Source organism: Salvelinus alpinus, chromosome 1 (assembly GCF_045679555.1).
Source record: "Salvelinus alpinus chromosome 1, SLU_Salpinus.1, whole genome shotgun sequence".
Lineage (NCBI taxonomy): Eukaryota > Metazoa > Chordata > Actinopteri > Salmoniformes > Salmonidae > Salvelinus > Salvelinus alpinus.
The window spans coordinates 38,641,658-38,749,888 of NC_092086.1; the positions used below are offsets into that span (position 1 = coordinate 38,641,658).

The window sequence follows — 108,231 nt, forward strand, 5'->3', positions numbered from 1 at the left end:
ATGTACCAACATAACTGTAGTGAAGGGACCAGGGCTCTGATGTACCAACAGTACTGTAGTGAAGGGACCGGGGCTCTGATGTACCAACAGTACTGTAGTGAAGGGACCAGGGCTCTGATGTACCAACAGTACTGTAGTGAAGGGACCAGGGCTCTGATGTACCAACATAACTGTAGTGAAGGGACCAGGGCTCTGATGTACCAACAGTACTGTAGTGAAGGGACCAGGGCTCTGATGTACCAACAGTACTGTAGTGAAGGGACCGGGGCTCTGATGTACCAACAGTACTGTAGTGGAGGGACCAGGGCTCTGATGTACCAACAGTACTGTAGTGGAGGGACCAGGGCTCTGATGTACCAACAGTACTGTAGTGGAGGGACCAGGGCTCTAATGTATCAACAGTACTGTAGTGAAGGGACAAGAGCTCTGATGTACCAACATTACTGTAGTGGAGGGACCAGGACTCTAATGTACCAACAGTACTGTAATGGAGGGACCAGGGCTCTGATGTACCAACAGTACTGTAGTGAAGGGACCAGGGCTCTAATGTACCAACAGTACTGTAGTGAAGGGACCAGGGCTCGAATGTACCAACAGTACTGTAGTGAAGGGACCAGGGCTGTGATGTACCAACAGTACTGTAGTGGAGGGACCAGGGCTCTAATGTACCAACAGTACTGTAGTGAAGGGACCAGGGCTCTGATGTACCAACAGTACTGTAGTGAAGGGACCAGGGCTCTAATGTACCAACAGTACTGTAGTGAAGGGACCAGGGCTCGAATGTACCAACAGTACTGTAGTGAAGGGACCAGGGCTGTGATGTACCAACAGTACTGTAGTGGAGGTACCAGGGCTCTAATGTACCAACAATACTGTAGTGAAGGGACCAGGGCTCTGATGTACCAACAGTACTGTAGTGAAGGGACCAGGGCTCTGATGTACCAACAGTACTGTAGTGAAGGGACCAGGGCTCTGATGTACCAACAGTACTGTAGTGAAGGGACCAGGGCTCTAATGTACCAACAGTACTGTAGTGAAGGGACCAGGGCTTTGATGTACCAACAGTACTGTAGTGAAGGGACCAGGGCTCTAATGTACCAACAGTACTGTAGTGAAGGGACCAGGGCTGTGATGTACCAACAGTACTGTAGTGGAGGTACCAGGGCTCTAATGTACCAACATAACTGTAGTGAAGGGACCAGGGCTCTGATGTACCAACATAACTGTACTGAAGGGACCAGGGAATTCAAGTCTTCCTGTTTTATCTCCAACAACTAACTTGGTTTCAAAGATAATCTTGAGCTGAATGCAGAGACCACATGAATAATCTTCTTGAAGCGATCATATAAAGCCCTCAAAGCATTAAGTCCTGGTTTGATTAAGTCATTTAGATATTAGAAGTACATGAGATTTTGTCTTGATGATAATCAATGGTCTCTGTGTAAATGCATTTTTCTTGTTATAAAAGTTTACCTCTTCCCGGTGACTAGAAAATGACCACCTCTACCTGAACTTTCTCTTAATCTATATTCCAATTTCACAGTGACTGGTGATACCTCAATATTGTATTTTAAATAATGTTATATAGGCTTAATCTTTAATGGGTACCAAACATTCACTAACACAAGCACACAAATATACGTGTATGTACTGATTACCAACCCCGTAGCACTCACGTCTGTAGCCATGAAATGCTTTGAAAGGCTGGTCATGGCTCACATCAACACCATTATCCCAGAAACGCTAGACCCACTCCAATTTGCATACCGCACCAACAGATCCACAGATGATGCAATCTCTATTGCACTCCACACTGCCCTTTCACACCTGGACAAAAAGGACACCTATGTGAGAATGCTATTAATTGACTACAGCTCAGCGTTCACCCCCATAGTTCCCTCAAAGCTCATCACTAAGCTAAGGACCTTGGGACTAAACACCTCCTTCTGCAACTGGATACTGGACTTCCTGAAGGGCCGCCCCCAGGTGGTAAGGGTAGGTAACAACACATCCGCCACGCTTTTCTTCAACACTGGGGCCCCTCAGGTCTGCATGCTCAGCCCTCTCCTGTACTCCCTGTTCACTCACGACTGCACGGCCAGGCACGACTCCAACATCATCATTAAATTTGCTGATGACACAACAGTAGTAGGCCTGATCACTGACAACGATGAGACAGCCTATAGGGAGGAGGTCAGAGACCTGACCGTGTGGTGCCAGTACAACAACCTCTCCCTCAACGTGATCAAGACAAAGGAGATGATTGTGGACTACAGGAAAAGGAGGACCGAGCACGCCCCCATTCTCATCGACGGAGCTGTCGTGGAGCAGGTTGAGCGCTTCAAGTTCCTTGGCGTCCACATCACCAACAAACTAACATGGTCCAAGCACACAAAGACAGCCATGAAAAGGACACAGCAAAACATGTTCCCCCTCAGGAGACTGAAAAGATTTTGCATGGGTCCTCAGATCCTCAAAAGGTTTTACAGCTGCACCATCGAGAGCATCCTGAAGGGTTGCATCACTGCCTGGTATGACAACTGCTTGGCCTCCGACCGCAAGACACTACAGAGGGTAGTGCGTACGGCCCAGTACATATACCGGGGCCAAGCTTCCTGCCATCCAGGACCTCTATAGCAGGCGGTGTCAGTGGAAGGCCCTAAAAATGTTCAAAGACTCCAGCCACCCTAGTCATAGACTTTTCTCTCTGCTACCACACGGCAAGCGGTACCAGAGTGCCAAGTCTAGGTCCAAGAGGCTTCTAAAAAGCTTCTACTTCCAAGCCATAAGATTCCGGAAGAGCTAATCCAATGGCTACCCAGACTATTTGCACTGCCCCCTGCTGCTACTCTCTGTTATTATCTATGCATATACACTTTAATAACTCTACCTAAATGTACATGATTACCTCAATTACCTCGACACCGGTGCCTCCGCACATTGACACATTGATTCTGTACTGGTACCCCTGTATATAGCCCCACTATTGTTATTTACTGCTGCTCTTTAATTATTTGTTATTCTTATCTGTTGCTTAAAACTGCATTGTTGGATAAGGGCTTGTAAGTAAGCATTTCACTGTAAGGTCTACAACTGTTGAATTCAGCACATGTGATAAATACAATTTGATTTGGTTTTGTTTTATCTCCAACAACTAACTTGGTTTCAAAGATAATCTTGAGCTGAATGCAAAGAGACCAAATTAATACTCTTCTTGAAGCTATTGTATAAAGCCCTCAAAGCATTAAGTCCTGGTTTGATTAAGTCATTTAGATATTAGAAGTACATGAGATTTTGTCTTGATGATAATCAGTGGTCTCTGTGTAAATGCATTTTTCTTGTTATAAAAGTTCAACTCTTTCCGGTGACTAGAAAATGACCACCTCTACCTGAACTTTCTCTTAGTCTATATTCCAATTTCACAGTGACTGGTGATACCTCAATATTGTATTTTAAATAATGTTATATAGGCTTAATCTTTAATGGGTACCAAACATTCACTAACACAAGCACACAAATATAAGTGTGTGTACTGTGTACGGTAACTCATTATTCATTTAACTGCCTTGTTACATCTTTCCCCTCACAGCTGCCCCACGCCATTATGTTCTTAATGTAACCTAAAAGGTACACTCTTAGAGAAAAGGGTTCCAAAAGGGATCTTTGGCTGTCGCCTTAGGAGAACCCTTTTTGGTTCCATGGAGAACCCTTTCTGGTTATACATAAACCCTTTGCGGTTCCATTTAGAACCCTCTGTGGAAAGGATCCTACATGGAACCCAAAATGGTTCTTCAAAGGGTTCTCCTTTGATTGAGTCATGTAGGCTGCGTTTAGACAGGCAATTTTGCTATTTTTTTCACTAATTGGTCTTTTGACCAATCCAGTCAGCTCTGAAAAAGATCTGATGTTAAAATATTTGATGTGATTTATGAAAAGACCAGTTGGTGGAAACAAGATCAGAATTGGGCTGCCTGTCTAAACGCAGCCGTATAGACCTATTTCTTTATCTGCATTGTCTTCTCAGTAAATATTGTAGTTGTAGTAAGTAGAAGAAACCCACAGTGTCTTTACTCTAAATGCGAATCATCAGTGAGAGCCATCCATCTGGGGCTTCTCAGTGACAGGGGTGTGAGTGACTTTCTTCAATAGGATCCACAAGATTCCTGTCTTTGTTGATGATTCCTGGGGATGTTCCTGGGGAACTTACCCACGATGCAGCCCTTATCCTTGGCCAATTCCCAGAACAGCGGAGGAGCCTGGTGAAGAAACCCAGATATTGTGTGATTTATTTATATATACTTTTTTGTCTACATTCTTTTTCGTCCCTCCCTCTTCTTCCAGTGTGCCATGTCGAGGTGCCTGGGAGAGCAGCTTCAGTGCCATCAGCTTCATTGTGTACCTTACATGAAAAGAGAGTGAGATGCCTCCCCTGCGGTGGATTAATGATTTATTGCACAGCCTTCTTGCTCTTCTCATCTCACTTGTAAGGGGGGGAAGAGAGAGTTTAACAAGCACGCTTGTTTTCACCCAGCCCTCAGATAGTCCCCATTTAGAGCAATGAGAAATGTGCCATGGTACCACTCTGTGCAGCTGTGACCCAGTTCATAGACTCTCACCAGCACAGTGTTGGTGGGGAGGACACCAGATCCAGAGTGGGCACACATATTTGATTTTCTGGGGCACCCACACCATCCCCCTACACTGGCACTGCCACAGCTTTCTATAGTGCCAACCTTCTAATGACAGACGAAGGCAAAAACGGCATTTGTTGACTTCTGATGTGGCCATCATATCTTATAAAAAAATTGTGAACTTAGTTATTTTTAATTTCTTAGCTTGTCAAGAGACTTTCTGTATTTAACAGGGGTTAATTCTGTATAAGACTAGTCATGGCATCCATTTTGGCAGAGGACCTACAACCTGGCAGAAGAACACTCCCCTTTAGAGAAAGACTGTATTCATGGTATCTGTGCCCAGGTACTCCAAATCGGAGAAAGGAAGCGACTGCACCTGATGAAACAGAAAACCCCATTGGGATTCTCACTAGCTGACAAGATTTAGCACTTAAAATACTGCATATTGATTTCATACCAAGTCTAAGGGATTAGGGCAACCCAATTTCACATTTTGAAAGGAACATCAAATAAAATGAGCTTATTAAATAGAAAAAATACTTTAAAAAAAGTTTTAAATAGATTTTAACAGTAATAGAGATGAATAGGGCAATATAGCACCTTGCTGCTATGTCTGTGAACTCATATCTACCTTGTTAAAATGTTAACAATTAAGTCCATATTTTCACTTTGAAAGTTTGAGATCTTGAAGTTGAAAGCAGTCTTGACCATTCACTCTGTTCTATCTTGTCTCATCCTGTCCTCAACTTAAACTATTCTGAATAATAGTTGCTAGTGAAATATTGAAAATTATTTCCTTACCAGCATCTGATAACCATCCATTCTAATCCTTTAGTGTGATTAGACCCAAATTCAATTAGTTTCAAATGAACCCCCCTCTCTTCCTTTTTACTTTTCTGGCTAATTATCTTTCATTCATTGTGGGAACATCATATCTTTCATCAGTAGTTTAGAGAGTCTCCATTATTAGAGCCTTAGAAACAGCTGGCCATGGGGTTGTTTTACTATGGGCCTTCTGCATTTAAACTGGGGGATAACTTTACTGACTGTCTGGCACAGGTTGATTCTGTGTCAATACACTATTACACTTGCGTGGATGTACTCAGTCACAACCGTGTTGGAGCCAAAACCTCTCAGCATTTTATGGTTTAACCAATGATGCAATACAGTGCTCTATACATGCCAAATTAATTCCTAGATCTATTTTTAGCTTCTTAAAAAAATCATTTCCTACAGTAGCAATACAGTGATCTCCCTCATCTCTATATGAACTATGACCACACCATTCAATAGATTCAACAGTGCATTGGATATAGGAACAGCTTGTGTATAGAGCTCAGTCATCCATGGGGATAGAGTTGTTGATGCACCTGTCAGTTCTGTGTCCTGTGCCTGGAGCTGTCTGAGTGGACATACCTGCCCTTATTAAAACTCATGTACAATCACTGCGTCTGGCTGTTGGGCCTGTGTGTTTTGATGTCATTTCTCTATTCCATACAACACAGGACTCCCCCTTGATGATCTTTTTCATATGACATTGATTTATAAGGAGGTTATTACAACTGACAATGATGGATAATGCTCCTGTATTTAAGATAATTATATTGAGATTAAACATGTTTCAGAAATTTCAAATGTCAAAAACTATTAAAAAGTAAAAGAAGTGAAAGAAAGACCTGTTCCTATGGTTCCTTGATCAGTAATTTATTTGAAAGTAAACATTTGAAGAATGTGAGGTTTACTCTCAGGATATTTCCTCTTTACCCAGACACCATTTTCTTCTATTTTGTCTTGCCTGTAGTTGACAACCTTCCAACAACTTCCATATAGCATAGCCAGCAAAACCTATCCAACAACATATCATTTGTAAACACATTGCAACTACATGAAAATTACTGTCATGTGAAAACACAGTTTGTCACGCAGTTCAAGTTTTGCAATCAGAAAATATCTAGCTCTCGAAAGGTCTCACAGGTTTCAAACAGGCTGTGTGATTGAAGTCTGTCAGTGCTTCAATTACTAGTGCAGATAAATGGAGAAAGCAGTGACATGGGAGCAAAGAAAAGACTGAAGCGGATCAAGCCAAGACCGCTGGGCTTCAGTGAGCCTGTCAATGAACCACATACTTCAAGAGAAAGCTTGAAAGTTTCCCGGGCTGAGAAACCTTCCCATAGAATGGCATGGTCTTAGTGCCTAATTGGGCTGATTAAAGGAACTCCTAAGCTGGCACTTTTGATTAAGTGGAGTGATGGGGGTGATAAAGCCTGCCTGTCAGGTGGGCCAGGCCCATTAGATGGACAGAATGAAGGGGAGTTCACATTTTCCTCCATCACCACATCACAGGGAGAGAAGGAAATGAACACATCAATCGTTATGAAATCATTATGGGCTGTAGCCATCAAATGTACAGTCACATCTACAGTATATACATCTACAAATATGAAGTCACATCTACAAATATAAAGTGGCTCAGGCAGCTTCTGAATGACGGGCGGCTCAGGCAGCTCCTGACTGACGGGCGACTCAGGCAGCTCCTGACTGACAGGCGGCTCAGGCAGCTCCTGACTGACGGTCGGCTCAGGTGGCTCAGGACAGACAGGCGGCTCTGGCAGCTCAGGACAGACGGGCGGCTCTGGCAGCTCAGGACAGACGGGCGGCTCTGGAGGGTCTGGACTGGAGGGAGGCTCTGGAGCGTCCAGACTGGAGGGACACACAGGAGACTTGGTTCTTAGAACAGGCACAGTACTCACCAGGCTGGGGAGATCTACTGGAGGCCTGGTCCTTGGAGGAGGCAGAGGATAGACCGGTCCGTGGAGGCGCACTGGAGGTCTCGAACTAAGAGCCTGAACAACCCGTCCTGGCTGGATGTTGATTTTAGCCCGGCACTTGCGGGGCGCAGGCACAGGACGCACTGGGCTGTGCAGACCCACGGGAGACACAGTGCGTAGGGCTGGTGCCATATAACACGGACCGAGGAGACGCACTGGAGACCAGATGAGCTGAGCCGGCTTCATTACTCCTGGCTCGATGCCCACTCTAGCCCGGCCGATACGAGGAGCTGCAATGTAGCGCACCGGGCTACGTATGCACACTGGGGACACCGTGCGCTTCACCGCGTAACACGGTGCCTGCCCGGTCACTCTCTCCACGGTAAGCATGGGGAGTTGGCTCAGGTCTCCTACCTGACTTAGCCACACTCCCCGTGTACCCCCCCCCAATACATTTTTGGGGCTGCCTCTCGTCCCAGCCGCGCTGCCGTGCTGCCTCCTCATACCAACGCCGCTCAGCTTTCGCTGCCTCCAGCTCTGCCTTGGGGCGGCGATATTCCCCAGCCTGTGCCCAGGGTCCCTTTCCGTCCAGAATCTCCTCCCATGTCCATGAGTCCTGAGATTTCTGTTGCTGCCCGATATCACGCTGCTTGGTCCTTGGTTGGTGGGTGATTCTGTCACGTTCGTTATAGCGATGAGACCAAAGCGCAGCGTCATTAGAATGCATCTTCTTTAATCAAGAAAGAACACAGGACGAACTATACAAAAACAACAAAACGAACATGAAGCTATATACTAATAGTACTGACACAAGCAACTAAACATAGACATAGATAATCACCCACCAAATACTCAAGGAATATGGCTGTCTAAATATGGTTCCCAATCAGAGACAACGATAAACAGCTGCCTCTAATTGAGAACCAATCTAGGCAACCATAGACATACAAAAACCCCTAGACTGGAAACAACCCCATAAACATACAAAAACCCTAGACAGGATAAAACATATATCACCCATGTCACACCCTGACGTAACCAAAATAATAAAGAAAACAAAGAATACTAAGGTCAGGGCGTGACATATAAAGTCACTTCTACAGTATCTACATCTACAAATATAAAGTCACATCTACAGTATCTACATCTACAAATATAAAGTCACATCTACAGTATCTAGATATACAAATATAAAGTCACATCTACATCTACAAATATTAAGTCGCATCTGTAACAGTTTAACTTTATGGCGTCCCCTCGCCCCGACCCGGGCACGAACCAAGGACCCTCTGCACACATCAACAACAGTCACCCACGAAGCATCGTTACCCATCGCTCCAAAAAGGCCGCGGCCCTTGCAGAGCAAGGGGAACCACTACTTCAAGGTCTCAAAGCGAGTGACGTAACCGATTGAAACGCTATTAGCGCGCACCACCGCTAACTAGCTAGCCATTTCACATCCGTTACACTCACCCCCCTTTCGACCTCCTCCTTTTCCGCAGCAACCAGTGATCCGGGTCAACAGCATCAATGTAACAGTATAACTTTACGTCCGTCCCCTCGCCCCGACACGGGCGTGAACCAGGGACCCTCTGCACACATCAACAACAGTCACCCACGAAGCATCGTTACCATCGCTCCACAAAAGCCGTGGCCCTTGCAGTGCAAGGGGAACCACTACTTCAAGGTTTCAGAGCAAGTGACGTCACCGACTGAAAGGCTGCTAGCGCGCACCACCGCTACCTAGCTAGCCATTTCACATCGGTTACACATCTACAGTATCTACATCTCCAAATATAAAGTCACATCTACAGTATCTACATCTCCAAATATAAAGTCACATCTACATCTCCAAATATAAAGTCACATCTACAGTATCTACATCTACAAATATAAAGTCACATCTACAGTATCTACATCTACAAATATAAAGTAACTTCTACAGTATCTACATCTACAAATATAAAGTCACATCTACGGTATCTACATCTACAAATATAAAGTTGCATCTACAGTATCTACATCTACAAATATAAAGGCACATCTACAGTATCTACATCTACAAATATAAAGTCACATCTACAGTATCTACATCTACAAATATAAAGTCACATCTACAGTATCTACATCTACAAATATAAAGTCACATCTACAGTATCTACATCTACAAATATAAAGGCACATCTACAGTATCTACATCTACAAATATAAAGTCACATCTACAGTATCTACATCTACAAATATAAAGTCACATCTACAGTATCTACATCTACAAATATAAAGTCACATCTACACTTTCTACATCTACAAATATAAAGTCACATCTACATCTACAAATATAATGTCACACCTACGGTATCTACATCTACAAATATAAGGTCACATCTACATCTACAAATATGAAGTCACATCTACGGTATCTACAATATCTACAAATATAAAGTCACATCAACAGTATCTGCATCTACAAATATAAAGTCACGGCTATGGTATCTACATCTGCAAATATAAAGTCACATCTACAGTATCTACATCTACAAATATAAAATCACATTAACAGTATCTACATCTAAAAATGTAAAGTCACTTCTACAGTATCTACATCTACAAATATAAAGTCACATCTACATCTCCAAATATAAAGTCACATCTACAGTATCTAGATATACAAATATTAAGTTGCATCTACAGTATCTACATCTACAAATATAAAGTCACATCTACAAATATAAAGTCACATCTACATCTACAAATATAAAGTCATATCTACAGTATCTACATCTACAAATATAAAGTCACATCTACAGTATCTAGACATACGAATATTAAGTCGCATCTACAGTATCTAAATCTACAAATATAAAGTCACATCTACAGTATCTACATCTACAAATATAAAGTCACATCTACAGTATTTACATCTACAAATATAAAGTCACATCTACATCGCCAAATATAAAGTCACATCTACATCTACAAATATAAAGTCCCATCTACAGTATCTACATCTACAAATATATAGTCACATCTACAGTATCTAGATATACACATATAAAGTCACATCTACATCTCCAAATATAAAGTCACATCTACAGTATCTACATCTACAAATATAAAGTCACATCTACATCTACAAATATAGAGTCACATCTACATCTACAAATATAAAATCACATCAACAGTATCTACATCTACAAATATAAAGTCACTTCTACACTATCTACATCTACAAATAGAAAGTTACATCTACAGTATCTACATCTACAAATATAAAGTCATATCTTCAGTATCTACATCTACAAATATAAAGTTGCATCTACAGTACAGTATGTAGCCTGCTGTATCTGTTTCTCTAGGAGCTTCTAGGAACTGACAAACCACATTTCATTCCTGATCTGACGCTAGAAGGTATCATTCATATAATATGCATAATCTAACAGCTCTCTAGTATATCTTGTTTTGGCCAACTCTTCACTATTCGCCGTATTTTTCTCAAGTCTTATGATTTGAGAATTTTCTTCTTTAAACCAAAGTTTTTCACGGCACAATACAGCACTTGTAATTGGCAGATAGCATACCATTTTCTTTGAAAGATATTGAAACAAAAGTATGATTCAATTTAAAAACAATAACAAGAAAAGGAGAGGAGAGGCTTCTATGAGATCCTGAGGGCATGTGCCATAATTAAATTTGGATGCCACAAAAACAGTTTGTTACTTGGCTCTATTCCAATGACTTACTGTATGTGTGCTGTGTACTCTGCGACTTTGTCAGTGTGCCCCTGCACCCCTGCTGGGTCCGCCTGGTCCCTGTAGGCCAGAGCCTGCATGATCTTCTGGCCATCTTGATAGGACATTTTACATTGCCAACACACAGCAGGGCACACACAGACACACACACACACTAAACACAAGGGGCAGGTTTCTCTCGAAGGGCCGGGATGAAACAGAGCCTCTCAGTATAATTTAGGAACAGCAGTCTCTGAAAGAAATTGGGTAGTTGGAAACTTGGCATTGACAGGTTAGGGTGGGATGAAGACTTGTGTGGAGAGAGTCACATTAATAAGGCTGTGGGTCTAAGGTATCTCTCACACCTGGTTTAATTGGTTGAGTCATTTCAGATCAGATTTACCCTGAAAAATGTGCCTGCTAGTTTTTACACATTTTGTAGTGTGGAACTAATGCAGGCAAGTTGGGTAAAAATAACTTACAAATGACCTCTGATCTGATCAGGACTTCAAATCAAATCAAATCAAACTAAGCAAATGGTATGTGTGAAAGCTACATTAGACCAGAGAGGATGTGCTCTCTCTCTCTCTCCTTCCCTACTATTCACCTCATCCACTGTCTGTCTTAAGTAGCACTTTGAAAACTCCGCCAGATGCATTTTGCAGAAGCTACTTAATAATGCCTTGTGATCTGAGGGAGAGGGAGCAAAAGAGTTAGAGGAAGAGAGAGAGAGACTGGGATATAAGAATAGCTGGTAGTTCAGGATTAACAGATAACTACTCTTTCATATGAACCACGTCATGACAAGATGCCCATTACATGAATCATTGAAGTTTCAAAGATCTGTTTTGCTACTGCCACAGACATTGAAAAAAAACGGTCAGTTAAAAATCCAGAGCCCAAGAACAATCTATTGAGAAGACATGAGAGGGTATGGCCACTATGGGAACAGGCCTATTCCTAGTCATACTACTGTAGCTTCTTGGTTAAAGCTGTACAACCCTATAAACTATCCTACTTCAACACCTCCTTACAATAACCATTGGCATTTCAATCAGTTAACTTCATTTTCTTCAATTCACTGACTATCGCGTATCTTATGAAATTCCCTTTGGCCCTAATTTTTATAAAAACGTTTATTTGAAGAAAAAAAAAGCTTTACCTTCATGGTTGCCTATAGCCTCACTCGTCACTTATCACTACACCATTAATTATTCATATACAAATGCAGTGTCTTTTGTAAGGTTTTGATAAGTACATAAAATCTAAGGAACTGCCAGGGCTGGTCATGGTTACTGTCGCTCCAAGTGCTAAGGTAATTTGATGTATACAGTTTCATGCATGTTAAACTGTGTGCAAATTCCCCCAGAGACTCTCTTTCCACCAGGCATCGGTTTCCTCTCAATCCTGGTCCAGCGACAGTTTGTGATGTAATTCCAAAGCTGTGACATTTACGTCCAAATGGTAATTGATTCAGAGGAAGCTGTTGGTATGCAGCTACAATTTAACAACCCGTCTCAGGGGGTGTCAAGCTGTGGGAAGGAGAAACAGGAAATGAGTTGTACTGAATGTTTACCGAATGCCAATTTGAGACTGCCCACGTTCCACACCACAGAGAGGGCAGCCAAGCCCGGGGAACTGTGTAAGAGGAGATTGGAACAGATTTCTTGTTCTCCACATTCTGCTTAGCGGCTTACCTTACTCTACAAACATCCAGGCCCAGCACAACCCTGGTAGTGAAACAACCCTGGTTGTGAGGCTACTATTGATTGGCTGCTGCAGGAATAAAGGAACCTAGTGCATGCTATCCAAGCTCTGTGCTGTGTTTACTGGTGCGGCATAGTCTCCACCACTGCAAAGCCAGGCCGCCACAACAGGGACAGACAAGCAACAGTAATCCTCCAACTTCCACAGACGCTGTCAAGCTTTTCCCAAGGAAAGTCTGGCAACAATCTCAGTACAAACCACCCAGGATTCCAAAAAATGCTGAAAGAGTCACTCACAGTTACTTCTCAACAGTATTGACCACGGTCATTTATAAAGATGACATCGTAAAGACGAATGCCGTAATGACGGGCATTAAACATGACCCGTGGCGATCATCAGCACTGGTCATTTTGTGCTATTGTCCTCATTACACTTTTCTATAACAGCTGTGTATACCAATGTGCTTATAGCTACTCATTTATCATGAACCACATTAAGCGGCAATTAAGGAAACATAATGTTATCACGGCAGAAGAAAATTGTATATCTGTTCTCTTAATGTTGTTCAGAATGATAAAAAGAGAACACTCATAATGGTCCTGTATACATTTTCACTGTGTCCGTGTGTCTGTAGCCTACTTGTGCTGGAGGTAATGGAATGTCAGTCTCAGTTAGTGAAGGACCAGGTTAGTGTAGAATTGTCTTTCCCTACAGTGGGGGAGTTATTAAAAAAGTGTTTTCTTCCATACAACAACCAATCTTAGCTGCCATGATGCCTTCCCAGAAATGCACGTTTGTTCATCCAAAAGCAACTGTGACATACAGTGCTGCCTGTCCCCTGTTCCCTCACCCTCCCCTATTACTGTCTGGCGGGTTGTTTCTATTTTACTAGTGCTTTTTACACTCACATATTTGGTTTCCTTTCAGTGTGTTTTGCTACACTGAGGTTCCACCATGTGTGCAGATAAACTCTTATAATGTGTTTTACCATTACAGAATTTTTTTTTACCAGAAAGGTCGACATGTCCACATCCAATATGTCCACCTCGACTGTGCAATGATGTTGTTATGTCTCCATTAACTGTGTCCTGGACTTATCATGATGTTCAATACCCAAATAGTGAACTACATCACACAGTGTCACGTCAAGTAAGTAACAAATCAGTCCACATGGAAGTTTAACCGACCCTTCTACTATGCCCTTCCTCTGAATCACAGAGCACTGACGTGTTGGAGGGAGATAAGGTTTTGCTGGCGTTAACCGCTAACAGCACACCACACAGACAGCCACTCCTTTCATGGTCTGAGCGTGCCAGCAGCAGCAGGAGTTGCCTCAGTCAGTGCTGGCTGTGCAGCTTTGCTGGGGCTGATAAAGCGAAAGAGGGAGAGAGAGGCAGTGCTGCTACAGCTTTGCTCTAATTTTCCCCAGACTGGCTGCTGTTTCTCTTTACTCTGTCTCTCTCTGATAGCATGGTGTGGTGGAACAGACACAGGCCAGAACCGCCTCCTCCTCCTCCTCCTCTCTCTAACCATAACACTCTCCCTCCGTCCCTCCATGCTCACTTTCTCTCCACATGCCACATGGGTTCAAACTTTCTTTGACACATCCCACTGGACCATGTTGTGGTTCTTTACTATGTGCCGGTGCATTTCCCGAAAAACGGCATGAAAGCAACCATATAGATACGGCAAAAGTGTTTGAAGTCAGTAACAACTATGCCGTTCTGGCTTCACTCTGAAATTGGAGATAAGGATTAGGCCACACAGAAGCTGCCTAGTATGCCCCAAATGACTAACTTTGATAACATCAGCTTTGATAACATCGACTAATTTCCCCATGCCTATCTGCTCTTGAGAGGAGATGGCTTGGGCCTGTCAAAATGAGGGAGATAGGGTGCCATTACATATGTTCTCATTAAATTGAAAGGTGTATTGGTAGTTTGAAGTGGGTTTACTTCTACATCTCAGAGGACATTCATGTAGATCTAGCATAACCCTTCCAGACTCAATGATTTTGGGACTTTGGAATACATGGATGTGGGCTGATGGTACTTCTAGGAATTCAAATCTTATAAAATCTTATACAAATACCTTAAACAATTCATTTTTTAAATAGTATTTGCTTTTTTGATGAAACATTTTTTGACAGTTCCATTAACTCAAACGTACCCAAACATTTCAACATTACACACTACTCTGTTTTGCATAAAGAACTGGGGCAGACATTTTGGTTATGCTCTGAGATGAAGCCCAAACAAGATCCACATACAGTCCCTGATTGAAAGAGCAGGTTTTTAGACACACAGCAAACAGATGTGGTACAGTAGGTGGGGCATATTCATGATGTCATAACAATGACACCTCATTATTGTCACTTAGTCTTCTGTTTGGAGAAAACATAACATTAGACAGTATTGTTTCCAATTAGTTGTTGTTTCAAGATGTTGCTCATTCCACTTAATTGGGAGAAAACAAAAGAGCAGAATTCCCAGGTTGGAACCCTAATGATTCCATTCTTCTGAGGAATGGTCTCATTATTCCTGAGCCAATGTCGACCCAGTCGTTACCTGTCAATGCTTTTTGCTGAGGCTAGCTTTCTCCGCACTAAGCTGTTAAACATTAATGGACAATCCTTCTTCCCTTTGTGCTCGATATGACATCTGATGTGTCATTTTGACTGACAGAGAGTCGGGGGGCTAATTTGCAAATGCTGCCATCCATAGCATCCAGTGAAGAAACACATTTATCAAAAGCCCTGTGCCCTTTTCTTGCCTCCTTGTCATATTAGCTTCTGAACACTGTCAGGGCAGCGTGGAGTTTATGGATTTCATTTCAAAGGCCTCGCTGTTTTCAACATGCAACTCAACGTGTGGACAAATTTTAAAAAGGCTACCTCATTCAACCATGGGCCACAAAGTAACTTACTGAGTAATAGTAGCTCATCATAGCCTTATACTCATACTGTAATATGGGTCAAACACAACTGAAAGTACACAAACCTGTAAAATGAAAAATGAGGGGGGAAAGTACATCAAATATGTAGAGTTGTCTGAAACGATAGGGATTGTTAGATTTAGATTGCACAAGGTCTCCCAGGAAACTCCACTGAACTAGGGGCTGAAGTCAATTATGTAGGCCATTGTTCTTTTTCAGTCTCCACTGCCTCATCCAAAATTACATGGAGGTTGAACATGATGCAGTGCCTTTCATTCAAAATTAGGCTACTGCGGTTTCTGGAGCCTCCTATAAGTAAGTGTGTTAGCTTTAATGCAGCTTTTTCACTGAATATTAACCAACTGCTTTCCGTTGTAATGTATGTTGTCTCTCTTTCCAACGAGCCACATTCCAGATTAGATATCAATGTCTTAGGAAATATAGCCACTTTTCTGAACACCAGAACGGAACATTCCAATAGCCTGGAGACAAACTCTGCTATCATGGCATGTTAAACTGTGTATTACCAGCATATTGTGGCATGTTATTGTATTACCTAAAGCAGATCATTCCCAATCTCTCGCATAATAGGGCATAATAAAAGCCAACTATATAGAAGCACCAACAATTGCAACATGCTGCTGTTACATGGTATGAGTGAACGCAGCATTGTGCAGTAGAGCGAAGATTTACACCACCAACGTCGCACTCTGAAAGAGAAAGCTCTAATGCAGTTCTAGAATGGTCCAGATTATTGAGTGCAGCCTGTAGGCATGACCGAGCACACTGCTGTCAGGGGCCGTTTTCTAATTAACTGAGGTACCTGTATTGGTGACGTAGACGCGCTCATGTGGAGGGGGGAGTGAGGGATGGAGTCGGGTCTGAGCAGAGCGGGGTCTCACGCGGAGCTGAGGTACTTTGGTTCAGTCTGTGGCAGAGTCGAGACACCCAGTTGCCGGAAACCATCAACGGGTAAGTGCTTATCTGTTTAGTTGCTGTGTGATTTTGGTTGTCTTGTTTGTACAAAAGTTTCGTTAGATTCGTCTTCTTCTCTCCATGAATAGAGCTGGAGGAAAGTAAACTTCGTACAAGAAAAGAGGGGGGGAACTACCAGCATTGAATATGTTAGGCTATTTCTCTGGAAAATGAGTTAAGACTTTTTAGTTGTCTGCGTTATAACTTTGAAGTGGACATTCAAAAATAGAAAGCATAGCACCAAGAACTACTCAAAGATATATCCGCATAGTGTCCGCGCTGGGTAGCGCTGTCCATGGTGCTGAAACAGTTCGCGCGTCTGCGAGGGAACGTTTGTTTGACTGAGCAGAATTGTTTTACGCGTGTTCATATGCGTCTGTTAAATTGGCAGTGATACGCAATTCATAAAATTAGATTTAATTTTGTGCAGATTGTTATGTTATTTTTCTTATGCAAAATGTTTGGTCCTTTTTTTTATTTTAACAAAGTATTTTTTTACAGTAGGAATTTACTGAATCCTCTGTCTTTCTCTCCTGCTTTTTCTACAGAACACAATCAGCGTTCAACTGTGCAAGATTTAGAGCTTTGCTAATAAAGATATACTTATGGTAGATGGCATTGTCGGAGACAGCCGGAGGGGATTCTTCAGCCCATTTCTCAAGCTGAATCCAAATGACACTTCCTCCAACCAAAAGTCCCCCGATGACCACAGAACTCCACTTATATTCGGAGGATGCTGCACAATGTGTGACACGGTCGTCCGACTGCAATTGATTGGTGCAAGAAGCGTCCTTCCCTCAACCAGAGCATGACACTCTCAGCAGTGGACAGTTGGAAAAGGGCTTCGGAAATGAACCCCTGTGGACAGCCGCAAGACTGGGTCAGTGGCAGGAGCACGGCTAGGTAAAGAAGCAGAGGTCTTCGTGTGAGGAGAGAAAGCATACAACTAAAAAAAGTGGGGGGCAATCGATCGGATCAGCAAAGACATACAACCTCAAATCATGGGGATACAGCATCTTCTGCTTCTTTTGATTTACTTGGACCCGCTGAATGTACTGTGCGCGGCTACAGCCAACAAGAAGAAAAACGCTCCAAAGCGGAATCAGAAGATGAAGGAGGTGAACGGCACGGAGGCGCCTACTGCGGTTCCGCGGCGAAACACTCAGGTCCAGGCACCTTCGATCGCTACCCATGACACGTGCCTGGGCTACTATGACGTGAGCGGAGCGTACGATAAAGTGTTCGAGTGCAACAACACCGAGCACCGCTACTGTTGTGGAAGTTGTTTCCTGCGCTATTGCTGTGCAGAAAAAGGGAAACGCATAGAACAGAAAACTTGCACAAATTATAACACCCCAGATTGGATCAAAACGCAGCCTCCCTCCCCGGCACCAACAGGTGACACTTACGACCCTGACTTGGATCAGACTAACACAACGGTATACATCACCTGTGGTGTCATAGCTTTTATCATACTCATCGGAGTTTCTGCAAAAGTTGCCTACGACAAAGCAACCAAGCCCCCTCAGGAAATGAATGTCCATAGGTAAGTCACCCTGACATTCAGGTTAAGAAATAGTAATTTATTATGAGGGCCACTTTTTTCCGCTGTGTGTGTGTGTGTGTGTGTGTGTGTGTGTGTGTGCGTGCGTGCGTGCGTGCGTGCGTGCGTGCGTGCGTGCGTGTGTGTGTGTGTGTGTGTGTGTGTGTGTGTGTGTGTGTGTGTGTGTGTGTGTGTGTGTGTGTGTGTGTGCAATCACTGTTAAGAAACACCAACTTCAGTTTTCACAGACATGAAAAGTCTGCTGATGACAGTAAAAATGTGTACAGTGGGTATAGAAAGCTAAATTAGATTTGTGAATAGACTAAATCATGAGTACTTCATCACAATGATGCATATAAATCTGACCATCACAGGTGTGCAGCTATATGCTCAACTTTTGAATAGGGATGAAGCCATAATTCACAATGATGCTCAATTTCATTCCTCTCTGAAAAATAAATGTTACACCACCTGCAAGCCATTATGCAAAGGGAAACTGATCATTACAATCAACTCCTTTTCAAATACCTCTCTTATGCAGATATACACAATCCCCCAACTGACAGTCAACCCGATTCACCACTACCACCACCACTACTACCACTACCACTACAAACACCACCACAACCACCACCATACATTGGAACATTAAATGTCTCTTGTCAACTAAAGTATTGTTCCGTTTTCATCAGCAGCACAAACAAACCTCCATGAGGCAGGTGTGGAATTGAATGGCTCTGTCAAAGAAAAGGCATCACATTCATGGTCACGGTATAACATTCAGGCTAGGAGCAAGGTTGGGTTGCTTCACTGCTAACAACCCAGAGGACATACTGTACAGATGTCACTCTCCCTTCTTTTGATTGGCTTTGTATCTTACGTGATAATGACCCATGGATGGACTGCTGTTGGGAAAGTATGAGCTAAACACATTATAGTGGAATACATCTAACTGCTGAGGAATCAATGTCTCAATGTATTCATTATATTATGTCCCTATGAATGCATACTGTACCAACAATCCTTATAATCAGGCACTATGCAGTCCAACAATTTCCAAGTATTTGGATAGGTGCTGAAAATAACAAATTGCCTCCGCAATTATTGAAGCTGGTGATTTTTTCCATGACACATTAGAAGCCTTGACTATATTGTTAAGCACTTCCTAGAGCTAGGAGAGTAACTAATGTACTGTAGTCTGAATTGAAAGACTGTTAACCTTCTGAAGTGGAGGAGTATGTTAGGGATTTTGTGCTCTGACATCAACCCGCCATGATGAATTTTGCAGATTAAGCCAGCAGCTATCTCATTCACTCACGGTGTTGTATGTGAGTAGTATACCTATGCCTTGCAAGAAAAGCTATAACAAGACAGTACCCAAAGAGATGGTTTGGGTGGAGAAACCACATGTGGTTAGCCAATCATTGTGGTTGTCTAATGGTGGTCTGGTGTCTATTAGCCCATAGCAGAGGGGGTTGTCTACCTGTTCAGCCAAAGCTAAGATCTTGATTAAAGCCCATGTGAGGCTAATTGTGCCTTGCTAGGACTGGCTTCTGTACCCTCGTTACCTGCTGGCTCCATAAAATCAAGGCAGTGAGTGGAATTCAGATTGATTGTTCTCAGACTCCATGCAGTATTCATTTGTACCCATTCTTAAGCAAGCCCCTCCCATGGCATCAACCCTAGATAGAACATTTATATTTCTCCACTAGAGATCATTTGTACCACAAACCTAGTGGATATAGTGGCTGGTCTAGCAGACTGGAAGACCTTTGTCTGGAGTTAAATGCAACTTGAACTGTAGCGGTGGCCAGATGTTCAGTATGGGGTAAGCTCCAAGGATGACACTAACTGTCATCTTCTCATGACAGGGATCTACAACCATAGATCTGTCTCCCACAACATCCATTAACCTCAGCACCTGTTTTCTCCATTAATACTTCTGCTGTTAGATGAGTCACACTCACACTGTTGTTAGAAGTCCATACTTCAGCCTGTCAAATGTCATTGACTCCTAGCTGAACAATGCATATCAAAGCATTAGAAAGGAATCCTTTTTGTTCCCCTCAGTTTATTAAACGTCTGGTTCTGAAGAGAAATCTTTCAGGTGGACGGTTCTGTTGACAAAATATATATACGAGAACAAGGCTTGGATAAGTGCCCCCCATTCATTTTTCCTTTCGAAAATTCATGGTTATGTCTACAACCTCAATAGCTATTGATTTAATAGTCACACCAAAAGATGCTGTCAAGCACAGGTCTTTGGTTTAAGAGATAATGTTCTCAGACACATTTTTCTGCTCGTAGAGTGACATTCAAATATACAATCCTTAAATGCAAGCCAAGCCATTACCTTGACAGTTTCAACGATGACAGTACAAGTAGAAATATGATACCAATATTTGTCTGTCTCTAGTGTATTCCTACAGTTCTAGTCAAAGCTATTTCATGCAACCTACCAAACGACTCACTTTGATCCCACTAAAGAGTATTAGACTTCTGAGGCTGTGGCAGTGCCTCCATCTCAGTACTCAGAACTGAGGAGACTGTGAGGATTTCTGGCCCCTTAATGCTCTCCTATCCTAGCCATGGGGCGTACTTTCAAATGGAGATGCTCACTGCCACCACCACATCAGTATGAGTGGTGGTGAGAGAGATGAGACAGATGCTGCCCAATTCAGATTTTTTTTGTACTAATTGGTCTTTTGACCAATCAGATCAGCTCAAAAAATATATAATGTGAAAATATCTCATGTGACTGGTCAAAAGACCAATTAGTGTAAAATCAGAATTGGGCTGCCTGTGTAAATGCAGCCAGAGTAGGGATGACTAAACGAGGTGACATTGCATAGTGGACATTCAGTAGCTTTTTTAATGATTTATTTCCAACAATCATTTGGCACATTTGGTAATAATGATCTCTCCCGGGGGAAAAAATTAACTTCTGTGGCTGGCTTGAGACATCCATGCTGATAACCCTGTCTAGAAAGCTGTATTGGAACATGGGATTAACTATATACTAGGCAATGGTTTAAATGTATTTAGCCCTGTGAAGTGATTCAGAGTTTTATCTCAGTGACTGGGGCTGGATTGTGAGGGGAATGCTAAGGCATTGGCAGACCTTTGTTGTTTCTTCTGTGACCTTCACGGAGGCACAATAAATGTCGAGTGAAGGCCAAAGCCAGGGATTTGAGTGGTCTATATTGATCACTTTCTCGAAAGCAAACCTGGATGCAATTTAAGATGGATCTGTTGCAAAAAAGTATCTACTCTTTTTTGCAACATATTCAGTTTTGTTATGCCAGTGAGAGTCAGTTCCAATACATTCAAAAGGGATTTCTAAATTGACCTGCATGCAGTGAGATTGAATATGTCATTTTTGAGCGATTTTACTCTAATATTGGGCAGAGAAAGCAGATTGGGTGAGGTAGGTGAGATAGTATGACTTTGCAATGTCTCTTGTTTAACGTTAATGTATGTAAAGCACACCTACATGGATTTATTTCCTCTCCAGTGTCTGCTTCTACTCCATTAGTGGTTGGCATATCAGTGATATCCTTCTCTTTGCTCACATTGGGAATATTAATTTCTTTGGTGTTCCTGACAACCTAATCTCTCATAGACAGACTACATATACCTAATTGGTACTGGTACTGGTCCTCGAGCATCTGACCAAATTACAAAAGATTTTAGTTCTGCATTAACCAAGATTACTGACAACCTGATAGGCAGGGTCAATGCTGCAATACTTTTCTAACATATTCATTCAGCCATGAATCATGGCTTGACAAACATTTTGTGGAGTTCAGGATCCAAGGGGAGTAGACATTCACATTGGTTTCCATTTTTGTCTCCCCAAGGCTTTTGAACCTATTTTAATTGGTAAATGGTCCGGTGCAGCAAAGAAAGACCTAGTAAAGCTGCAGCTGGCACAAAACAAAGCAGCCTTGCCCTTAACTGTACACACAGAACTAACATCAATAGCATGCATGAGTCTTTCATGGTTGAGGGTTGAGGAGAAATGTGTTACTTCTCTTCTAGTCTTTTTAAGAAATGTGTGTGTTGAAAATGCCTAACCACTTGTATAATCTATATGCATACACTTCAAACAGACATACTGTACATACTCCACCAGATACACCACCATGGGTTTCGTCACAGTACCCAAACCAGAGACACATTTAATGCATCGCTCAGTTACTGTATGTTTAGAGCCATGTCATTGTGGAATGCTCTGCCACAAGACCTTACTCAGGCAAAAAGTAAGTTTAGCTTTAAAAAACGGACCAAACAAATGTATGTTGTATCACATCATCTCTCCTATTTCTAAAGATTTAATGTATTGTATATAAGAATATGAATATGTGAATACTATGAATAATATGAATATGTAAATACTATTTTTGTTGTCTCTTGGTCTCTTTCAAATATATAACTCTTATTTAATGTGCATTTTAAATTTTAAATTTAATGTAATATCTTATGTTTTTCTTGTCTATAACTGTTCTGTACTTTGTCATGTATTTGTACATTGTATGTGTACCCCAGGAAGAGTAGCTGCTGCATGTGCAGTAGCTAATGGGATCCTAATAAACTAAACTAATCCGTTTAGAATGCAGATGATAGAATTGTTGAACATCTACACCACATGCTCATAATAATTCAATCTCTGTCTCAGTCTGAAATAATTGCAAACATGTCGCCATATCTGTAAACACATTCTAGGCTTCCTTATCTGTTTGACAATGTAGACATGTGTTAAAATAGAAAAAAAGAGAAGAAAAAATCCCATTTCACTGCGGAGGCAAGTCCCTCTGATAACCAACAAGACTGAACTACATCCTCTGTCATGTGCTGCAAGTGCAGTGTAAAGGGAATTACAATTTATTTTCACTTCTCTTTACAATATTTACTTTACTCCCTCGATGGATGATGGGTGTATCGTTTGAAGATTATTTTATACGTTCCCATTTCTTGTAGATGTTTTTTCCCCTTCCCATACATAGGAATATACTGGTGCTATTGAAACATGATTTACCTAAGAGATTTTGTAGGAGAGGAAACTGTGACAGGTCTAGACTTTGGGGTTTTCAAACACAATATTTTTTAAAAGCACCTCTATTCCTCCACTGTGTGGGACTGGTTGAACGTGTTCCTGCTATACAAGACACAAAGTAGTCAACTGGGGCGATGAAAACCAGGTCGCCTCAGTCTGTGAAAAGGATATGGTTAAAGTGTGCCCATCCTAGTAGGGAAAGGCTATTAATACATAGCTCCCAAAGTCACAGAGAGTTATGGAAAGAAGTTGACTCAGGTCGACTTTGACACAGTTACATTACCCTTTCAGCTCTTTGAAGAAACCAATATGTCCACCATCCTCACCACTGTACTTCAATGGGGACCAATGTTGAAAATGGTGATAGCAAGATGCTTTGTGTAGAGCCCTTAAAAATTGGTAACTTGGTAGGAGTTAGATTCCCATTTAAACCTTAGTAGTGGGGGCGTATAGCTCTAGCAGAACGTTCTTCAAGGAACATTGATGAATGGTTTTAGCTGTCTTCCCTTGGCCTGAGGGGAAAGGCCCATCTGTACTCAGTGTGGCTCAGTATTGAAACCTGGCCCATTGGCCACCTTGGGTGTAATTACACTTTACACTGTGCCTTGTTCTGGAGCTCCACCAACACAATTGGAGCTGTATGTAACTAAATCAATTAAGTAGACCTGGGGATGTTGAGAATAATGGTTGTCGGTGATTGAAAACAGGAAAGTATTTCTGGTTCTGTTTGTATAGTCTGAAAACGATAAAATTACATCTGTGTTTTTACATTTCTTTTGCAGAGCCCTTGCAGACATTTTGAGGCAACAAGGACTAAATAAGGAGAATGAAAATATTGCAGCGTTGGAGGGTTCACCCAAAGACATAGACACACCTCTCCGAACGTCCAAGAACCATTACACCCCAGTTCACACCATGCTAGCAAACCACGGTGGGTACCTGCACTGTTTTTACTTCACATATTCACAAGAATATCTTGCAAAAATGATTCAAACTGTATTTGTCCTAAGCATAGGTTCTGAAATGGTCTTTACCTCTAGTACGCTGCATGGTGCACTATGAGTTGAATCAAAGTCCTTTCTCTGTATAAAATCGATACCCAAGATGACAGAGTTACTATGGAAACAGAGGTTATGTTAAATAGTTAGATAAAATAAAAAGAGGTTCAATATAAATGTCATGAGAACATAAAAGAGAAGGTGTTATTAAAGCCATATTCTTTGCCCTCAGTTACATTCTCTGAGTGGTGGAGATCCAGTCTGAATTTCATATATACAGTAGTGATTGGTAGGAATTATGGAGGTAGATCTATAGAAATCTCATAGAAACGAGACAAGCAGGGATGACTGAATAAGGAGACATTCTATTATGGACTTTCAATAGCTTTTTATGACTACACAGTAATCTCCATTGTACACGCTTCTATGTAACAGTATATATAACTACTGTCATTATACTTGGCTGACATGTGTACAACAATGTTATTTCTATGGTATGCGACCTTTGCATTGTAAAGTGGGACTTTATTGCTTTCATTATTGGTCAAAATGGTCTTTGACACACGCACTGAAATAGATGATGGGCAGTGTTGGGGAAGCTACTCTGAAAATATAATTAACGAGCTACCAGTTACTTCACACTATTGTAAGTTAAACTACACTAAAGCTAACCTTAAAGTTACTTTTAAAAAGTAGTTCACGACATCCAAACTACTTAGCGAAAAATTATCATACCTGAATCTGAAATGTCACAGACTACACATTGCAAGAACATATCACTCTGGAGTCAGATGTTAACAGAATGTGTATTCTGGCCTATTAAACTCAAACATGTGGAATGAGGCACACAAAAAGTGTTTCAAGTGAGAATTAGGCAGGTTTGATGCTGAAAAATAAAGGCAATTCTTGCCTACTTCACCAATATTTTATTTTTGCAACAAAAAAAAGTTGTGTGTAGTTCCAGTAGTAAGCTACACCACTACATGGCAACAGAGTAATGAACTACTGAAAACACTACCAAGATTTGAATTTAGGTCAACTACCACAAAGCTACTGCAAAAATGTATTTAAATTGCTAGTTAAACCACATGTAGTTCACTACTCCCCCAAATTGATGATGGGGCCCTGCTACTTAAGTATATATTTTTTAAGACTGAAAACGATATAGCAGTTTAGACAAAGGGCCTCAGCTGAGTCTATTTTCATGCTGGGGTTCCATAAGCCTACTCAGCATTGGCTCAAAATGGAGATGCAAATTAATATGTTCTTCGGGAGACACATGGCTTTTGTCCTGAGATAATTCTGTCTTGCATCGCTGTTCCTCCTTCTTTTATCCGGTCTGCAGATCCCTGCTCCGGGGATCGCTTGCTAAGTGCCCGAGTATGGTGTCCCAGATTCAGTGTTATGCTTCACTCTCTTGTCAAAGTAGACACTCCTCCTCACCCAGGGATTGTGTCAGAGGAGAACTGTTACGTGCTACACCATGGGATGTGAGCCGCTTTTCTCAGACTTGACTCGAGCCACAAAAGCCACAGCTGCTGGTATGTGCAGTTTATTAAATGAAACCACTGTAAGGGCTAGCACACAGAGGTAGTTACAGTTATGTTTGCCTGAATTCCAGCACTTGACACTTCAATAATTCTCATTGGAATCAATAACCACTTTGACTGCCATTTTACAGTTGCCCAAAACTAGGATTGTCTAACCCCTTATCGGCTTTCATCCCCTCTAACAGCTCTCACTGTGCTTCATTAATCCATAATGTTAACCCTGAAGTGACCTCCAGACTACCATTACACCCCAGTGTTTTACATTAAGAGATTATGGACTGTGCTGCATACTTCCCCAGTGTTTTACATTAAGAGATTATGGACTGTGCTGCATACTTCCCCAGTGTTTAACATTAAGAGTTTATGGACTGTGCTGCATACTTCCCCAGTGTTTTACATTAAGAGATTATGGACTGTGCTGCATACTTCCCCAGTGTTTTACATTAAGAGATTATGGACTGTGCTGCATACTTCCCCAGTGTTTAACATTAAGAGATTATGGACTGTGCTGCATACTTCCCCAGTGTTTTACATTAAGAGATTATGGACTGTGCTGCATACTTCCCCAGTGTTTAACATTAAGAGATTATGGACTGTGCTGCATACTGTTGGAATCGGCTAAACTTTGAACATTGAGATATTAAATAAATGATAGAGACGAAGCCTTGAATAGAAATAATCTGTAGCAACCCAGAAGGCTTTGGAATGTGTTTGATGGAGGAGAGGAGAGCGATGTGTTGATGTAGGGAAGACAGATGGATATCTGTGGATTAGGTGAAGGAGGGGTGAGGTCAGTTCCCCTTAAGGGAGTAATCAGGGTTAGTATCTGGTTACCTTCTTTCTCTTGGGCATAAACTAAGGATAGGAGAGAGGGAGTGTCTTAAGTAGGATGTATATAACTGTGATTGAGAGAAATGTTTTGCTGTCTGATTACAGCTCTACAGAACCTGTAGGAAGAATTACACTTGGTTAAAGCTTCTCTAGTGTCCGTGAGTTATTTACTCTAAAAAATAAGAACCTGATAATACTTCCCCAGTGTTTTACATTAAGAGATTGTGGACTGTGCTGGACACATCCCCAGTGTTTTACATTAAGAGATTGTGGACTGTGCTGGATACTTCCCCAGTGTTTTACATTAAGAGATTGTGGACTATGCTGGATACTTCCCCAGTGTTTTACATTAAGAGATTGTGGACTGTGCTGGACACATCCCCAGTGTTTTACATTAAGAGATTGTGGACTACGCTGGATACTTCCCCAGTGTTTTACATTAAGAGATTGTGGACTGTGCTGGACACATCCCCAGTGTTTTACATTAAGAGATTGTGGACTGTGCTGGACACATCCCCAGTGTTTTACATTAAGAGATTGTGGACTATGCTGGATACTTCCCCAGTGTTTTACATTAAGAGATTGTGGACTGTGCTGGACACATCCCCAGTGTTTTACATTTACATTTACATTTAAGTCATTTAGCAGACGCTCTTATCCAGAGCGACTTACAAATTGGTGCATTCACCTTATGATATCCAGTGGAACAACCACTTTACAATAGTGCATCTAACTCTTTTAAGGGGGGGGGGGGGTTAGAAGGATTACTTTATCCTATCCTAGGTATTCCTTAAAGAGGTGGGGTTTCAGGTGTCTCCGGAAGTTGGTGATTGACTCCGCTGACCTGGCGTCGTGAGGGAGTTTGTTCCACCATTGGGGTGCCAGAGCAGCGAACAGTTTTGACTGGGCTGAGCGGGAACTGTACTTCCTCAGAGGTAGGGAGGCGAGCAGGCCAGAGGTGGATGAACGCAGTGCCCTTGTTTGGGTGTAGGGCCTGATCAGAGCCTGAAGGTACGGTGGTGCCGTTCCCCTCACAGCTCCGTAGGCAAGCACCATGGTCTTGTAGCGGATGCGAGCTTCAACTGGAAGCCAGTGGAGAGAGCGGAGGAGCGGGGTGACGTGAGAGAACTTGGGAAAGTTGAACACCAGACGGGCTGCGGCGTTCTGGATGAGTTGTAGGGGTTTAATGGCACAGGCAGGGAGCCCAGCCAACAGTGAGTTGCAGTAATCCAGACGGGAGATGACAAGTGCCTGGATTAGGACCTGCGCCGCTTCCTGCGTGAGGCAGGGTCGTACTCTGCGAATGTTGTAGAGCATGAACCTACAGGAACGGGTCACCGCCTTGATGTTAGTTGAGAACGACAGGGTGTTGTCCAGGATCACGCCAAGGTTCTTAGCACTCTGGGAGGAGGACACAATGGAGTTGTCAACCGTGATGGCGAGATCATGGAATGGGCAGTCCTTCCCCGGGAGGAAGAGCAGCTCCGTCTTGCCGAGGTTCAGCTTGAGGTGGTGATCCGTCATCCACACTGATATGTCTGCCAGACATGCAGAGATGCGATTCACCACCTGGTTATCAGAGGGGGGAAAGGAGAAGATTAATTGTGTGTCGTCTGCATAGCAATGATAGGAGAGACCATGTGAGGATATGACAGAGCCAAGTGACTTGGTGTATAGCGAGAATAGGAGAGGGCCTAGAACAGAGCCCTGGGGGACACCAGTGGTGAGAGCACGTGGTGCGGAGACAGATTCTCGCCACGCCACCTGGTAGGAGCGACCTGTCAGGTAGGACGCAATCCAAGCGTGGGCCGCGCCGGAGATGCCCAGCTCGGAGAGGGTAGAGAGGAGGATCTGATGGTTCACAGTATCAAAGGCAGCCGATAGGTCTAGAAGGATGAGAGCAGAGGAGAGAGAGTTAGCTTTAGCAGTGCGGAGCGCCTCCGTGACATTTTACATTAAGAGATTGTGGACTACGCTGGACACATCCCCAGTGTTTTACATTAAGAGATTGTGGACTACGCTGGATACTTCCCCAGTGTTTTACATTAAGAGATTGTGGACTACGCTGGATACTTCCCCAGTGTTTTACATTAAGAGATTGTGGACTACGCTGGATACATCCCCAGTGTTTTACATTAAGAGATTGTGGACTGTGCTGGACACATCCCCAGTGTTTTACATTAAGAGATTGCGGACTGTGCTGGACACATCCCCAGTGTTTTACATTAAGAGATTGTGGACTGTGCTGGACACATCCCCAGTGTTTTACATTAAGAGATTGTGGACTGTGCTGGACACATCCCCAGTGTTTTACATTAAGAGATTGTGGACTACGCTGGATACGTCCCCAGTGTTTTACATTAAGAGATTGTGGACTGTGCTGGACACATCCCCAGTGTTTTACATTAAGAGATTGTGGACTACGCTGGATACTTCCCCAGTGTTTTACATTAAGAGATTGTGGACTGTGCTGGACACATCCCCAGTGTTTTACATTAAGAGATTGTGGACTACGCTGGACACATCCCCAGTGTTTTACATTAAGGGATTGTGGACTACGCTGGATACTTCCCCAGTGTTTTACATTAAGAGATTGTGGACTACGCTGGATACTTCCCCAGTGTTTTACATTAAGAGATTGTGGACTGTGCTGGACACATCCCCAGTGTTTTACATTAAGAGATTGTGGACTGTGCTGGACACATCCCCAGTGTTTTACATTAAGAGATTGTGGACTACGCTGGATACTTCCCCAGTGTTTTACATTAAGAGACTGTGGACTACGCTGGACACATCCCCAGTGTTTTACATTAAGAGATTGTGGACTACGCTGGATACTTCCCCAGTGTTTTACATTAAGAGATTGTGGACTACGCTGGATACTTCCCCAGTGTTTTACATTAAGAGATTGTGGACTATGCAGGATACTTCCCTAGAGGCTGACTATTTTGTTTGGGTTCATGTCAGTCCTGTAATTGGTCTTCATCCCTTGTGGCCTCCTTTCTGACACGACTCATCTTTCTGTTGTGAAATACTGTACGGGGCTCTCTCAAGTCTGGCATCAGCTGTACTATACTGGGTTAAACTGGCCTTGACTGAACTAGCCTCAAATACAGTATGGTTCCATTACATACTGTATTACAATGCTAGTTGGTGTCTTTGGTGGCTCATGTAGATTATATGTGGATATACCTGGGAATCTGCAGTAATACATAAGATCCTCAAATGATTATATCTGTTTTTCACAATTCAGATTCTATTCTATGTTGTTTTATTTTCACACTTGGAAATATATTATGTTCTAACATATTTTTCTCATTGATGTTGGTTGGTCTCTGCTTGGACCCTAAAGTCTTCTGCTAAAGGAAAATCAGTTAAATTACCCGTTCGAGATAATGTATCAGTGTATTTCAGCATAAGAACACAATGTATCATAGTCAACGTCTCCTACAGTAGAACCTGAATTCAGCCCTTAGGCGCTGTCCTTAGAGTAGACCAAGGTTAGAAAGCTGATTATCCACATCACAGCTTGTCAAACACTGGCGGAGATACAGTGCATTCGGAAAGTATTCAGACCCCTTCACATTTTCCACATTTTGTTACGTTACAGCCTTATTCTAAAATTGATTAGTCCGCCTCTGGCTGGGCCACTAAAGGGTATTCAGAGACTTGTTCTGTAGCCACTCCTGCATTGTCTTGGCTGTGTGCTTAGGGTCATTGTCCTGTTGGAAGGTGAACCTTCGCACCAATCTGAGGTCCTGAGCACTGTGGAGCAAGTTTTCATCAAGGATTTCTCTGTATTTTGCTCTGTTCATCTTTCCCTCGATCCTGACTAGTCTCCCAGTCCCTGCTTCACCATAGGGATGGTGCCAGGTTTCCTCCAGACGTGACGCTTGGCATTCAGGCCAAAAGAGTTCCACCTTTCTTCTCATGGTTTGAGAGTCCTTTAGGTGCCTTTTGGCAAACTCTAAGCGGGCTGTCATGTGCCTTTTACTGAGGAGTGGCTTCCGTCTGACCACTCTACCATAAAGGCCTGATTGGTGGAGGGTTTCAGAGATGGTTGTCCTTCTGGAAGGTTGTCCCATCTCCACAGAGGAACTCTGGAGCTCTTTCAGAGTGACCATCAGGTTCTTGGTCACCTCCCTGACCAAGGCCCTTCTCCCCCTATTGCTCAGTTTGGCCGAGCGGCCAGATTTAGGAAGAGTCTTGGTGATTCCAAACTTCTTCCATTTAAGAATGATGGAGGCCACTGTGTTTTTGATGACCTTCGATGATGCAGAAATGTTTTGGTACCCTTCCCCAGATCTGTACCTCGACACAATTCTGTCTTGCAGCTCTACGAACAATTCCTTCGACCTCATGGCTTGGTTTTTTCTCTGACATGCACTGTCAACTGTGGGACCTTATATAGACAGGTTTGTGCCTTTCCAAATCATGTCCAATCAATTGAATTTACCACAGGTGGACTCCAATCAAATTGTAGAAACATCTCAAGGATGATCAATGGAAACAGGATGCACCTGAGCTCAATTTCGAAGTCTAATAGCAAAGGGTCTGAATACTTATAAGGTATTTCTGTTTTTTTATGGGGCATTCTGTGTAGACTGTGTAAATGATTTCATCCATTTTAGAATAAGGCTGTAATGTGGAAAAAGGGAAGAGGTCTGAATACTTTCAGAATGCATTGTATGTGTTGCAGTTGTTTTCCCCTTGGTATTATTCTAAGCCAAGAACACTTCATGAAGGCATACTTCGAACAGATTTAAAAAACTTGCACATAAAAGCCTCTTTTTATTCAGCATAAATTGGACACAGTCAACTTCTTGAATCCTGAGAGTCATTACGTATTTACTAGTTTCTAAGTATGAAAATCCCAAAGTAACAGTGATGGGCAAAATGTTTCAGCAATCAGTTTACAGTATCCGTTGGGCTTGAAAACAGAACCAAACAGGCTTTAGAGAGCTCAGGCCTGTGTCAAACGTCAGTGTAATGAAGACCAGGGCTAATGGTCCCAGGTGTTCCTTCTCATTATGATAATTTGAAATGTGGTTCGATATCTGCCTCTATGGCCCAAAGGTCTGAGTGACGCTATTGACTTTGAAGTTGCTCCATTGAGATGAGGCTGTTGAACTATTTGCCAGCTAATGCAGACTGGCACTAACAGGAAGGAAGAGAGCTAGGGGAGGGGAACTCAATAGGCCTTTGTAAGACAGACCGTCATGTTGTTTCTCCTCTATTTTCAGTTTAAGCTTTCACTGTCTGACACACACTCACTTTCTCAGCCTACCTGCATCTTTTTGTGCACAACATTTTGGTGTTCGATTGGCAGGACAAATGGTTGTCGTCAGACTGCTGGCAGGCACTTTGACGGTCCATTGTGGACCTCTGCACTCTCATTTACAGGACTTGTTCCAGCCAGACACAATATATCATCTTGGAACAAATTATGTTACATTGTGATCTTTAAGACCAAGGAAATCCAGGATGAAATGTTTTGTTGCAAGGCACATTTTTTATAAACTGACATTTCATAGATACAGTACTACAATGCAGCTGTCATGATTATGAAGATAGATCCAATTACACAGTTTATGAATCATTTATATAAGGTCCCTCCATATTGTAGGTCTATGTGGGGCAAAAGTGTTCTACTGTATAAATTGAGGATGGAATGAATCAGTTTTAAAACACAGGAGAGTGTCTCGGTTAGAAGGGTTCTTTAGAATCTCTCCACATCATCAGGGTCAAGTGCCCAAGCCTGAAAGACATTTTGCCATCCAATTAAAGTTTGAATGTCTTACCTGCTTTGGCAAAAGGGCAGGGCTTTTGACCCTAAATGGGAATCTTTGTTTAATTTGTGAACGATATGAGAAGGGGAGGTCTTCACTAGCTCCCCCAGCTCGCAGCTTTGGGGAGTGTGACCTTTTGCGGTGGTGATGATCCTGAGTGTACATCAGACAGCATAAATTGTTAATGTAAGACCTTCCTTTCCCTCTGTGTCCCTGTTCCTTTACCAGTTGTCTGAGCCAAAGAGGGAGTGAAATACAGAGGCCTCCTCACTATCTGTCAGAGTACTGGCTGAACTGAACTAAGACTCCATAAAAGACAAACTCCCGTGAACACAGCTATTCAGCTAACTAAAGAATGAGGCTAATGCATCATACAATACGTTCATTAACTAGGGTGGTTGGATGTATTAAGACCAGAGGTGGGACCAAGTCATTGTTTTACAAGTCACAAGTAAGTCTCAAGTCTTAGCACTCAAGTCAAGTCCCAAGTCAAGGCAGGCAAGTCCGAGTCAAGTCTCAAGTCCTAAACTTTGAGTTTCGAATCCTAAACAAGTCATAATGTACTCTTCACCAAATGTAATACCATTTCATATTTTTAACAAGAGTAATAGTTAGTATTGTCACGAACGTCGTCGAGAGAAGGAGAAGAGGACCAAAGTGCAGCGTGATAAGTATTCATAATACTTTTAATAAATATGAACACTCGAACAAAAAACAACAAAACGACCAACGAACAGTTCTGAAAGGTGCAACAAACACTAAACAGAAAATAACCACCCACAATTCAAAGTGGGAAAACAGGCTACCTAAGTATGGTTCTCAATCAGAGACAACGATTGACAGCTGCCTCTGATTGGGAACCATACCAGGCCAAACACAATAGAAATAGAAAACAGACATACAAACATAGAATGCCCACCCACATCACACCCTGACCAAACAAAAATTAGAAACATACAAAGCAATCTATGGTCAGGGCGTGACAAGTATACTACATTTACGCAAATCATGAATGCTTTATAAAATATATATATTTATTACTTTCCAAATAAACATTATATTTCCATGGAAATACATGGGTAGCCATGAGAAAGACCCCCCATAGCGATCAACTATCACGCGATGTAGGCTTATACACAATCGCCCAACCTAAACACACAACACACAAACCCTCTCTGTGTGTGGTTACAGTAGGCTAACGTATGTCAATAGATTTAGGAACAGCAGTAACATCAGGCAGGATTTAGGCTACCAACTGCCTAGCCAGTTGTAGCTCAATCTTGGGTCCAATGAACACGTTCCCGCACTGACTGACTGTATGGAGGCTCATTGACTTAATGTTACGTTAGCCAACATGCTGTACAAGCAAAGTTATATATAGCTGTCGGCTATATTAGCCATGACTTACCGTTCTTTGTGCAGCTTCAAATGTCGAACCAAGTTGGAAGTAGTTGTGCCTCCGTCTAATTTTCTTCCCGCATGTTTTGCAAGTTGCAATCCGTTTTTTTGTTGACTACAGCGTAGTCTTCATATCCGAAAATAATAATTTGGGGTATCATCTTTCCAAGGGCTCCATCTGAATTCACTCGCCGACATTCCTCTGCACTGCCACGCGCAACTTTTTCTCAGCTGGCACAATTTGATTGGCTGCCGTCCGATTCAATAATCAGTTAAGTGAAGAGTTGATGCGCTGCACACTTTTTTAATAGCATAATTTTTCATATTCGGGCTTGGGGAGGGTATCAAGTCAGTTCGAGTCAAAGGGCTCAAGTCCAAGTCAAGTCACGAGTCATTGGTGTTAAAGTCAAAGTCGAGTTGCAAGTCATCATATTTGTGACTCGAGTCTGACACGAGTCCAAGTCATGTGACTCGAGTCCACACCTCTGATTAAGAGTGTCCCAGACTCTGATATGTGTACACAATTGTTTGTGATTTCATATGTGAGGGTTGGAACGAAAATCAGCAACGAATATGCTTAGTGAATTGTCTCGGTCAGATAAATGGTGTTGGTCATCTCATGCTATCTTAACTCTGCATTTCTCACACAGGGCACTACGGGAAAGAGAACTTCCGCCAAGGCCAACTTGATCATAACTTCATCTCCTCTGGATTCGTGACACTGGGACGACCGCACCTAAAAGGTATTGTCCATCTCCATTGTATGTTGGTCTGATGACAATTACTCTTCAAGAGTAAAGACAGCGTTGTGGTACAAACTTCTAAAACAAATCTCACTCTCATTTTCACCTTGCCTCTCACCTCCACACATTTCCTCCACTCTTTGTCCAAAAAGTCTTTTTCCATTTTTTGAACCACTGTTTGAGTAGATCAGGGGGAAACAGTGCAATAGCCCATCCAATTATTTTCCTTGCTCACTTCTCAGCTGGCAGTCACCTTGGGAAATGGGACTGAAGCTTTTGGCAGAACAATAACGGCATTTCTCAAAGCTAATTGAAAAGAGAAATGCCTCAATGAGTTACTGCTTTGTTCAGATTTGAAAAGTACTCTCTCCTTTTTGTTATGTTTTTCCCCTTGACTGACTCATATAGGCATTTACACAATGGCCATGTGTGGATGAAATAACACTCAGCATTATCAGCACTGCATGCTGTACTTGTCACATCCTCCAACTCTTCTTCGTGCCAGATCACTGTGTACAGAACTGTCTACTGTACGAGAACAATGGAGTCAGTTGAGCTGACAGAGTCTCGTCTCCGCTCACTAAGGAGGCTTAAAATCATTGATGATAGTTGTACATAAGTGACTTCCTGTCAAATGCCAAGAAAACTACATTATGATATACACCTATTGAATTTATCAGTCGAAATATAAATAGACTGAATTGCAACATAGAAAACTAAATGTTCTTAATCTGGTAGTATAAGATGGTAATAGCTAGAGTTGGTGCATAAAGCTAAGTAGTAAACAAATGGCTGTTCTCTGTCTTTGCAGCGCAGCACTCTGTAGACGATTTAGGGCAGCTGTCCTGGCAGGGAGATCTGGACGTTCCTAATATCTCCTACAGTATGTAACTCATTCTCACTATGGAGACCCCTGCTTCCTGCCGGAAAACAGCCACACACCTGCTTTCTGCTCCCGCCAGATAAGACCACTCTCACACACTTCACACACCTAGACCCTGTGCCCATAGAGTGGGTTTGGCGGCTAATCGCACCAGCTCCTCATAATGCAGGGCATCAGAGCAGACGCCCTGCCACTATCATTAACCAGCCCAGTACAGCTTTCAGAAAGCATGGCTGTCTGGTGTACCTAATGCTGAACATAGACAAACAACTCCACAAGGAGGAGTGGAAAGCAGGCTTCAATGTCTGTGCTGGTCTGTTCTCCAAAGTATGAAGCAGTCATGGGTTCTGTAGATGATTAGGATAGACAAGGAGGGTGACAAGCATTAAAATGGTTGCTATGTCATGATTAACTGTGTGTGTGTGTGTGTGTGTGTGTGTGTGTGTGTGTGTGTGTGTGTGTGTGTGTGTGTGTGTGTGTGTGTGTGTGTGTGTGTGTGTGTGTGTGTGTGTGTGTGTGTGTGTGTGTGTGTGTGTGTGTGTGTGTGTGTGTGTGTGTGTGACGAGACACATTCTGATGGTGTTATTGTGTCTGCAATTTTATAACCACATCTTGTAAATTTTAGGTGTCTGCAAGGTAAGTGGTATTTTACCAAGTGACAAAAACAAGTACTGTTTTACATTTGCTTCTAATTCAAATTCAAATATTTCCTTGCAAATCTATATAGTTGTTCAATATGTTTATATCTTTATACAAAGAATGTATGTGAAAATTAGGTAGGCTAATTGGGGTTTGAACAGCAATCCTCTGCCTTCCTGTTAGGCCACATCACTGCTGCCTGGTGTTACAGTAACTGTCATTACAAAGCCGAGGGCTTTTCCACCTCAAACAGCTGGCTGTCAACAGGCTCTCTGTCTGCTCCCTGTACCTCCTGTTACTATCACCAGTTTGACAGCCAGTATTGGCACTGACCCAGTATACAGCTTACTCTCTTATTTCTTATTTCTCGTGTTTTCTTTATTATATTTATATATATTGTAGCGACCTGCACAGACAGCTGTGTATTATGTGTTATGCTGTTCGTTGGTTGTGTTGTACTTACCAGTACCCAGTGTTCACGGGGTCCGACATGCCAGTCAAACTGCTATCTGCCAACCACGGGAATGCCTGGAATGTTCTGGTGCCCGGCATCCTGATGGTTGGTGGAGCGGCGGGTGGGGGGTGTGGGGGGTGGAGCATCACCAGTTTAAGACCACGCTTAGCCATTGTTCTCTCTCTGACGTCTGGTCTTAACAAGAGACGGTCACGGTTGATTAATATGGGTATCCTTATTTGGCGTGGGCTACGGCCAAACAGTAGCCAGTGTTGAGTTTGGTTAATAAATTGGGAATTTGTAAACTCAATTCTCTGTCTGAACAATTGTTCATTTATGATCTAGCCAGGTCATGACAATATATACAGTGCCTTGCAAAAGTATTCACACCCCTTGGTGTTTTTCCTATTTTGTTGCATTACAACCTGTAATTTTAATAGATTTTTATTTGGATTTCATGTAATGGACATAAACAAAATAGTCCATATTGGTGAAGTGAAATTTAAAAAATAACTTGTTTAAAAATGAAAAATAAATTAAGAACAGAGAAGTGGTGTGTGCATATGTATTCACCCCATATGCTATGAAGCCCCTAAATAAGATCTGGCGCAACCAATTACCTTCAGAAGTCACATGATTTGTTAAATAAAGTCCACCTGTGTGCAATCTAAGTGTCAAATGATCTGTCACATGATCGCAGTATATATACACCTGTTCTGAAAGGCCACAGAGTCTGTAACACTGCTAAGCAATGGGCACCACCAAGCAAGCGGCACTACGAAGACCAAGGAGCTCTCCAAACAGGTCAGAAACAAAGTTGTGGAGAAGTACAGATCAGGGCTGGGTTATAAAAAAATATCAGAAACTTTGAACATCCCAAAGAGCACCATTAAATCCATTATAACATTTTTTAAAGAACACGGCGCCACAACAAACCTGCCAAGAGAGGGCCACCCACCAAAACTCACAGAACAGGCAAGGAGGGCATTAATCAGAGAGGCAACAAAGAGAACAAAGATAACCCTGAAGGAGCAGCAAAGCTCCACAGCGGAAATTGGAGTATCTGTCCACTTTAAGCCGTACACTGCACAGAGCTGGGCTTTATGGAAGAGTGGCCAGAAAAAAGCCATTAAAGAAAAAAATAAGAAAGAACATTTGGTGTTCGCCAAAAGGCATGTGGGAGACTCCCCAAACATATGGATGAAGGTACTCTGGTCAGATGAGACTAAAATTGAGCTTTTTGGCCATCAAGAAAAAAAATCAAGAAAAACGCTATGTCTGGTGCAAACCCAACACCTCTCATCACCCCGAGAACACCATCCAGTGAAGCATGGTGGTGGCAGCATCATACCGTGGGGATGTTTTTCATTGGCAGGGACTGGGAAACTGGTCAGAATTGAAGGAACGATGGATGGCGCTAAATACAGGGAAATTCTTGAGGGAAACCTGTTTCAGTCTTCCAGGGATTTGAGACTGGACACAGGTTCACCTTCCAGCAGGACAATGACCCTAAAGCAACACTCGAGTGGTTTAAGGGGAAACATTAAAAGTCTTGGAATGGCCTAGTCAAAGCCAAGACCTCAATCCAATTGAGAATCTGTGGTATGACTTAAAGATTGCTGTACACAAGAGGAACCCATCCAACTTGAAGGAACTGGAGCAGTTTTGGCTTGAAGAATGGGCAAAAATCCCAGTGGCTAGATGTGCCAAGCTTATAGAGACATACCCCAAGAGACTTGCAGCTGTAAATGCTGCAAAAGGTGGCTCTACAAAGTATTGACTTTGGGGGGGTGAATAGTTATGTATGCTCAAGTTTTCAGTTTGTCTTATTTCATGTTTGTTTTACAATTTTCATCTTCAAAGTGGTAGGCATGTTGTGTAAATCAAATGCTACAACCACCCCCCAAAATAAATTTTAATTCCAGGTTGTAAGGTAACAAAATAGGAAACATGTCAAGGGGGGTGAATACTTTCGCAAGCCACTGTATATATTTGTTTTTTAAATACAATTTCAATTGAAAAGCATTTAACTGTACTTGTACATGTGACAATAAAGCTTAACTTGACAGACATGTTACGTGTCCCCACCACATCATTATAACCCTGCTACAATACACCATACTGTAACCCTGCTACAATACGTCATACTGTAACCCTGCTACAATACGTCATACTGTAACCCTGCTACAATACACCATACTGTAACCCTGCTACAATACACCATACTGTAACCCTGTGTAAAGGTTTTCTTCCTGGGGTGAAGGAGAGGACCAAAATGCAGCGTAGCCAGTGCTCAACATGTTTAATTATAAGAACAAGTGAACACTACAAACAACTTACAAAATAACAAACGTGCAAAACCGATACAGACCTATCTGGTGCAGAACACAAACACAGAGACAGGTAACAACCACCCACAACGAACACAGTGAAACAACCTACCTAAATATGACTCTTAATTAGAGGAACGCAAAACACCTGCCTCTAATTAAGAGCCATACCAGGCAACCCTAAACCAACATAGAAACACACAACATAGAATGCCCACCCAAAACTCACGCCCTGACCATCACACACATACAAAAAAAACAGAAAACAGGTCAGGAACGTGACACCCTGCTACAATACGTCATACTGTAACCCTGCTACAATACACCATACTGTAACCCTGCCACAATACACCATACTGTAACCCTGCTACAATACACCACACTGTAACCCTGCTACAATACACCATACTGTAACCCTGCTACAATACACCATACTGTAACCCTGCTACAATACACCATACTGTAACCCTGCTACAATACACCATACTGTAACCCTGCTACAATACACCATACTGTAACCCTGCTACAATACACCATACTGTAACCCTGCTACAATACACCATACTGTAACCCTGCTACAATACATCATACTGTAACCCTGCTACAATACACCATACTGTAACCCTGCTACAATACACCACACTGTAACCCTGCTACAATACACCATACTGTAACCCTGCTACAATACACCATACTGTAACCCTGCTACAATACACCATACTGTAACCCTGCTACAATACACCATACTGCAACCCTGCTACAAAAGATCATACTGTAACCCTGCTACAATACACCATACTGTAACCCTGCTACAATACACCATACTGTAACCCTGCTACAATACACCATACTGCAACCCTGCTACAAAAGATCATACTGTAACCCTGCTACAATACACCATACTGTAACCCTGCTACAATACACCATACTGTAACCCTGCTACAATACACCATACTGTAACCCTGCTACAATACACCATACTGTAACCCTGCTACAATACACCATACTGTAACCCTGCTACAATACACCATACTGTAACCCTGCTACAATACAGCATACTGTAACCCTGCTACAATACACCATACTGTAACCCTGCTACAATACACCATACTGTAACCCTGCTACAATACACCATACTGTAACCCTGCTACAATACATCATACTGTAACCCTGCTACAATACACCACACTGTAACCCTGCTACAATACACCACACTGTAACCCTGCTACAATACACCATACTGTAACCCTGCTACAATACATCATACTGAAACCCTGCTACAATACACCATACTGTAACCCTGCTACAATACACCATACTGTAACCCTGCTACAATACACCATACTGTAACCCTGCTACAATACACCATACTGTAACCCTGCTACAATACACCATACTGTAACCCTGCTACAATACGCCATACTGTAACCCTGCTACAATACACCATACTGTAACCCTGCTACAATACACCATACTGTAACCCTGCTACAATACACCATACTGTAACCCTGCTACAATACACCATACTGTAACCCTGCTACAATACACCATACTGTAACCCTGCTACAATACGCCATACTGTAACCCTGCTACAATACACCATACTGTAACCCTGCTACAATACACCATACTGTAACCCTGCTACAATACACCATACTGTAACCCTGCTACAATACATCATACTGTAACCCTGCTACAATACACCATACTGTAACCCTGCTACAATACACCATACTGTAACCCTGCTACAATACACCATACTGTAACCCTGCTACAATACACCATACTGTAACCCTGATAACAATACATCATACTGTAACCCTGCTACAATACATCATACTGTAACCCTGCTACAATACACCATACTGTAACTCTGCTACAATACACCATACTGTAACCCTGCTACAATACACCATACTGTAACCTTGCTACAATACACCATACTGTAACCCTGCTACAATACATCATACTGTAACCCTGCTACAATACACCATACTGTAACCCTGCTACAATACGCCATACTGTAACCCTGCTACAATACATCATACTGTAACCCTGCTACAATACACTATACTGTAACCCTGCTACAATACACCATACTGTAACCCTGCTACAATACACCATACTGTAACCCTGCTACAATACACTATACTGTAACCCTGCTACAATACATCATACTGTAACCCTGCTACAATACACTATACTGTAACCCTGCTACAATACATCATACTGTAACCCTGCTACAATACACTATACTGTAACCCTGCTACAATACACCATACTGTAACCCTGCTACAATACACCATACTGTAACCCTGCTACAATACGCCATACTGTAACCCTGCTACAATACATCATACTGTAACCCTGCTACAATACACTATACTGTAACCCTGCTACAATACACCATACTGTAACCCTGCTACAATACACCATACTGTAACCCTGCTACAATACACCATACTGTAACCCTGCTACAATACACCATACTGTAACCCTGCTACAATACACCATACTGTAACCCTGCTACAATACACCATACTGTAACCCTGCTACAATACACCAAACTGTAACCCTGATACAATACACCAAACTGTAACCCTGCTACAATACACCATACTGTAACCCTGCTACAATACATCATACTGTAACCCTGCTACAATACACCATACTGTAACCCTGCTACAATACACCATACTGTAACCCTGCTACAATACACCATACTGTAACCCTGCTACAATACACCAAACTGTAACCCTGCTACAATACACCATACTGTAACCCTGCTACAATACACCAAACTGTAACCCTGCTACAATACACCGTACTGTAACCCTGCTACAATACACCATACTGTAACCCTGCTACAATACACCATACTGTAACCCTGCTACAATACATCATACTGTAACCCTGCTACAATACACCAAACTGTAACCCTGCTACAATACACCATACTGTAACCCTGCTACAATACACCATACTGTAACCCTGCTACAATACGCCATACTGTAACCCTGCTACAATACACCAAACTGTAACCCTGCTACAATACATCATACTGTAACCCTGCTACAATACACCATACTGTAACCCTGCTACAATACACCATACTGTAACCCTGCTACAATACACCAAACTGTAACCCTGCTACAATACACCATACTGTAACCCTGCTACAATACATCATACTGTAACCCTGCTACAATACACCAAACTGTAACCCTGCTACAATACACCATACTGTAACCCTGCTACAATACACCATACTGTAACCCTGCTACAATACACCGTACTGTAACCCTGATAACAATACATCATACTGTAACCCTGCTACAATACATCATACTGTAACCCTGCTACAATACACCATACTGTAACTCTGCTACAATACACCATACTGTAACCCTGCTACAATACACCATACTGTAACCTTGCTACAATACACCATACTGTAACCCTGCTACAATACATCATACTGTAACCCTGCTACAATACACCATACTGTAACCCTGCTACAATACGCCATACTGTAACCCTGCTACAATACATCATACTGTAACCCTGCTACAATACACTATACTGTAACCCTGCTACAATACACCATACTGTAACCCTGCTACAATACACCATACTGGAACCCTGCTACAATACACTATACTGTAACCCTGCTACAATACATCATACTGTAACCCTGCTACAATACACTATACTGTAACCCTGCTACAATACATCATACTGTAACCCTGCTACAATACACTATACTGTAACCCTGCTACAATACACCATACTGTAACCCTGCTACAATACACCATACTGTAACCCTGCTACAATACGCCATACTGTAACCCTGCTACAATACATCATACTGTAACCCTGCTACAATACACTATACTGTAACCCTGCTACAATACACCATACTGTAACCCTGCTACAATACACCATACTGTAACCCTGCTACAATACACCATACTGTAACCCTGCTACAATACACCATACTGTAACCCTGCTACAATACACCATACTGTAACCCTGCTACAATACACCATACTGTAACCCTGCTACAATACACCAAACTGTAACCCTGCTACAATACACCAAACTGTAACCCTGCTACAATACACCATACTGTAACCCTGCTACAATACATCATACTGTAACCCTGCTACAATACACCATACTGTAACCCTGCTACAATACACCATACTGTAACCCTGCTACAATACACCATACTGTAACCCTGCTACAATACACCAAACTGTAACCCTGCTACAATACACCATACTGTAACCCTGCTACAATACACCAAACTGTAACCCTGCTACAATACACCATACTGTAACCCTGCTACAATACACCATACTGTAACCCTGCTACAATACACCATACTGTAACCCTGCTACAATACATCATACTGTAACCCTGCTACAATACACCAAACTGTAACCCTGCTACAATACACCATACTGTAACCCTGCTACAATACACCATACTGTAACCCTGCTACAATACGCCATACTGTAACCCTGCTACAATACACCAAACTGTAACCCTGCTACAATACATCATACTGTAACCCTGCTACAATACACCATACTGTAACCCTGCTACAATACACCATACTGTAACCCTGCTACAATACACCAAACTGTAACCCTGCTACAATACATCATACTGTAACCCTGCTACAATACACCATACTGTAACCCTGCTACAATACACCATACTGTAACCTTGCTACAATACACCATACTGTAACCCTGCTACAATACACCATACTGTAACCCTGCTACAATACACCATACTGTAACCCTGCTACAATACACCATACTGTAACCCTGCTACAATACATCATACTGTAACCCTGCTACAATACACCAAACTGTAACCCTGCTACAATACACCAAACTGTAACCCTGCTACAATACACCATACTGTAACCCTGCTACAATACATCATACTGTAACCCTGCTACAATACACCAAACTGTAACCCTGCTACAATACACCATACTGTAACCCTGCTACAATACACCATACTGTAACCCTGCTACAATACACCGTACTGTAACCCTGATAACAATACATCATACTGTAACCCTGCTACAATACATCATACTGTAACCCTGCTACAATACACCATACTGTAACTCTGCTACAATACACCATACTGTAACCCTGCTACAATACACCATACTGTAACCTTGCTACAATACACCATACTGTAACCCTGCTACAATACATCATACTGTAACCCTGCTACAATACACCATACTGTAACCCTGCTACAATACGCCATACTGTAACCCTGCTACAATACATCATACTGTAACCCTGCTACAATACACTATACTGTAACCCTGCTACAATACACCATACTGTAACCCTGCTACAATACACCATACTGTAACCCTGCTACAATACACTATACTGTAACCCTGCTACAATACACCATACTGTAACCCTGCTACAATACACCATACTGTAACCCTGCTACAATACACCAAACTGTAACCCTGCTACAATACACCATACTGTAACCCTGCTACAATACACCATACTGTAACCCTGCTACAATACGCCATACTGTAACCCTGCTACAATACACCAAACTGTAACCCTGCTACAATACATCATACTGTAACCCTGCTACAATACACCATACTGTAACCCTGCTACAATACACCATACTGTAACCCTGCTACAATACACCAAACTGTAACCCTGCTACAATACATCATACTGTAACCCTGCTACAATACACCATACTGTAACCCTGCTACAATACACCATACTGTAACCCTGCTACAATACACCATACTGTAACCCTGCTACAATACACCATATTGTAACCCTGCTACAATACAGCATACTGTAACCCTGCTACAATACATCATACTGTAACCCTGCTACAATACACCGTACTGTAACCCTGCTACAATACACCATACTGTAACCCTGCTACAATACACCATACTGTAACCCTGCTACAATACACCATACTGTAACCCTGCTACAATACACCATACTGTAACCCTGCTACAATACATCATACTGTAACCCTGCTACAATACACCATACTGTAACCCTGCTACAATACACCAAACTGTAACCCTGCTACAATACATCATACTGTAACCCTGCTACAATACACCATACTGTAACCCTGCTACAATACACCATACTGTAACCCTGCTACAATACACCATACTGTAACCCTGCTACAATACACCATATTGTAACCCTGCTACAATACACCATACTGTAACCCTGCTACAATACATCATACTGTAACCCTGCTACAATACACCGTACTGTAACCCTGCTACAATACACCATACTGTAACCCTGCTACAATACACCATACTGTAACCCTGCTACAATACACCATACTGTAACCCTGCTACAATACACCATACTGTAACCCTGCTACAATACATCATACTGTAACCCTGCTACAATACACCATACTGTAACCCTGCTACAATACACCATACTGTAACCCTGCTACAATACACCATACTGTAACCCTGCTACAATACACCATACTGTAACCCTGCTACAATACATCATACTGTAACCCTGCTACAATACACCATACTGTAACCCTGCTACAATACACCATACTGTAACCCTGCTACAATACACCATACTGTAACCCTGCTACAATACACCATACTGTAACCCTGCTACAATACACCAAACTGTAACCCTGCTACAATACATCATACTGTAACCCTGCTACAATACACCATACTGTAACCCTGCTACAATACACCATACTGTAACCCTGCTACAATACACCATACTGTAACCCTGCTACAATACATCATACTGTAACCCTGCTACAATACACCATACTGTAACCCTGCTACAATACACCATACTGTAACCCTGCTACAATACACCATACTGTAACCCTGCTACAATACACCAAACTGTAACCCTGCTACAATACACCATACTGTAACCCTGCTACAATACACCATACTGTAACCCTGCTACAATACACCATACTGTAACCCTGCTACAATACACCATACTGTAACCCTGCTACAATACACCATACTGTAACCCTGCTACAATACACCATACTGTAACCCTGCTACAATACACCATACTGTAACCCTGCTACAATACATCATACTGTAACCCTGCTACAATACACCATACTGTAACCCTGCTACAATACACCATACTGTAACCCTGCTACAATACACCATACTGTAACCCTGCTACAATACACCATACTGTAACCCTGCTACAATACACCAAACTGTAACCCTGCTACAATACACCATACTGTAACCCTGCTACAATACACCATACTGTAACCCTGCTACAATACACCATACTGTAACCCTGCTACAATACACCATACTGTAACCCTGCTACAATACACCATACTGTAACCCTGCTACAATACACCATACTGTAACCCTGCTACAATACACCATACTGTAACCCTGCTACAATACACCATACTGTAACCCTGCTACAATACACCATACTGTAACCCTGCTACAATACACCAAACTGTAACCCTGCTACAATACATCATACTGTAACCCTGCTACAATACACCATACTGTAACCCTGCTACAATACACCATCTGTATCTCTAGCATCTCTCTTCAGTCCCTAAATTCCTTTCAAGTTCCTTTCAAGTGTGTATTATGATATTCTGGATCCTTTCCCCATGCATTCATGTGGAACTATCAATATGTATTAATGAATATCCATATGCTAATAGGGAGATATAACGCAGTGTACAATCAAGATAGTTACAAGAAAAACAACTGCTTAGCACAATAGGAATGACCTCAAATTTTATTGAGCAAAATCCTTTAGTTCTCTGTGGGGGCGTACACTCTACTCATACAGACACTATGGGGCTGCAAGCTAACGTACAAGCTCATATAGCTCACGGTAGATAGTTTTTGTGGCTGGCTAGTGAAGTGTCTGTTGGAAGGCTTGTGGAGTGACTGTGATTTATAAATGATATCAGTGAGTGGTTTGAATTGGCAATGTCTATCCATCTCCACTCTTCCGTGATGGATTGGCCAGGCAGACGTGTCCATTTAGCCACTGTGGACCACAACAGATTTATTAGACACAGCTAAAGGCCAAGCAGCTGCCACACAGGAAATGCTTCAGTAGATTCCACTTCATTCATCTAAATGACAAACACTGAATTGATAAAAGGTGTTTTTGAAGCTGGTGAAGATATATCTGCCAGTTGATATAAGTATCTCCACTTGGAGGAGTTTCTGAAGAGGGGTGGGCTTCTTCCTGCATTGTTTGGAGGTCATTGCGACGTTGTTGGAGAATTTGAGAGAGAGAATCGGATTGTTACAATACAACTATCCAAGATGTTTGACAGATTAGAGGTATGTTGGAGTGGAACAGCCATAAATCAGAGTTAGAAATGATTTGTCCTCAAATGAGACATTAACCTTGCAAATGACTAATTGGTTGTGAAAATAAAAATCTTACCAAAGCTAAGTTATGTCACGAATGTAATAAATGCTAATCTGTTTGTCCTAACTGACTTAAGACAAGAATGTGAGGGCATTGCCAGTGGGAGTAGACTAATGTGGGTAGAATATTTCAGAATATTGTTATAAATGTAATTTCGTCATTCTGAACCCCGGGCCTTTTTCCTTCAAAAGTAACTCCTTTCACAAAACCGAACTGTTTTTGAGGTCAAAAAAATTATCCTTTGTCCATTGTGACGCTTTCAGATATCAAGTGAACAAACATTACCCTTGTCTTAAGGATTTTTTGTGTCCCCCCCCTCACCCCTCTGGCTGTGACATCCACTGATGTGCATCCTGCTTAATTATTTTTTCATAAGTTGCTCCCTGATTTTGTCCCAGGGGGAATTGGTTTCTCCTCATCCCAATCCATTTAAGGTGACCTTGTCTCATAGGGACAGTGCTGCAGCCCTCCCACATCCCTCCCTTTTTCTCTAATCCCTGAGGCTCCACATTGGTAGGGGATGTCAAGTACACCAAGCAGGTGTCACCTGACCCATTATGGAGATCTCTCCATGTCTCAGGTCTAAAGGCAGACATTTCAGCTAAGTGATATCCCAGAAAGGAGGGGTGTAAGAGGAGGTAGGTGCTGAAGAGGAAACTGTATACAGTATATTTGTATTTAACTAGGAAAGTGAGTTAAGAACCAATTCTTATTTACAATGACTGCCTAGGAACAGTGGGGCAGAACGACAGAGTTTTACCTTGGCAGCTCAGGGATTCAATCTAGCAACCTTTCAGTTACTGGCCCAACTCTCTAACCACTAGGCTACCTGCCGCCCCACTATATCACTACGAGGGACAGTCAAAGACCCAGTGCAGAGGAGTAAAGGGGTACCACGCCCTGTAGTGAAATGTTGCAGTTCCAAGACAAGTGGAAAAGGAAATGGCTGGGCAGAGTGTCTTAGCTGTGACCTCTACTGTTCACGCCAGATTGGGAGGGTGTTAAAAGCTTAACCCCTGAGGGACCTCCCAGTAGCGTGAGCTGCCCAGCCGTCCATCACCCCTCCTGACCAGTCTACTGTGACCACTTCACTGTGCCCTTCGGCTGTGTGACAGCCAGGGGAGGAGGAGAGGCATGCCACGCATGGCCCTGCCAGCTAGATCCTAATGGACAGGCCTGAGCACCAAGACGGACTGTAATCCAATAATAGTGGGCCATTGTGACGGAGGCACAGAACTCTCTACCTTCACACGCATACGACTCTCTCCCCATTATTGTGAGTTTTCTGTCTAAAAAAATACAGGAAAAAATTCTAAAGGATTTATTCATGGTGATATAGTTGATGGGAGAATATTCTCTTTGTTGCCTGTCTTTGGAAAGAGGCGCAATCCATTTTTATTTTAAGAACCAGGGCACTATTCAGAGTTGGAGCTCTTGCAAGACATCTAAAGTGCTTCTTGTTAAGGTCATGTCTGTTGTGACATAACAGTTTGTGTCATAGCGTGCCAAATGTTGCGTTAGATATGGAAATGTGGACAAATTGTTTGCAACTGGTATTTTAGATAATCTGACATTCTTTTTGATCGTAATCCAAAATCAATCAGTCAATCAATGCAGCAGGGTGAAGGTAAATCATAGATGAATTCAGATGTATAAAAGATCCTTGTGAATAGTTCACAAACTCATAAAGGCTATCGAGCGACACTGCTCTCACTGACCTTGTTCCTTTCTGTTCTCAGCAAGAGCCACATTGGCACAAGCTGTGTTTTCCTTCTCTCTCCTGATGAGCATGTCTCTGAGCAGTGTACAGCCTCTGCTCTGTGCTGTAGGAATCTGGAACAGCCAAATGCACAATATGAATTGATTATAATCCTTATATCCTGTCTATTAAAGAAGCAGGCTAAAGGAAGTGATTAGGTTGGCTTCATGAGTCTCATGCTCCCTTAGTCCCACATGCCTTTAACAGTGGCCTGGGTGGCTGTGGGCTGGGACTCAGCTCTCTAACCGCTAGCCTTCTGATTTTTATTATTTATTTTATTTGTTTTATTTTACGTTTATTTAACTAGGCAAGTCAGTTAAGAACAAGTTCTTATTTCTTTATCTTACTGATAAACACAATGATACCCTCACATCACCTCTAGTGATCCATGGTCATTTCATGCATTATGCACTGCTGTTGTGTGTGTTTGTCCAGTGAAATCACATTTGAAGTGCCGGAGATGGATCAGCATGTATGGTGTGTGTGCGCGTGCAAGAGCAATATGCATATTGATGCCATCTGAGTTTTGATGGTACTCTGCATTATGAATTGGCATGGAAACACCTAGATATGCATTCATTCATTGCTTACTTATCCCAACGTGTCTTTATGTCAAATTGGAAATATAATTATCTTTCTCCCATCTCCATATCAGGAGTTGGTGCATTTATTCTTGAGGACGTACCACTTCAGAATAGAATCGCAGAGCCTCCTTGAATTCCAATGTGCCTGTTGAGCTTGAGTTAGGATTCAGTGTGTACGACAGTGTTTACTATTCAGTTAAATGATTTTCACATTTGTATCATGTTGTATGAATGTGCTTTGTGAAAATGACACACCAACTTGCACAGCAATACAAACATAATTGTATAGCCTATTGTAGGGAATTAGTATTTGTGATCTCACACATTAAAGCACACGTTAAGTGTGATGCAGGTAAAAGTCCTTGGGAGGCTAGTATGTCTTATTATAGTTCTCCTCAGGTTTAAGAGACTCCTATTCATTCTATCCTTTACATAGCATTCCATTCATAACTGTCTGTATCTCTTACTATGTTGAAAAGCAAGGGCACTGTACGCTATAACGTTGTGATTATCTCTGTGTGACTTAATGTTATGAGCTCCTGAAGGGGCGGAAGGTAGCCTAGTGGGTAAGTCAAAATAAATCAAAATCAAATGTAATTATAAAGCCCTTCTTACATCAGCTGATATGTCAAAGTGCTGTACAGAAACCCAGCCTAAAACCCCAAACAGCAAGCAATGCAGGTGTAGAAGCACGGTGGCTAGGAAAAACTCCCTAGAAAGGCCAGAACCTAGGAAGAAACCTAGAGAGGAACCAGGCTATGAGGGGTGGCCAGTCCTCTTCTGGCTATGCCGGGTGGAGATTATAACAGAACATGGCCAAGATGTACAAATGATGACCAGCAGGGATGACCAGCAGGGTCAAATAATAATAATCACAGTGGTTGTCGAGGGTGCAACAGGTCAGCACCTCAGGAGTAAATGTCAGTTGGCTTTTCATAGCCAATCATTCAGAGTATCTCTACCGCTCCTGCTGTCTCTAGAGAGTTGAAAACAGCAGGTCTGGGACAGGTAGCACATCCGGTGAAGAGGTGAGGGTTCCATAGCCGCAGGCAGAACAGTTGAAACTGTAGCAGCAGTACGGCCAGGTGGACTGGGGACAGCCAGGAGTCATCAGGCCAGGTAGTCCTGAGGCATGGTCCTAGGGCTCAGGTCCTCCGAGAGAGAAAGAAAGAAAGAAAGAAAGAAAGAAAGAAAGAAAGAAAGAAAGAAAGAATGAAAGAAAGAAAGAAAGAAAGAAAGAAAGAAAAAGAGAGAGAATCAGAGACAGCATACTTAAATTCACACAGGACACCAGATAAGACAGGAGAAATACTCCAGATATAACAGACTGATCCTAGCCCCTGACACATAAACTACTGCAGCATAAATACTGGAGGCTGAGACAGGAGGGGTCGGGAGACACTGTGCGTTGGGCCAGTAACTGAAAGGTCGCTGGGTCAAATCCCCGAGACGAGTAGGTGAACAATCTGTCGATGTGCCCTTGAGCAAGGCACTTAACCCTAATTGCTCCTGTAAGTCACTCTGGATAAGAGCATCTGCTAAAATGTAAAACATTCCCCCTGTCTTCCCAGCATAGCTTTATATTTAATTAGTTTGCTCATACAGTTGGAAACATCACACCATATTAAAGACAATATCAGGCGGGTTATTTGAAGGATTAATTTACATCTATATATTGTATATAGATACACAGCCTTTTATCAGGGCAGGGATATATTGCTGTCTCTATCTGCATTAGGGTTGCATGCTCCATGAGCTCATTAATAAGAGACATGCATTATTCATCAACTGTGCATTTTGATGGCAAGGTATAAAACAGCATTTTTTATGTAAACAGGGAAACAGTCGGACACTAGCGAGAGATGAGGAGACCACGCAGCCTTCAGGTTGGGGGTTGAAGTAAAGATGAAGTATAAGACCACTGGCAGGGCTTATTACCTACCGGGCTGGAGCACGAGGAACCAGAGAAGAGAGGAAGGGTGACAATTACACAGCCATTCAGCTACAGGGCACGGCGTATGCTAGCATGAAATGCTATTAGCGGGCCGACAAAGTTGTGAATTGAATGCTATAATGATGAAAAAGCCCTCTATGACATATCCAATTGTGTTAGGATGGAGATTAGTGTTATCTGCACTCCACCTGTCAATATCTATTATGAGGAGAGAGCAGCACAGGGCAGTGGTGGACATGGAATTGCTTCTGTCAGCATGACGCCAACAAGCTAGCTGACACCAGAAGAGCAGCAGTGACCATACCACACCTGTCTGAATACTAATACCAGGGAGAGCAGATCTAGCATGCATAGCAGGACAGCTACAGTACTGTGCTGTATGTGGCCCAGACACTCAGTGCTGCTATTGAAGAAAGGCTGTTGTTCTGTAAAGGGAGGTTCTGCCATTACGTTGAAGGGATAGCTCATTCAAAGCTGGACCAAAGCTGAAACAAATGGAGCAAATGGCTGAGAGATACAAACCATCTGACACCCAAATGCCAAAACACAGCAAGAAGCCCAGGCCAGGCTGTGTATTTGGGGGTTTGTTGGCTGTGATGTGTACAATGTCTTAGCTAATGTGGAAAGCCAATGGAGTGTCTACATTTTTCAGAATATATTTACTCATAAATAGAGACACAGGTGCATGCAAACACACACGCACATACACACACACACACACACAAACACACAGGAATATCCACAATCAGCTCATCAGAGAGAGAGGAAACTGCAGTGAGTGCAAATCAGTGCCCAGTAGGGTGGAGAACGAGCAATGAGATGTGTGTTTTGTTATGCACATCAAATCCTCTAGCTTTTCGGCATAATGGTGGTGGAACATTGAGCTGTTAGCGACAAGCTCTCATTCCAGCCACAAATGGCTGGTAATTGCAGCTCGGTGGAATGGCGTCCCAAAATCACAATTGCGGCTGATCCATAGTCATCATACACTCTCCGCTGGCTGCTTCATTAGACAACGCCTCAGAGTAGATTTAGAGTGACAAGAGGAAGAAGGACAGGTCCATACACTAGAGCAGTACATTTTCCCTCACATATATCCTGTATATATATATATATATACTGAGTGCACAAAACATTGGGAACACCTTTCTAATATTGATTTGCACCCCCTTTTGCTCTCAGAACAGCCTCAATTCGTCGGGCATGGAATGTGTCGAAAGCATTCCACATGGATGCTGGCCCATGTTGACTCTAATACTTCCTACAGTTGTGTCAAGTTGGCTGGATGTCCTTTGGGTGGTGGAGCATTCTTGAAACACATGAGAAACTGTTGAGCGTGAAAAACCCAGCAGAGTTGCAGTTCGTGGCACACTCAAACCGGTGCGCCGGGCACCTACTACAATACCCTGTTCAAGGCACTTAAATATTTTGTCTTGCCCATTCACCCTCTGAATGGCACACATACACAATCCATGTCTCAATTGTCTTGAGGCTTAAAAATCCTTATTTAACCTGTCTCCTTAAATATTTTGTCTTGCCCATTCACCCTCTGAATGGCACACATACACAATCCATGTCTCAATTGTCTTGAGGCTTAAAAATCCTTATTTAACCTGTCTCCTCCTCCTCATCTACACTGATTGAACGAGATTTAAAAAGTGACATCAATAAGGGATCATAGCTTTCACCTGGATTCATCTGGTCAGTCTATGTCATGGAAAGAGCAGGAGTTCCTGATGTTTTGTACACTCAGTGTATATCCTCTATATCCTGTACTGTATCCTGTAGTGTTCACTCATTCAGGGAAGCACAGCGTGTTAACTCTCTCTCAGACCTGTAACACGAACATAGTATTGACATCCTAAATAAATCCATAACCCATTCAGAAACACAGCTCTGTGTTGTTCACATTGAAGACACCCTGATGAAGGGAGTTGTTGCTTAGGGATATGAAAAATCTAATATTTGTGGCATGAAGGAAAACGCGGGTTGACTTTAGAACTGTGCTATTGAATAAAATAGAGGTGTGAGAGCCGAGAGTGGGCCGGTATGACAGGCCTGTTATCACTGTCCCTTGGCTGTTGTCCTGGAAAAGAAGGAACCAGGCTTCAGTAGCAGGCAGTACTGACAGAGAGAATGAGAGAGAAGTAGAGAGAGATGGAGAGGGATAGAGATAGGGAGAGAGGGCAAGAGAACCAGGCAGAAGACAATGGTTTTGGAGTTCTGAGGGGTGCAATCCCCAATAATGTGAGACATCAATCAGGACCATTTCCTCATGCTGTGTGGCCACTTTTTATTAAAGCTCATTAAGAGAATGCAAGGAGTCTTTTATGCTAATTTCCCGTTCATCATGTTGCAGTGTGATATCGGCAAGAGGCTGGTCCCATTAATCTGGCCATGGAGAACAGTGGCTTTGAAGGCCATATCTTATAATAGCAGCTATTTGTCTTTAAACAAATCATTGTGGTGCACGTTCTCATGAACTGTCGACACCGCCCATCAGTAATGGCATTTTCTAACACCAAAATCTTGAGAATCTTTATTTTTTATATAGCCAAGCTGGTTACAACATAAAAAAAGTATAGCCAAGTTGTTGACAATGGCAGACAGTCAGCCAGGCGGGCGGGCAGGGAAGTAGGCAGGCAGCACAGCGGTTCTATCAGACCAGATCTGTCCCTGGCAAAAATAATGTTGGTGTGATATGGTTCAATAATATAGAGTAAAATACAGAAACATGACTAAATAACATCTAAGATGTTTTTATAGGAAAGGAAAATAAGTAATTTGCCTTTATGGAGCAGTAATGATGCATTTAGCACTCTCATCTCCTCTTGTATCCTTATCATTTCAGGAGTCTGGACACTCTCATCTACTCTTGTATTCTTATCATTTCAGGTGTCTTGATACTCTCATCTACTCTTGTATTCTTATCATTTCAGGAGTCTGGACACTCTCATCTCCTCTTGTATCCTTATCATTTCAGGTGTCTTGATACTCTCATCTACTCTTGTATCCTTATCATTTCAGGTGTCTGGACACTCTCATATCCTCTTGTATCCTTATCATTTCAGGTGTCTTGATACTCTCATCTACTCTTGTATCCTTATCATTTCAGGTGTCTTGATACTCTCATCTCCTCTTGTATCCTTATCATTTCAGGTGTCTGGACACTGTCATCTCCTCTTGTATCCTTATCATTTCAGGTGTCTGGAGACTCTCATCTCCACTTGTATCCTTATCATTTCAGGTGTCTGGACATGTTTTTTCTGTGTCTGGACACTTGTAATATGTGGCAGACAGGCAAGCAGGCAGGCAGGCGAGCGCAGGCCGCCAGGCAGGCAGCCAGGCAGTCATGCAGGCAGGCGAGTACAGGCAGGCAGGCAGGCAGGCAGGCAGGCAGGCAGGCAGGCAGGCAGGCAGGGAAGCAGGCAGGCAGCACAGCGGTTCTATCAGACCAGATCTGTCCCTGGGCGAGTTGAGTCTTCATGGGGGGAGAGACTGCAGCTCGAGGCACATCATATTCTTCCATCTTTTTCCAGCCCCAGACAACAGGCTGGGCAAAAGGACTGTGGGTGCCGCCAACTGTGAAATTAATTGAACTTGTGATCTGAGGGGTAGGACTAGTATTCACCCTGAGGAGGCATGTGTGTGTCCACGTAAACATTAGCCCATGACAAAGGAACAACAGAGCCCAGAGGCAATGCATCCCAGGTCAGTTTCTTTCCACACCAAGATGTCTACGGACATGGCTGGATTACTGCTTCAGTTGACTTGGGTGACAGCTTGCAGCTTTTTCATTTGGCTCTTGTGCGGGATAACATTTTTTGGGAAAAAGTAATGTTATAATCTGTAGTGTTAAACATTTTTCAATCATTAATATTCTTTCAATGATAATCTTTCAAAGAGCCACATTATTGTTGTAGGAATAGACTTTCAACCAGTAAATCAATGATTACACAGGGGACCAGAAGGTTAAGAACACTGCCTGAACACACGCTCACCATTTTGGGGATATAATAGAATTTTATCAGTGGACTCAAGAATTCAATTACAGTACAGCCTGCTTCTGGACACACTGATACATATTTGTAGGGGGCTGTTACATTTTAGTGGAAAATATATTGTCTGCCCACCCGACACAGAGGGGATGGATGGAGGCTTGAAACAGACTGCCGATGTATGCAGTGCGGCGAGTAGGCCATCACAAGTGCATTGCTTTAAGAAGTTTGTGTGCCTCCAAAGGCTCCCAGAAATGCAGTCTCTGGCAGGCCCCATGGATACAATGCAATCTCTGCTGCCCCACATTAGATAACTACCCTGAAACCTACATTGAGGTCAAATTGCACCAGTCACACAGCAGCAGCACTGAAAGACTCTGCCTTAAGGTGGATGGTTGTGGTTTAGAGTTTAGAAGTGACAAAAGGCTCTATCAGGCAAAAAAGTGTCTAAACTTGCAACCAATAGAGCATGATTTCACAAAGTATATATTTACATCCACTAATTCAGCTAAGTGTAAAGGACTTTAATGCAAGGATACATGGTGAGAGGAGCAATAATATAACAGCTATCTAGAACCTGGAAGGGTTCTTCCCATAGGAGAATTATGAGACTGTTATTCATTTAATCCACTAAATATGTTTAATTGTTACCTGATTAAATTAATCAGGTAACAATTAACTCATTAGGATTTGGGGCACCATGGAATAAATTGTTAAACGAGTTACCATCTCCCGAATTAAACTCCAGAAGATATATAAGTTATATATGGATAACAGTCATTTATTAATCATTACCTCATATCAGTCTCATAATTCTGAATGGTCACAACCTTCTTGGATACGCAAAAACCCCAGCCTTGAGTACTACACAAATTAGTTTCAATATTTATTTACTAGCAAACTAAAAAATAACACAGTATACACATACACACTTCCATGAGACAAAGGTCCCTAGTGTACTGACAAGATATGATGGCTTGTTACATATATGGAGAGGGGGTGGGTAAAAAAGTGAGAAAAAGGGACATTTATCGTGGATACATTCTAGGACTGTCCACACATTAATCATACACCTTGCACACGAACCACCAGCCATTTGGAATAAGAAGTAATGAATGTATTTACGTGTTGAAAACCGTTCGCCATTTCTCTGTCGGAACGAGCCCTCCTTCGGAAGAATGTTGGTTTGGTGAGCCTTTCCTGTGGGCCACTTGTGCATGCTCTGATTGTCCACCAGAGGTCAAAATGTTTTTCTTCTTAGTTGTCTGGTCTCCAATGAGCTGTTTCCTAAGAACAGCTACTTAGCCGTACCAGTGATTGTCTGAGAGGGGAGTTTTCTTCTCCTCTTACTCGGGTAGATAGTCAAAGTTCCAAACCACTTTACATGCGCAGCTGCAGACTGGCGGTGTCCTGGTCTAGTCTAGTGAGTTTCTTCTTCCCCTCGTGTTGAGGTTCAATTCTAACCATTTAAAATGTGTGAACCACGGTCTCACGTCGTTCTGGTCTGATATGATCATTCTTGGCCAGTCCTTTTAAGCACTCTGGTCGAAAAGGGCGGTTCCATCACACTGACACGCTTTTCTGACCTCACTCGGGGTGTGGCTAGTTACTCTGCAAAGGATATGATTAGAAGTTATCCCTTATGACTCCTAAAATCCCATTCCTATCTTAAGACAAATATCATTTGTTATATCCTATGCACAACGTATTGGATGGAAACTTAACATATAAAGGGGGTATCCATTCCAAGTTACAGTATTTGGTCCATACAGTGTTTAATAACATCACAAAATGAAAAACAATATCATATTAGTTTTCTACATCTCCCCACTGACCATTTCCCACATTCTTTATGATAGAATTATTGTTCCATTATCCACTTTTTGGACATCAGAGGTTTTGGCGGGTAAAAGTCTTCTGGAGACGAAGAACATTTCAATCCCAGTACTAGAGAGACAGAAAGAGAGTTCTCTCCTGCTTACATTTTACGACCGGGTGTGAAGGTGTCAAAACCCCCACTGTTCCCTCCTCCCCCCCCTTTGCGGATGGGAGAGGGTCTGGTGATTGTCAGTCATTGCCAAGCTGATCTGACCCATTGTGATCCTCACGTGTAGAAATGACAAAAGCCTTTCCCAAAAGTGTTCCACCTGGAACCAAAAATGGTTATCTTATGGGGAGAGAATAACTCTTTTGAAACCCTTTTTTAAAAGAGTACATAATGAAGGGTAACATTTTGTTGAAAACGGTCAAACCTTGCAAGTAAGAGCATCCTGATAAAAAGGGTAATGCAAAGATAATGAGACAAGCCTTTACCAACTCTAAGTACAGTGGATTTGCAACATAATTAAGACAAACTAACAAGAGTGATATAAAAAGCTGTGACAATAGACTGGAGAATGAGTGGTAAAATACCCCTCTACTGCAAGAGTCTGTAGCGAAAACAGAAACTCGAAATTGAGCTCAGGCGCATCCTGTTTTCATTGATCATCCTTGAGATGTTTCTACAATTTGATTGGAGTCCACCTGTGGTAAATTCAATTGATTGGACATGATTTGGAAAGGCACACACCTGTCTATATAAGGTCCCACAGTTGACAGTGCATGTCAGAGCTAAAACCAAAGCCATGATGTCGAAGGAATTGTCCGTAGAGCTGAGAGACAGGATTGTGTCTGCAGCATTGAAGGTCCCCAAGAAAACAGTGGCCTCCATAATTCTTGAATGTAAGAAGTTTGGAACCACCAAGACTCTTCCTAGAGCTGGCTGCCCAGCCAAACTGAGCAATCTGGGGAGAAGGGCCTTGGTCAGGGAGGTCACCAGGAACCCGATGGTCACTCTGACAGAGCTCCAGAGTTCCTCTGTGGAGCTGTGAGAACCTTCCAGAAGGACAACCATCTCTGCAGCACCACCAATCAGGCCTTTATGGTAAAGTGGCCAGACGGAAGACACTCCTCAGTAAAAGGCACATGACAGCCCACATGGAGTTTGCCAAAAGGCATCTAAAGGTTACTTTCAGACCATGAGAAATAAGATTCTCTGGTCTGATGAAACCAAAATGTAACTCTTTGGCCTGAATGCCAAGCATCACGTCTGGAGAAAACTAGGCACCGCTCACCACCTGGCCAATACCCTCCCTACGGTGAAACATGGTGGTGGCAGCATCATGCTATGGGGATGTTTTTCAGCGGCAGGGACTGGGAGACTAGTCAGAATTAAGGGAAAGATGAACGAAGCAAAGTACAGAGGGATCCTTGATGAAAACCTGCTCCAGAGCACTCAGGACCTCAGACTGGGGCAAAGGTTCACCTTCTAACAGGACAATGACCCTAAGCACACAGCCAAGACAGCACAGGAGTGGCTTCGGGAGAAGTATCTGAATGTCCTTGAGTGGCCCAGCCAGAGCCCGGACTTGAACCTGATTGAACATCTCTGGACAGACCTGAAAAGGTGTGTCCTGCGACGCTCCCCATCCAATCTGACAGAGCTTGAGAGGATCTGCAGAGAAGAATGGGAGAAACTCCCCAAATACAGGTGTGCCAAGCTTGTAGAGTCAAGCTTGTAGTGTCATACCCAAGAAGACTCGACGCTGTAATCGCTGCCAAAGGTGCTTCAACAAAGTACTGAGTAAAGGGTTTGAATTCTTATGTGAATGTAAGATTTCATTCTATTTCAACAATTTTTTGAAAACATTTCTTAAAACCTGTTTTTGCTTGTCATTATGGGGTGTTGTGTGTAAATTGACGAAGGGGGAAAACGATTTAATCCATTTAAGAATAAGGCTGTAATGTAACAAAATGTGGGAAAAGTGAAGGGGTCTGAATACTTTCCGAATGCGCTGTATAGCATTCAGAATATAGCGATATTTAATTAGAATGCTTTGAATATGGCGTTCAAATATTATGACCTTCATGAACACAACCATCTGTGTTGCAAATGGAGGCTGCTTTACTTAATCAATTAAAATGTCTAAGCTTTTAAGCCGCATTCCACCAAATATCTGAGATATGCATAATAATGACCTCATTACAGAAGGCACGGCAGAGTGCTTGGGCATTGTGTTGGGGAGATTGGATGCAAAACCCACTTTTATCATTTGTAATCTATCCTTCAGAGGACCCCGAAGAAAATGAAGAAAAAAATGGAGGAAGGCAGATTGTAGGGGAACAAGAAAGCGTCAAGCTTTTCTTTGAGAAACCAGCCAGTCAGTTCAAAATTGAAACCAGACTTATTCATTCTGGGCACGAATGCAGCTCCAGCCATCTACGGTATTTGTGATGCGGTCTAATGCCAGGTTCATGAAAAGACACTTTGTCAAGGACATGGGCTCCAGCATCTACAAATAAAACGTATCAACTGTTACCAATTTCGAAAAAGCAGCCAGGCAAATAGATCAGAAGAAAATAGTGGTGTTCACTGAGAATATCTTAGATATTTCCCCTTTCACCCTAGACTTCTCACAGTTCTTTAATTTCTCTAACTTTAAATATTTTGCCAAGCTGCACTGCTTCTTGACACACTGCTTGCTTAACCTGGAAGCCAGCCGTACCAATGTATCGGAGGAAACACCGTACAACCGAAGTCACAAGGAGTCACTAGAGCATGATGGGACAAGGACATCCCGGCCGGCTAAACCATCCCCTAACCCGGACGACGCTGGGCCAATTGGGCGCCGCCTCATGTTTCTGCTGGTCGCGGCCAGCTGCAACACAGCCTGGGATCAAACCCGGGTTTGTAGTGATGCCTCAAGCACTGCAATGCAGTGCCTTAGACCGTTGCGCCACTCGGAAGGCCTAATATCAACAAATATAAATGTACCACAGTAACTATAGCTTGTGGATAGATATGCTCTCTGACCTGAGATCAGCCAGGTGACATTTAAACATTGAGACATAGAAGAGTACTGTAAAGGAGACTTAGCTCTCATGTATTCCTCATCATGTGTCACCCTCAGTGGGAGGTTTTCCCATTAACACTCAGATTACTGCACTCCGTCATCTGAGATAATATTTCAAATAAATTGCATACAGCGTAATGCTGTGTTATATTCGGGAGGAGATAATCCTCTCAACAGCTCTCTGGTCTTACGGTGCATGATGCCCGATTTCCACTTAGAAAGTCTGTGTGTTCTTCATATGTGCAGTGTGGTAATGCAATATATAAAAAAAGATGTATCAAAAGTTCCTGCTTTACTTCGAGGCTGAAGCGTCTCCATGAGCCAAACTAACAAATTCTCTCTCCTCTTCTCCAATGCCCTCTGACTCCAATCAACTCTTCACCACATCTATCTCCATAACATTATTTCACCCAGTGTTCCACAGAATACCAGGTATGGTCCACTTATTCCATTTCAAAATCATGTTACTTGTGGTGCGTAGTGTATGGTGCTCAATGACCACTTTAAAGTCGTTCATACACAGCAGGAGATTGACAATTGCCAGACGTGCTAGACGAAAAGTGATCATCACAAGCCCTATTTTGCACCAGAGAATAATCAGATGATGGATTATTCATTGTAGGCCTATTCATTGTAGTGGAGGGAAGTGAATAAGAGTATATTTCTTCAGTCATCTCAACATCTCAGTACTTAAGACAATCACCCCACTCCTACTCCACTTCTAAAGCTGAATCGTCATTTCATCTGATCCATTAGCTCCAGTCAGCAGATGAAAAGTCAACCTGAGGCCTGATCCAGTTGACCATGCCTTAACATGTCTCCTAATGGGATCTCAAACATGAGTCACTTCCACATTCATAAAAAAAAAAGACATTTACAGTATTATAGCTTAAAGGCCCAATGCAGTTATTTTTATCTCAATATCAAATCATTTCTGGGTAGAAATGAAGTCTGTTACTGTGATTGTTTTCAATCAAAAAGTCAAAAAGAAACAAAAACAACTTCTTACCAAGAGTGGTCTGGGAGTGTTCTGAGTGGGGAGGGGAAACTTGTGAAAACTATTAACTCATTTACCACCTGGTGATGGCACCAGGCAGGCCAAAACACCATCCCACCAAAACAAGCTGAAATTTCAGGTGGTCTTTTCAAACAGCTCTTACACTAAAATGGCATTATCATAATTTTCTATGTTTTTGACTGCACCGGGTTTTTGTGTGTATCCACGTACACACACACACACACACGCACACACACAAAACACACACACACACACACACACACACACACACACACACACACACACACACACACACACACACACACACACACACACACACACACACACACACACACACACACACACACACACACACACACACACACACAGTACGCAGCATTCCAAATAATTTACAGAACTTGTTCCGGAGTGTTGAACTTTTCATAGTAGTTCTCGCAATTAGCCGTAAATGGTTGGCAGGGATCCAAGATGAATCCTGTCTGAATGGAGTATAGCATCTCATCCTATGATAATTTGTTCTGCATCCCATTGCAGTGATGTCCTCGGTGGCAACGTAAAGTTTGATCAGCAACATTGTTGTATATCATAACCACTGACAAAGAGCCAGGGTTGCTCATGAGAGAGTGTATTTTATTACAGGAAGACCTCCGGCTGGCCTACGTAGAATAGTGTATCACAACACATCACATTCAACCCCATCTGACGAAACCAGTTATGCTCTGCTGGTTTTAACATGATTGTCTTCTCTTTGAAGACATCACCATTCTCTATTGGACTTGATATCATAACCTTAAAAGGCCTCAGACTGTGGCCAAAGTTAGCTGTTAGCCCAAAAAGTCAGGCAGAGCGAACAGAATTTCATTAGCTTCTGTCTGTTCACGTCTTCTGACGTTGTATGCATCGAGGCACTGTGCTGTAGTCGTACAGCCATGTGGGCATCTCTTCTCTGAGCCCGGCATTGCATCCACAGTTAATTAAATGTGTTCACACTCTGGTTTGATAAATCTGCCCACAGGAGTTTGTCAACGTTATTTATGATAACCAAAATAATGCAGTTCAGCTCTACACATCCATGTTGGGATGTAAGAAAGCAGAAACAAACTCCAAATTGTAAATGTTTTTTCACAGAAAAAAACGTTTGAATATTGCGTAGCATTTTAAATGCATAACATTTTCTATATGAAATGAGTAATAGGCCAACAACAAGAAAAAAGAACTCCCTCAAATTGTATAGACGTACTGATTACTGCATGTTAAATCAATGCGGTGTTGGTCTTTAGCAAATTAAAGCCATTTAGAATACGATTACACACATTACGATTTAAATGACTTCATCGGGATGCATAGGTGTCTGACATTTTGCCTTGGCAATGCCAGTACTCAGTGGAAGAGACTAGACAGACAATTAAAATGTCCGAGCCTAGGAAAAGGCTTAAAAACGCAGACTGACAATAAGACGCAATGAAGCCCAAGCCAGATAACGAGATCAGGGAGAGGAAATGAAATCTACAGTGAGTGCTGGCACTTGACCCCATTATTCAGAGTGAGCGGGGTGTTGTGTCTCGGCTTTATTGCCCTTTGCACTGACTGCGTTCATTTGAGAAAATGATATGATCTTTGTTGCTGCTCATGGCCTAGTTTCAACACTGAAATGAATGAAGTTATGATTAGACACCTCATTGGAGATTTTTATTTGAAATGACCTCCGATTGGATTTTTTCAGTGTTCAAAGTTGTTCTGTTTTACCACTCGAATCTACCAATATGTAGTAGAACTACAGAACTTTCTGATTCATGTGTTTTTGCGGAAAGTTTTAAACCTAACAATTACCAACAATGACGTAACTTGTTTATTTAGGTGTGTGCATAGAGATCATACAATTTATTACATGTTTTCATTTCTTTCTGTGGGTGTGTGTTTTTCAGGGTGCAGACTATCACAGCAGCTGTCGTTCTTATATCAACACCTCTATCAGAGGCTGTCACCATATATGAGGTTACCATAGAAACACGGCCCAGGAAATTGTGTTTTCATACTGTTTTGCAATAGATTGATGTTTGATATACCGTACTTGGGGTTGGGTGTGGACCTGAAGTTTACACTCAATATGCATGGTAATATATCCCTCTGGTCCTGCCTGGGTTGTGTGCCGAGAGGCTCCAAGACATGTTCTCACAGCTGCAGCCAGCCTGTTGACATACTGTGTGGAATGGCTGGATTCTAATGAAACCAGGGGATCCACAGGCTTAATGAGGTGGAGAAATTATCGAGTTTTCCCACCACGCTCCCTGGGAAGACAGATGCTCAGTAGGCAGCGGTTTAGCTTTTCATGTCGGGAATGCAGAACACATTTCAATGCACACTACGTTGTCTGGAGTGGTTATTGCATGAAACATATTCTCATTACCAGGGCTTAATGGAAGATAGAGTGATCTGATGATAATTGACATTCACGTTGGCTGTGTTGCATCGGCTGAACAGGGGTACATTTTTGGCAAGGTTTGGTTACTGAGGGACCACAAATCCATTAAACTCTTCAATTGGTTGAGAGCAGTTCTTTTTATAGCCTGCCACAAGAGATAATTCAGCCAACCATCTTGTTCGTTTCAATAACGTTGAATATGAGAGATCTCCGGATTTTCCACATTTGAAGGTTCTTATTATTATGTGGTCAAATAATTCTCCTAAAATAAGTCCCTCTGTAAATTCGATCTGACGTAAACAAATGTTTTTAATATATATTTACAAACTTATTATACAAGTAAACGTGTTAAATTATTATTTATATTAAACTTTAAATTCTTAGTGTTACCAGCACCATGCTCCTACCAGCGGAATCATTTTGACCTAGTTGATCTTTGAAAAGGACTGGTAAGAATTTGGTGGGTGTTTTTGTGAATCTTAGGTAATCTAGCAGAGGCCAGGACCAGCCCATGGCTGGCACTGTGTGGAAGACAAGTCAACAGAGTTTTGTGGAGTGTAATGCCAGGCCATTACCTGGAGCTGGGGAAAGCATGACTCACATTAGATTAGAGCAGTCCTCTTTCATGGTTCCCAAAGGAACACATTTGTCTTGTGGCACTCACAAAATATTGGCTAATTGTGACAAATGCGTCCTGCACAGCACAACACTTTACAATTTATACTGTACTCTCCTGTACAGCGCCCGTTCATTACTAGAATTCATTATGCACTGTGGACAGGCCTGGCGGACAGGCCTGGCGAATTGAAAGGTACCAATTTACTTTAACAATATGCAGGGCGTCCTTAATCCCTTGCTAGACCTCATCAATGAAATGGATGGCTGTGAATGCAGAGCCCATGCATCTTCAAACACCCTACTATATCAGCTGGGTTTAGAGGCCTGATTACAGAACTTGCTTAGTTGGCAACCTAAACTTTAAAATGGAAGTGCCAGACTTTATCTTTGGCTCTGCCTGGTCGCTTTGGGGGCAGCTCACTTGTATTTGGGTTCCAAAGTCATGACATCTGTGAGTGACTCGTGGCACTCACCCCTCCCCTTGCACCTTTCTATGGACCACAAGGTCCTGAGACGTGTTGTGTGTTATATAAGTGCTGTCCTGGGTCCAGACAAATCTCGAAATGAGCTGGTGAGATCAAGTTGCTGGGTCTGTGGACAGGTTGTTGGCACTGCGGGTCGATGCGGGTAGTGGTAGTGCAAATCGACCCCAAGCCTCCTCGCGCTGCACAGGCTGCCCTAGTTAAAGGGGTATTTTAAGACTTCCCAGACGGGTTTATTTGCCCTCTAACGGCGGTCTGTCTCTTTCTTAAGTTCAGCCTCTTCTTCCTTCTGAAGCATCCATCTCCTACAGATTGAAGGAATCAGCGTAAGAAAGTCAGCCTCGTTGTACATATTGTGGCACCATGTACCTGTCTTCTCTCAGTGAATTGTACGCTATAAATACTGCTACCAAAACAGAAGGTCTCCCACTGGGCACACACTGGTTGAATCAACGTTGTTTCCACATCATTTGTGGACGGTCAGTGATTATCTGTTCTACTCAATAATATTGTTGTCTGCTAAACAAAGAATTCAAATGAAGTGCGTATTACAAGAATGAGATTGGGAAGGCGACATTGTCTTGCAATGTTGAAGTGCTTGTATGATTAATGGTATGAAAAGTAATTGAATGACTTGTAAAAACTGCATGATACATCAATAACTGAATCCGAATCAGAAGAAAAATGTTTGATGCTGTGAAACCCTTTTAGAGGGTAGTTTCTATAATAACTAGATAAACATGCACATTGTTGTTGAATACTGAGTCATCTGGGTGAAAGCCCTTGCATTAAGTATCCTGATGAAAAAGAGGAAAAGTGAATTGATGATCGTCATGACCCAACACAGCAGTGGCTTTCAGTTAAAGTATTTCACATAGCACCATTTTGTCTTCTGATGAGTTTCAGACAAATGTGATTTCAAAATCAAATCAAATCAAATTGTATTAGTCACATGTGCCGAATACAACAGGTCTAGATCTTACAGTGAAATGCTTACTTATAAGCCCCTAACCAACAATTCAGTTTAAGAAATACGAATAAGAATAAGAAATAAAAGGAACAAGTCATTAAAGAGCAGCAGTAAAATAACAATAGCGAGACTATACACAGGGGGTACCAGTACAGAGTCAATGTGCGGGGGCACCGGTTCCATAACGCCATATTGCACGGGTCCATATTGCTGTCATTTTGAATAGCCATTACCAGACTTACATATAAGAACATGTCATTAGCAGGGCGTTGTTTGAAATGGTCTCTCCCATTGTGCCCTGTTATTTGTGTCTGTTTCCATGCTCAACGCTCTCTCCTCTGACTGCCTCTGTGAATAATGAGCCACTCCCCGTTTTTTTTCCTTAATTTTTTCCTTCAATATCCCAAACGGGGATGTGAATGATGAATTTCCATATCTACCGTTGATTGTTTAATCTGACAGACTGATAATAGATGTTTAATGGAGTCAGCAGAGAGGGCGGTGTCAGCCAGTTCACTTCTTAAAGAGACCCATTATCTCTAACACACTTATGATCAGCGTTTCCGGAAAGTTGCTGAAGACCTTTTGTAATTGGATTTACATCGCCTTCTTTGACTATTTGGAAATCCTGACAGGTGTGGAGTGTCAGCTATGTAATTTTCAACACTGGTGGGTGGAGTGGTGTATACTGTACCCTATGAGACATGCTGTGTGTAAGACTGACTCAACAGGCAGTTCTTTGTTTTCCCCCATGTTCCCCTTGGTACATTGTGTTCTGAGTTCTAAGGCAGGAGCAGACAGCACAGCTATGAGATTGAATGACCAAATAGATCATAGTCCTTTTATGCCTGTTGACTATTCATCTCCGAGGAGTCAAAACCCACAAAACCAATGGATAGATGTGCTTTACACCCCAAAATGTGCAAAAAGGAGTGTGGTGGAAATATGAGACTTTGAGGAATACCTGTAAAATCATCCCACTCATAGTCATAGGGGTACTTTCGCCTCCAAACCCCATGCCTTCAAGCCATTTTAGCCCATACAGTCTGAGTTCAAAGTCATCTCACAGCTCGATGAGGTGTCATTTTCTATTAACACAGATTTACAGCACCATCTATCTCTCTCTGATCAAACATATTAGCTACAGACCTATACTTTCTGTAAACAGTCTGAAAACTACCTTGCTGAGCATGGTCTCTTTCAGTGGAAATGGGTTTTTCAGGGACATCTTGAAACAGGCAGCCTTGAAAAGGCACAGTGAAATGATCTCTTCCTGTTGTCTAATTAAAGAGCTGAGCTGTCTGGCTGGGGGAAGAGAGAGAGGGAAAGAGAGAGAGAAAGAAAGAGAGACATAAAAGAGAAGAAAAACATTTGACCTGTGCAGGCATATTGACAGCAGAAGTCTTCAGACGGAAGACAACAAGAGCAGTGTAGAGATAGCAAGTACTTCAATTACCCTACAGTTTGATGCCTTCCTAAACACGTCACAGCTCAAAACAAATTGTTCCCTCAAATTGTTGTTTAATTTCTTCTATATGTGTGCTTAACCCTTTACACTTGTGGAAATTGGCCCATGTGGACATGGACTAATTAAAACGTTTCTAACAGAAAAACTACACAAAGTATATAAACGACCATGGTAGCAATTGAAAGAGAACACTTTGGAGATTATGGGGAAATTATCAGACCAAAGGTTAGGACACAACAGTTCACCTGGCACAAGACTGAATCCAAACGTTACACTGTTGATTTTATGTGCATTTTACATTAACTATACTTTTCACAGCATTTGTCAATAACGAAATCTGAAAATTCTCTGGATACATTCAGTAACATAATAAGAATATTTGAGAAGGTGCAAGATCAGAAAAAAACAATTACAAGGGTACTGGTGGTCCAAGTGCACACACACCTCTCCAAACTGTACATTTCCTGAGTAATTCTAACTCACTTTTATGACAAGGAAAGAGCCTTCAACTTTAAGGTGCATTTCCGTGCTCTCCTAGCTTTCCCATTGAGGAACTGAAGCAAGCATCCTTGTAACTGCTCACTGGACACACACTGGTAGAATCAACTTTGTTTCATCGTCATTTCAATTAAATGTGTAGGGGATGGTAGAAAAAATAATGTCAAATTAGGTTATATCTACAGTAGCTTTGATTGGACTGATACATTCAAAATCTTATCAAGCAGTCATCATCATGAATCAAGTCGACAATCTACTGGCAAATCCTTTTTAATCCTTGTCATATGAAGATAAATAATGGAGAGAAATTATAGATAAAACGTATCGGTGCTCATCGGCCATTGGACATAAACATTACACAACAAGTTTGAAATCGCAAATTCAACGATGAGTGGTTTGGAAGGAATCAGTGGCTAACTGCAAGCATTGCAAAGCAATCACTAGCCTGCTATTCAGTGGAGTGTTTGTGTGGGACCCAAGTCTTGTTTTAAGGGTGTCTTTTCCAAGCTTAAAATGATAAACATTCAACATTGGTCATGCTGTCAATCCAGCATGACTTCTGACGTGCTCAAAACAGCTGGAAACTGGGAACTGGGAAATCTGACTTCAGTGAGTTTAAGACAACTGGGAAATCTGAAAAAAGGAGCTCCGGCAGAGCAAATACGCTTTGAACGGCATCCAACTCAGAATTGTAAGTCGGGAACTCAGGCCTCTTTCTAGAGCTACGACCTGAAGATCACTGGCATAATCATGATTCAAGCTTGTTTTTTTCTGAGTTCCTAGTTCTCTTGTAAGCACCATAAATCCAGAGAATTCCAGACTTTGATGACAAAGTTTGATTACAAAATTTGACCACGAAGGACCGCCGCTCCACCTTCCTGTTCAAGTGAGCACAGCACAACAAGGTGAGTCCAAAAATGTATTGTATGCTGCTGCATACATGATGTAATATGCCCGGGAGATATGTATACTGTAACTAAGAAAGTAATAATAAGTGTATGTTGTGTAGTAACCTGTTAGTAGTCCATGTGCCTCACCCTAATAATTTTGCCTATTGTTCTGACTTGGTGGTGCACATGTAGCCTATAACCTGTTTTAGAGAAACGTAATCATTGAATATTGTAAGAGCTTTCGTTGTCTGCTTATATGCCCCCTTTGTTTATCCTACAGTCCTGACTTGATGTACAGGGAGAATACTGTAAGAACAGCCCATGTTCTGAATTCTGTTGCTGTACATTTCAAAATTGCTGAACAAATAGTTATTTTGACTACGTCCGTCCAAGCTTGCTCATTAATGTCTTAATCAAAATTACAGATTGCCTCTTATCTGCTCGTCATCCCTTCATGCCATAGTTTGTACATCTCAATTTTCAGTAGAAACCACATTTGTTTAAGCAAGTCAGCCATATCAGCTATGTTTTTTAAAGAACAAATGAGGCTGAATGATCTGTGTCGCTGCCAGACAAGGCTCTGCTGATAGGCAGGTGTAGCAGTGGTACGGTGTTGGGACTGCTGTTGGGACTCTGCTGTTGGGACAGCTTTATGTAGGCCCTAACAGTTTGTGGACACCGTTTGTCACCATTATAGTGCAATTAATGTATTGATTAGTGTTGTGTTGTGATGTGATGTGTAGTGGCTTTGCTGGCATGCAAAAAAAAAATGTTTGGGGGGTTTGCCCCACCAAGATTTACACTCTAAAATCGCCAATGGCGGGAGGGATGGGGGCATCATCTTGTCGTGCGCAATGCTCAAGTTTATAACTTGGGACGGCAGGGAGCCTAGCGATTAGAGTGGCGGGACAGTAACCGGTTGCTTGTTCAAATCCCTGAGCCGACAATATGCAAAAACTGCCGTTCTGCCCTTGACCAAGGCAGTTAACCCCCACAACAGCTGATCCCCGGTTGCTGATGATGTCGATTAAGGCAGCCCCCTGCAACTCTCTGATGCAAAGGGGTTGGGTTAAATGCGGAAGTTGTGCAACTGACTAGGTATCCCCCTTCCCTTTCCCTAATGGCTGTCAGTCAAAACCAGATGAGCAGAGAACCTGAGCTCTGACGTCATGTATATCCTTTTACTGTACAGCCACTGCGTTCCAATTAAAGCGCCTATTAATGACAAAATCTGCCATTTTCAACCCGTATAAAGGATGACAAGGGCTGTGAGTGGAAAGGGCTACTGAGCACTTTGGGGTCTCCCAGTGTAAGTAACGTGTACCTTTCAGGTATAGACTGGGATGCAGATAATTATGTGCGATGAGTAAGCATGGTTTGTCGTAGCTCATAGGCATTGCTGAAAATGGTGTACCGCCACATTTATACGTTTAATTTAACGCCTAAACTTACGCTCATCATAGAGGTACCTTTATACGTACATACAAGAACATTATTTAAATAGCTGCATTCACACAGCACATCACACAGATTTCTTTTGTGATGGATGTCTGGCTCAATCTGGAGGTGAAAAAAGCCTCTCAGAAATGCTTTTAGGGCCACTTTGCTCTTTGATTTTCCCATTGAGTCGCCACATCAGGTATCTGACTCAGGCTCTCCTGAAGAAGAAAAGAAGGTTGCAGGGGGGATATGGTGATCAGAGAAATGCCATTACTAGAGGAGACCATAACAGAGAATGCTCGTTTCACTGATACTCACAAAGAGATGTGGCTTCTCTGGGGTTTTCTTGTGAGAAATATTGATCCTTTTCAGACAATGTTTAAGTAATATGATCAAGAACAGAGCTAAGCAATAATGGAGACTGACTGCTAATCATTGATGTCAATCACATGAACTTCTGTTTGTGATTGACATAAGCATAATATAGATCATGACTATAGCTAGAGGGTTGTGGTCTTATCAGTAAATTACAAGGTTTCACATAATTTTTGGGTGTGATTGCTCCATTCAGAGACATGTAGACATGAGTATTTCTGTTTCCTTCACAATCAGATCACATTTCATCCTCTCCTCTCTTCATCCCCCTTAGCAGACTGCAAGCAAATGCTCAATGTATTCCCCTTCTGGCATCTCACCATCAACCTAAATTGTCTTTAGCTTCTCTATGAATGTCCCCTTATACTGCTGATTGACTTGGCTGCCCTTTTCTGCCCACAAATATTTCTGATTCTCTTTGTTTAGTCATTTCCTGCTCCCTTCACCATATGTCTTTGGTAAATTTCACCCTTCTGACTGCCTTCATCCCCTTCACCTCTCTCCTCTCTGATCCTGTCAAACTCTCCTCTGCTGCAATGCACAGCCGTCCACCCACATCAGTCTCTTTCATGCACTCCGCCCTCCTTCTCATCATTTCTCTAGCCTCTCTCTCTCCTATCCCTCATCTCCCTCATTTCCTCTTGTCCCTTTTCTCATCTCAACTTCTCTGATTGAACCTTTCACATTTCAGAATAAAAGTGTTCTCATGATACGCTCTCCCATATCATGAAAGCTAATATTCCCCCCCCCTCCCTCGACTCACCTCAATCTGGCAGGACCTGTCTTTTCTTGTTTCCCTTAGAAATATTCTGTCCATCAACATCTCGGCTTCAACATGCATACATTTAGATAAGCCTCAACCTAAGCACCTCACCTCTCTTCCCTGACCTCCATCACATGTTCAATGTCTTCTAATACTTCACTTGCTTCTTGACGTACCATCTTCTCTGATGTTATGCTAGTTAGATTTTAGACTAATGCAGTTCTACTATGAAAACAAAAAGGACAATGTTCCATAATAAGGAACTATGTGGATGGAATCAGTCCGTATCCTACCAGTCTGGTGTGAAAGCCCCTAAAAACATCACTGCATTTATCTGTGTTCGATCAATATCTCCCAGTGCCATCTATCAATGTTTCTCCCTTGAATATAATCCACCACTGGTTCAATCACTTCCATCTCCATCTCATCAATACCATATTTTGAGAAACAGATTCTCCCTTTCTGTCTCTCTGCCTCCCCAGTGGTAAGGAGAAAAGGTGATTAAAATAACTGTTATGAGGAGAGGAGTGGTTAGATATTTGAACAGTTACCAGGCCTGTGTTTCTCAGAGCTACTCCGCTGATATTTAATTAGTTGTCACTCCTCAACACAGCATCAGAGAAGGGGTTACTGGGTAGAACACTGGACACCCAAACAAACACTCCTCCACCAAACAAGTCAATTAATGAGCCGCCTCTACAAGCCGACAGTAGCAGATAGTTATCACCTTGATGTATGCACACTAATAAGTGCCTCTTGATGCCAAGTTTCTGTGGTTGTACATTTCGAAAGCATGGGGATAGAAAGGTGACACAACCCTCACCATGGGATGTGGAATGCCAGACGAGCTGCGGCGCATTGTGCCACCACCCGCTACGGTAGCATGGGGGACAGGCATATGGCGTCAATTATTTCCCTAGTATGCTAATTAAAGGGAGACCCACCACTTTCCAAAGAAGCCTCTCCAATCCTGCCAGTGTGCAGGATCTGTAATTAATATGGGCATAACTGCGCTGGAGTGCAGATTGCAGACACTGTTTATCTGAGATACATAGAAGTGCACTCATCATTATGGGCGAAGGCACATGGAAAGGCGACTAATCAACGTGGTCCATATATTCTCGAGCGGCGCTCAAGTATGGCATTCTCTCCATCACTCGAAGTCTGGGGATGCAGCTCTGGCTCTCACCCTATCATAGAACAGCACACCATTAATCACAAGTGTCTTAATAAATGCTAGGAGACGAATGTCATCCAGTGCAACACGTCACACGTAGCGCCTCACTGCGTCCAACGACTATTAATTAGCGTCATCATCGTCCCCAAATGTTTGCGGGCTGTGAGCGATCATTTCATTAGCGAACTTTAGATGGGAGATACGAGGTAAATATTTTGAAGACGGGATAACAAGATGAACAGCAAACAATTCATGCAGATACTTGGCCATGATAAACAAACTGAACTCTGTAGGACTAGTATCTATCACAGTCATTATGTAAATAGATACAATCACCTCGTGTACTCATCTTGTGGATTGATTGTTGCAGGATTGGTTACTCGCAGGAGGGCTGGGTAAGAAATTGGGTTGGGTAGGAAAAGAGGCCAGCCATCATCTGAAAGGCTGGGATAAAAAAGCGAGATGAAGCAACTGATAAACAAAGGGATACTGAGCCAAGTCATCTCTCACTCCCTGAAAAAGTTGTAAAATAACACGAAGCTTCCTGCTAAGAGTTTCTATAAGTCATTCTCAAACGATTGGGCATTGATGGCATATCACCATCCTTTATCGTGGCGTGTCAAGGTGAGTGAAGACTATTTTTACTAAGGGGGCTAAAACCTCCACATTGCTCTTAAAGTGCAGTTTAAAAGCTATCCTGTCCAGGGTTCGGTGTTAGATGTGATTCCTTCCAGTCCAGGGCTCAGTGTTAGATGTGATTCCCTCCAGTCCAGGGCTCAGTGTTAGATGGGATTTCCTGTACATGAGTCACAAGGTCAGGCTGAAGGGGAGAGGAAGGCTTTAGCCTCCAGTTGACTGGAAGCAGTATGCCACCAGAGCATGATTCACCTCAGCCTAAGACAGTCAGGAGGCGATATGGAAGGCGATACAGAATCGATGGAAATGGATCAAAGAGCCTCATTCCCGGGGGCCCATAATGGGACGATGTCATGTGGAACGCTAGACCAGCACTCTCAACCTACTGTCATTGGCCTCTCTGAGGGAAGGGAGGATTGACAGAGAGATTCAGAGCCTCACAGTCAGAGACACACTGATCTGTCATTGTAATAGATGGACCTCACAGCACAAAGCTGCAGTAGAGGTGCTCAGAGATCTCAATACTCACGCTCAAGGTTGTTGACCGGTCTACCTTAGCTACACAATTGACTTTGTCTCTTCAAAATGTGGGTGAAAACAAATTAGCCGAACTGAATGAAAGCAAATTGAATTGAAACGTAAATGTTAACACTTTGCATTCCATACCTTTGTGATTAAATGCCAGTGTGCAGTCAACCCAAGCTTATAATTGCAAAGTCATTTCAGTTGTTATTTTTCCAGCTTGTTGTCTTCACAAAGCCTGGCATTTCTCCTTCATTCAAATGTTTCATCACCTCCCCCATTAACAATTGCCTTATGCTGAAAATACATATATAATTGCGGGAAAACATAGAAAGTAATTATTCAAACAAAAAAATAAAGAAAGGGAAATTAAAATGGAAATTAATTGATCATTTGTATTCGGTAGGATTTTTGCATTTCTTCCATGAAAAACTGACTCCTTTTATTTTTAATTAGCGTCACTGAAAATTAAATGAATTCGGTTGTTGAGCATTCTTGAATATGGCTTATTCAATGAATATGAGAGCTCTTGTCATGACTTCCGCCGAAGTTGGTCCCTCTCCTTGTTCGGGCGGCGTTCGGCGGTCGAAGTCACCGACCTTCTAGCCATCGCTGATCCTCTTTTCATTTTCCTTTGGTTTTGTCTTGTCTTCCATCACACCTGATTCCAATCCCATCATTACATGTTATGTATTTTACCCCTCATGTCCTTGTCGGTGATTGTTTATTGTAAGTGCTTGTGCACGTCTGTCCTGGTGTGCGTTGGGTTATGTACCCATTTATTTTATTATTCTGTTTTGTTAATAAACTGCGCTGTTGGAAACACAGTTATTTCTCTCCTGCGTCTGACTTCTCTGCCGCCAGTTCGCACCCCTTACAGCTCTTTAGTATAGACATCTGTTAGTAATAGAAACAGCCGTAGAAAGAGTGTGCAAAAGGCTGATATTAGTCTGATCCTCAAATCTTATCTGGGGAAGGTTATGGGAGAAATGTTCCTGTATGCCAAACATTTGCTCGGCTCTGGATTACCACTTAATAGGTAGAGCTCAATGTCAAATTCTGTGTCTTTGAGCTTCATGCATTTCTTTTCAGAGTCAGAAAATAACCTTTCCATTAGAACTGATCCAATCCCATCAATTCATATCATATGACTCTGCTGTTTAGCCATTATAATTGCAGTTTTTTAAATGTTTGTTTTTGTTTTTTTAGTTACATATCCAATCTATAGAGTGCTGTTTTTGCAAGTGGATACCGTATGCTTCTCTCCTACATGATTCCAGGTGTTGCTGTTCTATTCAACTTGGATCCTTCAAGAAGATGATAAGATGCTAAGGCAGGGATAAAGGCAGCTTTGAATGATGTTACTTCTTTCGAATTGAAGGAGACATCAGATAAATCTGTGCTTATCCTTGTTAGCAAGTCACGAGATCAACAAACTTCAGGCCACCGGAGGAGGTTTGGTAAAGTTGCAACATGTTTTTGGTTTATGTCATGTAACTGTTGCTTTTTATGTCTCTCCCAATATGGTTGTTACAACAATTGCATAGTGTAAAAAAGTATCACTGGGATCTCTTTGCAGTATGTGATGCAGAAAACTAACAGACGTTGTGATGGCATTGGCAGATGAGCTGGATGAAAAATGTCCTGACCCCCTAAAGATTTGTCAATGTAGGGCAGATACAGTTATAGACCAGCATTAGTTCAAGCTCATGTGGCTCAGTGTTTCTTAAAGCAACAGTGATGTATCCAGACATGCCTTGCAACCTGTTCAAAGTGTCATCTTTCATTGTGCCTCATGACGTGTGCCACATGAAGTGAGGTTTACTCTCACAATACTGTTTTGTCTTCTCTTCCAAGCTTTATTGTTGTTTTGTCTGTAGAGTGACTAATATTCTTTCTTTGAAGCACAGGGATTCAGTTAGTCATCTTGAACTTAACAATTAGAAGTCCTGGATTTCTTCTGAATGTGTGAAGAGCTGGGATATTCACTTATTATGAATTTTAGCAACAACTACGCTGCTGTACACTGAAACAAAGCAGCACCTGCAAACCATAATCACACCCCAAAAACATCCTGCGTTGTGCACAATAGAACCCCTGGTCTCAGCGCATATCGATACAAAGCCCATATTCATGCAGAACCTGTCTGTGTTGATGGTAGGTTCTTGCAGTGCATCTGCCCCAGCAGGTTCCTGTCCCTCCCTCTACCACCGCAGGGTGTAAAGGGGAGAGATGAGGTGAGGTGCGCCTCAGCCCCAGCCAGCCACCCTGCAGGGCCCACATGACACTTTACACACTGCCAGGGTAATGACACGGTGTGGGCTCTCATCGTTACAGGCAGTCCATCAGGTTTCCCTGACAGGGGCAGAGTGAGGCTTTCAAAATGGATCTGGGTAACAGTGGGATCCCTTCTGTCTTGTCCAGCCGCTGGAACCTGGAAGGGTTTCACTCAGTGGTTCCCAAAATGCCTGCATTATGTTCAACCAAGCATGTTTGACATGTTGAGGTGATGTTAAACCATTAGATATGTAGTATGTATGTAGTTCCTATGTAATAACAAAGTTTATTCATTATAATAACCAGCGATATCGGTTTGAGGGTTATGACAAAGTACAATGTGGACTCATAATGGGTAAAATGCGAACAATTGTTGGTATCAAGTAAAGCATCGTCTGGATGAAGACTTTCACACAACAAAGCCATTCCAAATGAGCTCTATTACAGTAGATAGACTACACCTGAAGTGCAGATGTGTATAACTCCAACAATACTGTTTTATGGCATTCATTATTTCAAATTCTCACAAAGCCCCTCCACTGACAGGCTCCAGAGCATGGAAATAAGAATGAATAGAATGGGCTTTCCCATTCAAGCCAACGATGGCATTATGGGATGGGCATGGCGGTCTTTGCGAGTGTACCCAGGAGTTTACCAGTAAAATTGCCAGATTTAGAGGTTCCAAGCCTGTTCTATTCATTCTTATTTTTATGATCCAGAGCCCTGCAGGCAGTACAGCTGTTCATCCAAACATTCCTGTACCTGTTTCTGGACACGTTACAGATTGGAATGAAATGACTGGACACCTCTGCATTTCTGAGAGTCGTGTGACTTATCTACTGTACATCAGATTCATGAATTGATGCATTCACATACTGGTGGGTGGATATGGGAGTCCTGGGGCATGACATCTTCCCACCTCCTTACACACAACAGACAGGATGTGGGTGTTCTTCAGCAAACAACATCATCTGCGGTTGTTCACATTTGCTTAACTTTTTAAGGCGTGCAACTGTAGGAGGTCCACTCTGAGAAGATAATCAATGGTGATGCAATACAAAATGGATGCACATACTGTATAAGAAAAACGTAATGTTACCAACGTTTATGAAAAGCCAAAGGAAAGCCAATACAACAGGAAGGCAGATATAGGAGCAGTCACTCCAATCAGTTTTTAAACAACCTTTTTTTGTGACGGCCTGATTGTTAGACAGTTTGTAGATAGCAGGGAACCTCTTCTTTTCAGTGTAAAACTTTTTCCCTGGCAAGCTCAAAGCAGGTTAGTTTAGCTCAGCCATCTGAAGATTGTGTAATTGGTCCCTTGATCAAACAGGGTGATTGAACAGGGCAATACAGCTATAGTGTGAAGGGAGATTGGGCACAAATCTTGTTTTATGTTCGTAAAGGATATTGGGATTTGGAATACCGGTACATTGCCATTTAATTGGATGGTGTTGTCCATTGGTTGTTGTTCTACTCCATTGTATTGTTTCTAAAAAGCTATTCCTTTAGAACTGTGGTAAAATCCAGTTTAACAAGGTACTTTACCCTACTGTGCTGATTGCTTTGACATAAATCTCTCCAACAGGAAGCACTTTTCCCTGCAAAATGTATGTTATGCGCAGTTTCCAGCTTATCCGAAACCAGAAGACGAAATGAAAGCTTGTGTTGCCACACATCTTTTTTGTAACTGTCACAACTCTCCATTAGCAAGTAACGGAAAGAAAGCAACTGTTGTTCTAACGCCACGGACAGGCTCTCCTGTCACTTCACGTTAAACATTCTAAAGAGTTCACATTTTATTTGAGTTTCTTTTGTGTTTAGGGTTCTAATGGGATGATCAATGAATTTGTTGAAATGCAAATAAGGTACAGTGTCCTGCATCTGCTGCTGTAGCAGAGGAGAAGCTGTGCTCTACATTGACCAAATAGACCTCATCGAATAAAGGGAACATATTCACTCCCTCACATGACATGAAGTCCCACAGATGTCAGGAAGTTGACGATTCTGATGAAATCTGTCTTACCTCATTCTTTGTTGCTCAAAAGGGAATAGCACAAAATGCCTGCCTTAAAATGTGAAAACTGTGTAGTAGAGTAAAGATGCACAAAATGCCTGCCTTAAAATGTGAAAACTGTGTAGTAGAGTAAAGATGCACAAAATGCCTGCCTTAAAATGTGAAAACTGTGTAGTAGAGTAAAGATGCACAAAATCCCATAAATCATCAGTCAGATATCAAAGCACACCACTGCTATCTTTAGACAGATCTCATACTTTGAATTTAGTAACGCATAGACAATATACTAAAATGTCTGTCAATGGGACATAGGTTAATGTGATCATTCACAGTGGTGTCCAGTCAGCCTGCATTACAAGAGTCAATGATCACAAAAATGAGGGAAAAGTTGATAATATTGTCATGTATTAACAGCCATTTATTTGACATGAAATGCACATAATGTGCATCTATGGTAATGTTTAATTTGATTTCCAAACCTAACCTTTTCATTGTTTTCCCAATAGGCAACCACCAACATGATTATCAACATAGTCACCTGGATCTTACCCAGGCCCACACACCTAAAATTGGTAAGGATATTTAAGGTTTGCATGTTCACATAAGTACAGTATATATAATATGACTGTGGTTGGTTGCTAATATTTCACTCTTTCCAATGAGTAATAAAAATGTTTAGATAGTAACTAACCGTCTGTAGAGATATATGGTAGATGGAAAGTACATTATGGATACTAACCATGCCCTTTTAAGTGTGAGATTATACTGCCACACAACACACAGTGGCTCTTGGGTATGCTACAAAGATATCTTCATTTACCCCAATAAATTTGAGGGAGGATTAGGTCATATTGATTTCCTGAATGCATCAGCTCCAGTATGACACATGAACTTTGACTAAATTCGAAATAAGTCAAAATATGCTTTTTTATAATTCAAGCGAGGACAAAACTATTTTTCTTGACAGGAAATGAATAGCTTGGATAGCAAATTAAACGGGTTCTTGTGGAAAATGAATTATAATGGCATCTGTATGGCTTACTCAAGTTATTGAAAAACTTCAATTACTTATATTGTGCCTTATCTATTTTCCTAAATGAGATTTTCTATGAAAAGAGAGATGCTTTTTAGCATGAAATTATTGAGTGGTCACAGCTCTAACACTGCAGTGAAACACCATGAGTTCAGAGAGAAAAGCTATTTGTGCATTGTTGCACAATGCACTGAAACTCTACACCATGCTACAATGTCTGTTTCAACATCAGTGGAGCTGTGGACTCCAACCTCATGGCAGGATAGTTTTCCAATTGTATGTTTTGAGGCCAACATTTTCAAAGGCAAAGGGACTTTTGAAAGTACCCATAAGTAGATAGATCTCTCCAACACAGACACCAAAGGATAGCTTTCAAGGTGGATCAAACCAGAGCTGATTATGAATCACTACTATTGAGAATGGCCACAATACATAGGAATCTGATTACTTTATTTGACTAATACGATCATTATAAATAGCATAGACTTTCAACAACTAATTTGAAACAGAAAATGTCATACACATTGGTTTGGTTATTAATACATACTATGAATAATGTTTGTTACTGATCCATTTTCTCTTACTTGGATTTGTTATGTAGCCCACAGACAAATGAGACATGGTAAGTAATACGCATATACACCTGCTGTACATGTGTATTCCCTTTCTCTTTTACGTACTGTATATGTCGACCTCTTGTTGTGACAGTTGGTGACAGTGACGTCTTGTATATCGCTGGGGTCAAGGCGGGGGGTCACTCTTCCTTTTTGTTCAGACTGAATGAACCAAAGTTGACACCAAACTCTCACTTAACTTCTCACTCTGCTCTGCTCTCTTTCTCTCTCTCTCGCTCTCTCCAGTATCTCTCTTTGTTGGGTTAGCTTCCACACAGTGTTTGCAATTTGTAGAATCTCATTAAGATCTGAGGTAACGCTTCAGAACCGGACCTTTGTTACACAAAATACACATTCTACTCCCTTCCATCTTTTCTTGCTCACACTCACACTCTCTTTCACTCTGTCTCTCTCTCTCTCACGGAATGCCTCACTTCTGTTCCACATGGTCCTTGGTGTTGTGTGTCCCTGTCCTCTCTATCACAGTAGTCACCCAGACCTATTTATAAACCTGCCACCGCTGACCAGCACCTCAGAGGACTGCTAACGCTCCAGCTGCCTGCGCCACGACCACTTGTCCCACATAACCATGGCCACAGCAGCCAGGCAGGCAGCATAGCCACCCGCAATGGCGCCACGCCTACTAGTGACAGCTAGTGTGGCGAGTGCACTTGCAGTCGAAACCAATCCTAGCACACCAGAATTGCACTCTGAAATAACATTTAAAAAACCCTTCAACAAATCATGTTAAATCCCGGTTAGAAGAGTCGAACATAACAGTCCCCACTTCATCTATTCTCACCCACATACCCCCACCGCACCCACACACCCTCCTCACACCCACACTCTGTATCCTCCTGTCTCCTCCAGTGAAGACCCCCTGTGTACGCGCCCCTCTCTGTGGCATCCTCCAGACTGTCTGATTGTAGCCTGATTGCACTGCGTCAATCTCTCCTGTCTCCCCTGCAGAGAAGCCCCAGCGCATGAACAACATCCTAACCTCGCAGACAGAGCCGTACGACCTGGACATGTCCTTCTCACGCTCTTTCCAGAACCTCACCCACCTGCCTCCCAACTACGAGCTGGCGGCAATGAGCAAAGCTGACTTAAGTAAATACTCCTCTCTCCACAAATTAAGTAGGTGGTCTTTCATTACATACACCATCATGTTTGCTTGATCTCCTGCCTGGACCCCGCCAGTCCACAGGGGGGAGAAAAGGTTGATCTTAACACATTGTGTTGAAGTCCACATTGCATTCAAGAACTGTGATGCAATAGTAACCCTGTATGGATGCCTATTACAGGGATGCAAACATAAGTCATGAGCATTGGGGTTATGAGCTGAATCCATAGGAAGACATCTCTGTGTGTGAGATGGGTTTCTTGAAATGCACAAGCACATGTTAAAGTCACTGGATTCAGCCCCATTGTCCCCATCTACTGACCCATTGACTGACATCTAATTGTCATGTTATTTGGCTCCATCTGTGGCACATGTCATGTAGCTAATGTCTGGTAATGACATATTAACAGCCATTTCTCCATACCCACATGAGTCTAGACGCCAACAAGATGGGACTAATGTCTCTGAGATGAGATCTGGGTCAGCCCGATTATTATCATTATACTTCCTCTGCATGATGGCTTGACTTTCCCCATTCTCCATGTCCCCTATGACAGCTGCATGATCTACAGTATGCTCCTCCTCTAGTATCCTGTGGTTGGTTGCGTTGCATGTGTCATGCAAAAGCATTAGTTCCTTCCTGCTCGAATGTTCATTAGTGCTGTATTAAAATAAATAGGGTGTGGTATTCTAGTGCAGGCTTGTATGTTATGCTCAGTGTGGACACAGAGAATCAATGTGACGAAACCTTCGATGTGGACAACATTGATAACATCTGAATTGTCTATACTCAGCAATGCGTTGTACTGCTTCTTCATCTAGTACTGCTCAATAGAAACATTACCCACTGGGCACACACTGGCTGAATCAACATTGATTCCTCCTCAATTCATTGTAATTACGTTGAACCAACGTCTATAATAGACGTTGAATTGATGTCTGTGCCCAGTGGGTAGATATAAGACCATAAAATAATCCAAGGATTTCATAACCTTGATGAAAAAATTTAAAATCTCATACATGTTATGCACCAATTTAAACTCCCTTCATAGTATGTTACATGCCTTTAGATCGTAGATTGTGTCTCTCCCTTATCAAACCAAGGGGTCTTCTCTTAATGTCATAGGGCATTGTAAACACACTGACATCACAGAGAGGAATCCAATTAAATGAAAAACTGTTTGAGCTGGGACCCATAAACCCTAAAGTATTTGTCAGAAAAGTGAATATTTCAGTTCTCTACCTACCTACAGTACAGTGACAGCTCTTCTGAGAGGAGAGGTCCCTCATACCTCTGATAGATGCTGTGGCTTTGTGCAAGGAGAGAGGCTTTGGAAAAACGCCAAAAACGTATATAATGAGTTGCTTTTTTAATGAAACCATCTGGAGAGATGATGACAAATCTAATTAATATGGTTCATTTGTGATTCTAAATGCACATACTGTAGTCTGTGTGGGATTCCTCCTCTTCCTCCTCCTCCTCCTTCGTTCTCCCCTGTCCGTCAGACAGGACTGGAGGGAGCCGGGGATGGAGATGGAGGACACAACTCTAAAATAACCTGCTCAGACCCTCCAAGGAGCTAGCGGGTGGAGGGAAGGGAGGAGGCAGCAGCAATCTTATCTGGCTCGGTCTTCTCCTTCCCTCTGTAATCAACTTAAAAGGCATTAGAACACTCGTCAGAACAACAGAGCCCTTTTAATCCCCATGCCAAGCAAAAAGCTAAATGATATTATTGTGGGCCCCTTTCTCTTACCACGCCTTATCTTAATCCCCTCTAAAGATCCCTTTATAATTGATGTTTCACAAGTTATTTACAAGTGTATGTGCATTATGTGATTACTGCTCCGTCTGGGCCGGATGATGGCGTATTGGGATCAATAGCTACCACAGATGAATATACTCACCATATTGAATTTAATCTGGGAGAGTGGAGACTTTAGTTTAATTAAGGGTAAGGAAAGGGAAAGGGGATACCTAGTCAGTTAGCCACAGCTAGCAGGTTTGTGGTTTCACCTCACCTTTGAGACCCCATGCCCTCTCAAAATCGAATGCAAGTTAAAGTGCAACGTCTTATTCAAAGCAGCAAAGAAATGAATCCAGCATATATTTCTTTAACATAAAAGTAAAAAGGAAGGAAATTCATTTGTTCTTTGTAACATCATGAGCATGGACACAAAACACACAAGGTTGACCTGCCTATGGATTGCCTAGTTTAGTGAGCTGTCAGACTCCATGCTCGCCATGAAAAGAGTTACAAAGTTGCATCTTTCATACTAATAATGTGGCCTAATGCCCTATGTGAATTATTTACGAAAGGCCTAACATTTTTAACAGCAGTTAAAATGTCAAATTTAAATTGATTTTGAAATGTCAAAACTAAAGCATCTGAGTAGAGTTGGTGGAAATGTCTCTGAGTACAACATGAAATCAACCCCTATTTCAACATGGCATAGTATTTTCAATGCAATGATGTCAATTCTAATGATTTGATCTATAGGCTTAGGATAAACTGAACCCTAATCCTTATAACTATTGGCAACGAAGAGGAACTTAAATGAAGCTAAGGGACATGTCCTGTCTACTGTGGGCAAGCTATAGCCTCTGGGTCAGTGTTGTTGACATTTCTTACCATAATGTCACACCTAAAGGGACCCCTGGAGAAAAAGACAAAACGCTAATGCCAGAACTCTAACCCATGTCTTCTTCATTAGTGATGCATGGCTGGGGAAAATAAATCCCTTACGTAGAGAAGAAAAAGGTGATCTTCTCTATCCAGGCGTGGCATCTATCTAAGGAGGAGGGTTTAAATATCCATACTAAAACAAAATCCTTATCATCCAAATCTTAGTCAAGCACAGTCTTGTCCCGACATTTTTAGACCACCTCTGTGTGTTCTTGAGGCCTTGGGAAATTAGCTTCCGCTGAGGTATCTAACCCCCAGAGATGACAGTTAGTCACAGTAGTTTCAGGGTGCCATCAATCTGATGTTGCCAGGCCCAGCCGGTCTAAAAGCCTGTTTAAAAGTCATTTGAGAGGAGCCCGCCGCTTTCCTCATGCAGATGTAATGACTTTAACATCAGGAGAGTGTTGGCACTCGCTGTAGAGCCCCTCTGCTTTTGGCAGAGTCAAACCACTGGCTACCCTGCAGTGCAACACTCGCATCACTGACAGTTTGATTGTTTTGCCTTGCGGCAGGCGTATAGTCCTTTCCACACCAGAACAGGAGTGGAATTATTGTGATGCGAGAGAGCCCCTGCCTTCTCCCATGAAAGCAGAAGGACAGAAAATGCAATCATAATCAAAGGGGAATTGTAGGAGTTGTCACAGTAGAACTGCTGAGCTGATCCAGTCAGGAGGAGGTATAGAATCATTCTTTATATAGAGTGTAATGTTTCTCCTGTCCTTCTCCCTCTCTCCTCCCCTCACTCCTTTCCCACTCAGGTGATAAGGACATAGATGAGTACTACACGCGGAAGCGACACCAAGACTTGGCAGGTCGGCAGATTCTGCAGCCGCCCCACATGGTGAAGCTGAACACAGAGCCCCACCAGCAGCACCGTCAGCGGCCTCACCGTGTCCAGAGGACCATGTCCCAGGACCATGTGCTGTCCCCAGAGAGGACCCCACGTCATGGCTACGGCCTCTCAGCCTACAACATGGGCATCTCTTCCTACGGCAGCCGCATTCTCTCAGAGGAGCAGCTGCTCTCCGCAGACCGCCTCCAGTCCCAGGACCCCCTGCTCTCGCCGGACAAGATGCTGTCGCTGCGGCGCTCCAACTTCCGGGAGAAGGCCATGTCGCGGGCCATGTCCCATGTAGACATCAACTTTGTGCCCACTACACCTGTCATGGACCGCAGTGAGCGCTACGCTAAGATGCAAAAGATGCACTCCCATCCCACTACCATCAACGACTCATACAACACACTCACCGTCAACCACCCGACCACCAACAAGAGGCAGCAGTTTGCCTCACGACGGACACACACGGTGGACCATCTACAGTACATCCCAGGCCACCAGCACAACAACCAGTACCGCACAGCCAGTAAGAACGAGGTAACTGTTTAACGAGAGGGTGGCTGGCCAAGGATTCCTGTGTCAACAGACTGTCAACAGATGAAAACAGCAGATACTTCCAGAGGTGTGCAACCTCACCATAGGTCTTCTTTTCAAAGTAGCCAACAACTAACCCTTCTTGCTTTCAGCTCAAGCTCTCTGTTTCATTCAGATTTGGATTATCACAACTAGAATCAACAACCACAAAGACATCTGTTCTTTCTCTATAGGGCAACATAAGGGCTTTGCACGTTGACACATAAGGAATGCTTTATGTGAGGTTATTCGTAAGAAGACAATATTTTTTAAAAAGGGGAATTGGAAAGGAACTGGATCAACTTTATAAATATATACATATATTTACTATTTGTATTTTCAGTCCTTGTTATAGCTTTAGAGATTATTATTGAACTTAACTGGTGTTAGAACTTCAAGAGGTGCCTCTCGAAATTGTTCCCAATTCAATGATGACGTGGACTTGTGGGTTAAAAAGCACAATTAATGGGTTTTTTCTCTGTTGATTTATTCTTGTTTTTTGGTAACGGACAGCACATATCAGCTTATTAGTGGATATAGTGGCAATTTCCGTTGCATAAATGATTGTAAATAGGCTATATTAGCAGAAGTATACACTAAATGAGAAGAGCTGGACAAGTGGAATTGTTGAGTTTCTACCCAAGAATCTACAGTCTTTTCACAATTAAAGATCACAATTTCAGATTAGTCCAACCCCTCAACAAATACTTGATACTAACAAACATGTACAATAATGTGTGTGCGTATGTGTGTATATTTTTGTAACTGTGCTTGTAGGATGATTGTGTATGGCTAGGGTTGAATCAACCTCATGCCACTGTTAATTGGCAGCTTTAGACTGTAGGCACACTACTCCACAGGTGACCATGTAAACTAATGCTTCTTTCAATAGCTTCATTTTCTGCACTCATTCCCTCGCTATATAATCCAAGTGGATGACATCCATTTTGTTTTGAGTTGGGAAAAGCTGCTTTCATTTTGATATACAGTATTGTTGTATATTTAACTCCATTCATCAAAGTTGAATAATAATAGTTGTTGTTATGTGTTTACAATTGTTACATTGTTGCAGGTGTGTTGACGTACCTGAAACAATCGACAAAGAGGACATCAATATAATCACTAGCTAAGCAAGGATTAAAACTGTGATTTTTATGTCCAGATGTTTTCATTAAAGCAATGCCTTATTGTGTGGAAGCCCATACTCATGTTCTTAATTGTATAATCACGCTTGTGTTTTTATGTCTTGTGACTAACGTGTTGATCCATAACCAGCTTTGTATGCCATTTTTTATCATGGATGATTTACCAGCACTATAGAAGCAAAGGACAGAATCAGTTTCGGTGATATACCTCAGAATCTATAGGACACACATTTTACAAGGATGAAATTCTTAAATTAACTAAATGTTCTTTGAAAAGAAGCAAAGGAAGTGATTATTTTAAGCAAAAAACATAATAAACTAGAATTGAAAAAATATTTCACATGATTAAAAAAAATGTCTTCCACATTTTCGAATTCATCCAGACTTCCTTGTGGACTCCCGCTGTGTCCTCTTATACTTACAGAGTAACAGACACATCAAGTACATGATTTGTCGATGTTTTTACTTTTCAACTATCTCTTCAGTTAACAAGAAAGTCCAAATATTATCGTAAAATCCTGGGTCATGGAAATGGGTATATAGACATTTACTGTAGAGATGTTATATAAATTTGCTGGTCATTGACAATTTCAAACATTGTCACTGGTGTACTACCTGAAATGTTAGGAGCTTGCATAATATTGTTACAACTTGTGCAGTGTGTCCATATTTAAGACATAATTTTGCTTTGTCGTTTTGTCATTACAACAGAGGCTAACACTGCAATTTTTCTTATTAAATGATATGCGTATATCATTATATGACTAGCTATATTATACTGTATGTTCACATGCAATGTAGACACAGCAGAAATTGATGCACTTGAAATATTAAGAGCATCTATTACACTAGTTTCAAGCCCCTGTATCAGCTAAGATACTGAGAGGATAGCAACTAAAATGTCATTTCTTTTGAGGTTCAAGTTAAGGCCAGAGTACCAAAAAAAACGTGATAGTTCAATATGGAGTTTCATAGTCCTTGTCAAGCTCCAATGATAGTTTTATAGCCATTTGTAGCTATCTCAGAGCAACACAAAAATAGAGCAACAAAAAAATGACATTTGATGGCCCTGACTCTGACATGGTGGACCTGCAACACTGTGTTGTACTGATGTTACACCACCGGAATCTTACAGACATGTCTCTAAGCAACCATCTGTCTGGCTCAAATACATCCACAATACATTGCAGAGCTCCAGTTTTACTTTCCAGTCAGTCAATGATATTGTCCACAAGAAGCTTTTCCCACACACATGAGGCTAGAGCTCAGTTTTGGCAGTAGGTTCTGAGACTAACGTGCTGCTATGTTGTTGCGTCCCATCATCTGTCTGCTGTAAAAGCACTGTTTACTTTTGTTGCAAATATTCCTTGCCATTTATTAAGCTTTTTATGTGTCAATGTGGTATGAATGAAAATTCCTTTGTGTCTTTGTTGCGCAAACAATGGAGGACTCATTTAAAATTCTTCAAAGCAAGCAGTATACGACTGTTCCTGTGCAAATGTTTTTGTTTACAAATGAATTATTAAAGCACATCCCATGTGTATTGTACAAAACAATAATCAGTTTAGTAAATATGGAGTCTGGGGGAATTTTTTCGCATGTTCATTTAAACAATATTCACGAATTAGAGAGTGAATTGGTAATATTGGTATTATGTTTTTTCATGGCTGAGGTATAAACATATAACTAACTGTTTGTAAAGAATGACAGAGGACCATAACCCACAACTACTGTATATATGGAATTATACAACTTGTTTGACAGTCTAATAAATGTATAAACCTAAACATTTCAACATCAAATTAGCATGTACCCCATAGATATAATACTATGGACCTCCAGGTTAAGTTACAAATCGTTGTTATCCTGTCACCTATATTAACTACACTAAATGCTACTCTGAGATTTTTGCAAGAAGTTGCCCAAATTGCAACCTCACCCACAAGGTCTTACACGCCACACATTTGGAATACACATGAAACAAGATAAAGAAACAGCATCTTTATCCACTGCAGTGCATTGATGACAAGACCTGCTATAGTATATCCCTTTGTCCTTTGTCATTAAATAACGTTTCCAGTGCTCCTCCACTGCTGCAGTTTGTATAATTCTATTGGTAGGTAAAGTTGTTAACTACACATTAATGATTAAAATCAATAGGGGAGCATTATCAACTCTTTTTTCCCCTCCTCTTCCCCTGAGAGTTTGAATCTACTGTATTGTACTATCGACAGAGGTCATTGACCTAATGGCACTCACAGTAACAACAGAATACATTATGACTGCCATTACTCTGATGACACACATATTAATACCCACTGTTTCCAGAACAGCCAGTGCAATTTCAAAGCCTCTTTAAATTCATAGAGTCAGAAGAAAACATTTCCTCGCAACATGAAAACAAAAGCCTTGTGGTTGCAATTGTGTACAGATAAATGGGAAACAGCTATGGTTTTCACTTTGTGTAGGACCCTCCCATTTGCATTTAGATGGGAAAAGGTCATGGCTATTGGAACATGTGAGGTAAGAAGGAAACAGCAGTGGTCAGACACATTAACAGACAGAAAGGAAAATGAATCTGCGCAAAATTGGTCCATGGCAGAGTACATTAACCAACTGAACTTGTTTTCCACTAATAGTTTTTAAAATAAAAAAAATAGTCCTGCCAAAAACGAACTTACAAATGTAGGGATCAATTTGATCAATCTTTTGTTGGTGAGAATTTTCCTGCACCGCTTTAGGATTTACATATATTCACTGAAAACTCAGACTAACAGTATTGCATTTTCACGTAGTCTACTTTTGGCCAGCTAATAGCCTAACCACCAATCAGGCAACATTATAGAATAAACGTTCAACTCCTGTTGCTGCAAGATTATTTTGCTCTGACAATATAGGTCAAACATCTGTATATTCTAAGCCATACAACTCAAGGGAGTTCTCTGATATCAGAGAAGTTGTGGCTTTACCTCAGGGTAAACAGTTCAAAGGAAATGCCACTGCCAACAGGAAAACGGCCATGTTGTTTCTGCCATGGCACTTGTCATTCACTGCACATTTCGCCAGACTACTGCTTTTAGGCCAGGTTTTTTTATGGAGTGACCTTTCTATCCTTCTGGGAAGAATTTGAGCAACATGACAACTTAAGAGTATGACAGACTTCTCGCTGTATTTCATTCCTCTGTATTACAGTTGGAATTTGTTGGTTAAGCTGACTTGTGAGGTGAAGGAATTCAGAGAACTGGGGTTGACCTTCTGTCTCACCACCTACGTACCTGATCAGATCAGAATCCACAACACCATGGAGAATAGGTTGTCTAGGATTGATAGCACAGTACAGGGTAGGAATACTATGAGGAATGGAGACGGGGGTAGCACACTGCCCTGTCACTTACAGTAAAAACTCAAATGACAGGTGTTGACCAACCAGAACGGATATAGTAGCCATTTCCTCTACAGCAATGACACTTTAATAACCTATTCAGAAACATACCAAAAGATTGGACGACATTGATTGGATGTGTGTAATGTATGGGTCACCACTGCAGCTCCAGGGCTCATGGGTGCAATGTAGGCTATGAATGTGGGCAACATGTAAATGCAGAGAGTAAGCGTCGGTGCTAAGGGAGGCCTGTGTGTGAGGAGTGTTAACAGCATGACATTCAGCGCTGACCAGCCGACCATGGGTGTCAGATGATGAATGCACCTAACGGGGCCCGGCACTGCTCCCAGCACTAAATCCCCAAAGCTCACACATAGCCCCACACAGCCCCCACAGGCTGAAAGTATTGATCCCCCCAACACTGCCTCGCCACCACTTAAATGAGAGCAGTCAATTGGATACCGTACAGGCTCGTAGGCGGCCAAGGTATTCTCTCTTGGGAATGGTGTGGTTGGGTGGAGGAAGGAGAGGGGAGAACGAGTGTAACTACAGTTGGTGAGGTTTGGTGTTGTAAAAGCCTGTAGGCGTCTATGATGATGTTCGACTTTCAGTTAAACCAATAATGAACCTTCAGTCAACTCAAGTCACCGGCCACTCAGCTGCTTAGCCAACCAGAACTTCCCCTCATCGAGTGGTAAATTAATGGACGATCATGAGAAGTGGCTGTATGCAGGTAATGATACATAATGGATATACTATTAGGGTCATTTCATAATGAGGCTTGACGAAGCGCCACCAGACCACGTGCGGCCAATCATGTTCTCTCATATCGTTGATCTGGGACCTCATCACCTTGGCTGCTTTCAGCCACAGTGTGAGGTTAAGAGCCTACTGTGAAAGAGGACTAAGTGGGAAAGGGCATCTGCCCAGCAAATGATGATGATGATGATTATTGTAATAACCCTAATTACAACAATCAGGGGAGTAACTATGGAAAACCTTTCTACTGTACAGCTCATGAGAATAGCTGTTGAATGTAGCACTGCAGTAAGAGAGAGGGGTTTATGAGAAACCACATTACATAGACCATAATAATAAATAAAGCATCATCACATAAACATTACAGCCGTGGGTTTCATCCTTGTAACTATGTTGGTTAATATATTAAAACGTTTACCTTGGGATAAGTTGAGCCAATGGCCATAGGGTGTAAGGTGAGCCAATGTTTGAGCCAATGGCAAGTTGAGCAAATTTAAGTGTTTTCTTCCCAGGCGTAATGTAAGGCATTATCGCTGGGATATGAGGTAACAACTGGGCCTGGCCTATGTTAAAAGTGTTTTTAAAAAGTACAATGTCTTTGTTAGGTGTTAATCCTGTGTTAAAAGATGCTTAAAATGATTAAAAGACAAAAAAGTGATTGTGGTCGTGTTGAACTGTGTTTGGGAAATAAAGATAGACATGGTTTTAAAAAGGTTGATTTAAAATTGAATTCAGTACAGAAATTTGTAGGCGACTCAACTCACCCTGTCCTAGGCTCAATTTACCCCGTACCCAGAGTAAGTTGTGCCAATGGATAATTTTTGGGGGATATGCTATGTTTTCAAAACTGTAATGTTTCCATGAAATCTGATTATTTCCAGCGATACACAACATCCTGCAATAAATATAGATATCGCTTTTAGAAAGAATATAATATTTCCCTTGACGGAGTGATGCTGAATGTAAAAGATGGTTAAACTTACCTCACTCTCCCCTACCTATTTCTTTGGCGTTGCACACAACAGACTGCTATTGCCTAGTAATCATATTACATAGGCTATATTACATAGACGTGTACACCTAAATGTAGACCTACAACGCTTTGTATGCATTTTTATAATCATCTGCTTTGTCACATATGATTTATTTGGCACGAGGAGGATGAGCATTACAAAGTGTACGTATAGTAGGATTGAAGTTTGCACTCTAGTTATCATCCTACAGATAGCAGTATTGCAGTTATTTTAAAGAAGTTTATTGCAAATCCATAGGACTTGAATCGACAGTCTTAATGTAGGAAAACACTTCCTATTAGTAGCAAGTAGCCTAGTCAAAGATGCATCATTGCAATGTTGGCCCACAACATTTTGTTACAGACCAATTGAACAAAAAGTAAACCTTGAATTTGTTGATTTAAAATGTTCCTCTAGTGGCCAGGGTTGACCTATTTTAAGAAATTCCATTGGTTGGTCGATATAAAACCTCAGATCTTTGATAGGCTGATGAAGAATTTGTATAGGGTTAGCATATGTCATGTTATCTGATGGGAACAGCTACAATTTAATGTTCTGTCACATGCAAGTAAATCAAGTCTGCTATGCATTTTGTGCAGGAGAACCTGTTTAAATGTAAATGTTTGCTTATGTTCGCAAGTAGGCCTATGGACCTCATGCATTTAGGTCAGAACACTCATGCCCGGTTTGAGGTGGATGTCTGCTTTACCTTTTTTTATTTTCTCATATTACATCATATGGTGTTACATTATATTAGCACCTTTCTGACACCTTTCTGACACAATGACTATATCAAATACAGTGGAGGGGGAGGTTTTTGTCGATGTGCCCTTGGGCGGGGCGCTTGACCCTGGTTGCTCCTGTGGGTCGCTCTGGATGGGAGTGTCTGCTAGATGACTGAATGTAATGTAAATGTTGAGTGGCTTCACTGCAGGTAGATTGTATGTTTTAAAATCCCCCCCCCCCCGCCACCCCCAAAAGAAAAAAAAAGAAATGCATCTAAATATATGCATATTCGTCTCTGTTTCAGCACCAACTGGTAGATAAAAAATACTCTGATTTTGTAGATTATTGAGGCACATTTTGGGGTGAGGAAAGTATGTATGAATCATTCAAAAAAACATGTTTGGAGAGCCTTTATACACAAAATATACTGATTAATCAGAAATACAGTGTTTGGCTCATCCTGAAAGTTGTCATATTCAAGTTCAATCCATTAAATATTGGAAGCTGGAAAAAATTGTACAATAAGGATGGAACAATAGTTTTATAAATCTACCTTAATCCTCACTAATCATGGAATTGTGATGTCAACGGTCCAGTAGTTGTGAACCGTGCACCAGGCTCCAGGTTTAAACTGCTACATGTGTTCTGAGTTCCATAATGATTCAAATAAGCAATGTGTCCCCAATTATTGCACAACGTTAGCCTAATATGATCCAGCATTGCTAGCAATCCTCAGGAACAATTTACACAGGTTGACAGAGGAAAGAAAGGTAAATGGGAGGGAATGATGCAAAATGTAAGCTACAACTTGAAGAAAACTAACACTAAAGTCACAGTTATAAATGTATGTGGGTATTACTGATGGTGGCTCCTGATGGTGGCTAATATTTAATATGATATAAATTGTAAAATGGATTAAAGTCCGGGCATATAATTTAAACATTCTAAAGTGCATTCATCAACTCGGCAGGTTCAGCCCTACAGAAGCCTATAGCTTGGATCTACAAATCTCATCCAAGCAAATTATGAGGGCATAGAATAAAAATTTTGAATAATGGCACAGCTATTTATAGCCTACTTCACTTTAGAAATGGGGCCGCCACACATGTCATGTTAATATGATTTTCAGTTAGCTTCCATATGACTGGTTTCACATTCGTATCCAGGGATCATAGGGAAAAATCATCGAAACAATTGCTATGTGTATTTACAATCCCCTTCTCCAAACAGATTACTTATTTACCTAGCTCTTATCAATAGCTCTTATCATTTTATAAATTACAGTCCTTTATTTCTATCAGAAAAAATGAAGTAGATTCTTTTTCCACTGCTTTTTCCACAAAGTTGGTGGAATTATGAGGGAATTAAGTCAAGGTCAGAATAGGACGTATCTGTAGACACACCTCCACCACACCCTCATTTCTTAGATCTCCACCCCGACCGAATAGTGTGTGAATAGCATGCTATTCTTATGCTTAAATTCAATGTCAGAATAGGCATAGAGAGAAAAGGGCAGTGGTGACCCGTCAATTAGGGCAGGTGGGGCAGAGCCCCACATGTTTTGAGCCCCACATGTTTTGAGCCCCACATGTTTTGAGCCCCACATGTTTTGAGCCCCACATGTTTTGAGCCCCACATGTTTTGAGCACCACATGTTTTGAGCACCACATGTTTTGAGCACCACATGTTTTGAGCACCACATGTTTTGAGCCCCACATGTTTTGAGCACCACATGTTTTGAGCACCACATGTTTTGAGCACCACATGTTTTGAGCACCACATGTTTTGAGCACCACATGTTTTGAGCACCACATGTTTTGAGCACCACATGTTTTGAGCACCACATGTTTTGAGCACCACATGTTTTGAGCACCACATTTTTGGGTTACCTGTTTTGTCACATATCAGTTTGCAAACAATGTAAAAAAATATATTAAAAAATCATTGAGTTAATAAAACCGCATACAAAGATGGTCTATTTTATGCTTTCTTTAGTAAGGCAGCTCCAAAATGCAGGTGTTTCAGCCTAGCTCAGTGCTTTATGTGGTGGTGGGGCAGCCAGCGGAAAATATGGAGCATAGGGGTTGGTAATGTTCTCTAGTTGCGTCGTGATTGGCTCGGTGTTCTGTCACTCATGGGGACACTACGTCACCGTCAAAAGGGTAGGGCTCGAAAATCCAAGCCCTTTGGGTGCTGCCATAGAGTTACATTAGAAGTGCCCATCCAAGAAGGCTAAAGGTCATTGGCCACATAATTGTTTTTGTCAAATCATGTTATATCTACAGTAGCTTTTATTGGACTGATCATGTCAACATCATACTTTCAAAATCTTAGCTAGCAGTCATCATCATGAATCAAGTCAACAATCTACTGGCAAATCCTTTTTAATCCTTGTCATATGTAGAGAAATTATAGATAAAATGTATCGGTGGTCATTGGCCATTGGACATAAACATTACACAAAGGGTTTGAAATCGCAAATTCAACAATGAGTGGTTTGGATGGAGTCAGTGGCTAACTGCAAGCATTGCACAAAAATAGCCTGCTATTCAGTGGAGAGGGTGTGTGGTCCTAAGTCTGTGTTTAGGGGTCTCTTTTCCAAAATATAATTTTCCAAAATGATAAACATCCAACATTGGCCATGCTGTCAATCCAGCATGACTTCAGCCGCGCTCAAAACAACTGTTAACTCGGAACTGGGAAATCTGACTTCAGTAAGTTCAAGACAACTGGGAACTCAGGGAGAAAACGAGCTCTGACTGGGAAAACAAGTTTTGAACAGTCATCCAACTTGGAGGAATTCGGGAACCTGGGCCTCTTTCTAGAGCTACGACCTGAAGATCACTGGCGTCATTATGATTCTACCTTGTTTTTTCCCAAATTCCCAGTAGTCTTGAAAGCCCCATACATCCAGAGAATGGCAGACTTTGATGGCAAATTTACCCAGAAAGGACCATCGCACCACCTTCCTGTTCAAGTGAGCACAGCAAGTCCAAAAATGTCTTGTATGCTGCTGCATAATTGATGTAATATGCCTAGGAGATATGTATACTGTAGCTAAGAAAGTAATACTAAGTGTATGTTGTGTAGTAACCTGTTAGTAGCCCATATGCCTCACCCTAATCACTTGGTATTTTTTCCCCTCTTAATTTCACCTGCTGTTCTGACTTGTTGGTGCACATGTAGCCTATAACCTGTTTTAGATAAATATAGTCATCGAATAATGTAAGAGCTTTCATTGTCTGCTTACATGCCCCCTTTATTTATCCTACGGTTCTGACTTGGTGTACAGGGAGAACTCTGTAAGAACGGCCCATGTTCTGAACTCTGTTGCTGTACATTTCAAAAGTGCTGAACAAATAGTTATATTGACTACATCTGTCCTAGCTCATTCATTTAATGTCTTAATCGAAATTACAGATTGCCTCTTATCCGCTTGTCGTCCCCTTATGCCATGTATATCTCAATCGTCAGTAGAAAACACATTTGTTTAAGCAAGTCACCCATATCAGCTATGTTTTTTTTAAAGGCAGTAAATGAGGCTGAATGAACTGTTTCGCTGCCAGACAAGGTTCTGCTGATAGCCAGGTGTAGCAGTGGTAAGGTGTTGGGACTGCTGTTGGGACAGTTTTATGTAGGCCCTAACAGTTTGTGGGCATAGTTTGTCACCGTTATAGTACAATGAATGTATTGTTTAGTGTTGTGTTGTGTAGTGGCTTTGCTGGCATGCACTACCTCGCAACCAAAAAAATGGTTTGCCCCACCAAGATTTACATGCTAAAATCACTACTGGAAAAGTGCATAAAAAGGGAATTACGTTCCATTTACATGCACTTAACTCAGGTCGGAATTCCCCCCCTTAAGGGTTAACTCATGTTTAACAAAGTCAGTCATGAATTCTGTAATGTTGAGACTCAGAACCTGTCAAAACAACTGCAGTCATATGGATTAATTATGCATGTACTGCTGAAGTCAAAAGTCTCGCAACTGCTTACATTTCTCCAATCTCGACTTCCCAACTACTCAGGAAGTGTTTTCAATTATTGTCAGTGGTTTCTGCCACCTTAATGAATACGCTGTCTGCTTTGTCTTATTGACAACCGCTTCCATTAATCACCACACATACATACACAGTCCACAATTCACTCTCCATCTGGTCCTCCTCCTCTCCCTCTCTCTCTCGCTCTCTCTATTTTTCTCTCTTCTCACTTCTTTCTTTCCTTTCATCTTTTTTTTACCACAGCAAAGTCACTTTGAATTTACGTGCTAAACTTCAAGTCAGGAGCTTCTCCTCCCATCCAGACTTCACATGGCCAGGATCAAGCAACGGATCAATGCACCTCAGACTGGAGATGAGGCAATCCCTCAAGTCATTGGTGTGTGATTGACAGATATTTCCATTTGATCAAATGCCAGCAAAAATCATTCAACGAGTTGGCCGCACTCACCTTATGATGCAGCACTAGCATGCTATTTTGTTAACAACAAACTGATAGGTGTCATTCCTTGTTGGGTATTTTTTTAACAGTTTCTTATGTAATCCCAAGCAGGTAAATACATAAAACCCATTTTGTATACTATAAAGTGAGCTCCAAAAGTATTGGGACAGTGACACATTTATTGTTGTTTTGGCTCTGTACTCCAGCTCTTTGGATTTGAAATGATATAATGACTATGGGGTTAAAGTGCAGACTGTCAGCTTTAATTTGAGGGTATAGCCTCGTAAGGCATTTTTTGTTTCATTATTATTTAACTCTGAGTAATTATTTATAGGCATGTTGTTGACGTGCTGTTGTTGATGTGTTGTTGAAATGCTGAGTTCTCCTGCCAGCCTGTAGCGTGTCACACATGCTTCACAATCGATTTCTTAAATGGCAGGCTATAGCCTTGAAATAATAATATTATAAACCAAAGTATTTATTTCCGTTCCTTCTTAGGCTACCTGGCTTGCTCCTGACTGATTTAGAGTCAGTATGTTGTTATATAGCCTGTTGAAATGTCAAACATCAATTGATAGTGACAGAATCACACATTACTTCCCAAGCAAAGTACATTTTTTGAATCTCCTATCAAAGGTTGTAGCGCAGCCTCTGAATATCATAGAGACAAATCAAAGATATCTTATATGCATCTGTCACGTCTTTCGCAACATTTTACAGCTTGTTTCTTACTTAAAGCATTGTGGACTAAAGTGTTGTTACAGATCGCGTTATATAATCAGCCATTTCCTCAATTCAGCCCTGGTTTTAACTCAACACACCAAGCTCTTCACTGACACTGGGATATTTAAGGAGTGCATGGAGACTAGGGTTGAGTAGCAGGAACTGCTATTACCGAGATTTACCACCCAAACCCACCCCCTTTTCCAGGAATAAATAACTGTGAGAAACTGGTCAATTATAATACATTATTTATATGAACAGCATGATGTAAAATGGAACTGTTAAATCATATGCAATGTCTAAATCTGGCTTCTCTATGGCCTTCTCTCTGCTATCTGCATGATCAGTCATCAACGCCCAGGGTGGGGACAGAAAGCGCATCTCAGTCTGGAGCGCAGTTCACAATGCATTGAGACCTATCATCTCATCATGGTAACTTTCTTTCTTGTGACTGGTAGGCCTGCATTTGCTGCTGCAGCATAGTCTATGCTACAGTAATATAAGGACTGAGTGTGCGTCTAATTTACACATCTCCATCTGGCTTTCGAGGGTCACCTTATTTTTTGATTGTAAACATACATTTTTTGATTGCAGCTGCAGAGTTTTAAAACAGCCTATCACACGCCGGCTTCCACCCGGTTATGTAACCCTGCACCTTAGAGGCTACTGCCCTATATACATAGACATGGAATCACTGGCCACTTTAATAATGGAACACTAGTCACTTTAATAATGTTTAAATAATGTTTACATACTGTTTTACTCATCTCATATGTATATACTGTATTCTATTCTACTGTATTTTAGTCAAATCCACTCCAACATTGGTCGATCTAATATTTATATATTTCTTAATTCCATTCTTTTACTTTTAGATTAGTGTGTATTGTTGTGAACTGTTAGATACTACAGCACTGTTGGACCTAGGAACACAAGCATTTCGCTACACCCGCAATAACATCCGCTAAATATGTGTATGTGACCAATAAAATTTGATTTGATTTTAGTCTTTCTCACTCCATCAGTTCCATTCAAATTGCATCCAAAATAGATAATCCACTTCAAGATATATATAGCACCTTATGTACTCCCCTTGGTTATTACTAGCTATGAGCGTATAAAAAATCCAAATTACAATTGATTTAGTTGCAGTCAAAACACCTTTTATAAAAGTCTGTCAGTGGTATGAATACTGTAATACAGAAACCAGCTATTCTCTGAATGTACAGAGATGTGTATATATATATATAGATAGATGTCCTAGATGACCTCTTTCAGGTAATACATTCAATGCATTATTATCATTATACTTAGCTAATAAATGATAGGTTATGCATATTAAGCTTCTAACTTCTCTCTCTCTCTTTCTCTCGGAGGACCTGAGCCCTAGGACCATGCCTCAGGACTACCTGGCCTGATGACTCCTTGCTGTCCCCAGTCCACCTGGTCGTGCTGCTGCTCCAGTTTCAAGTGTTCTGACCCTGCTGACCCTGTTGGTCATCTATGAACATTTGAACATCTTGGCCATGTTCTGTTATAATCTCCACCCGGCACAGCCAGAAGAGGACTGGCCACCCCTCATAGCCTGGTTCCCCTCTATGTTTCTTCCAAGGTTCCGGCCTTTCTAGGGAGTTTTTACAAGCCTCTGTGCTTCTACAAATACATTGCTTGCTGTTTGGGGTTTTGGGCTGGATTTCTGGACAGAACTTCTTGACATCAGCTGATGTATGAAGGGCTTTATAAATACATTTGATTGATTGATTGATCTAACATTCTCAGCCTTTCGGCATAGTTAGGATTTGCATCGCTGCTGAGGTCAGCGATCAATCTTTCCATGGGTGATGGTTCACTTATTAGTGAGGGAATGGGTGGCACCACATCTAACAGCTTGCTCATTTTTATGATTATTAGCTATTTAAATGTATGTAAAGTTTGGGTTGTTGGAAGCTACACAAACAATTTTTATCAGTTTATAGACGTCAATGAATCATCAATGCTGGATCAGTAATGTGGGAGTTGGGCTATTAATGAACTTGCAAAAGCAATTTTAATTGATTAATCAATGTTATTGATTAATCATACCTGTATAGGACATTTGGGAATGAAACTTCGCATCGCTTTCCTCTTACAGCTACCCCCCCCCCCCCCCCCCTTCTTTCAATTTCCGCCTGAAGACATACCCAAATCTAACTGCCTCTAGCTCAGGCCCAGGAGCAAGGATATGCATATTCTTGGTACCATTTGAAAGAAAACACTCTGAAGTTTATGTAAATGTGAATTGAATGTAGGAGAATATAACACAATAGATCTGGTTTAGATAATACAATGAGGAAACCATACTTTTTATTTTTAATTGTTGTATCATCATCTTTAAAATGAACAAGATAAAACAAACATTTAGATATGAATATGGGGACAATTTCAGTGAAAAACATAAGAGGGCAACAGTACTTGTGCAAAGTTTCAGAATGACAACTTCCAAAATGAGTGTGCTACATGACATTTATCATGAAGTCACCCAGGTGTCCCACACAAGTAGCCCAAATGTACCCAAGTGGCCAAATTGGTGAAGGTATACATTTTGAAACAAATAACTAAATACAAAATACCAAAATGGTATTCTAACACACCCCCCCAAAAAATGGAGGGGAAAAAATGAAGAAAATAAAATGGGAAAAAAAATATTGAAAAAAAATGTGAAGAAAAAAAATATATACATTTACAAAATAACATGGGTAACTATTTACACACTTTCAATATTTGGAAGACCCTCAGTCCTCTATCAAATCAAATCTATTTATATAGCCCTTCGTACATCAGCTAATATCTCAAAGTGCTGTACAGAAACCCAGCCTAAAACCCCAAACAGCAAGCAATGCAGGTGTAGAAGCACGGTGGCTAGGAAAAACTCCCTAGAAAGGCCAAAACCTAGGAAGAAACCTAGAGAGGAACCAGGCTATGAGGGGTGGCCAGTCCTCTTCTGGCTGTGCCGGGTGGAGATCACAGTGGTTGTAGAGGGTGCAACAGGACAGCACCTCAAGAGTAAATATGAACAGTTTAGGGTTCCATAGCCGCAGGCAGAAAGGTTGAAACTGGAACAGCAGCAAGGCCGGGTGGACTGGGGACAGCAAGGAGTCATCATGCCAGGTAGTCCTGACGCATGGTCCTAGGGCTCAGGTCCTCCGAGAGAAAGAAGGAGAGAAAGAGAGAGCATACTTAAATTCACACAGGACACCGGATAAGACAGGAAAAGTACTCCAGATATAACAAACTGACCCTAGCCCCCCGACACATAAACTACTGCAGCATAAATACCGGAGGCAGAGACAGGAGGGGTCAGGAGACACTGTGGCCCCATCCGATGAGACCCCCGGACAGGGCCAAACAGGAAGGATATAACCCCACCCACTTTTCCAAAGCTCTACACAATATTGTGCTGCTGATGCCAGATGCCATAGCAGTCTCTTTCTGCTGTAAAGCAGAGGGTCACCAAGCATGTGGTGCAGGTGATGGGGGACTTCATCTTGCAAACAACACAGCAACGCCTCCATGCTGTGCCCTTTTGGCCCTTAGGCACATCCATGCCTGCAGAAATATATTTGGGCAGATGAACACTTGTGGCAGGAGCAGAAGGGACAGGGCGTGGTGCAGTGGTGCTGTAGCCAGCAAGCTCCTTGATGAGCTGCTCTCTGAAGGCTTTCTGTGAGAGGAATGGCTTTCCACAGCTCTTAGCCATTTCCTTGTGTAGGATGAATGCATTCACCACAGCAATGTCGATGAAATGATAGAAGAAGGTCTTGTACCATTTCATTTTCTTATGGAGAACATTGTAATAGCCTATCAGCGCATCTGATAGGTCCACACCTCCCATGCTCTTGTTGTAGTCCTTTACTGCAGTTGGAATGGGGACATTTTTGGTGGTCCATGCCCCGGCACCATCCTTCACACGCCTGACAACATGATCCCCACTGAAGGACTTGTGGATTATTGTGCACATCACCACCTCTCTGGTATCCATCCACTTTACAAAAAGTAGGCCATCTTCACGGATCCATCGCATGGACATTTTGCAGGACATAACAGTCATGGGGAAAGGCAGTTGGTAGAGAGATGACGTTTTCCAGTAGTCCCTCAGGCTTTTCAGCTTCACCAGCCCCATGTAGATGACCAGCGAAAGGTAGCAGAAAAGGTCTGACATGGATATGGGCTTCCATGCTACCTTTTTGCCTGCTTGCTTCTTCACCCCATACTTATTCGTGTTAGACACGAGCAAATCTACAACGGATTGTGTGAAAAACAGCTAAAAAAGCTGAAGGGGGGTGTAAGTTGTGGTCGTGTTCACCTGAGGTCCTGGCTTCCTTTTCGGCCTAAAAGTTGGTTGGGGTGGCTCCACATCATCTTCTAGGACAGTGTGCCAACGCTCTTCTGTCCCTTTGTTAGCAGGTGGCACACTTCCCCTCCTCCGCATCTTTGTCAGTGCCTTCACACCTCTAGATGGCCCGGGAGGTGTGGAGCCAGAGACAGCAGGGGTCCAGCTGGATGAACCAGCTTCAGAGGGGGATGGACAAGTTGGCACTGGGGGCTCCCAGTCGGAGTCAGTGTCACTGTGAAAGAAAATGTTCAGTTAGAATAGTTTCACATATGAGCCCTGTATCAACAGGTATAATAAACAGATATATTGAGTACAGGGAACATAAATTGCTGTTCCATTTCACTTTGGCCATTGTTGTTGGCCTGCCTCAAATAGGCTATTTCATGTGGGGGTGGGGTGGAGCAGCAGACTGACCATATATATATATACTGACCACAGCGACCATATATATACAGTGGGGAGAACAAGTATTTGAGACACTGCCGATTTTGCAGGTTTTCCTACTTACAAAGCATGTAGAGGTCTGTAATTTTTATCATAGGTACACTTCAACTGTGAGAGACGGAATCTAAAACAAAAATCCAGAAAATCACAATGTATGATTTTTAAGTAATTAATTAGCATTTTATTGCATGACATAAGTATTTGATACATCAGAAAAGCAGAACTTAATATTTGGTACAGAAACCTTTGTTTGCAATTACAGAGATCATACGTTTCCTGTAGTTCTTGACCAGGTTTGCACACACTGCAGCAGGGATTTTGGCCCACTCCTCCATACAGACCTACTCCAGATCCTTCAGGTTTCGGGGCTGTCGCTGGGCAATACGGACTTTCAGCTCCCTCCAAAGATTTTCTATTGGGTTCAGGTCTGGAGACTGGCTAGGCCACTCCAGGACCTTGAGATGCTTCTTACGGAGCCACTCCTTAGTTGCCCTGGCTGTGTGTTTCGGGTCGTTGTCATGCTGGAAGACCCAGCCACGACCCATCTTCAATGCTCTTACTGAGGGAAGGAGGTTGTTGGCCAAGATCTCGCGATACATGGCCCCATCCATCCTCCCCTCAATACGGTGCAGTCGTCCGGTCCCCTTTGCAGAAAAGCATCCCCAAAGAATGATGTTTCCACCTCCATGCTTCACGGTTGGGATGGTGTTCTTGGGGTTGTACTCATCCTTCTTCTTCCTCCAAACACGGCGAGTGGAGTTTAGACCAAAAAGCTCTATTTTTGTCTCATCAGACCACATGACCTTCTCCCATTCCTCCTCTGGATCATCCAGATGGTCATTGGCAAACTTCAGACGGGCCTGGACATGCGCTGGCTTGAGCAGGGGGACCTTGCGTGCGCTGCAGGATTTTAATCCATGACGGCGTAGTGTGTTACTAATGGTTTTCTTTGAGACTGTGGTCCCAGCTCTCTTCAGGTCATTGACCAGGTCCTGCCATGTAGTTCTGGGTTGATCCCTCACCTTCCTCATGATCATTGATGCCCCACGAGGTGAGATCTTGCATGGAGCCCCAGACCGAGGGTGATTGACCGTCATCTTGAACTTCTTCCATTTTCTAATAATTGCGCCAACAGTTGTTGCCTTCTCACCAAGCTGCTTGCCTATTGTCCTGTAGCCCATCCCAGCCTTGTGCAGGTCTACAATTTTATCCCTGATGTCCTTACACAGCTCTCTGGTCTTGGCCATTGTGGAGAGGTTGGAGTCTGTTTGATTGAGTGTGTGGACAGGTGTCTTTTATACAGGTAACAAGTTCAAACAGGTGCAGTTAATACAGGTAATGAGTGGAGAACAGGAGGGCTTCTTAAAGAAAAACTAACAGGTCTGTGAGAGCCGGAATTCTTACTGGTTGGTAGGTGATCAAATACTTATGTCATGCAATAAAATGCAAATTAATTACTTAAAAATCATACAATGTGATTTTCTGGATTTTTGTTTTAGATTCCGTCTCTCACAGTTGAAGTGTACCTATGATAAAAATTACAGACCTCTACATGCTTTGTAAGTAGGAAAACCTGCAAAATCGGCAGTGTATCAAATACTTGTTCTCCCCACTGTATATATATATATATATATATATGGTCGCTGTGTTGAGATGTGAGTTTGCTGTTACATTCTACACCATACCATTTTTATATATATACACACACAAACATAGGCTATGGGTCGTTCACATACATACAAACATACCCTCACTCACAATGAATAGCCAACGTGTACTTTACACATTTCATTACATTTTAATATATTGCAAATAAAATGTAAAAACAATCACAAATAATATTTAATATTATTAATTTCAAACAACGGCATTAGCATGAGAAGAACTTACCAGTACAAAACAATGTCCTCTCCGTTCAAAAAATATGCCTCCATTTGAGAATCATAGCTATGGTCGCTAATGGAGTCCTCTTCCAAAAGCAGATCTGTCTCACTTTCACCATCAATTTCCTCTATAATTTTGTCTACATTCGTATATCTAGTCTTAGATTTAGCTTTCCCTGACTTATTCGCCATCATGTTAGATATATAAACAGCTGAAGATGCGAGTTAGCGAAATAATGCTGTGCGTAACAAGCTTCGCTCCTTCCAGTATGAAAATGCAACGGTGAAAGACCGTCTTTACGCCGGAGTTTACTATATGGGTTGGTCTTCCAACGGAGAACCATTAGGTATTGCCATTAGGTATATCTACCCAGCTAGATTTCAAGACGATCAGTGGTCATTGGGTAAAGATACAGTCAATCAACGAAACAGCGGTCATATAATTGGTGCACAATGAGGTCGTTACTTGTTGTCTTCCAATCGTTTTTTTCGGGTCAATACGTCCCACGAAATGGAGCGTTCACAGCACCTTCCTCTGTCAACAAGATGCGGGACTAACCACCAACAGAGGTGTGTGTGTGTGTGTGTGCGTGAAGAGAGAAAGAGAGAGAAATCCTCTCATGACTCACTGTATTACATAACTTCTTGTGGTTCCACTTGTGTGCACAGCATGCAACAAATACATTCTCATCAAGGGCCATGAAGGTCTTAAGAAGTGTGTTAACTCTATATTTTTTTATATTTGCAAAGGGGGCAATTTACTTTTGCAAGAGCTCTCTGCTTGTTTAACAGCTCCCCTCTACGGCAGAACAATTTAATCTAGGGAACTAGGCTGAGATCCCTCAGAGGATTTCACTGCGGGAGCACACAAAAGGAAAAATACTCTTGTTCCCTTTTAAGTTTCTCTAAAGCAAACAACGCTGAAAGGCCTCCAGCAGATCGGTAGTTCAAAAGTTCACAAATCCAATCCATTAATCAACAATGCTGGAGTGGAGAGTGCAACATGAGGCCTAAGACCCATTTGCCAAGCACTAGGTATATTTAACACACACACACGCACGCACACACAAATGCACACACAGGTTTATGAAATTCAGCTAGAACGGTTGGCATATATGCACAAAATTCCCCTTCAATCTACCAAAATCCTATCAAAGTCCCCATGTCCCATTTCACTATTCCCTGTGCAACAAATATCCGACTAACATTTGAGCAGCTTGCATAGTAAACTTTGAGGAGGTCTAACCATTTTGCCTACACAATGAACATCCTGTTATCTCCCCAATTGCAACTGACATAGCAGTATTGTGGTGCACACGGTCTACACGTGTTGGAACCACCGTTCTGCCACCACACCATGATAATAGGTGTGAGATGAACGGCAGGTCTCACAGGGCGAGGCGTCCTAGATTCTGAAGACACTCCGTGACCTTGATTTCTGCAGGAGTGAAATCCATGGAGTACGGATTATTAAAAAGCCTAAACACCACCTCTAAAAGACTCAACCTTCCTTTGTCACTCTTTCACCATTATGAGTCCACACTGGAGAACACACCTTTCATCTTATCTTAATTATTGAATGTGAAGTATCCCTTTAGTATTGAGTCAAAGTACACTGAAGCTGCTCCGTCAAGTCTGGAGAGAAAAGGAGAGGGTAAAACTTAAGATCTTCTGAGAATAAATTGTATACTGACCTTTAAACTGGTTTTGAAGCTATGACTAATATGTTATTTGATAAACACCACAACACCAAACAGAAGTAATGAATGTGCGTTTCCCATTGTGAAAAGATAACAGCGTTAAGGTCAAATTATTTTTTATTATTATGGTTGAGCTGTCCCTGAAGTCTGAAGAGGCTTAACAATGCTTAAAATGCAGGAAGACAGTTTGTAGAAGGCAAAAACTGATACAAAGGAAGAAAAACACTCATGAATTATTCAGTATCTTAGTCCCTCAGTAAACACCACTTCATAATGAACTGTGAGAGCAGAAAAATTAAGGCTTCCTAGAATATGTTAATACTGACAATGTTCAGCATGTTATTACGTACCACCAAAAACTGTTTCTCATAAAACAAATCCCCAGAGTACATTGACAAGGCTATAAATCAAAAAGCTGTGACTATCATATTTTAACCCAATATGAAATGTGTTACAGTATGATACGTAGATTGATTGCATGATATACATCAGTTATATTCAGATTAAGAAACAGATATATTATGTAATAATATGAGGAGATTTGACTTGAGGGGTCACTGTGATGACATTTTCATTCCCTTTTTGGTGAGGAAATAAAGAAATCTATTTTCTCTCAAAAAAAGGATGAAAATAAGAGACAAAATCTATATTATCGACATAATCCTGGGGCATGAGTGTTCCTTTGTCTGGACAGATCAGAATTGGAGCCTGAACAGAACAACAAAGTCTTTAAACTAAAATGTGAGTCTTCCACAGCCAAAGGAATTGATCAATGTGAAATATTATCCAAAAGGTTCAATGAGTAGATCAAACATTGGACCATTCTTGATACACAAGGGACACTGTTGAGTGTGAAAGAAAACAACAGCGTTGCAGTTCTTGACACCCCACTCAAAGGCACTTCAATCTTTTGTCTTTCCCATTTACCCTCTGAATGGAACATACTGTATACACAATGCATGTCTCAACAATGCATGTCTCAAATGTCTCAAGGCTTAAATCCTTCTTTAACCTGTCTCCTCCCCTTCATCTACACTGATTGAAGTGGATTTAATAAGTGACATCAATAAGGGATCATATCCTTCACTTGGATTCACCTGGTTAGTCTATGTCATGGAAAGAGCAGGTGTTCCTAATGTTTTGTATTCTCAGTGTATACATTTCATGGTGTTGTCCAATAACCGCCTTGCCTGACAACATCCACCATTAGGCTATATATCTAGGAAGAGTTTGATAGTTACCAGTTTTGACATGAACAACATTCACTTGTTGTCTTAGAACCATTTGTTGCTATTTGTAGGGTTTTGAATCATTGAGGCTATTGGTGCGATCTAAACACTTTGTAAATGGTTGTGAAAACAATCTGCAAAAAACTGTGAACGTCAGCCACCTACACATTTCAAGGATGAATAGATGCTGACAGCAATAGTTAGACTTTTCTGAATGGGAAGTCCAGCATAATCTAACAAGATGTGAAACAATGTACTGAATTCACTTCATGAGGACACACATTGGTTTGAGGGGACAGAAAGCCACATCACCTAGCCAACTCTTATTGTTATTGAAAGCTAGTCTCCAGGGTTTCTGTCTGGGCAGTGTAATATCCAACTGCCATGTTGCCTCTCACTTCAAAATAGAGGAGGTTGCACTTGGACACAAGGATGAACCTTCCCCTCAGACTGACATTCAAAAGCATTTGAAGATAAAAATACATCCACTCACAAATATATTTAGAGAAGCCATTGTGACAGAGGCCAAGTGTTCACTATATACCAAAATATTGCAAATTCCCTTTAAAAGCAATACATTAAAGTGAAAACGTTATACTTACTTTCTACATACTAACATAGGTATTCTTCTACCAGTTCCCTGTTAATTTAAAGTCTGCAAGGCTACATACCCCACAGAGAATACTAACAGGTAACAGTCTAGCTGCCATATTGGATTTTAAGCATGAGGCAAAATAGGCCTCCTTTGTCTTTATTAGGCTTCAACATCTGCACTGCCTTAGCCATCAAGCTGTCATTGAAGGTTAGCCCTGACTAAACTCTGAGCACTCCGTTCCCCTTTTGGTACAAACAAGTCATCGAGGTCTGTAAGAATGAGGAGGGATGGTAGAGCACTTTCCCATGAGAACGAGGGACCTTCTCCACAATGCTGATGGGCATGTTGGATCAATACCATCGACTGGACCCACCGCTCACAGGGGGATTAGCATTTCAAAAGCTTCTATAGTTACGGCTAGGAGGTTACGTCCGCCGGGGGGGGGCTGTCCAAGGGAGACACATCCCTCGCCATAGTTTGGCAGTGTCGAGACAAACAAACCCTCCTCCCCACACGGTTGGTAATATACTGTACCCTTTGACCTCTAGTGTCACAGGCAGACCTTTCCTCACTTCATGGGTATCCTTCAAGAGTATAAATCTACAGCACTGGCATGATAAAGTGTTGTTTGTCAGAGAACAGAGATATTTACAGGCAGAGATACGTACTTCTGGGTTGCCTGCACCTTGTTTATCTCTTTGACCCCTTATCGATTGCTCTTATTTCCCAAGGCTCAGGATGGTCTGACCCTTTGAT

General features: G+C 41.9%; 1 protein-coding gene and 1 long non-coding RNA gene across 5 annotated transcripts; one reads left to right on the plus strand and one right to left on the minus strand.

Annotated features, from left to right (window-relative positions):
* Window positions 1–16,506: 16,506 nt before the first annotated feature.
* LOC139575443 (protein shisa-6-like) lies at window positions 16,507–86,267 on the plus strand. Of its 4 annotated transcripts, none has more exons than XM_071400406.1 (9): window positions 16,509–16,743; window positions 17,295–18,292; window positions 24,128–24,276; window positions 34,562–34,654; window positions 35,466–35,537; window positions 78,707–78,772; window positions 79,835–79,855; window positions 80,817–80,984; window positions 84,413–86,267. In XM_071400406.1, exons 2-9 carry the CDS (start codon window positions 17,748–17,750, stop codon window positions 85,039–85,041), a joined length of 1,743 nt encoding a protein of 580 aa, XP_071256507.1. In that variant the 5' UTR covers window positions 16,509–16,743; window positions 17,295–17,747; the 3' UTR covers window positions 85,042–86,267. The 4 variants fall into 4 exon arrangements, with proteins under 4 accessions (XP_071256513.1, XP_071256531.1, XP_071256507.1 ...); XM_071400421.1 differs by having other exon boundaries at window positions 16,510–16,743; window positions 80,817–80,957; XM_071400412.1 differs by lacking the exon at window positions 79,835–79,855 and having other exon boundaries at window positions 16,507–16,743.
* On the minus strand, window positions 49,949–57,230 carry LOC139575462 (uncharacterized). The gene is made up of 2 exons (XR_011674950.1): window positions 56,861–57,230; window positions 49,949–50,935 (listed from the first exon to the last, which is right to left on the minus strand). It is a non-coding gene; the product is annotated as an uncharacterized lncRNA (long non-coding RNA).
* Window positions 86,268–108,231: the final 21,964 nt, after the last annotated feature.

Bases quoted from the DNA above. Each gene is read 5' to 3' on its own strand.
- LOC139575443 (XM_071400406.1), top strand. From the start codon at position 17,748: ATGGGGATACAGCATCTTCTGCTTCTTTTGATTTACTTGGACCCGCTG. The intron at 35,538-78,706 runs GTATGTAACTCA...TTTTCCCAATAG, and splicing joins CGTTCCTAATATCTCCTACA to GCAACCACCAACATGATTAT. The intron at 78,773-79,834 runs GTAAGGATATTT...TTTGTTATGTAG, and splicing joins GGCCCACACACCTAAAATTG to CCCACAGACAAATGAGACAT.